The following is a 102527-nucleotide window of genomic DNA, read 5'->3' as shown; positions in this document are numbered from 1 at the left end:
ACTGTGTTCTCATGATATAATCAATACAGGACCCAGATGGAGGCCAAAGAGCAGATGGTAGCAGAATTGTGCGAAGACTAGCGAGCTGTTTTGAAGGAAGAGGATGACAAGAAACAAGCAGGAAAATGGAAGCCAAAAATGAAAGAAAATGGAAAAGAAGAGAATGGTTTGGGCAAATCTGAAAGGAAAAAAAAAGAGTCAGTGAAGCTAGAACTCCAGGTGGTCTTGACGGGTGAAGACATGATTTATGCTGCTTACTGTCCAGGCCAAGCAGAGAGAAATTCAGATGAGGCAGATGAAAGTGAAATTGGAGAAGACATTAAAGAAGAGAGAATGGTCTTAAGATTCAGGAAGACCTGGGTTTTGAATCCTGTCTCAGACACTACCCATTTGACCTTGGACGAGTCATTTAATCCCTCCCTGGGCCTCAGTTTCCTCATTGGTAAAATGAAGAGGTTGGACCTAATGACCTCTAATATCTCTTGCAGCTCTAAATCTATGATTCTATGATCCTAAAATGTTTTTTATTGTCTTTTCCTTGCTAATGGAGGTAAGTGGAGGTATTGGGGAGAGTCAGACTAGACCAGATACTAAACTATAGTGTGTGAGAATCCTCTAAATGCTGACCTGAACTGAGGCAGAGGTTCCAGTCCAAGGAAGGGGGCAAAACTGAGCCTGTGGGTGTTAATTAAGTAGGAGGGCTTGGAGATGTAAGCTATTCCAATACTAAATGAAGGAGAACTGAGACAGAGACTAATGATGCTGAAAAGCCAGAGGATAATTGATAAAAGAGCATTCTGAATTAGGGCCTGGGATCGAATTCAGTTTCTACCACTTGCTAGCTGTGTAACCAAGGGGAAAAACCACTTAATCATAATAGTTGCTTTTTTATGAAGCACTTTAAGATTTGCAAAGCACCGTACATATGTTATCTCAAGGCAGCTAGGTGGCACAGTGGACAGACTGTACTGAGGAAAACCTGAGTACAAATCCAGCCTCAGACCCTGTGTGACTTAAGTCACTAAACCTCTCTCAGCTTTGGTTTTCTCATCTGTAAAATGGGGACAATGGAAGCATCGACCTCCCAGGGCTGTTGTGACAATTAAATGAGATAATATTTTAAAACCCTTTGCAAACTTTAAATCAATTGATAAATGCTAGCTATGGTAGTAGTGGTTATTTGAACTTTAGAGCAACCCAGTGAGGTAAGTGTGATAGAGGCAATATTAATACTATTTTATGGGTGAGAAAACAGGCTTAGGAATGTTAAGTGACTCCCCAAAAGAGTGTAAGCCCCTTGAGGTTGAGGGCTGCCATTTTTGTCTTTGTATCTATAGTGCCTGGAATGGTGCTTGGCCATAGCAGCCCTTAATAAATGCCCCTTAATTGATTGAGTACTTGGACACTCAGCTAGTCAAAAACTAACTAGAAACTTGTAAAATGGTTAAACTTCAAAGGAATCTTGAGTGGGAGGTGGGTTTCAAATCCAAGTCTTTCCTGACTACGGGCCCTGCATTATTTCGATGATACTACACATACTACCTCAACTTGGATGGGCCTTATCTTATCTGTAATGTAAGGAGATTGAGCTATATGACCTCTAAGCTTCCTTCCAGCCCTCAGGTTGCAAAAGCAAAGTGGAAGAGATGCTGTCAGGTGAAAGATTATCCGATAAAAGGTTAGCTAGAGGAAGAAGAGAGGAGTAGTGGTTGGTGACTCCCTGCCAAAGGGAACTGAGACATCTTTGTCAGTAGATTAGCCAGGGGGCAGCTACATGGCGAAGTGGATAGAGCACCAGCCCTGGAGTGAGGAGGACCTGAGTTCAAATCTGGCTTCAGATATATAACATGCACCAGCTGTGTGACCCTGGGCAAGTCGCTCAACCCCATTGCCTAGCCAAAAAAAAAAAAAAAGGAAAGTAGATTAGCCAAATCTCTCTTGATGTTTTTGTTGTTGTTCAATTACATCCAACTCTTTGTGATTCTATTTGTGGTTTTCTTGGCAGATATACTGGAGTGGTTTGCCATTTTCTTCTCCAGCTCATTTTACAGATGAGATACTGAGGCATACAGGGTTAAGTGACTTGTCCAGGGTCACACAGCTAACAAGTGTCTAAGGTCACGTTTGAGTCCAGCTCTCTATCCTTTGTATTACCTGGGGGTCATATATTCAGGACATGACCAAGAACCTTTATCAAGCCAGATAACTGTTGCCCACTTGTGGTGATTCATAAAAGTGGTGCTGAAAGACTCTGGAAGCATTTCTTTGATCAAGAAAATAAAGACTTTGGGAGCACTGGTAGTGTTTTCATCACTTCGGCCAATCAAAGGCAAAGGCTTCAAAAGAGAGAGGCAGATTTCAGAAAGTGAACAGCTGATGAACATAACATTGATTTGGGAGTTGCTAAATAAATGTGAGTACATAAATGTAATGGAATGCTATTGTACCACAAGAAATAACAAAAAGAATTCAGAGAAACATGGGAAGACTTGAATGAACTGATGAGAATGAAGTTAGCAGAACTAAAAGAACAATCTACATAATGACTACAATTATATATTATTCATATATACATACACACACGCACACACACACACATATAAAATACACTAAGGGAAGCTAAACTCTAAGTGTAAATGACCAGTGTTCAATCCCACAAAACAAGTAATGAACCATATCTACCTCTTCTCAACAGAAAGGTGGGAATCTACAGGAGAAGCATGTTGTATACATTGTCAGAAGTAGTCACTGTATTGGTTGGCTTTCTTTATTGTTTAATATGTGACCTTTCCTGATCCTACCCCAGCAACTAATGCCCCTCCCCTCCCACCTCTCCCTAATGACCTTTTATTAATTTTGTATTGAGCTATATGGGAACATGCTGTTTCCTGTAGTAGACTGTCATCTCCTTAAAGGCACGACTCATGCTTTTGTTTTTCTATCCTGGCAGCCTGATCCAGCTCTCTTTCTTTCTGCCCAAAGCAGAGCAGCTAAAAATTTCTTGACTTGCATTAAATTCATCCTTCTTAAGGTAAAGGAACCAACAAGGAGGACTTTTATTCTGAATATGATTTGCACTAACAAAGAGGAGGTGGTTGGTTGGGTGGAAAGGATGGGAACTATGAGAGGAAGTGCCCAATCTATTTGAGAGTTTGGGATAGAGTAGGGAAGGAAATCCAGACATATTCTGACTTGTGCTCTAGATTTTGGCTGAGGAGATTTCAAAGGTTTAAGAGTCAATACAGGTAGACTTTCATGGACTACAATTCTACAAGGAAAGCCCCAGAGAATGGCAGAAGCTCTCATGAATGAAATCCCAAAGAAAAATAATTTTGATGAGGAAAAGGGGGAGTCATCTAAAGAGAATGTTGTTGATGATGTAAGGAACTCATCAACCAACTTATACTTTTGAAAGACATTTCACAGAAGATGGAAATGAGAGTAGGCAACTGAGGAGGAATACAAAAGCATAGTATTGTGGTCCCATAAGAAGTGTCAGAAGTCCTAAAGAATAGAATGAAAGACAGCGACAATAGTGTGTGTGTGTGTGTGTGTGTGTGTGTGTGTGTGTGTGTGTGTGTGTGTGAGCTATATTGGAGGAAAATAAGGATAAAAAAGAGGGATAGGATCATTGCTTTCAGTGGATGACAGAGATTCTCATTTCTTATTTTGCTTGTCTTTTCTCTGTCAAGAAGTACGACCTTTGGACTGGAAAGGCAAACATAGATAATAGGGAGTTCATATTCAGGACAAGTAAGGAAGTAGTTTAAAAAAATCACCTGGCTGCTTTTGATGAATTCATCATCAGGCCCAGATAAATTAGTTATAAGAGTACTGAAACTGATCACTGAACCACTTGTTAAAGTCTTTTGAAAGATCATGGGGAATGCAAGACGAGGTGTTGATAGATTTGGGGGGTGGGTGGAAATGTTATATAAATTTTTAGTTTTTAATTATTAATTTATTTTTAGTTTTCGACGTTCACTTCCACAAGATTTTGAGTTCCAAATTTTCTCCCCATCTCATCCCTTCCCCCACCTGAAGATGGCATGCATTCTGAATACCCCTTCCCCTAATCTGCCCTCCCTTCTATCTCTCCCCTCCTTCTCTTATCCCCCTCCCCTTCAATTTTCCTGCAGAGCATGATAGATTTCTATACTCCATTTCCTGTATATCTTATTTCCCAGTTGTTATGCCAATTTTTAAAAGGAACAAGGGGGTCTGCAAACTATATGCCAGGAAGCTTGGCTTCTTTTTTTGTGGCAGAACTCAAGAAACTATTGTTAAAATGTATGGCTAAAGTATATAAAAGTATAGTGAATATCTAGAAAAAACAAGTACTGATCACTTCATCAAGAATGGTCCAGAAATGAATTTCATTTCCTTTTTTTTTAATGAGGTTTCTAGACTTTCTTTCAGGGGAATGCTACAGGTGGAATTTATCTAGAACTGTTTAGCAAAGCATGTTATGCCTATGGACGAGATGGAGAGTGGTGTGGGTGATAGTAACTTAGGTGGATTTAGAATGGGTTGAATAGCTGGCCCCAAAGAGTTGTGATGAAATGTAAGCTCCTGAGTGCAGGAATTGGTTTTGGCTCGTTTGTTTGGTTTGGTTTTCATTTTCATGTCCCCAGTGCTTAGCTTGGCAAACAGTAGATGATTCATAAACGCTTATTGATGGAAACAGAATTGATGCCCACTGATTTGGGAGTGGCTAAACAAGTTGTGGTATATGAATGAAACTGGAATATTATTGTGATGTAAGAAACAATGAATATGAACTTCACTAATGTGAAAATATGTTTAATGGGTGAGCTGTCTTGGGGGGGTTGAGGGGAGGAAGGGGAAGAAAAATTTTCAACTGAAAAGCATATGGAAGTGATTGTTGATAAATCAAAATAAATTAATAAAACTGGCCCATTTTAAAAAAAGCAATGAATATGATGAAGAGAAGTATGGGAAGACAAATATGAACTGATGCAAAGTTGCAAGCAGAACCTGAAAAACAACATGCATAATATGCATGACTACATATGAATGACTACAAAGATATAAATGGAAAAAAACAACATGGAACAAAATGGAAAGAACAAAGAACAAAATAATTGAGGTTGAAATGCTGCTAAATAATAATGACCAAGCTGGGCTTCAAAGAAGAAATATGAAAAGGTACCTCCCCCTGATTCTTTTCAGGGGCAGAGAACTCTCTCTCTCTCTCTCTCTCTCTCTCTCTCTCTCTCTCTCTCTCTCTCTCTCTCTCTCTCTCTCTCTCTCTCTTCTCTCTCTCTCTCTGTGTGTGTGTGTGTGTGTGTGTGTGTAACATATAATATCAGACTTTTTTTGATAATGCTGGCTAGTTTTGCCTGTTTTTTTCTCCTTTTTTATTTGCTACAAGGTGTGGCTCCCTGGGACATATCAGAAAATGTAGATGATGGGAAAATAAAAAATATCAATAAAAATGTATTTAAATACTTATTGATGAGTTGGTTTGGTGTGAACTTGAACGAAAGCCTGCAATGGAATGCCAAAGGGATTTGTGCTGAGTCTTGTTTTGTTGAACGTTTTTATCAATGACCAGGACAAAGACTTAGATGGTGCCCTCATCAGATCCAAAGATGACTCAAAGCTGGGAAGAAGAGCTGAAGAGCTAACATGATTGGTAGATCTGGACAGGTAAGAACATTGAGCTAAATCTAATAAGCCTTACCTGAGCTGCTGGGATAAAATGGGCCACCTTCGTGAACAAATTGGCCACTGCCATGATGATGGTATGGCCATGGAATTTCAAATTCAACAAGCATTTATGAAGCATCTCCTATGTGTCTTAAACCTTGAGAAGAAACATGGTCCTTGCCCTCATGAAGCACATGGTCTAGCAGTAGGATAAAATAAACCCAGATAACTATAAAAACAAGGTTTACATGATTGCATTAGAGAGGGGCGGAAGTCTGAGGGAAGTAGGCAGGGGAGATTTTGTGGAACAGGAGGCATCTGGGTTGGTCTTTTTAATAGATGAATGGGGCAGCTAGATGGTTCAGTGGATAGAGCAACAGCCCTGGAGTCAGGAGGACCTGAGTTCAAATCTGGCCTCAGACACATAACACTCACTAGCTGTGAGACCCTGGGCAAGTCACCTAGCCTCATTGCCTAGCAAAAAACAAATAAAAGATGAATAGCATTTTGCCGATAGCTGGATTTGGAGTTGTAAGACCTGGGTTTGAATAATGGCTTTGTCACTTTTATTTAGGTGAAGTTATTTCACCTCCATAGGCTGGAGTTTCTTCATCTGGAAAATAGAGGGGGAAGGGTTAGAACTTCCCCACACTATCTCTATGTTCTTTCCAACTCTAAATCCTATTAGTAATTGGACAGCCCCATATAAGGCATTAAAAGAGTTGTGAAAAAGGATGGCAGCACATATGTAACCTATATCAAATTGCTTACCATCTTAAGGAGGGAGAAGATTTGGAACTCAAAATTTTATAAAAAATGAATGTTAAAATTTAGTTTTACATGTAACTGGAAGAAATAAAACACTATTAAATTTTAAAAAAAAAATGGATGGCAGTAACTCCTAGAAAGGTTGCCCCAGAACTGTAGCCCAGGTGCAGATGAAGCCATATATTTCTCTGTCCCCTGGTGATTGCCACCAAAACATTTAGTGTCTTCATTGCAGACTCTTCCATGGGCCCCAGTTCCTGACTACAGTCAAGTCATGCTGATGTGCAAATTGCTATGAGAGTTGTCTGAGGGGAATTTATATCCTTCATGAAATCCCAGGAACTCAAGAGTTGGAAGGGCAATCCCTTTAACAAACATCCCACTCCCACCCCCCAAAAGTGATTATCCAGCCTTCACTTGAAGCTCCACAGTAAAGGGGAATCCACTACCTCCTGAAGCAGTCCATTCCACTTTTGGACAGCTCTCATTGTCAGGAAGTCATCTCTGTAACTTCCAATCGATTGCTCCTGGTTCTTTTCACTGGGGACCAAGCAGAACAAGTTGAATCCATCTTCCATATGAAGTCAGCAATAATATCTCTTTCTATCTTTTCTAGGCTCCTTCCACTGATCCTCATATGGTATAGTCTCCAGTCCTCTCCCACCATTCTGCTGCTAACCCACAGGTCATTGGAAGAGTTTGGGGCAGGGATGGGGAAGTATGGCTTTTGTCCTGTAAAATTTGGATTCAGTCAAAAGGCTGCACTTCAGGATCTAGAACGCCACATGTGGCCTCAAGGCTTGGGAAATAATGTATTTTATAATAAGTACAAGTTTGTTGACAACAATCACTACTATAGGTCAAAGCATTCAAGATGGGCTTCCCCCATTCCCCACCTGTGGCCATGGTTTACAAAGAAATAACCCTAACATTGCCAATATTAAGTATACCCACATTATATCATTTTAGCCACAATCACCTTTGCTGATAAACAACTGCTGGTTCTTTTTTTCTCTGCTGTATCACCTCTGTTTAAGGTAATTAGATGACAAAAGAAGGAAGGAAGGAAAAGAAGGGAAGAAAGAGAAAGAGAGAAAGAAAGAAAGAAAGAAAGAAAGAAAGAAAGAAAGAAAGAAAGAAAGAAAGAAAGAAAGAAAGAAAGAAAGAAAGAAAGAAAGAAAGAAAGAAAGAAAGAAAGAAAGGAAGGAAGGAAGGAAGGAAGGAAGAAGACTCCACATATCAAGCTTTACCCTATGCCCCTCTGTAAATAAAGGTTTACTTCCCAACTATAAGTGCTTAAAAGTCTGATGCTCCATATGGAGCTACTCACCTAAGTCAGGTGATTCTACTTTAAAACGAACCTTTGGAGATGTAAATTCATAGTGTAAGTCTGAGATTACATTGATTGTCCTTTCCTGGGATCTTGGATGCTGAAGTGTGAGGAAGTAAATAGAGGGGATATTGGTATTCTGGATAAACTGTACGGGGCAGTGGATTTCAGGAACACCTACCCTGAGAGAAAAATAGGGTTGAAAGCATTGGGCTGGCAACTCTAAGGATAAGGTATGGAAGAAGAGGTTGAGAGAAAGAACTAAGAACTAATTCCCAATATAGAGCAGCTAGGTGGTACAGTGGATAGAATGCTGACCCAGAGTCAGGAAGGCCTGAATTCAAATCCAGCCTCAGACATTTGGTAGCTGTGTGACCCTGGGTGAGTCACTTAACTCTGTTTCCCTCAGTTCCTCATCTGTAAAACAAGCTGGAGAAGGAAATGGCAAACCACTCAGTATCCCTGCCAAGAAAATCCCAAATGAGGTCATGGAGAGTTGGACAAGACTGAAATGACTTAACAACCAACAATTCCCAGTATAGCTACTTATAGGATCAAGATTAACTGACAAAATCTCACTAAAATTGCATCTTTTACCTTTGTTATTTTAATCCTTTCTTTTTGACCTATAATACTTGTAGCAAAAATCTACTTCAAAACTTACATGAGGGGGCAGCTAGGTGGCGCAGTAGATAGAGCACCGGCCCTGGAGTCAGGAGGATCTGAGTTCAAATCCGACCTCAGACACATGATATTCACTAGCTGTGTGACCCTGGGCAAGTCACTTACCCCACATTGCCTTGCCAAAAAAAAACCAAACAAAAAAACTTACATGAAAGAAGGTTGGTGTGGTGAAAAGAGCATTGGATTGGAAGCCAAAGAACCTAGGACCCATCAGTTGCACTGTCATTTACTACTTATTCCACCCTGAGCAAGCCACTGCAAATCTCTGGGCCTCAGTTTCCTGGCCTGTGAAATGAGGAATTTGGATTTGATGATCTCTAAGATTCTTTCCAGCTCTATATCTGTGCTTCTCAGGGTGTTGTGCTAGTAAAGAAATAGAGGGAAGGAATCTTTGTCTTTCCCTCAAGTTTGTCCTTCACCCCACAAGCCAGTTCAGTTTGTCCTGAACTGGCTGCTGGGAGGACAAGAGGTGGCATTTGGAAACTTGCAGAGATAACTTGACTGACTAGAATGGAAAAAAATTGGTTACTTCAAAGAGGATGCTATGGGCCCCTGGCACCATACCCCTTCCTAAAATAATGATTATTTCCCAATAAGTAATTTATGATTCTTTGGCTCCAAAAGGAAGGCTCAAATAGTAGTATCATGGGATGAAGAGCGGGACTAGATTTTAGGGATTATCTAATTCAGCGCCCTCATTTGACAGAAGAGGGAACTGAAGCCTAGAAAAGTGATTTGTCCAAGGTTATACAGTTAGATTAGAGCCAGGGAGACAGGGGATAGAGTGTTGGGCTTGCAGTCAAATAGACCTGGGTTTGAATCCTGCCTCAGACACTAATTAACTATGTGACTCTGGGCAAATCACTTAATCTCTTTGCGCCTCAGTTTTCTTATCCATAATATGAGAACAATGATAGCACAAGGTTACTGGGAGAATCAAATGATGTAATTTATGTAAAGCACTTGCCGAACTTCAAAGTGCTTTGTAAATGTCCGCTATAGCTGGTAAGTAAAATAGATGGAGGAGTTTATCTCAAGTATTCTGACTCCAAAGGCGGTAAGAATGTCTTTCCATGCCATCTCCCATACTCTATTCAATTTAATATTCACTTTGCTGCTCCTACCACCAGCTAAGACAATCTCTGGACATTGTAAAATACACTCCAATGGAAAAGTTGAAGGGATCACAGGTGATTATACAATCCTAAAAATAATTCATGATATTTGGGTTTCTCTAACCTTTTGTTGTCATGAAAGAGAAACTTAGCCTCCCACAGAAAGTCATGTAGTCACTTTTTCAGACAAAATACTTAACCAAATGCCAGTGGGTCTAACTCTAGTATTATAACCTTGTTTATTTGAACTAGATGACCTCTACTGGTCATTCCGGGTCCAAATCTCTACTCTTTTGACACTTGTTCTTTCCACTGTTTTAGGTGGTAAGTAGTAGCTAGAATAATAATGGCTAGCATTTACATATCACTTTAAGATTTGCAAAGGATTATACAAATATTATCTCATTTGAGCCTCACAGCCACCCTGGGAGGTAGGTGTTATTATAGTCCCATTTTATAGATGAGGAAACTGAAGCAGAGTTTAAGTGAACTTGAGCAGAGTCACATAGCTAATAGGCTTTTTTTTTAAACACACAAGCCTATTTTTACTTAATAGCATAGCAAGAACCGTAGATCAAAAACATCACTTTCCCCTAAAACATGAATGCTAATTCATATTCAAGTTGTAATTCAGTGAAATACCTAGGTCATTCACCTCACAGGTTTCTGAGATGGTTTTGAACTCACATCTTCCTGACTCCAACATCTCCTGGGCTGCTGACACTTGTTTTCCTATATTTTGTTACAATTTGTGCAAATGTTTTATTTCTCTTATCAGTCTGAGCTCTTGGGGGGGGGCAACCTAGTTTTATTCTTCCTTGTACTCCTTCATATTCTCTAGTAAAATATGAGGCACTGAATTTAGAATGAGCAGCCCTGGATTCCAATGGTTCTGCCTCTGATCAATCAACTTTAATGAGCTCAGGTGTGTCACTTCACCAATCCAGTGTTGTTTCCCATATGGTAAATGAGAAGGTTGAACTAGACGCTCTCTGCTGTTGCTTACGCCTCTAAATATCATGATTGTATGGATGCTTGGTAAATGTTGAATTCAATCGAACTGATTTACAATGCATCTGTAGTTTACTTGTTTAGCCTCTGGATGGTGGTTGTGCCATGCTTTGGGAACTAACCATTTCTCCCTTCACAGCTTTATCAGTTGTCTCGCAAAATGATAAAGCAACTGTTTTCTTAATTAGGTCTAACTCTTTATTAATCAAAAATATAGCTTGGAGAAAATGTCTTGCTTTTGTATTTGTACACCCAATGCTTAGCACAGTGCTTGACATGTTATAGTAAACACATAATAAGTCCTCCCTCCTTCCTTTCCTCTGTTCTTTCCTTTCTTCTTCCTTTCTCCCTCTCTCCTTTTTCCCTCTGTCCTTTCGCCCTCCTTCCTTCCCTTCCTTCTTTCCCTCCTTCCTTTTTCCTTCCTTCCTTCTTTCCTTTCTTCCTCATGTGAGAGGCAGTGGGGTATAGTGGAAGGAGTCCAGGAGACCTGGGATTGAATCTCATACCCAACATTATTGTTATATCGGAGGAAGGGGATAAATTTCCTTCTGTAAAAATGGGGAATGGTGGTACTTATTTCACAGGATTGTCACAAAGAGTAAGTGAGACAATGTATGTAAGTACTTCGATATAAATGTCAACTATGATTATATTAAGAAAATAACCACAACTCCTATTATTTACACAAGAGCATTGATCACTTCCCTTCTATGATAGTAAACTAACTTTAATACCTTTAGAATTTTAAAGTTTAGGGACAGCTAGATGGCGAAGTGGATGGAGTACCAGCCCTAGATTCAGGAAGACCTGAGTTCAAATCTGGCCTCAGACACTTGACACTTACTAGCTGTGTGACCCTGGGTAAGTCACTTCACCCCATTACCTTGCCAAAAAAAAAACCCAAAAAAAGCATTTTAAAGTTTACAAAGAATGTTCCTTAGAATAATCCTGTGCATTAATAATGCAAGTATTACTATCCCCTTTTATAGATGAGATACTGTACATATAGCACTTTGTAAACCTTAAAGCTGTATAAATGGTGGCCATTTGCCTACAAGTATAGCCCAAGTAAGCTCTGAGGATCCTTATCCCAACTCCTGCTCTCACTGATGGTTGGGTTCCCAAAGTCGGCTACATCAGAACTCTAGTTCTCAAAGTTCTAGGAGTATAACTGAGGGATCAGGGATAATCCTACAACGCCCTTGATTCAAGCCCCCACTGGTGTGCCTCCCTCTAAGATTGTCAGTTGAGAATCATTTTAGTCAGCCTTAAGTGATCTTTCAAAAGGGCTGATACTGAGATGATAGAGTAAGAATACTAGGATGGGTACAAAACATTTCCCCAAATGTCTGGGACACACTTTCCCACAAGGATAGAGTTGAGGGAAAAGTAGTCTCAAGCTTAGAGACTGCAAAAGAGTGAGTGACAAAGAAGTAACTGCTGGAAGTCCTTTTCACGCATCTGTGAGGTATTCAGAAAGTTCCCTTTACAAATGATGGAGTTTCTTTTCTGGGCTCCTTGTAAATCTGAGTCCAGTCTATCCTTGGTTCCTGATGTAGGCACTGCCATTAGCTGTAGCTGTTCTGGGTGGGTGAGGAGAACAATAAGAAAATAGCTACAACAGTGAGGATACAGGAAGTCCAAAATCCTCTGGACCCTTCAAAGTCTCACAGTCCTCTTTTAGGCAAAGAGAGAGTAGGAGGGGATGGGAGGGTGGGAAAGAGACTTGACCAAGGTCAAAGCCAAGGCCAAAGCTAAGGCCTCTGCTTCCCTCTCTCCTCTTTAGGGGTGTCTTGGAAATTTTCTGGAAATCAATTCCTTTTCAACTTGCTTGATAATGTGCAGATGATTTCTGGAGTATGACCAAGTTTCTTCAGCCTATTTGCACCACTCTGGTACAATGCTATTACAATGCACAGGTCTTTTAGCAACTTAGTCTAAGGGCATACGAGTGACTTAGTCAACTTCTCACCTAGTTACAGTTTCAAAGCCAAAATGGCCTTGGAGTGGTTTTGGCCTCACTCTTGTACAAGGAAACTGAGGCTCAGCATCTAAATGGCAAGACAGCCACCAAATCCTTGAAGCCAGTTTCATCTGGTTTCAAGTGCAGCACTCTCCATTACAAGCTCTCTATTGTCTCCTCAGAATCAAAGGGATTTGTGGTATGTTTCTAGAGGTCAGATATTTCAGAGATATTTTATTAATACTTGCATTCTTCCTGCTCAGTGCAACAACCTGTCTAGAAGTTAATATCTTTGGGAAGCAGTATTGTAACTCTTCCTTAGCGAAGGGACACTTCTTCCTCCCTTTTGGCTCTTCTCCACCTCATCTAGGAGTTGACAGATTGGCAAACTGACTCCTCTCTGACCTTTCGCTGAACTGAAACGTAAAACACAGCCACTCCCTTACTTCCTGCCTGTCCATCTGACCATCTGGCCCAAATGGAAGAACAGTTCCCCTAGGACTAGATAATAGGTCCAGCCCCAAAGAATTTTACTCGTGGGAGTTTTTTCCTTGGCTTGTTCCCAAGCCAACAGGATACTTTGCTTAGAAGTCTCAGTTCCATTTGAAAGCTAACAAGCATCCTGGTTGCCTACAACCCATTTTCCATTTAATTTAAAAAAAAAAGATTAAGCACTTACTGTGTAGAGATTGTGGCACATAGAATATAAGTTCCTTAAGGACAGGGCTTGTTTGTGCTTTTCTCTGGATCCCCAGCACTTAGTAATGCCTGTCACATAGCAAACACTTAATAAATGCTTCTTGACTGGCTAGCTAAAGGACTGATTGGGGCTTCTGTGTTTTCTGACCACAAAAGTAATTGTAGTTTTGCCATGGATTCTAATAGACTTGCTAAGCAAAATTAAGAGTATAAATTAGATAAGAAGGTCATGATAACCTACTTAAAAGAAAATTTTATGAAATACTTTTTTTGGGTCCAGACCCATGACTTCATAGGTCATTTTCCGCGAGGAAATTCCCCTTCCCAGTTCAGATAGGCAACTAACTGTACTGCAATTTCTGTTCTCAGAGAGTTCCACAATGATGTTAAAATGATTTGTCCAGGGTCACAGAGACAGTGTGTGCTAAGGGCAAGGCTTGAACTCACAGCTTCCTGATTCTAAGGCAAGGTCTTTGCTCTATTCACACCTCTCTACCTCCACCAAGGTGCCTTTCTTAAGTACTTTAAATCAGATGAATATTCCTTTTAAGAAATGCTTTTTTTTTTAATCATAGAGAGGCTCAGTGTTTGATAGAGGCTTCGTGGAAAGAACATTACACTTGAGTTCTGTTACTAACTAGGTCTGCAACTCTAGGCATGTAAAGCTCTCAAAATCACATCTGTAAAATGGAACTAACACACTACCTTTAACTCCCAGAATTGATGTCAAAATCAAATGAAGTAACTGATGTCAGACCCTCTGGAACCCTATAACATTATATAAATGCAAACTCTTATTATCACTGTGTCATTTCCCTGACTACAGGATAAAAGTCATTTATTGAACGATAATTCTTTTGTTATTTCACCCCAATCTATCTTTCCAGTCTTATTTCTCACTATTGCTTAACATGAACCTGCCACTTCTGGTCAAGCTGGTTCCCTATATAAGCCTTATTTATTTGCACTTCAACATGTCTGTTTATGATGCACTTCCCTACTGTGAGGAAGGTACATTCCCTTTCTCTATTCTATTTTCTGCCTAAATTACAACCAAACTTCAAGGCCCATCATAATTCTTGCTTTTTGTGTGAAGATGTGCCAAATAACCTTAACATAGTCATCTCTCTTTCCACTGAATTTCTAGCCTGTAGCATTTAGTAATTACCTGCTTCACAGAACTCTTCAGTTAAAAAGGACCCCAAAGACCATCTAATCTAATCCATATTCAAAAAGCATCCCCTCAACTTTACAACACACCCTATGAGTGGCCTAAAGTAGCTTCCTTACAACTTTCACCCACTGCCCCCAGGTCTGCCTTTCGTGGCCAAACAGGATATGTCTAATTCTTTTTTCTACATCACAGCCTTTGAAGTATTTGAAGATGGCTATCATGTTCCCCTGATCTACTAGACAGCATATCGTCTATTAGGGAAAACTTTTTTTAAAATGACAACTTAAATGAAAGTAAGGGCTGGATCACTAAGAGATCATCTAGCCCAATGGTTCTTAAAGTATGGTCCAAGGACATGGCTACAAAGACAAAATTGTTTTCATAATAATGCTGTAAAGTTGTTTGTTTATCATAATTCTCCCTTTTCCAACTGTATATCTGTGTGAGGCTTGGTTTTCTTTATATACATCATCCAAAACAACAAATTGAAACAGATTGAATATAGAAGCAGATAGAAGAATCCAGCTGTCTTTTATTAAGCCAGATATTAAAAGTGATTTGCAAAAATACACAAAACAATGCCGCTCTTCTCACTTAATTTTTTTTTATTTTGGAAAATAGTTATTTTTCTTTAAAAGTACATTACTTGTGTTAACATGTGATGAGTCTGTCACTGTTATTTGAAATGTTTAAAATTTTATTCATTTTAATTTTGGACAGGGTAAATCCTGATATAATCCACAGAAACAAAAGTAGCTAGGGAAGGAGTTCTTAGTAATTTTTAGGAGTGTAAAGGGGCCCTGAGACCAAAGACTTTGAGAACTGCTGTTCTAGCCTGTTCTTCTGCAGGCCTTTCCTAAAACCAACTGAGGTGACTATAAAGAGAGGATATACTAGGACCTTGACTTCTTGATATGCCTTGGTCTACTCCTTCTGAAGGCAGGTATCTGAAGCAAAGCAGGAAGTTACTAGAACACACAAGTAAAAATCTTTTCTTGTTAAGGACCTTCAGAAGGTTCCACATCCCCTTTGTATAACCCATTTCAGAGTCTAACGACCCTCATTAGCATGAATTTCTTCCTTAGAGCTGGCCTAATTCCCTCATGCCATTGTCCCTTTTTCCATGAGCAGGAATTTTCTTCCTAACAAAGTTTCTCCAGGGCATGGCCCAATCTTCATACTTTGGATCTCCTTCAAGTGCCTAACACTGTTATGAACATGGTAATCACTCAAAATATATGTTGTTTTAAGGGAGAAATACTTTGGTACATTATATTATGTAAAAACACAGGTAATTAGAAACCATAGTCTTTAAGATTAAAAAAAAATAGAATGTAGCATCTCTACCAGGAATAGTTGATATTTTATTATCTACATGTTTACATTATATAGATTGGAATAGTGGACTGAATGTTGGGTTTAGAGTTCTGAAAGACTTGGGTTCAAATCCTGACTCTGACAGACACTAGCAGAGCACATATTAACCTCTGAGCTTCAATTTCTCCACATGTAAAATAATAATAATATTCATGGTAACTACCTCCAAGTGATGTTGGAAAGTTCAAATAATGCCATGGTTGTAGGAGGCACTATAGGACCGTGCCATCAGAGGACCTGAATTCCAAGTTCTCTGACACTGTGTGACCTTGAGCAAGTCACTTGATTTCTCTGGGCCCCAGTTTTCTCATCTGTAAGCCAAAGGGCTGAACTAGATGATCATTAGGGTCTTTTCCAATTCTACATTTGTAATCCTATGTCAAGTGCATCACCAGTTTTGAGGTATTATATAAACGTTGGTTATTACATAAGTAGAGTGTTGAGCTTGGAGTCTGGAAGACCTGAATTTGAATCCTACTTCAGACACAAGTAGAATGACCCTAGGTATGTCAGTTAACCTCTCTAAGCTGGTTTTCTCCATTATAAAATGAGGGGATTGGACCCAAAGGCTTCTAAAAATCACTTCTGGTTCTTAATCTGGGATCCTAAGTTAAAGATTGTTGATTGCTAAAAGTTTGTAAAACACTTTCTATACATTAATTCATTTCATTCTTATACTCAAGGAAGGTAGGCCTCGCAGTTATCATTCCCATTTTGCTGATGAGGAAACTGAAATTCAAAGAAGTGAAAGTTATTAGCCCAGAGATTAAATGATTTGCACAGGGTCACACAGACAGTAAATGCCTGAGGCAGAATTTGAAACCAGGTCTTCCCAACTCCAAATACAGAGCTCTTTCCTTTAGAAAGGACTGAACGGTTCATAATGTTCATGTCAGATCTGTGAGGAACCTTAGGTTTTACAGATGACAAAACCAAGATAAGGAGTTAAAATCCCTTGGTCAATTTCTTGTGTCTACTAGTGGCCCAGGATGTTCTAGACCTTATCTCTTCACTCCCAGTTTGTGGCTTTTTTCTTTGCCACACTTATGCCCCTAGGGCATTATACTTTGTAAAAAACACTTCCATTATCTCATTTTATTTTCACAATACTCCAGGGTGACAGGGCAGGCATTATTACGCCATTTTACAGGGGAGGAAACTAAGGCTTTAAGGGACTAGGTGCCAGCTAGTTATTATTGGTGTGTCTAGCCTTCCAATTCCTACAGCACTAGCCAGAGTTAATTCAGCTGAAAGTTTATTAAGTGGAAACCATGAGACCTGGCCTCAACAGTAAAGAGCTCTGTGTTCCTGAAGAATTTACTTTTCCTCTCTAAGCCTACGATGCAAGTGTAACACTCAGACCCACCTGAGATAATTTCAATGGTATGATAGGAGTGGAATTTAATAATGACTCCTGAAGGACCAAACTGGTTTTGAGTCACTCGGCTCCCTGGCCCTTCTAGTAACTATGAAATTCTTCACAAAGTTGTTGTGAGGAAAGCAGTATTTGAATCTCAAATGTAAGTGATGGTGATAATTGATTATTTTGATGATGAATGAGGTGCTGTTCTTGGTGCTGGAGAAAGATAAAAATACCAAGACAGCCTCCCTGCCCTCCATGAGTTTGTATGAGAATGAGTCGGGTCTAGTCCAAAGGCCCTTACTGAACCCTACAAGTCTGCCTTAATTCTCTTACGTGCAGAGATTAATTTGGCATTTCTTTAAAACCTAAGCAGTTCCTTTCTCTGATTAAGCCTTCCTGAAAGTGGGTCAGAAACTACAGTGTTCCTGTAGAAAACCCCCGCCATTTCTTGCTCAGGATGCAATATCCTCTGCCCATTCCCCCTCCCTTTTTTTGGGGGGGGGGGTTGGGGAAGTCTTTTAACCTGGCTGAGCTTTTGCAAATTCCTTAACCTTTCTGGGCCTCAGTTTCCTCCTCTGAAAAACGAAAGAGCTGGATGAGATGCACTCTCAGGCTCCTTCACGATCTGAACCTAGGGTAGCTATAGGACCCACATTCCTAGGATGGGGGCAGGGAGAGAGTGGGCAGACATCCACCTACCACCGGGTGCCCCAGCAGGAGAGCACCCACCTCCACGCTCATCCTGGGGGGTGAGGATGCTCCCCCGTGCACGCACCTATGCACACTCTTCCCCCCCCCCTTTCTCCAGGCACTCGCTGGGAGCACACGCACCCCCAAACACCGGGCGGAGCGGGGCGGGTGGGGGATGGGGGCAGAGACGCGAGATCCGGGCTGATTTGGGCCTCCTCCGCTTTCCAGCCTTGGGAGTGGGGGGGGGAGGAAGGAGGGAGACCCGCCTCCCAGGCGCTGACACTGGGCCGGGCGCCCGCCCAGCCTCCCCTAGCCTCCCGCCGGCCGCTAGCCTCCGAGGCCACGCCTCCATCCTCAGCGCCGGCGGCAGGAAGTCCCGCCTCCCCGCGGCCCGCGAGGCCCTGTGACACACGCGTTGCCCAATGAGAAGAGCGCCGTGGCGGAGAGGGGCCAATGGGCGATCGAAGCGGAGGGGGGCGGTCCCGGGCTGCGCTGGGCCGGAGCGGGGTTGTGCGCGCTGAGGAGGAGCCGCCGCCGCTGCCGCCGTCGCTGCCGCCGCCGCTACCGAGGCCGAGCGGAGCCGTTACTGTCCCGCCTGCCCCCGCCCCCAGCCTCCGGAGGAGTCCCGGGCCCGCCCGCTGGCGCACAGGTGAGGCCGCGGCCTGGGCCGAAGCCGGGCCGGGGCCGGGGCTAGGCCGCGGGGGAAGCCTGGGGCTCGCTTGAGCCGTGCCGCCGCTCGGACGTGGAGGCCTGCGGGGCTCGCGCCGCACGGCAGGCTCGGCACTAGCTAAGGGCCGCTCCGGACCCCGAGCGCCTGGGGGCGGTTCCCGGGGAAGTTGGCCGCGGGGAAGGCGGGGGCCGGGATGCTACGAGCGAGGGCGAAAGGAAGGAAGGAAGGAGGGGAGGAAGGAAGGAAGGAAGGAAGGAAGGAAGGAAGAGGGGCGGCCCCGGGGGAGGGGACGGGAGTGGGGGGGGTGGCCGGCCGGCGATGGTCAGCCCTCCTGGCGCTGCCTTTCCCAGGCCAGCACCGCAAGCAAAGGGCCTCGAGCCTTGGATTCGTTAGGGGCTCGGAGCCTTTGAGAGGGAAAACTGAGGCCCAGAAAGGGGCCAAGGGAAGGATGGAAACCGGTTCCCTAGTGGGGGTTAGAATTCTCCCAGTCTCAGGACTAGAAAGGACTTAGAGGTCATCCAATCTAGCCTCGGCCAACAGGACAGAAAGCTGCCTCCTAGTGCACCATCCCTTTCCTTCCTGGGGATCTGAGAACTCACAGTCCCCCTTCTGTTCTCAGGCTCCCGTCAGCAGTCAGACATGCACGATTTGGGTTGGTGAGGCAGGACTGAAGAGCATCCCTTATAGGATCTTAATAAGAGCAAAACCCATTTGAGGGTGGAAAAGCATCTTCCTTCCTTCGCAGCAGCCCTGTGAGGTGGGGACTGAAAAAAATAAGGATAACAGTTACAGTGCCTGGTAATGGGAAGCTCCTAATTAAATGCTTGTTGCCTGCCTGTTGATAATGATGATGATAAAAATAATGACAGCTAGGGTTTTTTTTAGTGCTTTCAGGTTTGCTTTCTCTCTCTCTTTCTCTCTCTCTTTTTTTTTTTTGATCCTCACAACAGCCCTGGGAGGTAGATGCTATTATGATCTTTATTTTACAGATGAGGAAAGTGAGGCAGACAGAGACTTGCCTAGAGTCACACAGCTTCTCTAGTAAGCGTGTCAGGCAGGATTTAAACTCAAGTCTTTGTGAATCCAGGTTCAATGCTCAATCCACTGAGCCACTTGCTGCCTCTGTTGCTTTTTGTACTTGTATCCCCAGAGCCTGGCACATGGTAGACATTTAATAAATACTTGTTGACTGATAGGACACATTTTGCCAGTGTTACCTCATTTGATTTTCATAGCAACCCCCAGGGGAGTAGGTACTATAACTATTGTCCACATTTTATAAAGAAGAAACCCGTAGCTCATTGAGGGCTAACAATTTGCCCATATTTGATTACACACCTGCTAAGTGTCAGAGGCAGAATTGGAACCCAGGCCTTTGGTGACTCCTAGTCCAGTTCTCTTCATACTGTGTCATGCTACTTCACATTTCCCCCCATTTACAGTAATTTCTACAATAAAATTACAATATGTATTATACTGGAATTGAGACAGATGAAAAGATTTGGCCAGTAGCAGAGCCCTGATCCTATCCAATTCTACAGCAGTTTGAGGCAGCATGGCATAGTGGGTAACATGCTGGATATGGAATCATGAAGATCTGGGTTCAAATTCTGTCTCTGATATTTGTTACTTGTGTCACTCTGACCAAGTCATATAACCTCTCTAGGCCTCAGTTTTGTCATCTGTAAAATGAGAGGGTTGGCTTAGATTCTAAAGTCCTTTCCAGCTCTAAGTCTATATTCCTGTGCCTTGAACCCAGATGTGCATTTCACTCTGTCATGGTAAGATTTAGGCATAGAAGGGACCTCTTGATTTTACAAAGGAAGAAACTGAGACCTAGAGCTACAATTCAAACACAGACTTCTTGTATGCAGATCGAGGGTCTTTCCTGTAAATACCATACTGCCTTTTGATCTTTTTATCCTTTTTTTTTTAATTGAGAAAATAGAAATGAACCATGAAGGGAAATAATGATGTATATTTCTTTGTACTCTTCCTACACAGGTCAGAGGGCACAAAACTCCTTGTTAGTGGCATTTTACCAGTTCTTTTGAAGAACTGTAAGAGAATGTTGACAGATTTGGGAACATGTTATAAAATCTGTGCATCTGTTTATTCTGGCTCATCACCAGAAGGTTGGCCACGGGGTACTGAATTTATTTTCAACCGTAGCAACCTATGAAGACCATGTACTATGCTGTAGAGGAGTAGTGAATTGTCTTGGGCAGTCTAAAGTAAAATCAGAGATACATGAAGTAGTATATATATAGAGATGTGTGCATTTTAGTTCTGTTTTACAAACATGTATGCATACATTCTGCCATGTATATGAATGCTTATGAAATGCTCCTAAAAAAAAAAGAACAGCTCTACTGTTAGACCGTTAATCAGATATTTATTGGGTACCGATTCTGTGCAAGATAATGTGCTAAATTTTTGAAGGGGATACACTGCTGGGAGTGATGTACAAGCTGGGGAGATAGGACATGCGCCTCCCAGTATCAGCACTTAACACGATGCCTTGCACATAGGTGCTTGATAAATACATTTAATTAAACTGAATTGGTGATAGCATACAGGTTGAGTTGGCTAACAAAGGTCAGACACTGAACTAGGGCAGTGGCAAATGGAATAAAAAGGAAGAGGCAGATCTAAGAAGAGGCATTTCAAGAGAAGAACTGACAAGACTTTGTGTCTGGATATTTTTGGAGTAGAGAGGCTGGACCTGTGAGTTTATTGGTGTGGAAACCCCACCACCACTGCTGATAACCAGATTTTCTGTAACTTAATCTTAGTGTCTGGGCTATTGATAGGTTGTGACTTACCCATGGTCCTACATTTCATATATGTCAAATGCAGGACTTTAATTCAGTTCTTGATTCCCAGACTGATCCCCTCTCCATTAAGCTATACTGTCTCTCTTTCTGTCTCTGACAGTTAAATGCTTATTGAGTTGAATTGGATATGCGTAGCAAGGGATAAGGAGGAGTCAGAGGTAGATCTGGGGTTTCAGTCTGGGTGTTGAGGCAAAATGGTATTGGTTGGCTTGGGGGCAGGTGGGAAGGGAATAGGAATTTAATTTTAGGCATATTGAATTTGAGATGATGGCCAGGCATCCACTTGGAAACGTTAGCAAAGGATTATGACAATACATTCGGTTCCCTGCAATGCAGAAGGAGGGAAAGTGGACCAGCATTTCCCTCACATGCTGTTTTGTGGGGGAAGCCTGTGGCTACCCTCTTTTTGCCACTAGGTGTCACGTATGCATTAGTAAATGTATAAAACCCTTAGTGGCATGTATGGAGAGCAGATAAAGCAGAGAATGAGAGATGTAAGGAGGGGAGAAGTTCCAGTGGTGTTTTAAGCAGTATAAAATGTTGAGATTGGCAAAATACTGATGCTGTTAGCACCACTCCTTATATTTGTATATTGTATATTGCCTTACAATTTGTGAAGTGCTTTTGCACACATTATTGCATTAGATCCTCATAGCAACACTATGAGGTCGGCAAATCTGTTATCCATGTTTGCAGATGAGGAAACTGAGTGACCCTGTGACTTGCTCAAGATAATAGGGATCGTAAATAGGGAGCTGGCACCGGACCCCAAGTTTTCTGACTCCTGATCAAGTGCTTTTCCTCCTCTTCCACGTGGCCTTTTTGTTCTTGTTATTATTTGTACCCTGTGTACCTATGCGGTTTTCGTCTGCTTTGCCTCCTGATACTTCCACTCTAAATATTTTGGAAGAGAGAGGAAGAGCAGAGGAGAAGGAGGGATTCATCATATGAGAATCGAGGTTTTAGGACTTCATTACTAGTCAAGAAAATCAGACCAGCAAATGTTTAATGCGTATTTGCTATTTAATTCAACAAATATTTATTGATGCCCTACTGTGTGAAAGGCAGTGTCCTAGATGGTGGTGGGAGTAGTGAAAGAAGAAAAATAAGAGTGAGCATACTACAGCTGAAAGAGCCTTGGATTTGAAACCAGAGGACCTGGGTTCAAATCCAGCCTCTGCCACTGACTCTGTGACCTTGATCAAATTACTTCACCACTCTGGGCCTCATAAAAGAGACTGAACTAAATGTCCTCTTTGGTTCTTTCTGGCTCTAAATCTGTGATCCTCTGTTTTTGTTCTCAAGGCATCTATTTGGGGAAGTCAAACCTGCAAGTAAGTTAAATGAAAGTCTAGGATTTAAATAACAGTTTGAGCTTCTTAACTTTGAACTCCATGAAGACAGTCTGGATCTTATCTAATTTTAAAAAATCTCTTCCAGTGCCTGCCATAGTTCTTTACGTATAATAGATATTTAATAAATGTTTACTGTTATTGACTTGAACAAGCATTACTGTGCATGATTAATTGTTGGTGGATTGTACAGAAGGCATTCTGGAGAAAATGGAATTTTAATCAACTGTGGTAGGATGAATACGATTTGGATGGAAGTGAGAGGGCACTTCAGTCAATGAAACTGTGAGTGAAGCGTGGAGGTGGGATGCTTGGGGAGGAGGAATATAGGATTGAAATGAATATAGGATTATAGGATTTGGAGGTGGAAGAGATCTTTAGAAATTAGTTCTTCTCATTATACAGATGAGGAAATTGAGGCCTGGAAAGGTAAAGTGACTTTCCTAGTAAGGTCACTGGTAGTAAGTAGAATTTGGATTTCTACCCAAACCCTATGACTCCAAACCTGTCCTTTGCACTCTACCAGAATGCCTCCAGGAATATTTAGAAATAAAACTGAAAAGGTAGATCAGGGCCAGATTGTAGACAGAGTGCTGGACCAGGAGTCAGGAAGACTTGGGTTCAAATCTTACAAGTACTTACCAGCTATGTGACCCTGGGCAAATTACCTAATTGCTGTGATCCTTAATTTCTTCATTTGTAAAATCAAAATAATAATAGTATTTATTTCACAGGGTTGTTATAAGGATCAAATGAAATATTCCTTGTAAAGTACTTTTTCAAACCTGTAAAGTGCGATACAAAGATAGCAATTATCATTATTATTATCAGGACTGAGAATTTGAGCTTCATCCTTTGAATAAATGAATGAAAATTCCATTGGAACTTCATACAAGCTAGTGAGACTATCAAATCAGTGCTTTAGGTAGAGTAACATTATTACCACGTGTAGTGTGGTTTGGAGATGTCACAAACAAGGAAATCTGTTTGGTTTTAACAGTGGTACAATCACGAAGAGGTAAGGGCCTGAGCAGGCGGCTGGCAATGGCAAGGGGACTGATATAACAAATATTGTGAAAACAGGATTAAGAAGACTTAAAGATTGAGCAATGAAGAAACAAAGATGACCCCCAGGATTTTAAGCCTTTTAGGAAGCTAGGGAAGAATGACATCATTAGCAGAAATAGGGAGAATAAGACAAGTTCTATTTTACATGAGTTGAGTCTGTGATAGTGGCAGGATGTCCATCAGACAGTTGGAGATTTGTAGCTGGAGTGCAAGAGAGAACAAGCTGAGGGCTGGAAATACTGATTTGGAGAGCACCGCTGTAGAAGTTGAAGCCACATTAGAAGGTGAATTCTCATGACAGTGCAGAGAGGAGTAGGAGCATGGGCATGAAACTTTGAGGAATGCCCACATTTAAGGGGTGGGAGGAAGAAAAGGAACCAGTGCATAAATACTCAGAAAAGTAGGAAGAAAATGAATATAATGTAATATCAAGGGAGACAAAGGAAGAAGTTTAAAGAATGAGATGATCAGTGGTGTGTTGCAGAGCGGAGAAGTCAAGGAGATTTTGGATGAAGAAAAGGCTATTTGAAAAGACAGGAAGTTAGTGATGGCCATGAAGGGAATTTACAGAACTTGCAAGAGGTGGGCACCTCTTTAAGGAAAAGAGTATGAAATGAGGAATTTAAACCTGAGAAGTTAGCAAAAGAAAGGAGTTAGGATAGTAGCTAGAGGAGACAGAGGGAAAAGTAAAAGGTAAAAAGTAAAAACATAAAAATATTTTAAGTAGGCACAATCTGGACATTAGATGTTGGGTAATCCACTGTTATCCAGCAGTATATGTATCTGGGACAGACAGTGCAAATGGACAAGTTGGATCCAGAATTAAACAGTGGGAAGAAATTGGGCTGAATTGCTTTCAGAAAATTGTAAGACCCCTTTAATGACTCCCAAGTTTCTCCTAGAGAAACAAAGGCCTGTCTGTTAAATATCTTTATTTTACCAGTGTTTTTGTATGGCATAGGCCATGGAGCATGATTTCTGAAGAATTTAAAATGACTCTGACACAGAGGGCTCTGGAAAGGTGCATGGTGAGTGTGAGCAGGCTGCAGGATATAAACAATGAGGGACTTAGAAGAACAGGAATAAAAAATGTCATTGAGGAAATACATAATTGGAAGAGAAGATGCATTGGACATGTGGCAATGATGAATTGTGGCAGGTGGGCAGCTGCAGTGCTCTACTCAGATCCTCTCTATATCAGAAGAAATTGAGGAAAGATGGATTCTCTCGTGGCAAATGTATAGGAAGGCATTGACAAGAGTTGAGTAGGATGGATTAATTGTAATCTGTTGCACTGAAATGAACCTACACATCAGTGAGATCACAGTTTCATTTGAGTTTCTGAGAGTATTAACATAGAGGATTTATAGGCAAAGGGGAAGGTACTTGCTAATAATTGGCATTTATAAAGTGCATTATGGTTTGCAAAATGCTTTATAAACATTGCATTTTATCCTCACAACATCCCTGAGAGAGGTAGGCTGTTATCATTTTTATTTTACAGATGAAATTGAGGCAGACAAAAAGTTGATTAATTTCTCCAAGGTTACACCACTAGTAAGTGTCTGAGGCTGTTTGACCTCGGGTCTTCCTGACTCTACTGTACCACCTAGCTGCCAATAGAGAGGGAGAATTCTTCTGTAATTTCTAAGGTAATCATAGACAAAGTTAATAAAGCTTCTTTTCTTTCCTAAGGCAATTCTTCTAAGCATAGAATGACAGATTTCATATTTGGGGCTTGAATACCTTTGGTCTAGGCTAGGAGAGGCAGAGTAGGTCCCTTACTTCTCTTCTATTTTTTTAATGTATCATACATTCTTGTCTGTTCCTCCTAAAGCACAGCTTATGTGCTGCTTTGTATATTAGATCTCTTTTTGATCTCCCCATTAGAATGTAAACTCTTTGAGGGCAAGGACTGTTTCATTTTTTGTTTTTGTATTCTTAGTGCCTGATAGTGTTTTGCACATGATAGATGCTTATTAAATAATTGCTGAGTTGAGAATACATTTCTCTACATCTAGAATGGGTATAAGCTGATATGTTTTTCTTATGTACATTCAGGTTTCACTATTTTTGAAAAGAAAGCTTCAGCACCAGGACAGCACCATTTAGTGGGGCTAGAAAGAGTGAGAACCAGGGTGGGGTTTTCTCATTCTCTCAAGCTTTAGGCTTTTTCCTTCCATAAATGGAAGGGAGTTGGCCACTGGCTCAGAAAACACAATGGACATTTTGCTCAAGTCCTGCTTTTGAGTCTTTTCAGAGGATCCTTAAGACTTTTTGGTAGAGCTTCACTAGCCCTAGTTTGGGTCTTTAAATCAGCATGCTTTTATTTTGTGCCTATTCTTTGTGAAGTATCATCCTAGGCACGATGAATACAAGATAGTGAGTACTCAAACATTGCTCTCAAGGAACTTACAACCTAATGATTCTAATACAGTCCAATTCACCAAACGTGTATTAAGTACTCAATATTTTTTTCTTAGGTACTGGAAATCAGAGATAAAATAAAAATGAAATTAACTGCATTCATGGAGCTTACATTCAGATGAATTCTGACCTAAGATTGGAAACCAGTTCCATGTGAGAATTGAAAAATGTAACTCCTCAGCTTTTTAGCTGTCTTGTAAACCCAAAGCAGATGGGTTAAGCCCTCATTCACATTTTTGTGCTCATTATTCTTTTTGTTTTAATTTATCCAACATTGTATACCTTGTGAAAAAGAACCCACTAATCTTTCCCACTTTTTCTCAAACTCTCCTTAGCATCTCATTGAGCCATTCTTTCACCATTTAAATGCTCTTACTATTACTTTATCCTTAGAAGCTTTGTCAAAGTCTGTCTTTTTGTATCCCCACTTGTCAAAAAATATTTATTAAGTACCTGCTATTTTAAAGACACTGTGCCAGTATTGGGGGAAATAAAGACAAAAATGAAATAGTCCCTTGCTCTCAAGGGACTTTGTTTTAAATAGGGAGACCCAGCAAGTAGCAGTGCAAGGTAGTTTTGGGAGAAAGAGAACATTTACAGCAGGGAGAAGGATGGGGAATCAGAAGTGAACAGGTTTCCCTTAGTAAGTGGTATGTGAGCCCAGCATGGAAAGAAGCCAGGTATTCTGAGAGGTAAAGGTAAGGAGAGAGTACATTTCAGTCTTGGCTGGGGGCAGGGGCAGGCAGGGTTGGGGAGGAGAAGCACTATGTATGCAAAATCATAAAGACAAGAAATAGAATGTGAAATTTGAGAAACAAGTGGTAGGTCACTTTGGCTAGGTTATGTGAAGGGAAAGAATATAAAATAAATCTAGAAAGGTAGATAAGAAGTGGTAAAGGTGGGGGTTAAATTCCAGGCTCTAGAGTTTATCCTAGAGGCAAAGGGAACTGTTGAAGATTTTGCGTGTCATGTTTAGTTCTGTTCTTTAGAATATGAACTTGGCAGTTGTGGGGAGGATTGATTGTAGAGGAGAGAGTTTTGGAGGTAGGGAGACCAACTAGATGGCTGTTGTAATAATCTTGATGGATATGAGAGGTGTTGTATAGGTAGATTCAATATGACTTGACAATTGATTTGGATATGAGAGACGAGAAAAGGGGAAGAGTCTAGGGTGAGGCCAAAGTTGTGAACCTAGTTGGATTATTAGAAGAATGATAATGTTCTCTGTAGAAAGAGATAAGTTTGAAAAGGGATACATTTTTGGGAAAAGATGATAAAAGCTGTCTTGCATTTGTTGAGTTTGAGATACTAATGGGACATCTAGGTGGAAATGTCTAGCAGGCAGTTGGCAAGGTAGAACTGTAGTTCAGGGGAGAAAGTAGGGCCTGCTACATAATTATGGGAGTCATCTGTATAGAAATAATTGAATCCATGGAACTGCTAAAATCACTGAGAGAAAAGGGCCCATAAAAAAGCCTTGGGAGATACCCACATTTAACTACTAGGAGATGGATGATAGATAGATAATTTGTATTAAATGCTTAATATATGCACAAGGAATGGTGGTCCCAGCCAGCAACTCTTGGGCTGAGTGCTCTTGAGGTGGGCAGTGCAGCTCTGGAGGTGATGATCATGGGATTTAAAATTTTTGTTTAAACATTTTTTCAATTAAAAATCTTATTTTCTGCTCCTCTTCACCTCTCCCTTTAGAAAAAGAAAAACAAAGCTTTTGTAACAAATATTTAAAGTCCAACAAAATAAATTTCCTGCATTGGCCATGTCCAAAAAAAACCCATGTCTCAGTCTACATCCTGAGTTCATCACCTATCTGTCAGGTAAGCAATAGAATGCTTCATCATGTTCTTTAGAGTCATGGTTGGTCATTGAGTTGATGATAGAAGTATTTAGAGCTCAGAGACACCTTAGAAATTAACTAGTCCAACTTCTTTATTTTATAAATGAGGAAACCAAAGCCCAAAGAGGTTGGTTAAATGTTTTGCCCAAGGCTACACAAGTGGTAAGTAGCAGAGTTGGAATTTGAAACCAGGCCTTCTGACCCCAAATCTAGCATTTTTTCCCCCTACTGTACCACTGTGCCTTGTTTGAGTTAACAGAGGGGACTAAGAAGGAGCTGTCATGCAGGTAGAGGAGAACCAAGACAGACCAGTGTTATGAAAGCCAAGGGAGGAACCAAGTATCCAGGAAGGGAGGAGATGGTTAGAAGTGTCCAAACCTCTGTAGAGAGGTTTGGTAAAATGGGAACTGAGTAAGACCGTTGGATTTAGCATTGAAGAGATCATTGTGAATCTTTGAGAAAGTAGTTTCAGCCAGATTGCTGGGGGGCTGAAAAATGAGCTGGGAGGTAAGGAAATGGAGGAGCTGATTTCCTGGGAGTTTGACAGCAGCTGGGAGGAGAGGGATAGGATGATGACTTGAGAGTGTGGCAAAGACGCTGAAGGTCCATTCAAGTTAGGGAGCCTTAGGGCTGTCTGTAGGAAACCAGGAAGAGCCAATGGCAGGTAGAGAGTACAGTGTGGATTGAGTGCTTGACCTGGAATCTGGAAGACCTGAATTCAAATGTGACCTCACACTTCACCGTGGGAACTTGGGCAAGTCATTTAACCTGTAACTCACTTTTCTCAATTGTTAAATGGGGATAATAATAGCACCTACCTCTCAGGGTTGTTATGAGGATCAAATGAATTATTTGTATAACACTTAGCTCAGTGCCTGGCATGTAGTCGGTGCTTAATAAATGCTTGTTCCCTTTCCCTTTTACCCCCCTCCCCCAATGGATAAGGAGATTGAAGATGAAAGACAATGAAGGCATAATTGAGAGAACAAGATCGAAGAAGAAAAAGGGGATGGGATCAAGGGCACAAGTAGAGAGGTTGATCTTGACAGGAAGGACCACCTCTTCCCCAGAGTTTGAAGCAAAGCAGGTGAGAATGGGGGATGGTATAGAGGGATTTCAAGGTGTGGAAAAGGGGAGACAGCTCACAATGGCTGGCTTTTTGTTTCCTCTGAAGTAATAATAGCTAGCATTTGTATAGTGCTTTATGGTTTACAAAGTGCTTCACAAATATGATCTTGTTTTATCCTCAAAAAACCTGCCTGGGAGGTAGATGCTATTATCCCCATTTTACAGATGAGGAGAGTCAGAGAAGAGGCTGAGTGATTCACCCAGGGTCATATAGCTAGTAAGTGTGCGAGGCCAGATTTGAACACAGGTCTTCCTGACTCTGGGTCCAGTGTTCTATCCACTGTATCATCTGCTTAGTAGAAGTAAAGTAGGAGATGAGGTCATAGGATCATAGATCCTCTGCTGAGGGTGAAAGGATAGGGAATACTATATAGGAAAGGAGAGTTTAGAACAGCCATTGTGGGGAATGGAGTCAATAAGGGAAGAAGAAAAGGATTGCCATGTAGCAGTGAGAACCCATTTAAGATCAAATCCCATCAATTTACAGTGAACCTAGTGTGGATGATTGTGTGACTTTGTCTAGCAGATTTCAGCAACACTGGAATGTCCTAGTAGAGAAGCTAGATGGTGGGGGTAGTTTAGTTTTAGGGTTTGGTTTCCTTATCTTCATTTCTCTAGTTGATCCAGGTCTATGACTGTGCCACTTTGACTGAAACACTTTCCCAGATCTTTATGTTTCCCTAATTGTGCTTATATACTTACTTCTACTTAACTAACTCCTATTGCATAACTTTCTCTCCATTCAGTTAACACTTTACTAACATAAGTTTACACTTAGGTGTTCAGTGTGTGCAACTACTGTGTTCAGCACTGGGGAAGATAGTGTCTGGATAATACATGGTCCTTATCCTGATGATGCTCCTAATCTAGTCAGGAGATAAAATGCAAAAACAGATAGCCATAATGGATATTACATGACAAGTACATTGGAAAACAAAGGGCTGTGTGAGGTCTAATAGTGAGTCCAATAGTGAATATAGTAACTAAGGGGATCAGGAAAGGCTTCATGGAAGGGGTAGCATTTCAATTAGTTTTTAAGTTTGGGTAGGAATTTAGTATCCAAAAGGCAGTAGAGAAGACATTCTAGGTGTGAGAAATAACATTGAATAAAGGCTTGGAGGTTGGAGAGCTGTACAAGACATACATATCTGGGGGTTAAGAGAATAGTTAGAACAGGGGTTTTTAATCTTTTGATATATATTATTGGATTTCTTTGGCAGTCTGGTGAAGCCTATGGATCCTTTCTTAGAATAATATTTTTAAATGCATAAAATAAAATACACAGGATTACAATGGAACCAATTATTAAAATGTTATTAAAGTATTAAATTTGTAATTTAGGGATATGTGTTTTATTAATATGTTAGAATAAAATAACACATTTAAAATATAGGCAAGTTAAAGTTAAATTTTATTTTCTAAAGACTTAAATTTTATTTTCTAAAACCTAAAGGCTGTTGTAGTTTAGGTTAAATAAGAACGATAAACTGGAGTGGTCTTTGACAAGGTTACATTTTCAGTTGTGATGTGATATCATATGAAAGTATCTGTGATTCCTATTGAAGACAAAGTCAGAAGTACAGCTAATATTATGGTTTGTTACCCACTTTTATAATGGAAGGAAATGCTAAATTTCAATTAGAATTTAGTGAAAATGAAAATGTAAATTTTTTTTTTCCATCCAAGTTCATGGACTCCCTAAAATCTGACCATGATTTACCTGGGAGGTCTATGGGCACCAAGTTAAGAACACCTGAGCTAGTAAGCATTAGTAAAATGCCTCAGGAAAGGGAGATGAGGCTGAAAAAGCTGTCAAGCTGTAGAGGGTATTGAATGCTTTCAGTAATCTTTCTTTTTTTCCCCCCTGAATTATCCCTTATAACTGGTACCAGTTCCCACATTCTAGATTAATCAATTAGTAAGCATTTATTAAATACCTATTGTATGCCAGGTACTACTAGGTGTTGGGGATACAAAGGCAAAAGTAAAAGAGTCCCTGCCAAATTACATTTCTATTTCAATATAATTGGTTTCTTCCTTTGCAATCCTGTGTACTTTATTTTATGCATTTGAAAATATTCTTTTGAGAAGGAGCTGTAGGCTTAATCAGACTGACTGCCAAAGGAGTCCAGGACATAAAAAATAAAAGAAAAGAACTCCTGGTTTAGAAAGAGTAAGGAAGGGATTACAGCGAAACTGCCCATTATCTGTGTCTTTAAAAGAGCTATTATTATGGTGCCACGGAAGCTCAAGATTCAAATCCAGAAGAACAGAATAATTCTATCACATCTATGAGCAAAGCCTCAGTGGAAAACACAGGTTAGACACAAACTCAACTAGAATGCTTGGAAGAGATAAAGCAGGATTTTTTTTTTGAAAGAGTTAAAATGTTCTTGTAAGTAGAATGAGAGCACTTGAAGAAAAAATTGGAACAGAAATGAGAGGTATTGAAGAAAGACTTGGAAAGGAAATTAACAGTTTAGAACAAGGGGTACAAAACTTTGCCCAAGCGGTAAACTCCCTGAAAATTAGAATGAATCAAATAGAAGCCAGTGAATCAGTGAGGCAACAAGAAATATTAAAACAAAGTCAAAAGCCAAAAAAAAATTAAATCTGAGTTATCTCATAGTGAAAACAACTGACCTGGAAAACAGATTGAGAAGAAAAAATTTAAGAATCAGTGGGCTACGTGAATTCCATGGCCAAAAAAGACCTAATATTTGAAGAAGTCTTGAAAGAGAACTGCATGGATCTTTTAGAACCAGGGGTTAGAGTAGGAATAGAAAAAAAAAATCTAACTCTTGAAAGAAGCTCTAAAATGAAAACTCCCAGGGATATCATCACCAAAATCCAGTGTTTCCAGGTAAAAGAAAAAATACTTCAAGCAGCAAGAAAGAAACAATTCAATCACTAAGGCATCAAAACAAGGATTAAGCATGACTTAGTACCCAGCAGTGTAAAGGAGCAGAGAGCATGGACTTTAGTATTCCAGAAGAGAAAGGCTATATATGGGCTTATAGCTAAGAATAACTTACCTAGCAAAACTGAGGAAGGGGGAAGAAATGGATTTGTAATGAAATAGGATTTTCAAGCATTCTTGATGAAAAGACCAGAGCTGTGCAGAAACTATGAAGTTTGATCACAGCAAGGAAGAGACACGTTAAAAGTTAAACATGAATAAACGAAACAAAGATAAACTGCTTACATTTAAATATGAAGAAATGTGTTTCTTCTGAACCCTAACATCTGAGGTCATAGAGGAAGTCCAATTGGACAAGACTTGGCGGTGGTTCTGTTATGTCTTGATGATCTTAAGAGAATAATGGAAAAGGGGAACCAAATACATGATGATGGGGGAGGGGAGGGAGGAAGCAAAAACATAATCAGGGTGTGCAAGTAGACATCTGTACAAATTATGAGGAGCAGTTGGGGTTGGTGCTGACACTTGAATCTCACTCTGATCTGAACTGGTCAGAAAAAGGAAGAATACACACACACACACACACACACACACACACACACACTTGAGTACAGAAATATACTTCACTCAGCAGAGAAATAGGGAAAAGGAAGAAGGGGCAGAAGGAGTTTAGAGAGAGGGTAAGTTAAGGATCAGTCTTAAGGAAAATAAGGGTATGCAAAAATAATTTTAGCTCTTTTTGAAGTGACAAAGAATGGGAATATGAGGGGATGCTCAAATATTGGGGAATAGGTTAATATGGTATATAAATGTGATAGAGTATTATTGTGCTGAACTCTTTATCAGCATAATGACCAACCAGGATTCCAGAGGACTAATGAGGAAACATGCTGCCCACCTTCTGATAAGAGAGGTGAAGGGCTTAATGCAGAATGAGAAATTCTTTTTGGACATAGCCAACGTAGAAGTTTGTTTTGATTGGCTATACATGTTTGTGATGGGTTTTGTTTTCCTTGTGTTTTCAGTGGGGATGAGAGAGTGAGCAGGTAGATTTTGGTTAATTAAAACAAAATGTTTTTCGAAAAGGGATAATTGGTAACTTTGGAGAGATCATTTTTATTTGAATACTGATTTAGAAACCACATTGAAGAGAGCTAAAAAGAGAATGAGAGGAAAAACATGGAGGCACCAATTCTAGGTGACTTTTTTCAGAAATTTAGCTGCAAAAAGGAGAAGGCAACTGATGATTCCTCCCTTTCCTGAGGGCTCACCGTATTAAGGTTGAACTTGACCCTACATTCTTGAAGAAGGCTTTGCTATTGCAAAAAAGAGCTCTGACTGGTGCTGCCAAGCCAGAAGGGCTTTGAATATGGAATGGTGTCTGCTTTTGTGCCTACTAAGTGTGAAGGGGCTCATCACTAGAGAATTGGCTACAGGGTGATAAAATTTTTGACCATAGCAATTCATAAAACTGTCTACCAAGCTTGAGGGGTCAGGGTAGGGGTATAACAGGGAAGGGATTGTGATCTATATCAGTTGGGAGAGTACTTACTGAAATCATTTCTCCTTTAGGTAAGTACACATGACCATGTCAGGTTGTTCATGTCTTAAGGCTATTAATGAAGAATAGGTTGAATAATATAAAAATGTTTCCTTATATTTATATAGGATTCTTAAAAGTTCAGCTAGTGTAGGAATTTAGTCAGTTAGTCAACAAACATTTATTAAGCCCTTACTGTGGATAAGGCACTGTGCCTTACATACAGGCAAAAATGTGGTCCCTACCCCAAAGGAATTCGTATTCTAATGAGGAAGACAACATGCAAGCGACTAGGTACATACAAGCTGTATATAGTGTAGATAGGAGGTGATCTCAGAGAGGAGGCACTTAACAGCTGAGAGGACTAGGAAAGGCCAATTGCAGAAGGTGGGATTTGAGCTGAGTCTTGAAGGAAGCCAGAGAAGCAAGGAGGCAGAGGTGAGGAGTGAGTGCATTCTAGGCTTGGAGAATGTCTATTAAAAGGCATAGAGTCAGGAAATGTTGTATTTAAGGAACCATAAGAAGGCATATGTTGCTAGATTGTAAAGCATGTAGCTGAGAATAAAATGTAGGAAGAGTAGAAATATAGGAAGGGGCCAGGTTGTGATGGGCTTTAATAGCCAAACAGGATTTTATATTTGATTCTGGAGGTTATAATAGGGAGCCACTAGAGTTTATTGAATTGGGGAGTGACATGGTCAGACTTGCCCAAGAAGATCAATTTGGCAGCTCAGTGATGAATTAGAGTGGAGAGAGACTTGAAGTAGGGAGACCAACCAGAAGGCTATTTCAGTAGTCTAGGTATGAGGTGATGGGGGGCCTGCTTTAGGGTGACCATTGTATGAGTGGAGATAAGGATTCTAAGCCTATTTTGTGTCATGGACCTTTTTGGCATTCTAGTGAAACCTGTGGACCTCTTCTCAGAATAATGTTTTCAGGTGTATAAACTAAAATGCATAGGATTACAAAGGAAACCAGTAATTTTGAAATAAAGATGTTATTTTTTTTTCCTATTCAAGTTCATGGATCCCCTGAAATCTCTCCATGGAACTTTGGGGTCTACGGAGCGCAGGTTAAGAACCCCTGATCTTAGTCCAGCCCTTTTCATTTTGTAGAGGAAGAAGCTGAGAGCCAAAATTTAAACCTGGGTCCTCTGACTACAAATCCAGTGCCTTTTCTACTATATGGTGATATCTTCTTACTTTCTCATCCTGTTTCCCCAAAATGAAAACAGAAATGGGCCCTGTAGGGAAATAGTGATGGTGATTAACAGTACTTTAGGATTACAGGGCACTTCCCTCAGGACAACCCTTTGAGGTAGGTAGCGTAAGCCTTGTTATCACTATTTTATTTTTGAGGAAACTGAGGTTCATAAGGTAACTTGCTTAAGTGTAACCAGGGTCACACAGCTAGTAATTGTTCATGTGGTGATTTGAAGCCAAGTCTTCTTAATTTAGAGTCCAGTGCTTTTCCCACTGTACCATTCTATTCATTTAATTTCTTGTGAATTATAACAGATGATTTAGATAATTCCAATTCAAGGTGGCTTAGTGGATAGAGCTCTGGACCTGGAGACTGGAAGATCTGAGTTCACATCTAACCTCAGACACTTAACTAGCTGTGTGACCCTGGGCAAGTCACTTAACCCTCTGTTTGCCTTAATCTACTGAGAGAAGGAAATGCCAAAGCACTCCAGTATCTTTGCCAAGAAAACCCCATGGACAGCATTGGTGTGATATGGTCCATGGGGTCATGAGGAGTCAGATACAATTGAACAACATCAACAACTTAAAATAAAATTAAGTAAAATATTTTTAAAATGCCATTTCTGGTAAAGATTATCTGTGTCAGACTTTAGAAGAAAATATGCGTTGGCAGCTGGTGAAAAGTCTGGGATGAAGAGTCGGTCAGTTCTGGGCTCTTTAGCCCTGCAGACAGTAATCTCACTATGAGATTAGAGTTAGGATTTTGCTAAGCCTAGAACCTTAGGGTTCATAAGATCATAGATTTTGAGTTGGAAGGGACCTTAGAGATCATTTAATCCAGTGCTTTCATTTTATAGAAGGAAACTAGGACAGTGTGGTCATACAACTAAACAGGTAAAGTTGGAGTATAGATCTTCCAACGCTATTCTTCTTGTGGTACTGCCAGTTTATACAGTGTGTGCCTCACCAATAGCTTTGTGAGGTAGGCAGTTAAATGATTATCATTTCTCTTCTTACACATGAGCAATCAGAGACATTGGATGACTTACTTATGGCCACACAACTAGTGCCAGAACCAGTAGGGACCTGGACCCCTGCCTTCTGACTCTAAGTTTGGTAGTCTTTCCACTGCAGTGAGGCATAAGTTCTCTCAAGTCTAACTCTGAATTTGTCGAGTGCACGAGAGATGAACATCTACTCCTGTTCAGCCCTTGAAAGCTGCCCTTCTTGGTGCTTCCTGGTGGTCATCTGTTCTGCTTGTCCAGTTCAACCTGCTCTGCTGCATAAGGGGTGGTTGTGGTTTCGTAGATCATTAGTTATAAAGGACTTTAGAGGCTGTCTACTTACCTCCATGTTCTGCAGATGAAGAAACCAAGGCTTAGGGAGCGTGACCCAAGATCACCCAAGTTGTAAGTGTCAGGGCAAAATCTGAAACCAGGTCCTCTGACTCCAGAGTCAGCATTCTTTGTACTTTGATTCAGTAAGATCTAGGTTCACATCTCAATGTTTGCATTTACTAATTTGTGATGAAGGGTAAGTCACAACCTCTCTGAACCTCAGTGTCCTTATTTTTAAATTGGTTATACTAATTGCCTATGGTACCTAGCCTCCAATCCTGTACATAAAGTGCTTTACAAACTTTAAAGTGCTATATTAATTTCATTTAAAGCTAGAAGAGGACTTCAAGGTTATCTAATCTATATCTCTTCTCCCTTTTACAGGTGAGGAAACTGAGACCCAGAGAGGTCAAGTAGTGGTCAGTAGTCATTTTGCCAGGGGCTAGTAATGCAAATGCCAGGTGAAAAGTCTTTGTCCTCCATGAGTTTACAGTCCAGTGGGGGGAGACAACATCTACATATGTGGGAATATACAAACTATAATGTGCTTTTTCAGGGAATGCAGTTAAAAGCTGGGGGTGGGAGGAATCAGAAGAGGCCTCATATAGAAGGTGGCAATTGAGTTGGACCTTGAAGGAAACTAGGGCTTCTAGGCACAAAGGACAGGCAATAAAAAGGCAGGAAGTAATGTTCTGGGTATGCAGGACATCCAGAAGGCCAGTTTGCCTGGACCATAATGTACACGGAGGGGAGCAGTGTGCAGAAGTCTAGAAAATTTGGTTGGGTTCAGACTGGGAAGGGTTTTAAATACTGAACAACATATATTTATATATTATCCTGTAGGATAGGTTACTGAATATGGTTGTTACTGGTCAGATTTGTACTTTAGGAAAATCAGTTTGGCAGCTGTGTGCAGGATGGATTGAAATGAGGAGAAACTTGAGGCAATGAGACTAATTAGGAGGAGGTTACCTTAGTCTAGGACCCAGGGCTTCTTAAACTTTTTTCCACTCAGCCCCTTTAGCACTTTTAAAAATTTTTTTGAGGCAATTAAGGTTAAGTGACTTGCCCAGAGTCGCGCAGCTAATGAGTATTATGTGTCTGAGGCTGGATTTGAACTCAGGTCCTCCTGACTCCAGGGCCAGTGCTCTATCCACTGTGCCGCCTAGCTGCCCCCCCCTTCAGTACTTCTTAAACTGTGGGTCGTGAGTCTTGACCCACAGTTTAAGAAGTACTGGAGGTGAAAAGTGCTGAGGGCTTGAAATAGAAGGGTGGTTGTGTAAGTGTAGAAAAGGAGAAAGCCATGAGAGATAATGTAGATTGTAGACAGGAATAACCAAATTTGGCAACTGAGTGCATATGTTGGAGGAGTAGGAGTGAGGAGTCAAGAACTGCAAACTTTGTCTGACACCAAATCCTAACTCTTTCCTCCATCAGTTATTGTTATTTCGAGGTCTAACTTTAGTCCAGACTTCTTCTAGAAGCCTGTTACCAGTTGTTATATAGGATTTACACACATACACCCTCCCACCTCCATGGGACATGGAAATAATGGAAATAGCCTTAGTGAATCAAACCAGACTTTATAATGGTATTTGTTCAAATATTCTTTATCTTCAGACCCTGAGCAAAGCCTGAAATTGAGGGACTTAACAAATGCCTGATGGGTTAAATAGAATTTCTTGAACCAGATGGAACTTTAATCACATTATATCACTAAGTAATATTTGGTCTAGATTCCAAATAATCACTTTGTAAATGGATATCTGGAAGATGATTTCTTTGCAACATCACTAGTGAAATTAATTTTGCTTGCATTTTACTCAAGCTGTGGAAGTAGTCAGCATATACTCGTTAAGCCTAATATTGGGGAACTTTTTTATGACATGCCCATTTACTTTGACACGGTTTTATTCCCAAATGACCTTTAGAACAGTCCTTGATAATCTTCCAAATATTCCTTTACTGAGTTCTGTTGAAAGACTTGTGGGAGAATTGGTTCATTTCTTCCTGTTTTTTTCAGAGCTGAAATGTGTTTGTTGGAAACATTGCAGTTTAGACAATATCAGCCTTTCTTTCTGTAGCACTAACAGTGACATCTTTGGCTAAGAGGTGGATCTGATGAGCTCCACAGCTGGGGCTATTTTAATTAGCTGGGAGCTTCTTCAGGATTTCTTCTCATTCTGAATCAGTTTCCAGCACATTCTTTCATAGTGGTTCTCCAAAATATTAGAAATTCTTTTGTTATAATCTTCACTGGAGCTTTTTGTAAAGTAATTTCCTAGGTAGGAAAATAATTTACATTTCTGTTAATTAAATGTTTGAACTGAGGTTTCCTAATTATTACTGCCTGTTAGTGAGAGAGAATGTGTTTGAATTTTGCAAGTCTGTGTGTATTACATAGTCTGTATCCTGGCATGGACCTACTCTTAGTATTATAATGGAATGATATCTTCCAGCAAGGCCAAGGATCTGAGAGAAATTAGTGATGCTCACAGTAAAGCTCTGAACAGGTCCTCTTTGTGAGTAAGGGCATTATTAATATTGACTTTATTTTTCGGAGGAAGAATTCTAGCTTGTGCTTTCTCTTTTGTGTCATATAAAGTATTTTGTCATGGTGAGGTACTCCTTTGGGGAACTCCCTCAAACAACCAACCATCTGTGATTTAGTAGAAGTCCTAGGAAATTGCCTTGGGCACATAGCGGTTAAGTGACTTGCTCAGGTTCTCTTACCTGTTAAGTCAGAGGAAGCATTTGAACCCAGATCTTCATAACTAAGCCCTGCACAGTGTCTACTATGCCAAACTTCCTCTCTTATGCCTTATCACTATGCCCAAGAGAACAGTTTATTCTTTTAGAATTTTTGCATATTTCCTTAAGTGATCTGTGGTAGTTAGGGGGCTCAATGGATAGAATACTAGCCCTGGAGTTGGGAAGACCTGAGATCAAATCCACATTCAGGCATATGTTAGCGATGGGACCCTGGGCAAGTCACTTCACCTGTGTTTGCCTTAGTTTTCCTCGACTGTGAAATGGGGATAGTAACAGTACCTACCCTCCCTCAGTTGTTGTGCGGCTCAAATGAGGTAATTGTAAAGCCCTTTGCATTGTGCCTGGCACATAGTAGGTATTCTATAAGTGCCCTGTTATTATTATCATTATTACTCATCTATTAGTACCATCGTCTAGGGGAAAGAACACTTAGTTCTGGGTCTGAAGACCTGGGTTTGATTGAAGCTTTTTAGCTTTTACCACAGTTTGCTGTATGACCTTGGGAAAGTTACTTTCCCTTTCTAGGTTGTTTTTTGTCTTTTTCCTTTTCGGACATAGGAATAGGAGAGTTTGGATATGTGGTTTCATTAGAGTGAGGACCTCTTTGTGATGAAATCCCCCTACCAAAACAGACTAGCCGTTTTTATGTAATTTAGAATCTTAGAAAGTTGCTTGGAGAATTGAGAAGTTAAAGGACTTGCCCAGCTAGCATGTGTCAGGCAGAACTGGTACTTAGGTCTTCCTTATTGGAGCGTGCTTCTCTCTCCACTACACATCCCTGCCTGTCCTCAGCTGATAACTGCTAAAGTAAGGAGATTGCACCTGACGATCTCTAAGGACTTTCAGATCTCACAGCCTAGGAGTCTTAAATTAGATCGCTAAATCCATTGTCCTTTTCCAAGTTCTCAGGTTCTTGAACTCTGTAGCATTTGACCATATACTCTTCTTAGATACTTCTCTTCCTTGGTGTTTCATATACTGTTTTCTACTGCTTCTCTTCCTTCTTTGTCTGACTACTGTTTCTTAGTCTCATTGCTGGATCATCCTCTGTCTTCTCCTGTCCCCAACCATGGGCTTACTTGAGAGTTTAGTTCTGAGCCCTTATGGTGATCTTGTCTCATCATTCCCTGTGGGTTCAGTTATCACTATGAAGATTTCTTCCAAAACTACATAACCAGTCCTAATCTCTCTACTGAGTTCTGCTGAATATCTGCACCTGGATCCCCATAGACATTTCAAACTCAATATGAATAAAATGGAACTCATTCTCTTTCCTAAAACCCATTTCTCTTCCCAACTTCTCTATTTCTGTCATAAGGCATCACCGTTCTTCCGGTTTCTCAGATTCATAGCTTCAGAGTTATATTAAACTCATCCGCCTTTCTCACTCCTCATATTCACTTAATTGCCAAGTCTTGGCGGTTCTCTCTACAATTCTCTCTCTCCACAACATCACTCACACCCATTCCCTTCTCTCTACTCACCCACACGAACATTACCCTAGTTCAGGTCCTTAATTACTCTCTTGCCTGGACTATTTTAATAGCCTTCTAATTGGTCTCCCTGCATACTATTGCCGAAATAGTTTTCCTAAAGCACAGGTCTGATCATGTCACTTCCTTGCCCAGGAAGCATTAGTGGCTTCTTGTGGCCTCTAGGATAAAATGCAGTCTCTTCTATTTGGTATTTAAAGTCCTTAACAATCTGAGTCCAAGGAAGGCAGTAGGACAGAATCATTAGATAAAGAGAAATTAGAGAAAGGGGATGATTGAGGACTCAATCCACTAGAGAAGACAGGGGGCATAGGATTAAGGGTAAAGCAGTTGTGAAGAGAAAGGCTTCCTCTGAATCAGAGACTGGAATAGAGGAGGAACAAGTAAGGGATGATAACTAAATATTGTAAGGTTGTAGAGAATGGGATAAGACAGAGCTCCTTGCAGGTGACCTCTGTTTTCTCAGTAAAGCATGAGGCAAAGTCTGATAGAAGGAAAACTTGAATCAACAAATGAGCATTTATTTAGCATTCACTCTGTTCCAAGTACTGTGCTAGGTGCTGGGCCTGTAAGTATAGATATGAGATAGTCACTGTGCTCAAAGAGCACATTCTATTTCATAGTAATTAGAGCTATTCAGACACGAAATGAGCTGTTTTAGGGAATGGTGGGACCCCCTCATTGGAGATTCTCAGGCGGAGGCCAGATGATAATTTCTCAGCTTTATGGCAGTCTTCTCATTAACCACAGGAATCCATTTAAGCCAGAGGTATTGATGGACACTTGGCCAGATTCTAAAACTATCATCCTCAGACTTTAAGAGCAGAATAACAGTGACAAACAACCTAGATCCCTGTACCAAGACCTACTAAATTTATTTGAAGAATCTCCAAAATTGTCAAAAACTCATCAGGTTATCAAATACATCATTGATATGTCATCAAATGGAAGCCTGCAGTAACAAAGTTTATCATCTGGCCCAAACACAGTAATAAACATTATAGATGAAAAATCAGTCTAGGTCAAAATGACAAACCATAGAATTTATTTGATTTCTAAAACACTAAATAGATTTGCACCCTCCCAACTAATTGTGAATGAGTCAGATATTTAACATGTGCTCCGAAGCACATCACCCATATCTCGTTAATAAGCAGGCTCTGGAGTTTCAGGAGGAAGGAGAGGTTCACTGAGCCTTGCATTCAACATTTCCCTGCCTATAGCCTGCTAGGGCTAGATACAGCCCTGGTCTTCTGGGTCCTCATGGACCAGACAGGCAAGTTGTGGATGATAGATAGGCTTTCTGCCCAAGTACTGGGGAAAGGCTTGATCTCTTATGTCATCTACTTCCATATCCAGACTCAGGACAAACTTGGCTCCTTCCTGGGTTTCCAAATTAAGAGGAACAAGAAATCTGCACAGAAATATATAAACCAGAGCATGCAGCGGAAGTTCCCAGCCTGGTGCCAGAGACAGTGGAGCCCTGGTGGCTCTGGAGCTCTGCTGAGTGGGGAATCTGGAAGCACCTGTAATGGACTGGGCTGTCACTGTAGGATACCAAACTTACTAGGACATGGCAAGTTCCTTATATAAATTGTAATGTAACAACACGATGATTGGCTCTAGGTGGGTAGTTAGGTAGACATCAGTCTGACTCCAATCTCTTTCTAAGCTGATTTCATATTACTCTCCGTAAGGGTATTCTGCATTCTAGCTAAACACTACTTGCTATTCCTCATATATGATATTCTATCCCTATGTTTTTTTACTTTGCATTGGTTATCCCCTATCCCTGGAATGGCTCATCTTCCTTCTTGGAAGCTCTTACTCCATTAAAGGGGCCTTTCCTTTCTTCTCCAGTTGTCAGTCTCCCCAATTAACTCTGAATTTAATTTGTAAATGTTTTATATTTACCCATCTGAGTGCATGTTGTTTTCCCTCTGAGTGTGAATTTCTTGCCTGCTATGTGGTAGGTACTTAGTAAGTAAAAGTTTTCTGAATGATTGCTTGAAGGGAGTGCTTATTTTCATTTTTCTTCTTGTATCTTGAATGCCTTAGACACTACCTTGTACCTAACTAGGTACTTAATAAACTTGCTGAATTGTTTAGTCTAAATTGTCTTAAGTCACACTTTTGTCAGGGTCAGGAAGAAAGAGGTCCTGAGATTTCTGTCCTAGTGAATCTCTGAAGTGCTTTAATGAATAGATGGGAATAATTTCTAATCAGTGTGCATTACTTATTTGCTGAGCCTAAGTATTTATTGAGAGATTGAATAGATTGGATGGAATAGATGGAGAAGATGAAATATATTTCTTGACTGGTGTTTTGACTGAAAAAATGGTAGTACCATAAAGAGGAATGGGGAATGCCAGTCACTTTTTGCCAGGCTGGAAGTAGGGAAGGAGGGGAAGGAACAGGTTGAATTGGTTATGACCCAGCACATACTTAAGTGAAGATGGCCTGAAGGTATTTTGTGATGGACTTCTTTGGTTCACAGACAAATTATGGCCTTAAAACAATTCAAGGGTCAGGTTTGGCCACCTCTTGACAGCTGCCCCAGAGTACGAATGAAGGCCCAGTGTCATATTTTTTCTTTTTTTAAAAAGTTTTTGTTTTTTAAAATTCAGTTTTATTTTGTTTTCAGTTCTACACCCTCTTCCTCCTTCTACTCATTCACTTGCCCATTAAGAAGGCAAGATATTTCTTCTTTTTTCCTTTTTTTTTTTTTTTTGCTAGGCAGTGGGGTTAAGTGACTTGCCCAGAGTCACACAGCTAGTAAGAGTCAGGTGTCTGAGGCTGGATTTGAACTCGGGTCCTCCTGACTCCAGGGCCAGTGCTCTATCCACTGCGCCACCTAGCTGCCTCTTATTTCTTCTTTTTTCTAATAGTTATCTCCTATTATTCTTCCTCTCTTCCTTTCCTCTAGGGGTATGAATCTATGCCTTCATTAAATAAACTAGGTCTTTGGAAGAATATAAAGAAATAGAACATAGGGTTTTTGCTCTTGAGGAGCTTATTCTTTAGTTTATTAAGCACTGTCTGTGTTCAAGACACTGCTGAGGTTTAAGATGAATAGAATAGTAATCTAATAAGATAGATATGACTGAGACACAAATAACTGCATTACAAATTGCAATGTGTTGAGTATTCTTTAAAGAATTGAAATAGAAACTCTCTTCTACTTGAGATGAAGGGAGACTGCTTCATGAAGAAGATAGTACCTGAGTTAGACATTCAAGAATGCTCAGAATTGCCCAGAAAGGATGGGGAAAGTTGGTGGGGGAGGGGACAAGGATGAGAGATGGACAAATGTGTAACTCAGACATAAAGTGGCATGAGCAAAGATATGGGGGCAGAGGAGGGCAGGATGAGTTTAGGGAGCAGATTTTCCATTGTTGGGATATAAAGTTCATGAAAGGGCTTGAAAGGTAAGTCAGAGCCAGATTGTTGAGGTCTGTGGATGCTAGGCATTTTAAAAAAATAATATTTTATTCTTTTCCCCAATTCTGTGTTAAAACAATTCTTAACTTTTGTTTTTAAGTTTTGAGTTCCAAATTCTATTCCCCCCCCCAGATGGCAATCAATCTGATACAGGTTATACACGTACAATTGTAAAACATTTCCATATTAGTCATTTCATATGAGAAGACTTGAGAAAGAAAGAAAAATAGTATGCTTTAGCCAGTATTCAGACAATATTAGTCCTTTGTTAGGAGTTGGGGAGCATGTTTCATCATGCGTCCTTGGGATCGTTGTATTGCTGAGAATAGTTTTCATTCACAATTCTCCATTTTACAGTATTGCTATTACAGTGTACAGCGTTCTGGTTCTGCTCCCTTTACATCAGTTCATGTAAGTCTTTCCAGGTTTTTCTGAAATCATCCTGCTTATTACTTCTTATAGCACAATAATATTCCATTACAATCATATACAGCAGCTTGTTTAAGCATTCCCTAATTGATGGCCATCCTCTCTACTTCCAATTTTTAGCCACTTGGTTGCTTGGATTAAAAAAGTTTGGATTTTATTCAGTAGACGTGAGGCGTCTCAGTCCTCATTTTTCTTACACTTTCTGCATTTGACATTGTTAATCACTCCATCTTCCTGGGCATTCTGTTATTGTTGAGTTTTTGTGACACTGCTTTGTTCTGGTACTCTTCTTTTGTGTCTGGCCTTAGTCTCCCTTGCTGCATCATCATTTTCTCCTGTTCCCTAATGATGGACATCCTCTAAAGCTCTGTTCAGTCCCTCTTCTTTCTCTACCTCACCCCTCTATGGTGATCTCATCAACCTTTATAAGTTTACTTTATAATCTCTAGGCAGATGACTCTCAGATTTATGTGTCTAGCCCTAATGTCCCCTTAGCTTTAATCCTACATCACTAACTGCTTATTGAGGAACTGCAACTGAACTTCCTCTAGGAATTTCAAAGTTATCATGTCCAAAACAGAAATTATTATCTTATCCTGAAAACCTACCCCTGTTCCTAACTTCCCTGTTTCTGTTGAGGACTCTCAAATAGGCAGCCTGAGAATCATCTTCAACTTTTGCGTCTGCATCATCCTCTATATCTAATCACAATGATCAAATCTTTTCAATTCTAGGCTCGCATTTCCCATATCATCCCCTTCTTTCCACTTACATTGTTGCCACCTTAATTGAAGTCTTTATCACTTCTCTCCTAGGCCACTACAGTAGCCTCCTAATTGGTCTTTTTGCCTCCAATCTCTCCCCTCTAATCCATCCTTGACATAGCTGCCAAATTGATCTCCTGAGATCCTGTCCTTTCCCTGCTCAAGAAACTTCAGTGGATAAAATGCATATCACAGTTTGGCTCTAGCCCATTTTCCAGAGTGATTTCACATTCTTCTGTATATGCAGTCTATATTCTAGCCCAGCTGGTTTTAGCATACCCTTTCTTGCCCCTCTGCCTTTGTGCAGCCTGTCCCCCCTGACCTCTACCTCTCAGGATCTTTAGCTCAGTGCCTTCCCTTACATTAAGCTTTTGCTGTTCTTCCCAGTTTCTCCCCCCACCCTCCACTACTCCCACAAGAATTTGTTTTATTTACTTTGTGTATTTGTTGTGTTTACTGTACATGCTGTTTCTCCCAAATAGGATGTAAGTTCCTTAAGAGCAGGGAATGTAGGTCTTTGTCTTTCCAGGGCCTAGTACATAGTAGGGTGCTTGATAAATGCTGAATGAATTTGACACTTCATCATCCTGGTCACCACCAGCCTTTGGACAGTTCAGCTTCTCAGGGCCTTTCCTAAAATGTGATTTCCAGAATTAAATACTATTCTCCAAATGTAGACTAATCAGGACTGAGAACAGAAGAACTGTCATGTGGACAGTATATCTCTCTTAAAGTAGTCTAAGCCCTTGATGTATCAGCTTTTTTGCTGCCATAACATAGTATGGCCTTATACTTATTTTGTAGTTTAGCAGCTAAAACCCCCGTATCTTTTTTAAACAAACTGCTATCTAGCAATTCCTCTGCCACTTGTGAAGTTGATATTTTTGAACCCAGTACAAAACTTTACATTTTTTCAAAATGTCATCTTCTTGGATTTTGGCACATCATTGTCACCTATCAAGGTCTTACTCCATCTTGACTATAAATATGCCATCTATATATTTATCAAAGCAATTGATTAAGAGTATTAAACAGCACAAGGGCTTTCCATTAAATACTACTTGAGACGCCTCTACCTCTTTCTAAATTGACTTTCTACACAACTAAAATCCCAGGTCTTTCTCAGCATGAGTTTTTGTCAGAGTGAGTCTCTACCATTCTATACTTTTATGCTTGATTTTCTTTTTTATGTAAATGAGTGGCTTTATTTTTATTCATGTTCAATTTCTTCTTTTTAGTTTTCACAATTCCATTCAGCCTATATTTCCAGGCTGATTTTACATTATTTCCCCTTGTGGATTCTTCTGTATGGTTTTGTTATGATTATGGTTTCAGCCTATTGAAGTACTTGAAATCCCAGTTCTGTCATTCAGTGTGTATTAAGCTATCCTTTTAAATCAATCTAAAATAGGATGGGTAGGGGCAGCTAGGTGGTGCGATAAATAGAGCATTGGCCCTGGAGTCAGGAGGACCTGAGTTCAAATTCGGCCTCAGACACTTGGCATTTACTAGCTGTGTGACCTTGGGCAAATCACATAACCCCCTTGCCTAGCAAAACAACAACAACAACAACAACAACAACACACACACACAGATTAAATAAGTAAATAAAGAGAATTGGGCTGATAACATTCAGACTCCTTAGGTTTACTTACCTTCCTTCCCATCAGGGTTGAGTGATTTGCCCAATGTCACACAGCTATTAAGTATCTGAGTCTGGATTTGAACTCAGGTCCTCCTGACTCCAGGGCTGGTCCTCTATCCACTAAGCCTCCTAGCTGCCCCTCTTAGATTACTTTTGATTGGGAAGAATGTAAAAATATGTGCAGCCAACTGACAAAACAAGTAGAGTCCATTGATTTTAGGAACAGTTTCGTCATTCAAGATTGGTGCATCTTCACACAGACTTCTGAGAATGAAGGGAGAGAAGAACTTCTTGCCAGAAATGTTACAATTGAGTATAATGATTATCCTCTGGAAGGATAGTACAGGGGTATGTGTGATAGATAAGATTTGGGGCTGCGTACATGGCAATATGACTTCTTTTATAAATATTATCTAGCTACTGACATTTTTAGCCTGAGGCAACAACAGCAATTTGGAGAAGAGGAAAAAATAGGGAAAGTTCTCAAGAGATGTTCCATATTTCTTCTCAGAATGCTTGGTGTTGGAAGGGTTTTTAAATTTCATGGAGGATCTCTCTTAGAAGGGAGTGTTGGATTTATGGTTTTGAATGTTTCTAAGTGAAAATGTACAAGTTAATGTACTACGATGTGAATACATGGAACTTATTTAACTTTTTTTTTTCTTTGCAGATATTTTATAAAATGTCTAATGGTTATGAAGATCACATGGCTGAAGATTGCAGGGATGATATCGGTAGAACGAATTTAATTGTCAACTACCTCCCTCAGAACATGACACAGGATGAATTACGAAGTTTGTTTAGCAGTATTGGTGAAGTTGAATCTGCAAAACTTATTCGTGATAAAGTAGCAGGTAAAAAATTAGGCATTTTTGTGAAAAAAATATTTGTATTAGTCATACTAAGCAGTTCCCATTAGAGAGATTTTGAATGGCTTCCTTGTATATACTTTCCATTCTGCCTCCGTGTACAAAGTAGGCTCATTGCTGAATGTTGGTTATAAAGTGAAATCATTTTAATAGCAAATTCTATTTCCAATTGACTTCTGTTAAATCATTGGGAAATTGACAAACTCATGTAATCCTGCATAAAGAAAGAGTGTGGAATGTGGAGCAAAAATAAGGGTATCAGAATTTTAAAAGGGTTTCTCAAGCTATAAGGAGGGAGAAAATGGATAAAACAAGGATGCCAGGGTCAGACAAGGAATAGATGAGTAGAGAAGACTACAATTTCTAAGATATATCTTGCTTCCTTCTCTGTTCTTTTGGAAGAAAGTTCATATGGGAAGTTTTAGTGTCCTCTGTGAGTTGAGAAAATGACAGCACCCTGAACATGGTTACTTTGGGTGATTTCTAGTCCCAGATTCAAGCCCCAGAGCAAACTGGAAATATGCACATATTCCTAGGAAGGTTGTGGCTGGTGGGAAACCAGGGGTATATTAAACATAGACTGAAAACATTGGATCTGTTGGTTTACTGATGGATTCCCCCTTGAATATAGGGCCATCTTTTGAAAAGAAAAAAAAGTCATACACTGAAAAGAAGTGTTCCCTACCAATGCCCTCTTTTGGAAGCAGAGTGCTTGGTTTATCAGTAGAGGTGAATCTGCAGAACTTAGAATAAAGCAACAAATAAAATTTAGGCATTTTTGTAAAATGTCAATGTGTCTGTAGGAGCTTAGAACTTTAGACTTTCTTTAGCTAAGGAAGAGAGTATTTGCCTTCCTTCTTCCACTTTACTTGCTCTATGACCAATGCAAGTCCTAATTCGGTTACAAAGGCTTGGAAACCGTATTATTCTCATGTCCTTCCTCCCTTCCCTGGCTGCTTTCATGCTTCATAGAGCCATCTCTGCAGCTGTGAGCAACATCTCTAAGGTCTTTTGTCTTTAGGTAGAAAGTAAAGCCCAGGTTTTGAGGAAAAGCATAAAATTCTTTGTGATAGGGAGAGCTCTTGGATGTTCCCTTATAACACTCATCCCTTGAAGTCCTTTACAGCCTTGAGAGTGTGGCAAGGAGGAGCAATAGAAGAGAGACTCAGGTAGTGAAATAGATAGTAACTTGGAATATACAAGTGGGAAGACTCTTACCTTGGGGCACGAGTTTACAAAGGTGCCTGGCCCAGGCTTACCAGTCTTATATATGGATCACAGGACTGTAGATTTAAAGCTGGAAGGAGGGATCTTATAGGTTAAGTTAAACCCTCTCATTTTAGAGTTGAGGAGACCTCTCTGGGCCTTGGTTAAGTGACTTGTTAGTTACGTCTCTAGTAAATCTAATCAAAAGGGTTTTAACATGACTTCTTACGTGTAATGGGTATCCTATTTCTTTCCTTCTCAGTGGGTGGGGGAGGAGTGGAAGGAGGGAGATAATTTGGAACTGAAAATAAAAATTCTTTTAAAAAAACCAAGGCTTTAAAATAAAAAAGGATGAGGAAAGAAGAAAATTGCCTATGGATGTTCCCTGAGCTGAATACTGCAGAGAGTAGCCACAACAAAAGAAAAAGGAAGAGACACCCAGAACTTCATAGGAGAAGAAAAAAATCTAAGAAAGAAGTAAGTCATCAGATCCCTAGCCTCGTATATTTCCTCACTAATGCCCCAAATTTTGGCAACAAGTATGAAAACCAGTGGTCCTGGTTTGGAGAGGCAAATTTAACTTCATGAATATCACTGAGACTTAGTGGGGTGAGATATATAACTGTATTATGGCTCTGGCTGGGTCAAATTGAATAGCTTCATATGAGCTATTTGAGCCTGACCACAGTGGAGATTTCCAAGCTTGTATTGTTTCTGATCAGCCGCTGCTGGACGTACTGCACACTGACCCCAGCACAGTGATGTGTTTTGTTCACAAAGGACAGTAATCAACCAACCCATTAAGTAGCTTATTCAGAAGAAACCGGATAGGTAAAAAGGATAGGTGCAATACTATTTTATACTAAAAAGGTATGTTCATATGAGGAAATCCAGGAACTGGAGGGGGAAATCATGGTAGACAACATTTGGTTGAATAATAGAATAGAAGCAGAAGCATTCTACACTGAAGCGTATCCTACAGACTATCTGGACAAAGAAGGGAAAAGGTAGTTTGGGAAACAGATCTGAATCCTGGCACGGAGACATCATGAGGTATGATTGGTGTTTCCTTTACCTCGTTGTCTCCTAAAGCATTCTTTGCCAAAAGTGGAACAGCCTGTAGCTTCTTGCTCTGCCTTGGTGATAATTGATGTATTCTGCCCACCTCTCCCGTTAGACTGGGAGCTCCTCGAGGGCAGGGACGATCTTTTGCTTTTCTTTGTCTCTCCAGTGCTTAGCATAGTGCCTGACATAGTAGGTGCTTGATAAATATTTACTGACATATTCACATAATTTCATCCTTCACAAAGCTGAGGAATCAACGAGGGGAGAATTGTTTCTGGATCCAGTTCCTAGTAACAGAGAAGACCTGGTGGCTGGGATTAGAAATGGTGGGGACTTTGCCTGAAAGTGATGGCTCCCTCCTAAAGTTGGTGGTAGAAAAGAAGAAGGAAGTTGAGTATTACCTGACATATGTCTTAGATTTGGGGAAATCAGATCTCAAGATTCAAAGACATGCCAGGCAGGATCCCATGGCATTTCTCATTCTACAGGGAAAGCCAGTCCCAGAGTAATGGGAAACTCCTAAAGATCCAAAGGGAAGACACAGATTACATTGAGGGAAAATGGAAGTCATCTAAAGGGGGTGATGTGGATGGATGCACAGGGATATCACCAGCACACTTTGGTTTTTAAAATATGTGTAGGGGCAGCTAGGTGGCGCAGTGGAGAAAACACCGGCCCTGAAGTCGGGAGGACCTGAGTTCAAATCCATCCTCAGACACTTAACACTTACTAACAGTGTGACCTTGGGCAAGTCACTTAATCCCAGTTGCCTCACTTTAAAAAAAAATGTGTAAAAAGAATGGAAGCAAGATCAAGAATCAGAGGGTGGCTGTGAGTTTTGGATAGTCCCGTAGTAATATCAGGAGTACTGCATGGGAAAGTAAGCTGAGACCAGAGAAGCCACCTGAGGAAGCTGTATTGGAGAAAGAAGTAGCTCCCTGGCTGAGGGTGATTGGGATAGTGCCCAACAGAAAGTCCAAGCTGTGCACTTAGTGTTTTATTTCTGTTTTCTCTTGTATGGAGAATGTTCTTTGTAATGAGAATGAAAGACTCCAACTGGCTAACCAAGGGGTGAAGCCTAAGATAATTGAAGAGATAGTAAGAGTGCTTCTGGCTGCCCTGAGTGAATTCTAGTCACTTGACCCAGATGAATCACATCCTTGGGTACTGGAAGAACTGGCCATTGTGATTGTTAAGTGAAAGATCCTGGAGAATAGGAGAGAGAAGGCAGAACTGGAGAAGGGAAGAGAACACAGTCTGCAAAGTCTGGCAACTGAGGTTGACTTTTATTTTTGGGATAATTCTAGCATGGAGCATTAAAGAGATGAATGGTGAATGTGCAGAAAAGGAAGTGATGATTACAAAGAAGCAGCATAGGTTTATGGAGAACAAGTCATGCCAGGCTAGCTTTATGGCCTTTTTGATAGGGTTACTAAACTGATAAATCAAGGGAATGTTTTGGTTAAATCTAGTTTAAATTTCATTGTCAATCTAGTTAACCTAGATTTTAGCTACACCATCTTTGTGGGGAAAGATGAAGAGATACAGAGTAGACAGCACAATGAGACAGATTCAGAATGTATTGAATGGCTGGACTCTGAATAGTCATTAATGGTTCCATATCTGCTCAGCAAGAGGTCTTCAGGGGAGTGCTACCAGGATCTGTACTGGGCCCTGCACTGTTGAACATTTGTGTCAGTGACCTGGATAAAGGTACAAATGACATAATTATCAGATATTCAGGTGACAGAAAGCTTGGCTGGATTAGCCAACATCTGGGATAACAAAGTCAGAATCCAGAAAAACTTAATTGGCTAGAACATTGGGCTTAATCGAATTCAACGACGTTCAGGAAGGATAAATGTACAGTCTTACACTTGAGCTAAAAAAGCCAAACTTCATAAAAATAAAATGGGAGTCACAGTAGTTTGTCTGAAAAAGAGCTGGGGGTTTTAGTGGATCGCACTATGAGTTAGCTGTATGGTGTAGCAGTCAGAAAAGCTAATGGACACAATCTTGAGCCACAGAAGAGAGGCGCGGCTTCTAGTCAGGTCCCTTCCCACCCTAAATTTGTAATCTTACGAAGAGCAGGGTGGTGGTCCCTCGGTCTTCTGCCCTGGTCACACTACGTCTGGGTATCGTGTTCCATTTGGGGTGGTACATTTGTCACTGAGAAGCGTCTAGGGGAGGACAAGACAGCCAGGGCGGAGGAGTGATTTGTGTCCATCACACATGAAGTTCTGTTGAAGGAACCCAGAAGACTGGACTTTGTGGACATGAGACCTAGGGATCAATTTAGCCCCTGAAAACAACCAATAACAGGGAGCACAAGTCGCAAATATCCAAATTTAGGCTTGATATCAGGAAAAACTGGCTAACAGTTAGAGCTATTGAAAAGTAGAATGGGCTTCAGAAGGGGCCACAGGATTGTGCTCTGTAGCTGGAACAGACTTTAGGCCATCTGGTCCAACTCTTTGCGGTGAGGCAGTTGGGGTTAAGTGACTTGCCCAGCGTCACAAAACTAGTAAGTTTCAAGTATCTGAGGCCAGATTTGAACTCAGGTTCTTTTGATTCCAAGGCCGGAGCTCCATCTACTGTGCCACCTAGCTGCCCCACTTTGCATTTATAGTTGAAGAAACAGGCCCATGAAGGTCAAGTGACTTGCTCAGGGTCACATGGGTAATAAGTGACAGAGGTTAGATTTGAATCCAGCTCCTCTGACTTGCTTTTGGCCATTGTTTCTGTTGCTTCTGGGAACACTAGGAAGTTTTGAGCCGTGTCTGTTGGTTGGGCAAGCGGAGCCTCAGGGGAATGAGAAGAATGTGGCCTGAATATATAGCAAAAAACCCCAACAACCCCAAAACTGAATGTAGGCTTAGTTCTAGTTGTGTTTACATTTATGTGTTTCTTTAAATATCGGCCTAAATGTCGTTATCATTCAGTCGTTTTCAGTCCTGTCTGACTCTTGTTACTCCATTAGGGATTTTCTCGGCAAAGATAATGGAGTGGTTTGCCAGTTCCTTCTCCGGCTCATTTTACAGATGGGGAAACTGAGGCAAACAGGGTGAAGTGACTTGCCCAGGGTCACCCAGCTACTAAGCCAGATTTGAAGTCAGGAGGAGGAGTCTTCTAACTCCAAGCCCGGCACTCTTATCCACTGCACCGCCTAGCCGCCGTGAGAGGCCTTATTTAAATAATAGTTGTCGTAATGACATTTTGCTAGCATGTCTTTTCAAGCAGCTTGTGCATATTGGGTACTAGTGTATTTGAGTTCTGCTGCCCATTTCTCCCAGTGCTCTGGTTTATTTGTGGCTTAGAATAGAGCAGATTGGTTCCTGCCTCTAGATAACTTGGGCTTGATGACTCTATGAAATTTAACATTTACTGTAAGAAGAAAGTGTCAGAAGTCTGTGTTTCTCTCCTGTTCCAACAGGCCAGCCCCTACCGAGCACATTGAAGTTGCTATCTCAGAGTTCATAGGAGGGAAATTTTAGTGTGCTGAATTTGTTCTTTACTTTTCTCACGTATCAGCCGGTATATTTTAGTAGAGAATTTTCAGTTCTTGCTCATCTTAACGAATGTTATAGCTTTATATTGCTGGCATTACCTAGACTCGGTGAATTCATTCGTTCCAGTTTACGAAGGAATATGAGCATGAAGCGCACATAACGTGTGGCCTTGGTGAGCTCAGTCTCACAAAGAAATGATTCTAAGGATTTGTTCAGAACCATTGAAAGCAACAAGAGGCTTACCATGTAAACATAAGCTGCATTTAATTTTTTTAAAGGGTGTGATGTCAGTGAGCTTGACTCAGTTCACTAAACCAAAAGCAATTTGGACATCATACTCCCTAGTACTTAGTAGGTATGCTCTTACTCAGCATGTAGAGAATATGCTCGGTGAAGAGGAAAAATTCTGAGGATCTGATGATTAAAATTCCTTAGGGTCCCCATACACCAGAGCCAGAGGGCTCTATCCCAAAGATAGGGTGTGTGATTTGAGGCTTTGCACAGAAAGATGTGATTTAAGATGTCTGATTGTACCAAAGTAGCCAATAGGATTCATTTTATTTAACAGTGTTTAGATGTGTTCTGTTTTTTCCTACCTAAGCTTCATTCTTCTTTGCTATAACCTTAATATATATTGTTCACAACTTCAGCTTTAAAATTCACAAATGACTTTTCTTAACAACAACTTTCTGATGTAGATAGTAGAAATATTATTACCCACATTTTATAGATGAAGAAGGCTCAGAAGGGTTAACTGCCATGCCCAAAGTCACATAAGATTTTAAGCTAGGATTCAACTCCTGACTCCAAGTCTAGCTATACCACACATGTTCTAGAAAATGTAATTAATACATTTGAAAGCTGTTTTTCATGTTGATAGTTTTAAGATTAATTTTTAGTCATATAAAAATTTAATGGTGCTTTATCAAAGTAATTAAAACATAAATCTGTGAAGTTGTAAGGAGGTAGAACACCTCCAAAAATATGGGAGCACCTTTTGCTACGCTTTTAGATTAGCTGCTTTTCCCTAAAACAAAACTTTGAGGGAGAAGAACACTCATAATACCTTTATATTCTGGATATTGTGCTTTGGGGAAATATACGTGTGTGTGTATGTACACACACATATTATTTATATACGCATACATATATGCACATACATGTATATATACATACACACACGCACATAGGCTTATTTTAAAGGACATATATATTTTAGTTCCCCTTCACTCGGGTTAAGCTGAGCTATAACCATGGACTCTTTAATTTGTAAAATGTGGTTGTTGATATAGGTGATCTGTAATAGCACCCCTCGTGCTAGTACTCTGTGATGCCACTACTTATTCCAGATACATAAGCACATACATGTTTTTATATGTGTGTGTATCTGTGTGTTTGTATATATGCACATTTATGCATGCGTGTATATACATCTCCATATATACCATTTATATATATATGTATATGCACACACACACACACATACACACAAACACCTAATATTTTACTATTATAAAAATAACTTGGCCTAGTGTGGTACTATTCACTAGGGGCCTTCTCTTTGCAGCTAACTCCCCTTAACTCCACTCTCCCCCCACCCCCAATCTATAGAATACTATGCAGTACAATGTAAGTATCTTATTGTTAGAATTATTATTACGAAATAGCAAACCATAAAAGTTGTGTCCTGGTCAGGCCTTGACGCACAGCTCAATAAAAGTCGTAAACAGGGGAGCCTTGAACATATCCCGCATCTCAGTGATCTGAACCATCTTTTGGTTCACAATGATGCTACTACACAGATTTCTCTACGTCGTCATCAAGGTACTTGGTTTTGTGCCGTAGCTCCAGAGCAGAAATGTCTCTTGGACTCTTTTGGCAGTCTGGGTAAATTGTGAACTCCCTCGCAGAATGTTTTTAAATAATTGAAGGAAAATGATAAGTTTTACTTAGAGATTAGTGAAAAGAAAATTGGGCTCACTTGAAGTGAGAAGGAGGAAATGCTGCAGCTTCACGACCCAAAGGGAAGCACCAACAACAGTGACTTGGGCCATTGACAGGACATTAGCAGATGTTTACTAAGCACCTACAATTCAAAAACTGTGCACACACAGCCAGTGCAATCTTAGTTTTGTAGAATTTGGTACGTCCATGTGCTCCTGTGTCTGTGTCTAGGGAGAGAGCTGGGGGAGAAAAGAAGATACGGAAGGCCACGGCTGCCCTCTCCCTCCTGAACTGTTCTGTGCTGTTTTCATTGGCTGTGCAAAAAAGAATTCAAAGCTGCCCAAACCCACACAAAGAGTCTATCAGATGTCTGAAATGGTATTTGAAACATGTACACAGGAGCTGCTTAGAGCACACTGGCTCACTGTCACTGCTGCTGTGCTTTCCTCTGGCCAGGCAGCATCTGCACAGTCCTTATTTCCTGTTTGTCTGCCTTCCCTGATCTGAAGCCAAGCCTTTTGGCTGCTTAGCTATATAAGTTATAAGCTAAATTTTAAATAAAAATTCAGGTTGATCTGTATACTAGAGTTGGCTTACACTTCATAATATTAGGTAGAAGAAATGTCTTTTGGATTATAAGTCCTATGGAGGAAGTATGGTTCTGTGAAATGGAAAGTATGCCTTTGAATCCTCTCTCTGCCACTGAGTTAGTGCCTGTGTCACCTGGGGAGAGTCCCTTCTTGTCTTGGGACTTCAGCTTCCTTCTCTACAAAATAAGGGCTTTAAATAAGATCGTTTCTGAGCTCACCATTCCAGCTCTAAATCTGTAATACTGCTTACTTAAAAAAAATTTTGTGAAAAAAAAGTTTCCAACTTTTTGTTTGCAAAAACTGAGTATTGCTTTGTCCCATAGTGTGGTGTTAATAGTATTGGACTGGGCTGTGTGATTCTGGGCAAGTCACTTAACCCCATGATCTGCACTTAAGTTGTCAGTTTGTACATGTGTATGTAATTTACCTCACAGAGATTATTTCTCCTTACTAGGTTGTGTTTGATCACGTCTGTTTGTGGAGGTGACTGAGAAGCAGAATTAGGAGACTACTCCCTCCTACCCCTCTGTACTTGAACTAGAGACCTGGTATTAATTTCCCCCCCACCACCACCCCTTTTATTTTTCTTAGAGGAACTCCCCACCCATACTTTGAGGCTCTTTCAACTCTCTTTCCTCCAGCCCTCCTTTAGGCCTTTGTGAACAAATAAAACAATCACTGAAGAATTTAGCTTACTGCTCCCTGAGTTTTCTTCCCTCTCCTACTCCCTCCTCCTTCTTACCTCAGCCAGTCCTCCTTGCCCCTTTTTGCTACAGTTTTTATTCTCTCAGACACCTCTGGAGGAATGCAGAGGACATATCCAGGCCTATCCATCCCTTCACAGGAGTGTTTCTAGGCCAATTTCCATTTCTGCTACTGCCCATATACAATTTTTTCTTTTGGAGGGAGGGAGGGTAGGCAATGGGGTTAAGTGAGTTGCCGAGGTTCATACCGCTCGTGTCAAGTGTCTGAGGCTGGATTTGAACTCAGGTCCTCGTGACTCCAGGGCTGGTGCTGTAGCTACTGTGCCACTTAGTTGCCACCTCCCCCCCTCCCCCATCCTATTAATTTGGAGAAGGATGATGTTCTTCTAGTTCTACCTGCCCTCAAAACAAAGGCTTTGGTGGACAGGGAGCTCTTCTTTCACAGATTTCCCCTCTAATGTGAAGACTGCTGAGGAGATTTCCCTTTGCCTTAATGACTAATCTTTATTATGCAAAACTTGGCTTTCTTTTCATGCTTGCGATGTGAGGAAGGGACCTTTATGGTGTGGCCAACTATCCTGTACTCTTTATCTCCCCTCCACCCCTACCCTACCAATGATTGGGTGTAGAAACACCCAATCCTTTTCACTTACCTAAGTCCCACAGTTATGTGGCTGGACTTTCTGTGGAGTCCTTTGGCTTTAGGCTTCTGCCTGTGAGTGCTATCCACAGTGGCTCTCGAGTCTCCCGGGGAATTCAGATTCTGCCAGGAGTCATAGCTCCTTATCCTAGGCAAAACTGGCTGAAAGAGGAATTTGGTGGAAGACTCCTTCTAAAAGGTTACTTTATACGTTATGCCTTCTTCCTGGAGGGGAACCTAACCTGACTGTAGAACTGTCTGTGATGGTTTTCTCATAAAATGTTTCTACTTGAGTACCATTGTGTTATTTTCTCTGCTTTGGTGATCCGTTGGATCTGAGGTACCAATGGTGGAATTTCCTGGGACACAGACAAATCAGCCATGGATTTGGCCTTGAAGAGGAAAGGCGAGTTCTCAGCATCAGAGTTGGGGGTTGGGGGAGGTATATGCCTAGAATCCATACATCCATACCTGTAATTATAACAGCTTATTGTGTCTCAGGCCAAGCTTCAACGGAAACTTCCTTTTTCTCTGGCAGAAAATCTTTCCCCTCTCTTCCTGCCCACCATTCCCCCTCATGCAGAGAAAGGCAATTGAGATCCCTAATCCTGCAGAAACAGTCTACTTTTCACTCATTTGAGGGATCCTTCTGTTGTTGTCACCATGAGCAAGAGGAGAGGAATAGCCCCCTCTCTCACTGCTGTGGCATAGGGGATAGCAGTAGAGGAGATTCTCCACTAGAGACTGGGATTGTAGTAGAATGAGAGATGTCCTTGGCATTTTGAACTCTAAGCTGGAAACTGGGATCCATTTTCCCATAGGAAAAGAAGAAAAAGGAAAACTGAACTTTACACTGGCTATCTTGCAGGCCTGGAAGGCATTCTCTTCTTACCTCCCCCTCAGTCCTATTCTTTCTTTAAAGATGCAGTTCAAGTGCCATCTTCTGCATGAAGCCTATCCTGATCCTCCCAGTTACTAGTGTTCTACCTCTCAAACTGCATTGTACTTACCTACTTTGTCTATGCTTGTATTTCTTCAGTTTTTGTTTAAGTTGTATGTGTATTTGTCTTTCCCATTACAGTGTAAACTCTTTGGGAGTAGGGATTCTTTCATTCTTTGTACTTGTTTCAAGTGCTTGGCACACAGTAGGTACTTAATAAATACCTGTAGATTGACTGATTAATATAAAGTTTAATTGATGATTTTGTTTTACATTATATTCTTAGTTCCATGAGCCTTCCCTTTGTAACAAAGGAAAACAGCTAAGCAAAACTGACCAACACAGCATTACAGCTGTATTTGATAGGTGATGATTGCTACAACATTCTACTCCAATGTTCCCCTATTTTTTAAATGAAAGGAGAGAAATGCATCTCTTCATCCCTTTTCCAGGGCCAAGAATGGTCAATAGTAGTACCAGTAGTACTACTATTAGTATTAGTACTAATACTAGTACCAATACTACTATGACTGCTACAGCTACTACCCAGGGTGAATGAGTCTAGGCCAGAATATCTGTTGGTACCCTTAAGAGAAGAACATTTCTAAAATTCCTAGATCCAGCAGGGTGTCAGATAATATTCTGTCTCTGGAGATCCCTAGAGATCAGAAAGATATAGCAGGAAGCCCACAGTTTATATTACTTTTAATAATATTATCTAATAATAGCTATTGTTTATATAGTGCTTTAAAATTTGCAAAGTTATATATATGTATTTTTGTTTGATCATCACAACAACCCTGTAAGACAGGTACTATTATTTTTCCTATTTTACAGATGAGGAAACTGAGGCTAGGAGAAGCTAAATGACTTTTTGCCTCCCCATCCCCAGCCACAATTCCCATATGCATAGCTGGTAAATGTCTGAGACATTATTTGAACTCAGATCTTTCTTATTACAATTCCATCACTCTATCTACTACACCACCTAATTGCCTCCTAATACACAGCATTTGTCTTCATTTTAGTGGGTTTTTTTCCACTTAAATTATATAGTCATTGCATATATTGCTTACCTGGTTCTGCTGTTTGCTTTATTCTGCATCAGTTCCCATAAATTTTCCCTTGTTTCTCTGAATTCCTCATTTTTGTCATTTATAGAACAACAATATGCCATTATGTTCATATTAATTTATTTAACCATTCTCCAACTGATGAACATCTCTTTTGGTTCTAGCTATTTCCTACTGTAGGAAGTGCTGCTACAGATATTTTGGGATATAAGACATCTTTCTTTGTCTTTGACCTCTTAATACTTCAGTTCAGCTATATTGTTATTTTTAACTTTTTCTCTCAATTACATGTAAACAGGAATTAACATTCTTTTTTTTAATGTTCAGTTCCGTAATTTCTCCCTGTCTCCTCCTTAAAAAGGCAAGCAGTTTAATACAGATTATGTGCAGTCTTGCAAAACATTACAATTTTAGCCATGTGGCAAAAGAAAACACCAAGAATAATAAAGTAAATTTTAAAAAATGTGCTTCCAGGACAGCTAGGTGACACAGTGGATAGAGCTCTGGCCTTGGAGTCAGGAGAAGCCGAGTTCAAATCCAGTCTCAGACACTTGACACTTACTAGCTGTGTGACCCTGGGCAAATCACTTAATCCCGATTGCCTCAGCAAAAAAAAAAAAAAAGACAAAATATGCTTCAGTCTGCATTCAGACTTCATCAGTTCTTTCTCTGGAGCTAGATAGCATTTTTCATCTAAATCTTTTGGAATTGTCTTGGATTATTGTATTACTGAGAATAGCTGAGTCATGCACAGTTGATTATTGTACTGTATTGTTGTTACTATGTGTACAGTGTTTTCCTGGTTCTGCTCACTTCACTTTGCATCAGTTTATGTAAGTCTTCTCAGGTTTTTCGGAAAGCATCCTGCCTGTCATTTCTTTTCTTCTTTTTTTTAATTTTTATTAAAAATTTTTTTTCCATATGCTTTTGAGTTGAAAATTTTTCTCCCTTCCCCCCCCAAGACAGCACGCAATCTGACATAAGCTATATATACATTTACATACCCATCAAACATATTTTCACATTAGTGAAGTTGTAAGTAAAAATTAAAACCAATAGGAGGAACCATCAGAAAGATGAAACAAAACTCAACAGAAGGTAAAAATAAGTGAGAGCGATTAGACTTCCATAGTTCTTTCTTTGGATGTGGACAGCATTTTCCATCCCGAGGCCTCTGGAGATGTCTTAGATCCTCGTAATGCTGAGAAGGGTTCAGTTTAACATTTAGTCATTGCATAACATGGCTGCTATTGTGTACAAAGTCCTCTTGGTTCTGCTCACTTCACTCAGCATCAGACCGTATAAGTCTTCCCAGGTTTTTCTGAAGTCAGCCTGTTCATCATTTCTTATGGCACAATAGTATTCCATTACATTCATATACCACAACTTGCTCAGCCATTCCCCAACTGATGGGCATCCTCTCAATTTCCAGTTCTTTGCCACCACAAAAAGAGCTGCTATGTATATTTTTGTACATGTGGGTCCTTTTCCCATTTGTTTGATCTCTTTGGGATATAGCCCTAGAAGTGCTATTGCTGGATCAAAGGGTATGCACATTTTTGTATCCCTTTGGGCATAGTTCCAAATTGTTCTCCAAAATGGTTGGATGATTTCACAACTCCACCAGCAATGTATTAGCGTTCCAATTTTCCCACATCCTCTCCAACATTTATCATTTTCCTGTTTTGTCATGTTGGCCAATCTGATAGGTGTGATGTGGTACCTCAGAGTTGTTTTGATTTGCATTTCTCTAATCAATAACAATTTAGAGCATTTTTTCATATGACTATAGATGGCTTTAATTTCTTCATCTGAGAACTGTCTGTTCATATCCTTTGACCATTTATCAATTGGGGAATGGCTTGTGTTCTTATAAATTTGTCTTAATTCTCTATATATTTTAGAAATGAGGCCTTTATCAGAAAGACTGGTTGTAAAAATTCTTTCCCAATTTTCTACCTTCCTTCTAATCTTAGTTGCATTGGCTTTGTTTGTGCAAAACTTTTCAATTTAATGTAATCAAAATTATCCATTTTGCTTTTCATAATGTTCTCTATCTCCTGTTTGGTCATGAATTCTTTTGTTCTCCATAGATCTGATAGGTAAACTATTCCTTGTTCTCCCAGTTTACTTATGGTATCAGCCTTTATATCTAAGTCCTGAACCCATTTTGACTTTATTTTGGTATATGGTGTGAGATTTGGGTCTATGCCTGGTTTCTGCCATACTCTTTTCCAGTTTTCCCAGCAGTTTTTTTCAAAGAGTGGGTTCTTATCCCAGAAGCTGGGGTCTTTGGGTTTATCAAATAATAGATTACTATAGTCATTGACTACTGTGTCTTGCATATTTAACCTGTTCCACTGATCCACCTCCCTATTTCTTACCTGCTTGTCATTTCTTGTGGCACAGTAGTATTCCATCACAATCATATACCACAATTTGTTCAGCCATTCCCCAACTGATGAGTATCTTCTCAATTTCCAATTCTTTGCCACCACAAAAAGATTGACTACATTATTAAATTGGCTTTTGTATTGAAGCTTAAGCTCCCATTGTTTCTATACAAAGATGTATTCTGCGTTCTAGAGAACTCACTTAGAAATGAATTTTGGGGTACAACCTATTTAAGAAAGAGGCTGCCTGTATTGAATTCTTACTGTACATTGGTTTCCTGTTCTCAAATTTACAGTTTAGGTGAGGAAAGACCAGACAAACCACATGAAGCAATACAAGATGATAATCAAATGCTAAACTCTGTTTTTAAGATTCTGAATGTTGTAATAAATTAATGTACTGAAATGAGTGGACTCTGTACGTACAGATGCCTACTCACTTAGTAGTGCAGGTTCCCAGGTAACAGATGGTCCGTTATGTTTGTGAGTGTTTACGTGAAAGGAGAACGAGAAGTCTCTTAGTCTTATTTTCAACTGCCAATGAGGATTTCATGCTATGATCCAAAGCAGAGTATCAAACATGCAACCTATCTCCAATACTCCCTTCTTGTTGTGCAGTTGTGTCCTGCTCCTTGTGACCCTGTGGACCAACTGTCCATGGAGATTTCTTGGCACAGATACTGGAGTGGTTGGCCAATTCCTTCCAGTTTTGTGCAGATAGAAGTTAATTGACTTGCCCAGGGCAACACTCCCTAGTGAGGTCCAAACCAGATTAAAATATAGTTGGGAAGTATTTAACAAAATGAATAAAAATGCAATAAAACAGAGATAACATTACAGTTTAAAACTAAGTCAATATGCAGCCCCCAGGGATCCTTATGTACAGATTAGTGGCCCTATTTCTGCTTGAGTTTGACACCACTAAAGTGCCTTTTTAACTATACAGTGGTTGAGGCTCTGACTCTGAGCTTCCTTGATTCCTAGCTTTTTCTGGAGAAAGGATATCATCTGATATTTTCCTGGACCTAGGTGTTTTAGAGATAACTTCTTTCCCAAGGACAGTACACTATCAGGTATCCTGGGTTGGACTCATTCACACTGGCCTCTTGAGTTCTGATAAGGGAAAGGTATTAGAATTAAGAACTGTGCTTTGTCAGTTCTCCTTCCATGAAAAAAAACTGAAGAAAGATTGAAGTGATTGAGGATTAATTCTTGGATACAGGAAGAAAGGTGCTTGGATACATAAGCACGTAGCCCATATATCATTTCCCTGGTAGTTCCTCAAGGAGTCAGTTACCATCATCATGCCCCTTTTGGGGCAGAAATTTGTTTTTACCAGAATTTACAGCATGAAGAACTCAGCCAGCTGTGGTTTCCCATCCCTAACTCGAAGATTTTACTGTCCCTCTGTGTACTCATATTTGTTCCCCTTCTTCTTCAAGGATTTCACTGTCAGCTGTCGTAACCAGTCCCCCCAGGAAGTGAAAGATAGATCTTTACAAAAAAGCAGAGGATGGCTCAATCTAGATCAGACTTCTTAACATATGAGAAGTCTGACCTTGTCGATCCTGAGCCACCATCCAGGATCCAGGTGCCGCCACCACCAACACAATTCGTATTCTCAACATTTCTACTGGGGAAAGAAGAGTGAAAATGTGTTCCTTGCCCCTACAGTGATTTCAGACTGCTGTTAGCATGTTTTCTGTCTTTCTTCCCCGCCATCCTGCAGTTCGTGGGGATAGAATGATTCCAAAGGCCATTGCACAATTTTTCTGTAAAGTGATCTCTCAATTCTTTACCCATCACAATATCATCTTCCTTAGCTTGTTCTTCACTTCCAGCAACACTCCTTACTTTTTATTCCCAACTTCATTTGAACTGTAGGGATAAAAATCACCTTTCCCAGTTCTTGAGTATCCTTAGGATGATCTGCTGGCAGTGCATGAACTAGTTCTGGGCCAGTTGCAAAACAGTCTTTTGTGAATCAGTTTTTTGATTGCTTATTCTGTTTTGAAACAGTAAGCTACATCATTAAAATCAGTTGGTCAGAGTTACATGGAGTTAGCTTTGGGCTCAACTTAAGAAGGAATGGTAATTGTGTGGGTATGAGTGTGTACATTTATTTGTTAGAAATTGTTTACTTCTAAGCTCTATGTCAACTCTAGATTCTTTGAGCTCTCTGGCAACTGGAGCTGTCCGTTGAAACACTTTGCTCTTTGAGTAGAGGCTTGATGACCATCTTTGAGGGATACCGAAGAAGAGATTCCTATAGTGCATGAGAAGTTGGATTAAGGGATTTCTAGGATTTTTCCAAGTTGGAAGAATCTCTTATTCTATGGCTTTGCTCTCATTGGGACTAATTGGAGTAGGGAAAGTGCCATTTCACCTATGACTTCAGGAAAAGCTGCTGAGCTGAGAAGAACAAAGTCAGTGATGTGGATCTCCTTCAACACCTGGGAGATCAAGTTTTTTATCTAGGCACCAGAAGGTAATAACGTTTTGATAGGTCTCCTCCTACAAGGTCAGTGTCCCAGGTCCAGATATGTCACCTATTGTTAACATCCAATGTGTAATCCATTCCAAAAGAGGGTGTTAGTTTATTTATGGTAACTCCATTTCCTTGAATGTAAGGATGGAGAGCTCCTAGGATCATAAATCTACAACTGGAAGACACCACAGAGGCCAGCAAGTCCTGACACTCTCATTTCATGGATGAGGAAAATGAGGCATAAAGAGGCTAAGTAAGTAGCCCAGTGTCATCTGATTAAAAAGTATCTAGAGCAGGGTTTTAAGCCAGGCCTTCCATCATTCTTCAGTCCAGTGTCGTATCTGCTCCGCCCTGAGGCCTGTCTTCCACATCAGGGTGGTGAGTTACAGTATGGGTACAAAGGAGCAATTGGGCTGGGAGCTTGGTGTTTTCCTGGATCTTCTTCTGTAGTAGACTATGATTACCGTCATGGTTGCTGTCCTGTTAACCAGGTCGTCTTAGTTTTCTTGAGGCTTGGGAAGCTGAGGTTGCCCCTTTAGGCGTGGCTTAGGGAGTGCCCAGGTCCAGCATAATGGAAATAACCTGCAAGCCAGCCAAAAGCAGCTCTTTTCAGAGATAGTTCTGTTGTCACTGGACATCTAGTGTTTTCATATTCAAAGAAACGGAGCATCAGGTAAGTAACTTCATCTTCCTTGTCCACTGAGAGTTATGCCTCCAGGTCACTGTATGGATAGGTTAACAAAAAGAAAACCAGCCTTTTGCCCCAAGGGATCCAATTTGTCCATGGATGCTGGCCCAAGAGGAGTGAAACAGATTGCATAGTCTTATGAAAGATAAATCAAAGTTCACAACTCCCCTCCAATTTGTCCCCCAAAGAATGAGAGTGATAAGAATGATGCCATGGCATGGTGCCCGCGCCTTGCCCCTGGCTTCTCTTCTTCATGAACGGCATAGATATAGCCTCTGGTTTATCGTTAATAATGTTCATATCTCTGTGGTCTTACAGTTTTTCTTATTATCTACAGTTGCTTGAGTTAACCTGAGCTAAAAAGATGAAGCATTTAAGTTAGTGATTTATATGCTTGGAAGTGGGATCCTGGTTTCAGGTATCCTATAGTCCCTCACACAATTCTAACAGCTTCATGGTACTTGCCCAGGTCTGCTAGGCATAATTAGTGAAAAAGTGACTAAATCTTTGATGTTTCGGGGTGGTCTTTAGTTATAGAGGGAGATTTCTAACATAACCGACATCTTTGCAAAAAACAAACATTGGGATGTGTTGGTGGTGGCGGTTCATTTAAAACATTATATATGTTCTTCCATGCAGGACACAGCTTAGGCTATGGCTTTGTGAATTACGTGACTGCAAAAGATGCCGAAAGAGCAATAAACACACTGAATGGCCTGAGACTCCAGTCAAAAACCATTAAGGTAAAGAGGTTTTATTACAACTTCCCTTCATTCAACAGAGTGATATTGAGTGCTGCCACTTTTAGTGTGTTAGATGTGTTAGTGTGTCATTAAGAGAAATTCTTTTCAGAGTTTTGGTGCTTCAGAAGAATGTTTTATCTCCATTCTTTTTCTATTTGAGAAATTAAATAAATAATGTATGATGAAATCATATTCCTGGTGGTTTCCCAAGGTTCCTGCAACATTGTATCATCCAGTTTCTAAGTTTGGAGCTTATTGGTAAGACTCTGTTACCCCACGGGGAAACATTCTGCTAGCTTTCAAAACCACCCAAGACGTGATAAAATGCCAGATATCGTTTCTGGGACCTCCTTTGGAAGTAGCCGTAATCACAGTAGTAAAATGAAAAAAAATAGCGCAGAAAGGACCTCAAGAAGTCGTTGAATTCAAGGCCATTCATGACTCACATGTAAACTTCTTGAGGGCAGAGATTATATAGTAGGGAGAGAACAAGCAGTTATTCCATACTTGCTATGTAGCAGGCACTGTGCTAAGCATTTTACAAATATTATTTGATTCTCACAACAGCTTTGTGAGGAAGGTATTATTATTATCATCCTCATTTTACAGATGTGGAAACTAAGGTGGACAAAAGTTAAGTGACTTGCCCAGGGTCACACAACTAGTAAGTGTCTGAGGCCATCTTTGAACTCAAGTCTGACTCGAGGCCCAGCACTCTAACCACTGTACCATTTAGCTGCCTCAGGTTTTCCCCACTCTGCTTGGCACATATGAGGTGATAATTAAGTACTTTGTGTTTGATTTTAGTTGATGAATTGTCATGATCTTAGGCTTCTATCTCATATTTAACTCACTTTTTTTTTGTTTACACTTCTGTATCCTTTCTTTTCCTTTCCCCCTTTACATACCTCATAAGCCCTTTGGTTAAGTTTCATGATTATCCATCTGACTTATCACAGATTAGTATTTACAAACTGTTCACCTTTAAATTGACCAAAAAAATAGAGCAAAAGGAGGCGTGTGCATGTGTGTGTGTGTGTGTGTGTGTGTGTGTGTGTATGTATAGGAGGCAGAGGGCAGAGGCAGCTAGGTGGCTCAATGGATAGAATACTGGCCTGGAGTCAGGAAGACCTGAGTTCAAATTTGCTCTCAGACACTTAATAGCTGAGTGACCCTGGGCAAGTCACTTCGCTTCTGTTTCCCTTAATCCACAGCAGAAGGAAATGTCAGACCACTCCAGTATCTTTGCCGAGAAAACCCCATTGACACTGTGGGTAAGCAGTGGTCCATGGGGTTGCAAAGAGTCAGGAATGACTGAACAGCAGCAGATACACACACACACACACACACACACACACACACACACACACACACACACACACGTGTGTGTGTGTACACATATATATGTATATAGATATATATCTATATCTATCTATCTATCTATCTATATATATGTACACACACACACACACACACACACACACACATATATCTATGTGGGAGGGGTGGCAGAGACGGCTGTCACTGAGGGTTCTCACCTGCCTAAATGCAGTCGGCTGACACAGATTTAGAGTCCCTTACAATTCCACAATTCTAGGAGGCATGCTGTTAGCTGCCATGATACCAGGAGTTTGCTTTCTTTGTTGTTGCTGGCTGAAAGTAATGCCAGAAAGTTAGTTGTCCAGATATGCCTGGCCCTTTACCTGTATTTATTCATCTGGATTAGGGGCAAATGAAGTCCTGGTTTGAATCTTATATCTTGTGGCTGTAGCCTACCTTTCCAGGCTTATTTCGTATCACTCCTCTTCATTCCCTCTACATTCCAGCCAAAATGCCATATTTCCTTTGTGTTGACCTATTTTCTGCTTCCCTTTCTTTGTACAGGCTGTCCTTTGTACCTAAAATGAACTTCCTCATCTCAATCAGTTACAATCCTTGGCTTTCTTCAAGGCTGAACTTAAACCTTCTGCTATGGGAAGTCTTTTTGATGCTTCCAGTTGTTAGCGCTCTCTTTCTCCTCAGGTTATCTCGTGTGTACTTACCTGTGTACATGTTGTGTCCTCCCGAACTCCTCGAGGGCAGAGAGGCTTTTTAGGATTTTTGTCTTGGGATTTCCAGTTCATTGCATATGGAAGTTGCTTTATAAGTGCTTGATGAATTATGTCAGCCCAGTGCTCTCTGGCTCTGACCAGGCTTCTGAGATTTGGCTGTTGACCAATGTGAGCTTGCTAGGAAACGTAGAATGGGCAGCCCCAGCAATCAGGGTTCTTCCAGATGGGCCAGGCCTGTATGTCTGCTTCCTGAATCCTGCTTCTGGATTCTATCATAGTGATTCCTGGGGGCTCCAATTCTGGCCTGAATTGAAATGAAGTGTCTTATTTGTTTATCCTGGTAAGGAATCCTCCAGATAATACTTTGTGTCCAAGGCCATTGAATTTGTTGAATATCAGCTAGCTATCTCCTATCTAGGGTCACTGAGGTACCAACGTGGAGTAGGAAGGGAATGACAGGGATGAAGAGGACTGCTGGGGGTCCCCATCATCCTGGTGCTTACAGTTGTTAGTGCTCTCTTTCTCCTCAAGTTTCTGTGTTTCCATGTTTATAGATCATCTTTTACATAGTGATCATTCAGCATAGATTACAAGGCATGAAATAATTACGTGTTATCCTTTGGTTTACAGAAATGTGCTTTGGGGTATTATTCATTTGTGGTTTATCAGCTCACAGTTGGCTGGTTCCTTTGTTTTTGTTTTGTTGTTTCTTTTTGCCTGGCTCCATGTAATAGTTGTAGGCCTTTTTGAAATAACTGCCCCAGGTTATTGTTTGTCCTTTGTTTTCAGAGAGGACCAATAATATCACAGGGACATCTTGACTTGCATGTGAATTGGATTTTAGTGAGGTAGAGTTGCACAAAGTCATTGGCCTTACTCTCTCTTTCAGAGACGTTAAAGTCCAGTGGCAAGACAAAAGTCAGGACAAATGGCAATGGCCTGGGATGCAGTGGATGACCTTGGTGTCTTCAGTGTCTTACCAAGCTCTCTAAGTGCCCCACAGTGCCTACTGCAGCTGACCTCATGGCTCTTGGAACAAATTGTTGTCATCTGCCCATTTTGCTAGGGAAAGTTTTCACATGCTTGGGGTAGACACCCCCTAACTCACATGCACAGTTTGAGAGCTGTCAGTTATCGCTTAACCTGATTTAGCACGGAGGGGTTAAATGAGGTCAGAAAGCTAGTTTAGTCAGGGGGCAGTGTCTGAAACCAGTTCTTGACTCCAAAGCAGCTTCTTTTATTCACTAGACTAGTCTAGACTGTCTCTCAGTCCAGAATGCTTTGTGAACTTTGAAATACTAGAGAAATGGGAGCTGCTGCTATTGTTATTTATTTTCCTTATTGATTTCTCTATACATAGCACTACTTGATAATGTTCAGTAGCCAATTGTGGTTACCAGTTTCTCTCAGGGATTTCTCTGGTGATTTCATGTGTCTCACATCTTTTGGCTACCTGTTTCCTGTTATTTCATATAACGCCATTCTGTTTTGGCTTTGCACATCGAAATTCCTGTGTAGAAATTATTGCCCCTGTGTTTATTGGCACATTTATGCTGTCATGTTGCTGTGGCTTATTCCAAGCTTAAATTATTCCTTTTACTCTTAAATTTTTTTTATACATAATTGAGGATTACTAAATCCCTGTACCTTGATTCTTCTTCCCCGCCCCCCCCAAGGCAATTGGGGTTAAGTGACTTGCCCAGGGTCATACAGCTAATAAGTGTCAAGTGTCTGAGTCCAGATTTGAACTCAGGTCCTCCTAACTCCAGAGCTGGTGCTCTATCAATTGTGTCACCTAGCTGCCCTGATTCTTCTTTATACTACTCTTTCCTCCTTGGTCTGACCTCTTCCCTTATTCCCTCTCCCTTGGGCTTTTGGGAGAACTTTTAGATACTGCTCTTTGCTGAATCTCTGTCTACCCTACTCACCTATCCATTGAGCGCAAATTAACAACTAGACCTGGCACCAAGGCAGTGGGAAATATGATGACTACTTTTTAAATTCTTCTACATCTGCTTCTAGTTTGGAGTGAAATCATAAATTGGTTGGGCAGCTAAACAAAAGCAAATTCTTCTTCCCACTCCTTCCCATCTGGTCAGGTGGAACGGATAGCTAAGGCAACATTTTAATAAAAGATCTGCCTAGAAAAAATAACTTATTAGCTTACCCCCTGCTTCGCCTTTCTCTAAAGGTATGAATCATCCTACAAAGGCTTGTTCATTTGCTTCTAAGGGTTAGATTAAATCAGTAAGCATTGATTAAAACACTTACTGTGTGCCAGGCACTGTGCTAAGTACTAAGAATACAAATACAAGCAAAAAAAAAAGATAGTGCCTGCCCTCAAGGAGTTTACATTCTAATGGGGAATACATAAAAGGCACCTGAAAAGCAGGAGGCAGAAAGTTACTCCTACTGGGGCATGGTGGAGAAGTCTGGAAAGTCAAGAATAGAGCTAGAAGAGGAGTGACTGTCCTGAAAACAACTCTGTCTAGCACTTTATAGTCTTTATCTAGTTGATTTACGCATTTATATAAGGGAAACTTTAGGAGGAAGGACTACAACTGAAGAAAGATTTTAGAAGGACTCAAGCAGAAAGATCTGATAAAGTGGAGGAAGGAGCTGGAGAAGGAAATAAAAAGACTGAAAAGCTGAAGGAAGAGAAACAGAAGGAGAAACATTTGAAGAGAAAACAAAATGCCATTCAATTAATCAAGAAGAAGCCATCTCTTCATTTGCCACCAGCTGCTCTGATTGGTTTCAGATCCATCATCTTCATTATGCTTGCCCAGGATAAACTTTTATCACCAGGAGACTCATCATCATCATAGGAATTGCTTCAGCTTTGCTAGTCATACTTCATCAGTACCTGCCGATGCTTCCGTGTCTCTGATTAGAGGCCTAGAGGCTAAAGTGAAAAGCTCCTCCCAAAGCCTCCCTTCATTTGACACAAGCTACTCTGCTTGGTTTCAAGTCCAACTTCTGCTGCAGCATCTCTTCCCACTTCCACCACATCCCCCAGCTTCTTTCTGGGTATTGTCTTCCCTCATTAGATTATAAGTTCCTTCAGGGTAGGGACTATATTTCTTTTTCTTTTTGTATCTCCAGCATTTAGCATAGTGCCTGACACATAGTGGGTGCATAATAAGTATCAAAAGGGGTCAAAGCTTGGTAAAAGAAGGGAAAAGATGTTGAGTGTGGCTGTTGTAGTGATAGCAATGTTCTTAGGAGATGAAGAAAATGACAACTCCAGAGATAAAAAGCATGGATACTTTTACATAACAGTTCTTCTAGGAGCTACTAGCAAGAATGGCTAACAACTGAGCATCTCATATTTAGGAAGTATGGGGGATTTTCCAGTGGCTTTCATAGAGCGTACAGTGCTTGTATTTCTTACATACCCAAGTGACAACTGTGTATAAAGTACAGGCTGGTCTCTCTCCTAGAAGAAAAGATAAAGTGGTAATAACCAGTTTTGAGGTTATCCAGGAGAATGACTTAAAAGCAGAAAAACAACAAAGAAAGGCTTTGATGTGAAAAAGAGGAAGGAAAGGATTTGAAGGGTCAAAGGGGAATCTTAATCTGTTAGGAAGTTGGAGGGTGGAAGAATATGATACAAAAAGGAAGGTTCTGGACACACTGAAGAGGAAGCTGTTACTGCTTACATTCCAAGGGATGTAGACATGGACCCCCAAGTGTTGTCAGGTAAGAGATCATCTGGTATAATAAGAGTGAGACTAAGGAGAGATAAATAGTGGTGGTTGATGACTTCCTGCTGAGGGGGCTCTGAAACTGCTATTTATCTACCCGACAACAATAATAGCAAGTTCTGCTTTCTTCCTAGGACATCCAGAACATGGCTGAGAACCTCCCAGGACTTGTCAAATCAGATGACTGTCAGCTATTTCTAGTAATTCACATGAGCACAAATAATTTTGCCGGAAAGAACCTAGAAAGCATTGATAAAGGTTACAAAGTCTCAGACAAGAAACTGAAGATCTTAGGGATATAGGTAGTCAACTGAAGGCAAAGGACATCAGAATAAAAAGGCAGATTTAGGAAGTGAAAAACAATCTGAGAATAGGACTTGGATTTCTGGACCATGCCTTAAATATCGGGAAAACAGCAGTGGAATGCACCTAATTTGGGCGAGTGTATTTGCCTCTTGTATATTTGCATCTTACACATCTAATTAAAAGGATCTTAAGTTGAAGAAAGAAAGGGAGGGAGAATGTTGCCTATGTGTATCTACCCAACTAGATATCTAGAAAGCAGCTGTAGTGTTAAAAGAATAGCAGTAGAGATACCCAGAAGTTCACAGGATCTAAGAAAGATATCCTCGTATTAAAAAGAGGCAATTATACTATAGACTACCTTGACAGAAAGATGAACTTAGTGAGTATTTTGGGAAACATCACAAGTTTGGCACAAAGCATAATATAGTGGTGATGAGGATCTTCATTTGTTTGCAAATCTGCTGGAGCTCTCAGTAGCAAGTGGAGAGGCTAATAATTTGTTGACTTTTCTTAATTATTATTTCATTCTTCAAGAGATAGAGGAATCAACAAGGGAAGCTTCTATTCTCTATCTGATTCTCACTGTCAAGAAAGAAATGGTTCTTAGGATGGAGATAGTGGGAACTCTGAAGGGATAGGACCAGATCATTTTCAAATTTGTGACAAAGCCAGGGACAAAATGAATTCATCCTACACTTTAGGAGAGTCAGTTTTTAAAAGTTCAGAGAAAGTATAAATAGGATACCATGGACTAAAATTCTGTGGGGAAGTCAGTGCAGGAGAGATAAGAAGCTATCAAGCCAAATTTGAAAGACCAAGAAGAAATTTTGATGAGGAGGAAAGCTATTGTCTAGAAACCAATGTGGATATGTAACCTCACCAATCAATTTAGATTTTTAATAAATGTGTATAGAAGACAAAAGCAAGGACAGTTAATAGAGGATGAGTACAAATCCTTGGCATCATCCTGTAACAACAATGTTAAGAGTTGGAAAGCTCATATCGAGTTGAATCTAGTCAAGAAAACTAAGGAACAGGGATGATCAAATAATGGATAAGATTAATGCTTGTGATAGATGAGACAACAGTAACTTATGGAGAGAAGGCAATGCTGTTCAACTGTTTTCTCTTCCTAGAATCTTTGGACTAGAAAGGGTAGAATAAAGATGGTCACTATTGAATTGATATCCAGGATAAGTAAGGAGAGGATAAGAGGGCAGCAACAGTCCTTGATGAGTTCAGGTCATCAGGCCAGATGAACTGTATCTTTGGGTTTGAAGGAATTGGCAGATGTGATTAGTGAGTCAGTCAGTGATTTTTGAAAGCCTGGGTAGGATTGAGAAGGCACTGGAGGATAGGAGAAGAGCAAATATCTTTGTTTTCAAAAAAAGGGAAGATAATAGAATCTGCACATTACAATTCATGGCAGAATTCTAGAAAGTATTGTTGAAAGGATGGTTAGTGTGTTGTAGGTAGAGAGCTAGCCTTCAAGCAAAGACAACCTGGGTTCAGGTTCAGCGTTTGACACATACTAGATGTTTGACCAAAGGAAGATCATTTAACTTTTCTGTGCCCAAGGCAATTCTCTAAGACTGTAATTTGCTTAGAAAGTGGTATTGATCTTGCTTTGATAGTGGGAGTTTTCTTACCTGGGAATTCCCTATACTAATGAAATCAGAAGTCTAGTTCTTATCCCTATGCTTAGTGAATATATAGAAAAGGAAGTGGTGATCACATAGAGGCAGCACAGCTCTATCAAGAACAGATTATCCTAGATTAATCTCATTTCCTTTTTTGACTGAATTATTAGATGGATAGATTAGGGGAATGTTATAAATATAGCTTACTTACATTTTAGCAAAGTATTTGATAAATTGTCTCATGCTATTCTTGTGGAAAAGATAGACCATTGTACATTTAGGTAGATATGTACCAGGTAGAATGACTGGACCCAAGAGGGCATCACCTTAAATGTTTAGAAGGAAGTCTTTAATAGAGTATGTCAAAAAACTGTGCCACTTAACATTATTTTCAGTGATTTGCTCAAAATCATGGTTGGCATGCTTATCCAATTTTCTTATTTCACAAAACTAAGAGAAAACACTGACACATGGGATGACAGATTTTAAACAGATCTCTACAGGCTACTGGGCTGAATCTAGTGAAATGAAATTTAGTATGTAATTCGAACTTGCGTTCAAAAAGTCAACTTCACAAATCCATAATGGAGGAAGCATGGCTAGATAGAAGTTTATCTGAAAGTGGTCTGGAGGTTTTAGTGCTCTGGAAGCCCAGTATGTGTCAGCAGTATCATCTGGAAGCAAAGAAAGCTATTATACTCTTGCCCTTCAGTAAGAGAAACAGTGTCCAGGACTGGAAGGGTGTAAGACATCTGGTATGGTCAGGCCACATCTGGAATACTGTCGAAACTAAAAGCTACATTTTAGGAAAGATTGCTGGTAAGCTGAAGAATGTTCAGTGAAGAGCTATTATGATAGTGAAGGCCCTCAGGTTTATACGATACGAAGATTGGTTGAAGGAATGGGAGTTGTTTTCCCATGAGAATAGAAGGCTTTGAGGCCCAGGAGAACATGATAACTGTCCAGGTATTTCAAGGGCTGTTACATGGAAGAGGGATTAGACTTAATTCTGATTGCCCCCAGGGCCAGGACTATGAGCAATAGGTGGAAGTCATCAAGAAACATTTAGTCAGTCAGCAAGCATTTTTTAAGTATTTTCTATGTATCACATTTAAGTTTTGACTTAAAGAGGATGACACAGAATTAGCTACCTCCACCAGCAACACAGTGAAGTGTAGGAACTTTCCTTCCCCTTCCCACCAACAGATAGCAGAAAGATAGACTGAGCAGTAATTACCTGATAGGAGCCAGGGACTTTTCCCTTCTCCAACCAACCTTCATTGCCCCACTGGCCCCATTTTCCTTGAACACAGGAAGTCCATTGCCATCTGATTGCTGAGCCCCAGATCCCTATGTCCATTGGAGATATCCCAGAGCCCCACTTCACTCTAACACTCTAACCCACTGGCCTCTTGGTAGGACACCAGCTGTCTGCCCTTCAGTAACCCCCCAGAATGCTCTAGGCCTTGCCATCTGTCCTTTTACTGTCCCTGCCAGAGTAGCACCTGGCCTTTCCAGTCTTCCAGGAATTGAACATAAACAAGAACCCTTCTTTATATGTTGTGTCCCCCATTAGAATGTGAGTAGTAACTATCGTGGTTTTTCTGTTTGTATTTCCGGAGGTTAACATAGTGTTTGGCATGTATTAAGAACTTAATAAGTGCTTTCCCATTCCAAGCAAAATTATCTTGCCATTAGAGCTGTCCCAGAATCACATAGGCTGCTTTTGAGGGTAATGATGTGCTCCTCGCTAGAGCTTATTCAGATAGAGACTAAGCGACCAGTTTGTTGAGTACGATTCCTGTTAAGAGTACAGGTTAGACTAGATGAACTCTTTTCAGCTCGGAGATTCTAGGATTCTGTAACTAGTTCTGTCATAACCTTCTAGCTTCATCTCTCATTATTCCTACCTCAGCCCTGATTGTTGGCCACTGTACAGAATTTGCTAGTTCCCCTCTCTATGCCTTTACTTTTGCTATCCTCTACAAAGTCCATAACCTTTTTTGTAACTCAGAATCCTATTACTGGAACGTCAAAGCAACGCATTATCTTAGAAATCCTCTCTTCCAACTTCCTTATGTTACATATGGGAAAACTGAGGCCCAGGAAGGAGAAGATGTGAGCTGGATTAGATCCCAGGTCTTTTGACTCCCGGTTTAATGCTACTTTCACTACAATGTGCTTTTAAAACTCTCCTCTTTTTGGTAGCCTTTCCATCTTTTATCTTTGGTCATGCCTTAACACTTCATCAACATTGATTTTCATACTTCGTGATAAGTTGTTTTTTAATTCCAACTACAAATTGTACAAATTGGTATTTCCATTCCTTGAACTTATAGGTCTTTGTACTCTGTCTCTGTGGTTTGTATTGCTGTTGTCTCTTTGGGTTATCTCCTGTTGTGAGATACTTAAAGGTAGGCTGATTGTCTTTTATTTGGGCACCTTCAGTGTCTCTTATGAGTTTATATAACATATAGACCATTCTTGCTTTACCTCCTCCAGCTCAGACAACAGCTCTTGGCAGGTGCCGGCAGCAGTATGTGTTGTGTGGTGGTGGCTGCGTAGCAGTGCTGGTGCAGACCCATGCTAGAGATCCTTGACGCAGAGCCGTTGAGGGGGTGGGACTACACGAAGCCCCACAAGGGGAGGGGAAGCCTATGGAACAGTGTGCTTTTTATATTAAGTGAGAATTGACTGTACTTGGGACACAGGGCTCCAAATTATGCTTTTGAGATGAAGTTTAGTTGCCCTGCTTGAACTTTCACATATGAGCAGTGATGTGTATAAATAAATGCCATTATAATAGGAGTGCCTGGCCTTTTTGTATCTCCATAGTAGAACTTTCTTGAAGGTACCTGGGAGTAGCAAAGCTTAGACATTTGTTGAAGAAGAGATCACCTTTTATCAGCCATCTCCTCATTTCCTAATCCCTAGTTATTTGTGCATGTAAACTGCCTGTAAAGTTAGCTACTGGCTCTTTGACCCTTAGCAGAAGTTACTTTTGACTAGTGGAAGGAAAGAAAAAAGGAAGGAAATTAATTGATTTTTTAAGTGCCTACTATGTGTTAAATGCTATACTAAGTGTTAGAAATACAAATTTTAAAAAAAGCAAGACAACCTCTCCCCTCAAGAAGCTTACACTCTAATTGTGGGAGACAACATATAAAAGAAACTTTAGCTGTAAGGTGTGTAGAAGGCCCCCAGAGTTCTAAGGGTACAGCACCAGGCAGATAACAATGCCCAGGCATCCTCAGGTCACATTAGTACAATCAGCTGATGGCGCCAAAGGATCTGGAAGGCATAGAACCGAGACAGATGGCCTGATGGTCCTCCGTGATACCCAGAGTTACAGTGGGTGTCTCGCATCCTATCCAGGCTGTGTGAGCAGTCGGGCAGCCCCGTTGTTTGGCCAGCCTGACTTGAGTCTAGGCAGCTGGCAGAGGGGACAAAAGGAAGGTGAAGAGGGGAGGATTAGAATACCCCTAATTGCGGCAAGTCAAACTCCCTTTGCCTCTATTGTTTATTGCTAAGGACTTATTGCTTGCCCTCCTCTCTCTTCACAACCCAGGTCCATCCTGAGCATGGAGTGCACAGAAATACAAGACAGAGATATTCTGCTCCTTCATTCTGAGGGGGGGCAGTGCCTCTGAGCCAGTTCTGTGGTCAGTTACTTCCTCAGCCTTTGAAAAGCATGCGGTGGCATGTGCTGTACACAAGTGATTGGGATATTAAATGGTTACAGTTTTACCTGAGAAAATAGCTACACATACACTGTACGCTATCTGTATTGAGCAGCAAATCTGGTGTTTTACTGTGCCTTCAGGAAGCTGGACAGAATGCGCACACATCTGACTGGGAGGTGTTGTCAGAGATTCTAGTGACAGGACTTCACTTTATTGCTTTTGTGCTTTTTTTTTTGGTGGGGGGGGTGGCTGGGCAATGGGGTTAAGTGACTTGCCCAGGGTCACACAGCTAGTAAGTGTTATGTGTCAGAGGCCTCACTTCCTCCTGACTCTAGGGCCAGCGCTCTATCCACTGCCACCTAGCTAGCCGTGCGTGCTTGCGCGCGCGCCCCCCCCACTTTTGTGCTTTTAAGGAGATGTTAACAAGGTCATTTCTCAACCAAATCATTTCAAACCTGAAGATTTTATCAGTTGTTAATTAAATACCTTGTGTAAGGTTGCCAATTTTATTTAAATCTGGAAAATTTACTACCAGGTATTCATTAATTCAAAGATTTATAGATGTATCTGCCATAATAAAAGAGAATAATTTTGTTTTAAAGGTATCCTATGCTCGGCCAAGCTCAGAAGTTATCAAAGATGCCAATTTGTATATTAGTGGACTCCCAAGGACAATGACACAGAAAGATGTGGAGGACATGTTTTCACGATTTGGACGCATCATCAACTCCCGTGTTCTTGTGGATCAGACAACAGGTATGCCAGGCAACATAAGATACCTGAACCAATGCTTGCTGAGGATGGTGTTGGCCGATGTTTTTCCTGGAAGCTAGCAGGTTTTTCAGAGAGATACAGATAATTGCAATATGATCTGAATTTCCTAATTCTTCTGTAGGGTAAGCAGTTTAGTAATTGGGTGTGATGATGCCTAGGTTTAAGACTTCTTAAACACATGAGGCTGGAGAAGAAAGTAAAAAGAATGGGGGCCTTGGCTTTATAATGCCATTTGATGTTGAAAGCAAGAAGAAACAACATGATTTTCCCCTATCAAATCCATATAGGAAAGGGGGGCTAGACCATCTGGTGTCTCTCCTGGAAGTGCTTAGAAAGAGGATGAACTACTTGACTGGGTCTCCGTTATTCTAATGCTTTCAGTCAATCAGTAAACACCAATTAAACAATTATTATGTTCGAGGCATTGTACTAAGTGTTGGGGATGCAAAGAAAAGAAAAAGACAGTACTTGGTCTAGAGGTGCTCACAATCTACTGGGAGAGACAGCTGGCAAACAACTACACGCAAACAGTCTATAGACGGGATAAATAGGAAATGATTGGCAGTGGGAAGGCACTAGTCTTAAAAGGGGATTGGGAAAGGTTTCCTGTTGAAAGTGGGATTTTAGCTGAGACTTGAAGGGAGCCAAAGAAGTCAGGAGGCAAAGATGAGAGGGTAGAGCGTTCTAGGCAATGGGGGACAGCCAGTGAAAATGCCCAGAGCCTAGAGTGTTTGAGGAACAGCCAGGAGGCTAGGGTCATTAGATTGAAGAGTAAATGTGGAGGTGAGGGGAGATGTGTATACTTCGATTTTGGAGAAAGCAAATATCTCACAGTTAAAAGGAGCAGGCTTAGAATCTCTTTTCTTGTTGTGTATAATTAGTGCTGTCATAATTGAGAAGCTCCATGGCTGCCTCTTTTTATCGGAGTACCTTTCCATGCCCTTCTGGGATTTTTCTACTGAACATCCATCTGTTTTAATCTGACATTTAAAATTTTCCAGAATTCAAGTTTTAAAAATCGAAGATCAAAGCTAGCAAACTTGCTTGCTTAATCATTGAGTCTCTCTTTCAAATCATCAGTCCATAAGGGATTTGTGATCCAAACTGCATAGTATAGTGTGCCTCTGTGATAGCTAAGAGAGTCTGAATAGACTGGGAGCAGATGATACTGGCAAATGTGAAAATGAGATTTTTGGCAGATGATTCCAGTGGCAATGATCTGGAATTGACTTGAGATTTTTGTATACCTTTATCAGTAAGCATACTTTTTATCTCTCTGTTGACTAAACCTCATATATATTATAAAAATAGTGAAAATTATTTTTGTCCAGTCTATCCTGAGAGTTGTCAAGTGGTTGAATCTTTAGGGCAGATAGCAGCAAACTTGTGGAATAATCAGACCAAAGAGCTGGAATAGAGGGTAGCAGAGTCAAGAAATAACCCTTGCTAAGCTGATGCTTTGAAGTAAAGCATTGAGATGTTTACTAAAAACTGAGAAATGGTATGGAAATGCATTTGAGGAGCCAAATGGTCAGGCTTTGTTGTCATGTTACTTCCCAGAACAAAGTAGAAATCTGTCTCAGAGCATACATTTGGCATATACCCCAAACTGATTTGGACACCTTTTTAGGAATGTACTATCAAGAATTTTCTCCTGGACTACCAAGTTTTGACTAGAGAATTACATTTGCACTTTAGTCTTCTTATAAGAACCTCAAAATTTTTCCCTTAGTCTTTGTTAACTTGTCATACAATCAATCAGTGAACATTTACTAAGCACCTACTGTGTGTTAGGTGCTATGCTAAGTGCTGGAAATACAAAAAGAGGCAAAAGACAGTCCCTTGCTTTCAAATCTAATGGGGGAGACAACATGCAAATAAATATATACAAACCAAGCTACATGCAGTATATATATATAGGAAATAACAGAAGAAAGGCACTAGAATTTAGAGGAATTAGGGAAGACTTCCTGTAGAAGATGGGATTTTAGTTGGGACTTCAAGGAAACCAGGGAGATCAGTACTCAGAATGGAGGAGGGACAGTGTTGCAGACATGGCAGGACAGCCAGAGAAAATGCCCAGAGCTGAGAGATGGGGGGGTCTTGTTCATAGAACAGCCAGGAGGCCAGTGTCACTGGATCAAAGAGTATGGTTTGGGGAGTAAGTTATAAGAAGACTGGAAAGGTAGGAGGGGGCTAAATTATGAAGGGATTTGATCCTAGAAGCAATAGGAAGCCACTGGAGTTCATTGAGTAGGGGTTAGGGTTTGCAGTAGTCCAGGCATAAGATGATGAAGGCCTGCACCAAGAGGATGTCGGGGTCAGAGTAGAAAAGGGGGTATATTGAAGAGATGTTGCAAAGGTGAAATTGACAGGCTTTGGCAAAAGATTGGGTATGGAGGGAGGAGGGGTGAGAAATAGTGAGGGGTCCAGGATGACTCCTAGGTTTGAGCCTGAGAGACTGGGAGGATAGTTTTGCCCTCTCTAGTAATAGGGAAAGTGGAAGGGGGGGGAAAGATAATGAGTTCCATTTTAGACATATTAAGTTTAAGATGTCTGTTGGATATCCAGCTCAAGATGTCTGAAAGGCAGGTGGAGATTTGAGATTGGATGTTAACAGAGAGATTGGGCACAACAGGTAGATTTGAGAAGCATCCGCATTGATAATTAAATCTATGGGAGCTCATGAGATCACCAAGTGAAGTCAGATAGAGGGAGAATAGAAGAAGGCCTAGGACAGAACCCTGAGGGACACCTATGGTTAAAGGGAATGAGCTAGAGGAAGATCGAGCAAAGAAGACAGAGGAGTGGTCAGATAGGTAGGAGAACCAGGAAAGAGTAGTGTCTCAAACCCTAGGGGCAAGAAAGTATCAAGGAGGAGAGAGTGATCCACAGTGTCAAAAGACTAAAGCAGAGAAGTGGAGAAGAATGAGGATGGAGAAAAGCCCATTGGATATGACAACTAAAAGATCACTGGTAGCTTTCAAGAGAGCAGTTTTGGTAGAATGATAAAAATCAAAAGCCTCTTTTTACCACTCTGCTACTTCAGGCGAGTAAAGGCAGTGAAGACAGCAGTTGTTAGCAAGGTGACAGATAAAACATTTCTTATTTCTGTCTTTGGGGTTAGAAGTTAACATTTTTAAAAAGAGAGACTATAGGATGGATCAAAAGATTTAATTGGAATAATAGAAGGAAAAGGGAGAAGGGTAAGAAGGAAGTTCTGATGAGTGATAGCCGTGCTGTGGTACCAGAAGGCATCATTAATGCCTCCTATTCTCTGTTTTGTTTCTTCTTCCTTCTCTCATTTTTCTCCCACTTTAATTATTTCTTTTTTTTAAAGGAAACAGCCATGTGCCTAAAAAATTAAGAGGTGGAGGGTAGAGTAGAATAGGTCATTTCTGAACCTTTTGGCTCTTGTACCTCTGAAGGAGATTGTGGTTGGAGGGGAGATTGGGCTTGGCTAGTTGCCCCCAGGTACCTGCTCCTTATTGATACAGCCCTTGTTGCAGATGATGCCCTGAAGGCTAATAAGTGGCCAGAAATCTTACTACTGATGTATGGAGGAAAGGTTTATTCTGCATTATGGAGGAAGTAGGTGTTTAAAAATATTTCAGTTGGAAACTAAAGTTTTATCTTTTGTGCTTTTGAATGAAATGCTCCTTAGTATTAAAAGATTTATATTTTGGAAAATTATCTTGAAAACTCCTGAAAGCCAGAACTTAGGAGATTTTTACAATGTAGTCCTTAACATATAAGTTCATGCTGTTTGGTACTTTTTATTCTAAAATAATGCTCTCTTACTTATGGGTAAATTTATCTCTAGTTAAGGAAAGAAATAACTTAAAATTTGCCTTACTAGAATTTTTTTCATCTTCAGTTAAAATCTCTTCCAAATTTTCAACAAAACCTAATACAATCATCATTTGTAATGTTATTTCAAACTTAATACAAACAGGTGGAAACAAAATCCTAATAATTTTTTTTCTGGAAAACATTAATGGTATTGCCTTTAACTTTGTAGTTGTTTCAAAGTTTTCTAAGTTAGAAGAGTTTTCATGCAGTTGGTGTTGGTTTGTGAGATGAATGATTTTGAATATTTAAATAGTTTTTCTTCTGCTTAGTCAGAAATCTAATGAGAAAAATTTCCAGCAAAGGTGAGTATACCATGGCTGCCCTCTTTTGTGCTTTTGGTATCCTATGGAGAGATTAATCTCCTGGCTAGGGAAGTTTGGAAATATTTTCTGGAGAAAGTAACCATTTCATGTACTGAGACGTGGTTTCAAAAGAAGTCTAATTTGTACCTGGGTGAGTGAGTGTTCTCTTTGAGTAGCTATGTGAAAAAATCTTCCATGGGATCGCTTAAAATTTGGTCTCATGTTCCTTTTTTAATAAATTTTTATTGGCATATTTTGTTTTTATATTATGAACATTTTCAGATTATTTCTACTCTGTGAAAAAGATCTGTTGTTACTAAGTAATACTGATAATGCACTGACCTCATCTGAAAGTGCATGTTAACATTCCACATTTGTAGAACGTACCACATCTGTAGCATCCCCCAACACACATCTGTGTTTAAAAAAAAAAAACAACAAAGAAACCTCTCCCTTATCCCAATCCCATTGAAAAAAAGAGGAAAGAAAAAAAAAACCTTACAAATATGCAGCAAGTTTCTCTGCCAAAGGTCTTATTTCCAAGATAAATATATATGGAACTGATTCAAATTTGTAAGAATAAGAGCCATTCCCCAATTGATAATTGGTCTACTCTAAGGATATGAACAGGCAGTTCTTCTGGGAAGAAACCCTGGCTATCAATAGCCATATGAAAAAATGCCCAAATCACTAGCAATTAGAGAAATGCGAATTAAAGCACTTTGAGATTCCACCTTATACCTGTCAGATTGGCAAAGGTGACAAAAAAGGAGAATGATGTATATTGGGGGAAAAGGGTTGCTGTGGGAAAACAGGTCCCTTGATCTTCCATTAGTGTACCTCTGGTGGCATTCTGGAAAACTGTTTGGAATTGTATACAAAAAGCTGTTAAACAGTATATGCTTTTTGACCCAGCTATACCACTGATAGAACTATACTCAATAGAGATCAACAAAATCAAAAGAAAAGGGCCTATAGGTATAAAAATTTTTAAAGCAGCATGGTGGTGTATCAATATGATGGAATACTATTAATATTATAAAAAATGAGAAAATTTCAAATTATTTCAAATTCAAATATTTCAAATTATACACTTGCATGAACTGATACAGAGTGAAGTAAGAACCAGAAGGACAATTTTTACTCTACCATCTATAAAAACCAACAGTTTTGAAGTCTTTATAAACTGATGAAGAATGAAATGAGCAAAATTAGGAGAACAAGTGATGTAGTAGCAACAGTACTGTAAAGACAGCTCTGAAAGCTGTAAGGACTGTGATCAACAAAGTGACTATCTATCCATGATTCCAAAGAACCAGTGATAAAATATACTCTACCCTTCTGACAGAGACACAGTAGATCTAAGGTGCAGTGTGAGACGGGTATTTTGGTATGCGGCTAGTGAAGGAATTTGTTTTGCTTAACTTGTGTTCCTCTTTTAGAATCCTTTTTAGGGGATGGCAGCAGTAGGAATTAGGATGAAGTCATTAAATATTACCCCACAGTTTGTAGACTCTTTTCATGTATGCACTTAATAACTAGGGTAGTGTGCGAGTGGTAAAACTGAGTCTTTCATTCCTATCCATTCCCTAATACTAAGAAAGCTATTTCTTCTTTGGCAGATATGATTGTTATAATTAAATAGTGTCCAATTAAGCACTATTTAGTGTCAAGCAAATTGGACCCAAACTTATTCCCTGGAAAAGACTTACTATTCTTTGCTGCCTTTTCAGTTTCAAAGGGATGGGAAAACTTACTGGAGTAGAAGGCAGCCACCTAGGAGGAGCACAGTCAAGAATTATGAGCTACTTTGCTCACAGTTAATTGCTTAGGTTGCTCCATTTGGTCTTCAGCTTATTTATATTTAAGGCTATCCACCATATCCGCCATACTTTAGAAGGAAAGATACCCTTGACTTCTTATCAAAGGATTCTACCCCCACCTCCAGGTCTCTCTAGGGTGATGCTAGACTACAGAACACAACCTCTTGTCTGTAATTTGTCCCTCAGGCTGCCCCAATCCACCCTACACTGAAGAATCATCAGAATTCCCAGTAGGTCTTCCCTATCAAATTCAAACTCCTCTTTCTAGTCTTAGGTTTTAACAATCCTGTTCACTTACTTTTACCTTGCCTCCGGTTCTCAGTAAATACATTATTCCTTTACCTGAATTCTTCACTCAGTTTTGTCTGTTTGCTCTCTTTCACACCCAACTTACTGTCTTTACATTTGCTATTTTCCTCACTTAAAATACTCTTCTCTGTTCTTTCATCATCATCATCATCATCATCATCATCATCATCATCATGACAGCCCTAAGTACCTGTTTTCATAGTGCTAAGCTTGGGATTGTGCTATCAAGGATTACTAGATCTAGTTCCTATTCTTTAAGAACGTATAGTCATTGACACCCAAATACAGGACACGTGGATGGCTGAGTAGAAATCTTAAACTGTGAATGGATATAAGGCATTTACGTGATTTAAAGGTCATTTAGGAGTCAAAGGTAAACTCATAATGAGAGTAGAAATCAGGGACACTGATTCCTTGAATTCCATGTCCTGACTGGGTGAGGCAAGGGGAAGCTAAAAACTCTTTTCTGTTTAATCTTGGAAGACTGTAGGGAGGGCCAGGTTTCAGAAACTGTTTGATAGTAGGAACAGGGCTGGTGGGTGGTCTTTGGAGAAGTATAAATCTGATGATTCTTGAGCGTAGGGTGGATTGGGCTAGTTTTAGGGACAGAATAGAGACAAGGAGTTGTGGTCTGGGAATACCACCAGTCTGGAGAAATCTAAGGCAAAGTAGCATCCTTTAATATGTTCACATGGATTTGCATAAAGTAAGGCACAGGAAAGATGGGGCATTGATTTTTGTGGTTACCCCAACAATGGCAATTCTAATGAGACTGGTGATCTAATTTCCTGGGCCATGGCAGGTGAGAGATGGGTGTGTGTGTGTGTGTGTGTGTGTGTGTGTGTGTGTGTGTGTGTGTGTGTGTGTGTGTGTGTGAGTGTAAGGGGGGGCAGGGGAATAGAGAATGCCAGAAGCACACAGTGAAAGCAGCATGAAAGGGAGTAGTCCTCAGTAGGCCTTGAGGGCATTTCTCTTGTAGCCCATCTCCTTGTAGCTCTACAGACACGTGGCAACAACTGTGGTTCCATCTCAGCAGCCTAAAACAACAGCCACAGAGAATAGAGGCGCACACCTCCTGTCCCGATCTTTAAAGTAATGGTTATTTGTTGTTAGAAAGAGACAGAACTATGTGATAGATTCAAGACTTACATCAATGGTGATTAATAAGAAAAAAGTTTTGAACTGAAGTGATTGAGGTTTAGTTGTCTGGAAAATTCATAAATGTAGAATTTCTTGTTTCCCAGTGATGCTCTGATAAATAAGGTGCAACTTTGTATTGAATGATGTCAGTGAAGACTATCAATTTCACTTCTGCTAATATTCCTTACTAGGAGTGATAGATTTTGGCTTCCAGAATAGCATGGACATGGTTCAATAACTGTAGCTTTGAAATATCTCAGCTATCTGTATTAGCAGGAACCTTTCTCTGGCCTTGCCGTAGCAGGGGTGTACTTGGCACTTCTGCTGAGCCGAGTGGGCCTTGTGTCCGTTTTCTCCAGCACTGCTGTTCTTCATGGAGAGGGAGGGAGCTTCGGTGCAGAAGTCACCAGGACTTGATCTTAGTGGAGATGACATAGGAGGAAAAGCCAAAGGGAAAACAAATTCCATGTTTAGTTCTTAAGGGACAATAGTCTCTGTTTCTCACAGTGAACAGGAAGTATTAGAGTGATGGCTAGTGGAAGTCTGTATTCAAAAGTAGAGAAAAAAGTTGTTATTTGGAAGTGGCTCCAAATTAAAGCTTAACTAAAGGTAGTAGTAATCTATTTTAGTTGCTGGGGTCCCTAAACTGGGGAGAAAAAAAAAATGGCCTTTGAGGTCAGGGTAGTGTACTTCAAACTTCTTCTCTCTACCTTTTCAGGTAACAAGAAGCAAGGAGTTTCTGTCCAGAATACTGTATTATCCTTGCTTGTGTAATTTGTTTTTTGTTTTGGGTGGGGAGAGTGGGTGGGAGACACCTTGTTGACTTCACTTACACAATCTACAAATCATACCTATGGGTATAAACACATTTGTTTTAATTCCCAGCTACTGTCACTTGGGTATTGATTGAGCATGTGTTCATTGTTATGAGTATGCACCAATATGTGTTAAACATTTTAACTTAAAATTGCTATAAGATAGTCTCTAGGCATAAAAGCAGCTTGTGGGCTTTGTCTTGGCAGCAACCAGAAAGTCTATCTTAGTATATTATCCTTTTTCAAATTGCTTTTAAATTGAACAAGACATTTTGTCATGTATTTTTGGAATATTTATTTTTCCTGAAAAATGTGATTTGGCACAGTACTTCCTAGACTTTAGTATAATCATTTAGGCTGAATGACGGCATTCCGTTTTCTGTTATTAAGGCGATTTGAGAAAAATGAGTTAATTTGTTTTTATATTTAGGTCTATTGTTAATTTATCCCATCTACCAAATTATCAATATAAACTGAGTTAGGCTGTGGAAGAATTTGACTTTTGTTTTTCAATTTCAAAAGTGCATGCATTTTTCCCTAACTGCATTTTTATTGATTTGTTAAAAAGGTTTGTCCAGAGGGGTTGCATTTATCCGGTTTGACAAAAGATCAGAAGCAGAAGAGGCAATTACCAGTTTCAATGGCCATAAACCCCCAGGTTCTTCCGAACCCATAACAGTGAAGTTTGCAGCCAACCCTAACCAGAATAAAAATGTGGCGCTGCTCTCTCAGCTGTATCACTCACCAGCTAGACGATTTGGAGGGCCAGTTCATCATCAGGCACAAAGATTCAGGTGGGTCAGGAAGACTAATTCCCTTCAGGTCTCTGCTGTCAATCTTACCCCAATCCATTTCCATTTAGGACCAGAGCTGCATCTTTAAAGCTGTAAATAGCTTTGTCCTGGTGTGTGCATCAGTTATAAAAGAACTATTGCTAAAATGAAATTGTTCAAAACTAATATGTGTATTGGAATCCTTCCCTCTCCCCAAATCAGAAATGTATCTTTATGAAAACGCTGATTTCCATAGCAGTGTCTTCTTAAGCTGGAATTGAGGGGGAGGGGGTAGAAAATGGACACTGTTCCTGCTCCGTGGAGTGAACTGTAAAGTGCTTGAACTCGGAGTCTCCAGTTAGATAAGACTTGAAAAATGAGCTGGAGTAGCCCACCCATAGGGAAATCAGTAGGCTCTGTTGGGTGGGCTTATATTTTACAAACGTCTGGATATTTGACCAACAGCTCTAGGGCAAGCCTGTCTTTTTTTATATGCTTTATTCTAAAGCCCTTTTTCCAAATGTAAGTGATAATAGATGCAGGGACCTTGGTTTTTTCCAGCTTGAAAATGCCCCAGTTATAGTGGTCCCCCATGTCAGGAGGCTGTCCCTGTCTGCTAGACTACAACAGAATAGATGCAGAACTGGAATTTCAAAGTTGGCTTTGCTGCTGCTGCCTTGCTGCCCACCCTGAGGCGGGTCACAACTTTCTGAGCCTCTTTTTCTGTTAAACAGAAATGGCATGTTGACTGATCTCCCTAGCGGGCTGAGGATTTTTCTTCATGACTGTAAATACCAGAAGTACGTTTCTCATCAGATATCCTCATCTTTGTGTTTGAGAAATCAGGTCAGAAGGACTTGTTCAATCCCACAGGTGAAATTTGTTTTCCAAGGCCTGATGAAAGTTTAGTACTCCATACCTCCTAATACCCTGTGCTACAAATAAGTTATCTGGCCTCTTTTACATGGCTTTGCTAATTTGAAGGCAAATCATTGAAGGGTCTTTTTTTTTTCTTTATTGAGAAGTAAACTGGATACTCTGAAAATCATAATGCAGCTCCTACTCTCTGGCACTTTTCAGATTTGCAAAGTGCTTTCCTCACATCCACCTTAAGTAGGAAGCGTAGAGTTAGATGTATTATTATCCCCATTTTATAGATGAGTAGGTATTGTCCATGGTCTCATAGCAAAGCAATGTCAGAAGTAGAATTTAAGCCCAGGACTTTTGGCTTCAAGGGCAGCAGTACTCTTTTCACTAAGTCATGTTACCTCTCTTGATTGGTGGTGAGTATAGAGTAACTGCTAATTCTGATAAACAGTCAGGTAATGGAGCTAGAGAACAAGGTAAAGAAGGGATGAGAATAATGGGGACTTTTATCCAAGGAGACAGAAAGAAAAGAAGGAAAACAGAGAAGAACTAAAATTTCAGAGAGAGGCGAAAAGCTAAGAGTATCTAATAAAGAGAGAATCACAAAAAAGCCTAAAATGTGAGAATGGAAAGGAGAAAGGGAAGAATAAGTAGAGATAAAAGAGGAAAGGGTTAGTTACTAAAGGACATTTGAAAACAAAAGGAAGAAGGCCCACAAAAGAGTTCAGTATTGAATGTGGTGATTGCTTCAGGAAAAAGCCTTCGTGAGTAAGAAATGTATCTGAATCTTCATATTAAACATAAGAAAAAATAGGAAATAGGTCATTTCTTTATGACTGTTGAGGTAAAATAGATCAGCTGTGATTGGTAAAATGGAAATCCACTGACCAGAATTTCAAATCACAAAAATGTAAATAAAATACAACTGAAATAGCAGCTCAGAGGTATTTTTTCAGTGTAGCAAAAATCATACCATTTTGGATCCATTTTATTTTATTTGTATTAGGAGTTATCCCCCTATTGAGTGGAGAAGCAGGGGCTTGTGGGAATATTCTGCAAAGCAGAGGTTTTTCTAAAATGTGGGATCGTGTTTTTAGTTTAAAAAAAGTAGCTTAGCAAAAGTTTGTAGATCTGGTACTCAGAACACCTTTTTCCAATAATTACGGGTATTAGCTAATTGTTGTCCCAGATAGCCTTGGAATTCTTTAAAAGAGAGTCCTACTAGGTTATCATACCAGCTCAAAGTGTTCAGGGCTAAACAATGGTCTCAAAGTTTAAAACTGTGGCCATCTTCTCCATCTATTAAGAAATAGACCTCTTTGAAAAATATACTGCATGGGATCCATAGCACAAAGATAATAATGGCCCTTGGATCATTAAAAGACATTTATTTCATTGCTCTATGTCTTATCCACTCATATTACCCAATAATATTTTAATGGCCTTTCAAGGTATAGCATGCTCCGTGTTTGGACAAGCATAAATGTTGGATTATTTCCCATTATAATCTGACTCCAGTCTTTGCACTTATTTATTATACGTCATTTAGAGGAGTAGAATTGATGGCCATCTTCAAAGTATATTTCAGGTTTTCCACCAATTCTATTTCATGTTTTGGCAGTCTTTAGCTTTTTCGAAGACTGAACCTTTTAAAATTGTAAGACATCCCTTGGGTAGAATGAATCCTATGATCTATACTTCTACAAGTAATTATCTGTAGAAGTGTCATTTTGGAAAAGGTGATTTACAGGTGGTGTGGGATCTCAACCAGTGATGTTGCTGTTCTGCTAGTTCTCAGGTCCCAGTGGGATAAGTCATTTGAGTTATGAAGACCTCAGTTGAATTACCTGGTCTGTTGTTCTATGTTACAGGCAGGTACATCTTGCTCACTTCTGCTTATGGAAGATTGCCCTGTGCTATGTTATCCAGTTATCCTGGCTGGTGCCATAGATCCTTCAGGAGAAGGGGTGCTTTCAGCAGAGATGCCCCAGAGCTCTTTTTCCATTGATCTTCTAGAGAATCTAAAGGAAAGAACAGTTATGATAGAGAGAAAGGGGCAAAAGTAAACCAATCTCTGCATTCTTTCTTCCCATTAAGAGAGTTCCTTAAGTATCAGAAAAGGGTTTCTAGAGAATAGTGGGATCTGATAGATTCAAGGAACCCACAAGGGACATTATAGAAGCTCCAACAGTGAAGGTGCAGAAATCTAGGGTGAAGCATAGTACTAGAGAGAGCAAAAAAAGGCTTGCTTTGGGAAGAGAAATCATTTTATGGCCCCAGACTTAGCTTTTCAGAGTGATCAGTGTGTCTCCATCTTAGCCTTAGATAACTGGGGTCAGCAATTCCACCATCTCTTATGGCTCCTCATTGCCTGACACTTCTTAGTTTAAATATTTGAGTTGCTGTCGTGCCCTGATGATACTTAAGTTTCCATCTTCTCCACCACCAGTAGTATTGAGCAGTCATACCACTGTTACTTTTATTTTTGTTTGGGGGAAGAGGGAATGTGAGGAAAGGGGCCCACAAACTGCCTCCATTGGTGGTTTGTTTGAGAGTTTTTGTTATCTATCTTCAGTTGTTTTTCTTCCATGTTGATTCATTTGATTGAATTGAAATTTTACATGAATATTGTGCTTTTTATTTGCTAGGTTCTCCCCTATGGGTGTAGATCACATGACTGGGCTTTCTGGTGTAAATGTCCCAGGAAACGCATCTTCTGGCTGGTGCATCTTCATCTACAACCTTGGTCAAGATGCTGATGAGGGAATCCTCTGGCAGATGTTTGGCCCCTTTGGTGCGGTTACCAATGTGAAAGTTATTCGCGATTTCAACACCAACAAGTGCAAAGGTTTTGGTTTTGTGACCATGACAAACTATGAAGAAGCCGCCATGGCCATAGCAAGTCTCAATGGCTACCGCCTGGGGGACAAAATCTTGCAGGTTTCCTTCAAAACCAACAAGGCCCACAAATAACTCGCTCCCGCTGTTTGGTACGGAATAGCTCACTCAGAGTGACACCAGTTGAAGCATTTTTTTGTTAGTGTAAAACTCATTTTGCGCCAATTTTCACGTGTTTGTCTTAGTCTAAATGAGAAATGAAAAGGTTTTTTATACTCTGGGATGCAACTGACATGTTCAAATGTTTGAGATCCCACAATGTTAGACCAATTTTAAGTTTCTTAAGTTATTTCCTTTAAAATATATATGAAACAGAAATCTTAGTAGACTGCATTAACTAACCAGCCCCTCTGGATGGTGGTAAAATTGAAGCATGCTTTAACTTATAAGACTGTCTAACATTTGTTTCATTTAGTGTTTCCACAAACTGGAAAAACAAATTCTTTTTCTTCTTAGTTGTTAAACTAAAGATGTTAGACTGACGCTGAGTGTGCTTTTTCTCGATAGCTTAAGCATTTAAAATGATTGACGCCTTAGTTGACAGTAAATTGCTTTCTGAAGCAGTTTTCATTGCCACTTTTCTGTTGACCTAATCTTCAGTTGGTTTTTTTTTTTTAAAGTGGTCTTGTAAGTAGTAGCATGCCTGCCTGACTTTTAACACCATTGGGGAGGTAAGTTGCACGCTGAGCTGTGGCCAAGCTGTCGAAATTAAAGTACAAAGATTTTTCAGAAGCCCGAGTTTGAGTAGGAATGGACCAAAGAGTTTCAAAGAAACTCCAAGAAGATTCCAGAGTCAAATTTAATCTCCAAAACAGTGTGAACATATGTTGCTCCTTTGACATCCTGAATCTTTTGTCCAAATAGCGTATGCCTGGTGCACTACATCCTGGTACATTATCTTTTGAGAGAACTTTGCAGTTTCATTCAACATAGTTTAAATTCACAAGGATAGCTCTATTTTGTAATAACACATAAACATTTGAGCATTGTATTTCTCGCATCCCTTCTTGTGAGCATTAGATTCTTTTTTTCTATCTTAGTAGGGTTTTGTTTTGAAAATTTGCTTTCATGTGAACACTCAGCAGAAAAGTACTTATTTCTTGCCAGTTATCTATTAACAAGAAGACTTTAATTTGTAGTTTTAAAGATTAACCCCCAAAGTTTTCTTCATGCTGCCTTGACTATTTTGGGTTGTTCTGTTTCTGTTAAATTTTCTTTTGCTTTTTTGTGTTTTTTGTTTGTTTTTACTTTTGCATTTAAGACCATTAAATTTGATTTTGTTTTGCTCAAATTTTGTTTTGTTTTTTATTTTCAATTTTCTTTTGTTTTGGATAGGTATTGTACAGAAGGTCCAACATTCAGGGAGAATTGTCAGGTCTTAAGGAGAGTTTACCGGCCTCAGGAAAAAAGCCTTGACATGTCTGTGGTGGCAGTATAAACTGTATCATCCCAGAATGATTCTTTTCTAAACCTGCCAATGTTGATAGGCAGTGGGAAAGAAGCCACAATAGGCAGGTAGGCTGGTAGCATGCAGCAAGAGAGAACCCCGGGAAGCTGTTTCAAGAACCTGATCTGATTGTTATATAACTAATGTACAGAGAGAGAAAAAAAAATGGGATGGTTTAGGACCAGCAATTTATAACTATGACATGAGATGGAACTATTTAAAGATGATGTTTTTTAGTTATTGGTATAATGGAATTACTGATTTATTTTTTTAAAAGGACAAATTAGGCAATAGGTATCACCCTCTCCTGACGCAGTTCATTATTTTCGGAAGCATCTGGATAGTTGGCCTCATAACTGCTTTCCATTCACCTAGTGCTTCCAAAATATTGAGTCCCTATCACGTGTTTGTATTTGCTTCACGACTTTTTAGAAGGTTTCTTTTTTCACTTTTTACACATGATGAAAGATTGGTACCAAGGCTTGGCCTTGAGAGCTAGCTGGACACTGCCCAGGATCCACCTTACCCTCAGAAGTAACAAAATCCAAAGGATTGTAGCCGCTTTTTATGACAAGGATTTGTGGTCTCTGCTCCATTTGCTTTGTTTTAAATGGGGGGGGGATGGGGGGAGGGCGGGAAAAGTGTAGTTTCTGTTCTGATCTAGAAACAGTGCCTATTTACTGGAGTAAATGGAAAGGTAGTCACTGTGGTCTTGCTGTGGAGAATTTTTATATTTTGAGTCAGTGTGTTGTATGAGAAAATAACACTTTTTTTGTCATGGCAGCATTCAAAGCCTTTCTCTTAAGTCTTCTGGATGAAGGCATGATTTGTGGTTCTGAATCTTTCTTTGAAGCTACTGCATTTACAGTTTGCTGCCAGCTTTGGCTAGTGCTTGACTTCTTAAGAGAATTCTACCTTAAATCGTATACTTTGCAAATGATGATGGCATCTTTGCCACATCTGTATTCTCTTTTCTTTTGATTCAGCCTGATTCTTCAGACCCTGGAACTAATGGAAAAATATGGAGGTATTTGGGCTTTTGATGTGTCTGTCACCTGACATTTTTCTGGTACTTGGGGTCCCCATGGGTTTGAACACACTTGTCACCACAGGTCCCAGATGCTTCTTCAGGAACATTTGCAGGAGTGTGGAAAGTTTAACCATTGATATATTACTTCTGGAAAGCAATCCACCAACCTAATAGTTGCTCCAGCCACTCTGCTTTGCTAGGAACATTTAGTAGGTTAGCTCAGCCCGAACCAGACTGTCAGGTTTGTTCCTAAAAGAGAGAGCTCATTTTTAAAATGTCATATTGCTAAAGGAATCCTTTTCCCAAACTTTGCTTAAAAAGTTTAATCCCACTCCTGTTGAAAAAGATGAAGACTCTACTTATGTTTGGAAGTTCCTGTTTTCCCAAAGCTTCCTTATTTAAAATAACTTGATGAAAAGAATTGAGTAGACAGTATTAATTTAGAAAGCATAATTTTGCAGATATTTGAGATACTTTGATTTGATTCAGTTATCTTTTAGCTTCCGATTTCCCCATTGCTTATCAATTAGAACTCCTGATAATTACCTGCTAAACAATACTTAGGTTGTGGTAATTTTTTTAAAAGATTAAGTTAACATTGCTGATTCTACCCCTGCAGCTTTGCCTTAAATTGATTCCTCATTGTAAAATACCATGTCCCCTCCAGAGAGGGTTTTCTGTGTGCTAATTCTACCTCTAATAGGAAGTTCTTTCATTCTGACTTCCCACTCAAGGGTATCTGTCCTTTCTTTCCATCATCTCTAACAAGTACACTATTAAAGTAGAGCTAGATTGTTTTTATGAAGTTGGTACTGGGTCTGGTTGAGCCTTCTCTGCTTCCAGAAAATGAGATTTTTCCTATTCTGAAGGCAGGTGCCTTACTTAATGTTTGTAGATCTGCACTTGCTCTCAATGCTGGGAAAGCCTAGGACCCAAAGACGAGTATAGTTGGCTTATAGCTAAGCAGATGTGGTTATTTGCATATTCTGTGTTGAAATTGCTTGGTTTAGACTCAGCACAGTTATCAGATTTGGACATTGAAATGAACATCACTCAAGTTGTTTGGTTTCATATCAGATGCAGCATCATTTTGTTTCTGTATGCTTTTGTAGCATTCATGTGAGAGTAAGATGGTAATGACATCTTCCCCTTCTCCTCCAATACCCTTTCCATAAACCAAATGTCAGTGTACTGGATAAAACTCTTCTGGTCTTTGAAATACACCACCCATGCACCCCCACACTCCCACCTCCCCAGCACAGTGTGGTTTGTAGGATATGGCGTCTGTGTTCCCTGTGGCCCTGCTGTTGGCAACTCCAGGCTACAAGCCACCATACTTCCTAAAGATTGACAGGCAGCACAGAAGGAAACTTTTTGGTTTGTTTTTTTGTTTTTTTGTTTTTTGTTTTTTGTTTCTGTTGAGTGGAGTTTGTAATTCATGAGCCATTTAATAATGATAGAGTAGATGAGCTACCACCAGAATCTTCGAAATCCTATGGGGTTTCCATCTCAAAACTTTGATTTTCCTTTGACTTGTAATGATTGTTTCTTATTTCCAAGCCACCCTTCAGTGACATGGTTAAATATTTTGCTTGGTCATTGAAAAGCAAATAACTTTTGACATTTTGAGCACATAAGTTGGGATAATTCGTGATTTGACCAGTAACTTTGAATAGTACTGTACTTTAAATCTTGACCTGAAGTCTTTTTTAAAAATTGGTTCCATCTCTTTTAACATGTAACATTTCGCTTACAAAGTAATCTGTTGTGGGACAGGAGGCTTTATCAATTGTTTCCCATATTGTACAGTAGATGGTTAAACATTTTGTATATTTAGTGTGTTTTAAGTTATTGATTTGTTTTATATAAAATAATTTATTTTTCAGGTACCATTTTTTTTCATTTTAACTTTGTTTTTACATGGGTTTGTTTTCAATAAAGTATGACATTGCTGTCCAAAAGTCTAAAAGAAAATGAATCCCATTGTGTTCTTTTGAGAATGCTTCTGTAATTAGTTTTTGTGATTTTCAGAAAAGCACTACTGAGTTCTCCATCTTCCCATTGCTTTTTTATTCATATGATTAAAAGACCTTTAGTGTTTTTTAAAAGAAAAATCAGACTTAGGTTTTGATAATCAAGAAGATTTCAGATTAATAAAGAAGCTTTGAAAGAAGAAACATTTTTTTAAAATGTAGTCTGAGTGTGAATATTATTTTTTTGTCGATGGCTTTCTCAAAAAGAATGAAACTTTTGAATCATTTTCAGAGTTTTTATAGATGCCAAATTGATATATTGACATGTATTACATAGATTTTATATGTAGTGGAAACATGCAAAACATTTTATTAAACTTGTTCACAGTCATATAGACATTTGAATTCAATTCCAAAGATAAGCTGATTCTTATTTTCAAGTACAATGTTGTGGTTTGGGGTTTTCTTTATAAATCAACCCTTATTTGTGCAAATACTTGATTCTTTTCACAGGCATCAGGGATGTGTTATGCCTCACATGTTAACCTATAGTTTGAATTTTGTGATATTTTTAGGTGTTAACAAAACAGGATAACTGACATGTTGTAGTTTAGGAACTGATCATTTGTAACTTTTAATCATCAGAAATGGAATTAAAATAATAATAATACATTTGGTTTACTTTATACTTTTTAGGCAAGCATGTCTTTACTCCTCCCCACCAAATGGTGCTGTATCCTTGGGGAAAAGGGTTGCCAGGCCAAAGTCTTAGACTGTGAAGGGGAGGGAAGGAAAGAATTATGCTCTCATGTCTTGAATGTCATTTGTGAAGTTGTCTTATGTGCATTGTGTTCACATGCCCTTCATCAAATATCTGTTCTTCGTGGGGAATGCATTTTGTAGACTTGAGAATTTTTTCCTGCTCAAGTCCATCTGGCAATTATTAAAGCATACCACTGAAACCCCAGTAATTACCTAGTACCACCTTTTCCTGTGGTCCTTTTTACTTCTTCGTCCTGTAGGTTCACCTTCCAGGCTCTTTTATCTACTGTTCATTGTAAAGGCTCCTTTTCCTCAGGCTCCTCAGAATGCCTCAGAACTCAGGGCCCTGTGGCCTGTGTCAATTCTCTGCCTTTGGGCATTTCTGGGCCTGCCCCTGTTATTCCCACTTTATTTCTGTAGTTTACAGACCCTCTCAGCTCTTTCAGCAAAACTAGTTTTCTATTTTAATTGGCTGGGTTTCCTCTCATCCTCCAGAGCCAGAGCTTAGTTTTGCAGCTGTTCATTTCACATGCCACTCCTCCGTTCCCAATTTTTTTTAACATAGGAAATAAAGTGTAACTTATTCACCCCAAGAAAATGTACTTGTCAGCCAGTACTTCCTGAACACTTAACTAGGTTCATTGGAAACATGTTAAATTTCTCTTGACCAGACTTTTAGTAGAATGTTGAAGTCACTGGTTTTTCCTTTCTCTTTTATGTGTGTCTTGCTGTAGTTCTGTGTTTATTTCCCTCTTTTTCAGATATGGAGAAGCTGTCCAGCTGCTTCACAGGATGTGCCAAATGTCTCCGGAATGTGTCCGCCACTGTTAGACCTGCCCGGGGCCTGCACTGCCTCGGGGAGGAAAAGGATGCACCTGGATGGGAAACCTGCACCAGGAATGTCCTTTGTATGTTCAGATCTTAGGGGCAAGCATTTGGCTCCCCACTTGGTCTTTTTTGATACTTAATTGTCTCCAAGCAAAACTGCAAAATGTTGTCAACTTCTTGGCTGAGGCTTGCAAATCTTGTGTTGTTGAAGCTATGTGGTGGTTGATTGGTGTGTGGCCTTGGGCAAGTCACTGGCCTGATTTCTGTTTCTCTGATCTATAAAATGAGAAGAGTCTGGTGAATATGCATATTTGATCAATATGCATTGTGCCTTTAAGAGGAAATTGAACCTGGGGGTGGTTTTGTTCCAGAATCTTTGCTATTGAACTTTATCTACCTCAGGATTGATGGGCTTCCTGTTCTGTCAAAGTCTTTCACTTGAAGTTTAACTTATTCAGCCCTGAGCCTAGCCCTGTGGTGAGAAATTGCCAAGCAGATGAGGCCCAGCTAGCTGCCCGAGGGTTTGGGGCCAGTGGTATGTTTCAAAGGGACCAACTATCCAATATTCTTCATAGCTTTTTGTCTGGGCAGTCTTCACTTTGAGACAGTGGGCATCTGTGGAATCTGCTTTCTTTCCTCCTACAGGTGTTCTCAGATTAGAAGTCTGTGTGGTGTATCATTATAATTATTGTTTTTTTAAAATTCATTAGTTTCTTAGAATGTTTTGAGGGGATTCCTGGACTAGGAGTAAAAATCAAAAACCAATCCACTTCCTCTTAATGAACCTCAATTTATATATTGTTTTATTCAAGCTAGATTTTGCATAATAATGTGAAAATACGGGAGAAACTTGCTGTCATGAATGTAAGCCAACAATCTACAAAATTCTGACTGCAACTATGATTTACAGGGTGTGAGACAGTGAGGGGAAAGAAGGCAAAACTGATGTCATTCTTGCTTAACTCCCTTATTGTCTGAATGTTCGAAAGTGAGAGAGACAAAGCAGATAAGAGGGGAAGTGATCGCAGTAAATCTCTATTTACAGCCAAGAGGAAAGAGAGCAGGTTTAGATACAGGATCATTTCAAATCTTAGCTCAGTTCTGTCAGTACAAATCAAACCTTGTGTTCACCAAATGCTAATATAGGGGAAAGATAGCTGTGCCTGGTCAACTTAGAAACCCTTTCATTGTTGTTATTTATTTATTGCTATCTTGTGCAAGAGAATTGAGATTCCCTTGGAGTTGATTGGTCTGTGACTCGTACAATCCAAAGGAAAATGAAGAAGGTTGAGCTGGTAATCTTTTTCTGGAGACTTTTATGATACATTCATAATGTATTCATAATGATAAACATTCGTTACCTGCCTGCTGTGTGCACAGCATTGTGCTAGAGGCTGGGGGACATAGAAAGTCTTGATATGCCAGGGACCTTTAAAGTTTTCACAGTCTATTAAGAGGATAAAAGAGCCAGCAAAAATAGCTAGAATGCACAGTGTATATATAACAAGATAGCCTTTCTCTGCAAGTCTTCTTAAGTGCTACAGGAGAACTACACATTAGTTGAGCTAAAGAAAACCAGGAAAGTTATAACCCCACTCTCCTCTGCTTTAGTTAGGCCTCATCTGGAATACCATGTACAATTCTAGATACCACATTTTAGGATGGACACTGACAAACTGAAACACAATCAGGATGGTAATTAGCTTGGAGACTATACAATATAAGTATTATTTGAAGGGACTGGGAAAGGTTAGCCTGCAGGAGAGAAGACACAAAATAGCTCCCATGTAGAAGAGGGATAAAACTGTGGTCTGCTAGCTCCAGAAGAGGAAAGGGAAAGCAGGAGGTGGAGTGGAGAGGAGAAGAGCACAGGGCCTGGCACATAATAGGTATTATATAAATGTTTCTCCCCTTCCTTTACCTTTCCCATCCTGATTACTCTTCTCTAGACATCCTGTGGTTTGCCAGTTTCTTTCCTCAAATATGGTGTTTTGAGAGCTAAATACTATAGAAGTCATCTGATATGGGTTGAGTTCAGGAAGAATGTAATGAGTTATTAGAAGTATTCAAGCAGTGACTGGATGATGCTTACTGGGAATGTTGCAGGGACATTCCACTGGTGTATTTTTGGAAGAACATTTAGGAATGGACTGACTGTCCTTCAGCTCCATAGCCTAAGGCTCTATTGTCATGTTATTTTTTTGTCCAACCCTCTTGTCTCTAGCCCTCTACTTAGAGACTATGGAGATTGGAAGTTGGAGAGGTAGTTAAGGAGACAGGAAATTGCCATAGTGGGATAGATCCATGGTTCATCTAGTCATGTATTCTACTACCATCAATCAGAGACTCCAAAGCAGTGTTCTGTAGGGACATTTTTCCCTCCTGACAGCGTCAATGATTAAGTTAATTTCAGATTTTTAAGAGCCTATTCGTTTAAAAAAAAAAAGTCCAAATTTAAGAGCCAAATTTTCTGAGTTATTTATTTATTATGGAAAATAGTACTTGTTCTTATCTTGTTTAAGGTTCAAAGGATGTTCTCAGCCTAGTACTTGGGGATTTGGCAGGCAGTTCTATGTTTTCTTTAAACATATGCTTCATGATTTTATGTGCTTTGATCATGTGCCTTCTCATCTTTCACCATTCCAGATGGAGGAATCCCCATCTTTTTAATCTGTCTTCGTGTGGCATGAGGCCACTTGCCTGGCCTCTGGACATGCTGCCCCTGGCCAATGTCCTTCCTACAGTGTAATGTCTGGAACTGAGCACCCTTTACCCAGATGTTGGTGCCCCCAGGGAAGAATATAGGAAGTCACGCTGAACTCAGCCCATTTTAGACAATTTTTGTGGCATTCAGCTCCCTGCATTACATTGTAGGAAAGACATTGGCAAGCAATGTCTAGGAAGGGGTATTCAGGGTGGGAAAGGGAATGGAAGGGAAAGGAAGAAACATTTATGTAGCACCTACTGTGCTAAGCACTTTACAAGTACTATCTCGTTTGATCCTCACAACAATCCTAGAAGATGGGTGCTGTTATTATCCTCATTTTACAGTTGAGGAAACTGACATATAGGTTAAGTGACTTGCCCAGAGTGACACAGATAGTGAGTATCTGAAGATAGATTTGAACTCAAGTCTTCCTGATTTCAGGCCAGGCATACCATCCACTGCAACACCAGCTGGGGAGACTCAAAGTGACACCCTACAAGTTGCGATTGGGGTTACTGGGTGTAGTTAACTAAGATAAAATGGATTAAATTAAACAGTCACCAGTGACTTTTCATTCATGATGTAAATATGAGGGGCTTAATGATAGAAACAAGGGAACATTTAACACTCCATTTCATGTAATGACTAAACCAAGGCATAACTACTGGGCTTGGCTGAGTTGAAGGTGGTTCTGGAAATCCTATCATATAAGGATCAGTTGGAAGAGTTGAGAACATGTAGCTTGAGAGAGGGAAGGTATATGGGGTGAAGGGGAGGGGGAGGCAGGAATGATATTTTTCCCATATCTGAAGGTCCAACCTCTGGAAGAGGGATTAGATTTGTTAAATGTAATCTCCTTATCTGCATAATTGGGGGTTAAGTTAGATGATCTCTGTAGTTCCCCTTCCAGCTCTGAGTCCTCTGAACTAAGACTAGTGGGTGGGAGTGGCAGGAGTGCACATTTCTGCTCAATATTAAGATGTTTCAAAGGGTCCAAGTGATTGAGGAATGGATTTGAGAATGGTCTTGGTGTGGACAGTGAGTTCCCCATCATTGGGAGTCATAAACTGGATGACTATTTGTCAGAGATTCTTCCTTTGGGAGGAAGGGACCAGAAGACCTTTCAGGCTTATTCCCATTTCTTTGATTTCATTGCCAAGTCTAAGGTCTTTAACAACCGTCTGTTACACAGGTTAGACATAACCTTATCATGAATTAAAGGCTCTATTTTATGCCAAAATGTGGCAGAATTCAAAAGAAAAGATAGTGATCCTAAGCAATTGGACCTGTTTGGCCTGGAAAAGATTTAATGGGTCATGTAGTCATTACCTTTATATACCTGAAGAACTTGGAAGAGGGACCCAGCCTAGTCTATGACTTCCTGAGAAAATCACTGAATTGAGCTGTAATCTGAATGGCGCTTGAATTGACTTTACATTTGTTAGTTTGATACTTGAAATAAGTAAGATTATGAGAATCAAAGGTTGCTTCTCATAATGAGTCAAAGAAGAGAATGGGATTGCTGTTGTTTTCAGCCAAGGCTAGGAAGGAAAACATGGCTAGTTGTCCCACTAAAGTTAATAACTTCAGCAATAACTGTGACTCACGTGATTAGAAACATTGGAAACTCAAGGAATCAAATAAAAGATATCTTTGATTAGAAGCACTGAAACAGTTGGTATTATTTAACGACATGACATTTTCTTGTTTGCATGGCTCTTGCTAATTCCTCTTGGGAGTCATCTGTTCATCTCTCTCTCCATTGGGACTGGGAGGTTTGAAGCTGGCCCAAGGAACAGGGGAGTCATGCCATGTAATCATCACAGAATCCACTCTTCTTCTCTTCTCCCCACCTCCCCCTTCCCTGCCCCTCTCTTTCCTGGAATCATAAGAGGCCAGGGCCAGGTCCTGTGGAGGATGGGAAAGAGGGATGTGGCCTAATGGGAAAGGCAGAGTCACTGCTGCAGTGAAAGGTGGGGCACAGAGGAGCCCATTCTTCATTCCCATAACATTCTCAGGAGGTGAGGTGCCATGAATCAGAATTCTTCAACCCCTCTCCCCATGCACAAACTTGAAAGGGGCCTTTGGAAGCGGTGGAGATTTCACGACTGCTGAGTGGCAAGACTTGGGAAAGTAATTACTTTGTACCGTGAAGGCCAATAGAAGTACAGCCTTGGATATTTTCAGCATCTTTAGTTTAAAATCTGCGATGCCTCAGCTTATATGGAACAACTTTCAGGACAGCTGTTCTCTTCTCAGCCCTATGCCCACCTCCACACTGCCACTGTTGCTGAGTGAATCAGGGAATGAAGTCAGCAAAAGCTAGATACAGTTTGCTCTGTTGACTTCCTGCTAATTCAAGATCAAGAGAGTAGAGGAAGTAGAAACCCTTTTCCCAATCCCTGCTTCCCCTATTTTTTGGGTACAGGTGCCAATTCTTGTGAGGTCTGTTCCATATAAACCTTTTCGAAGGAAAGGAATGGTGCAAACAGCTTTTAAATTTCCTGGTAAGAGACCTTATTTTCTTGCCTATTCATCTACCTGGATCCCATGCACAAAGTGGCACTAACAGAATCCAAAGACACGAGCATGAAAGCAGGTGGGGCACAGGGCAGGCAGCTGAGAAACTTTTTGCATTTTGTTCATTGTTCTTTCCTGAAAGAACCCTTTAGCTTACCCCATCCTCAGCTTTCAATTAAGCTAGGTCTCCAAAATGATTCTCAGCAGCTTCTCTACCCAGTTCCATTCAATGGCTTTTTTTCAGCTGCTGTTCACCAGGGCCTTAGCTCTTGTTTTTCCAAGTGCTTCCTTTCTTCTTACGTGTTTAGCTCGAGCTGGCAGGTCTCTGATGCTTTACCCACCGTGACGCCCAGGGATGCACTAAACTCTTTATAAACAAAGTATGTAGACCGTTTCCTTTTGACTTACATGTTCACAAATTAAGATTTGATTTGATTTGATTTTTGAAATAATTTTTTACCAAGGGAAAAAATACTCCAGAAAGTTTACTCCAGAAAATAACACAATTATGAATTTTTTTCAATTGTCCACAATAATCCAAAATCTAGACCCTGCTGTTTTAGCTAGCATAACCTCTGTTGTGCTATTTTCAGAACCTGGTTCTTTATCCTGTGATCAGCCATATGTTGCTCATTCCTTCTCATGCTTGTCAGGTGCTTCTCTGATGGATATCACAGTCCTCCTGAAGTGAGTCAGCCTTCTCACCTCTGCTTCCAGCAGGCAAATCAGCTGAAGCAT

The 102527-nt window shown here is 40.2% G+C and overlaps 1 protein-coding gene across 4 annotated transcripts; it reads left to right on the top strand.

Annotated features, from left to right (window-relative positions):
- The first annotated feature begins 18327 nt into the window (after positions 1–18327).
- Positions 18328–91813, top strand: ELAVL1 (ELAV like RNA binding protein 1). 4 transcript variants are annotated; one of them, XM_020978128.2, is made up of 8 exons: positions 18328–18496; positions 29002–29143; positions 47401–47584; positions 65479–65582; positions 77572–77725; positions 86553–86778; positions 87492–87557; positions 90273–91813. In XM_020978128.2, the coding sequence occupies exons 2-8, from the start codon at positions 29012–29014 to the stop codon at positions 90595–90597; spliced, it is 1191 nt and encodes a 396-aa protein (XP_020833787.1). In that variant the 5' UTR covers positions 18328–18496; positions 29002–29011; the 3' UTR covers positions 90598–91813. The 4 variants fall into 4 exon arrangements, with proteins under 4 accessions (XP_020833787.1, XP_020833789.1, XP_020833790.1 ...); XM_020978130.2 differs by having other exon boundaries at positions 87492–87630; positions 90273–90588; XM_020978131.2 differs by lacking the exon at positions 29002–29143.
- The last annotated feature ends 10714 nt before the right edge of the window (positions 91814–102527 follow it).

Source organism: Phascolarctos cinereus, unplaced genomic scaffold (assembly GCF_003287225.1).
Source record: "Phascolarctos cinereus isolate Bilbo 61053 unplaced genomic scaffold, phaCin_HiC Scaffold_4;HRSCAF=312, whole genome shotgun sequence".
Lineage (NCBI taxonomy): Eukaryota > Metazoa > Chordata > Mammalia > Diprotodontia > Phascolarctidae > Phascolarctos > Phascolarctos cinereus.
The sequence above is the reverse complement of the archived record's forward strand: the minus strand, read 5'-3'. Positions and strand labels throughout refer to the sequence as shown.

Excerpts from the sequence above, each read along its gene's own strand:
- ELAVL1 (XM_020978128.2), top strand. The coding sequence starts at position 29,012 with ATGAAAGACAATGAAGGCATAATTGAGAGAACAAGATCGAAGAAGAAA. Across the intron at positions 29,144-47,400 it reads CAGAGTTTGAAGCAAAGCAG|ATATTTTATAAAATGTCTAA; the intron begins GTGAGAATGGGG and ends TTTTCTTTGCAG. Across the intron at positions 87,558-90,272 it reads CATGACTGTAAATACCAGAA|GTTCTCCCCTATGGGTGTAG; the intron begins GTACGTTTCTCA and ends TTTATTTGCTAG.